Source organism: Colias croceus, chromosome 30, assembly GCF_905220415.1.
Source record: "Colias croceus chromosome 30, ilColCroc2.1".
NCBI lineage: Eukaryota > Metazoa > Arthropoda > Insecta > Lepidoptera > Pieridae > Colias > Colias croceus.
The window spans coordinates 4,002,625-4,113,057 of record NC_059566.1 but is presented as its reverse complement, the minus strand read 5'-3'; the positions used below and the strand labels follow the sequence as shown (position 1 = coordinate 4,113,057).

The window sequence follows — 110,433 nt, the reverse complement described above, 5'->3', positions numbered from 1 at the left end:
TTTGTATGTAATCAAAAAGTTTGTATGTAAACGACTTCTTTAGAATCTATTTTGGCCTACTTTAAACGGACACATTTAATTCAAACTTTGTATCAAGGATCGGTGGGATTTTTTTTTAAATGATTTGTATTGAGCAAGGTGCGAAGCTGCGAGCGGCAAACTAATTTTTAATACAATATAATTATTAGTAGGCATGTGAGCGCAAGGCTCTAAAATGGAAACGGCACCAAAAAAAAAACAAAATTTTCCTCCTCGCAACATTAATTTTGATTAAATCCAATTTTGTCCGTGCCCTACTTAAGATATGACTCATTTTTCTTTGTATATAAATATTTATTTTATTAATATTCTTTCTGAAACAAATCAAATTTGTTTTCCTCTTTTTTTGGGTTGCCTGGTAGAGATCGCTGCCAGCGATAAGGCCGCCTACTGTACATTGATTAATTTATTGTTAAGTTTATATTATAATGTATCCTGTATGGTGTATAATTAAGAATTTTTCATTCATTCATTCAAATATTTTTATTTTGCTCGAATGTGGTCAGTAAAGTGTACACTTTAAGGTAAAGTACAATATCTATTTTTATCACCAATATAATATTATGTACTGCCAAAAAAATCGGTTATGCATTTTATTTTAATATCTTATCAAGCTCAATTATCCCGCTATCAATTTCATCGAAATAGCAATGCTAACAGATTGGTAGACGATAACATTTGATATAGAAAAAACTTATTTTTGCAAATGTAAATAATACCTATGTATTGTATTTTAATAACTCAGGCCCCGGAATCACAGACACAATAGAAAATCTATTGTGTCGTGGACCGATCGGGCCTCAATGGGTTAAAACTTCAACGACAGTTCATAGATTCTCCCTTACTTAAACGTATAAAACACTAGCCGTTGCCCGCAGCTTTGCCTGCGCGGAAAAGATAAATTTTCATTTACATTTAATCCCCTTTTTTATACCCTTGGGGGTAGAATTGATCAAAATCCTTTCGGATTGACCAAAATTCTTAGCGGATGCCTACGTCCTAACATCTACCTGCATGCCAAATTTCAGCCCGATCCGTTCAGTGGTTAAGGCAGTGCATTGATAAGTACAGTACTTATGTCAGTCAGTCAGTCACCTTTGACTTATATACCTAATATATTTAGAAGATAATAAATATCGCTCGCTCACCCACACAAGTCAGGCAATTACCCGGCATAAACCATCTTATATAATTCATCCTTACAAATACTCAACACACAAATTCAAACAGAAAGAGGGTGGTTTTATATTTCACCTTACCGTATTAGCGTGATGAAGGCGTGATGATATATAGCCTATAGCCCTCCTCCATGAATGGGTTATCACACTGAAATAATTTTTCAAGTCAGACCTGATATTAGCGCGTTCAAACAAACAAACTCTTCAACTTTATAATATTTGTAAAGATATACTTTGAAAGTTGTAGACTTAAACAGTCATGTTACACAGGTGAAATAAAAAAACACACACAAACAATAAAAGCCTTTATTATAATTAAACTTACTTATGCTAAATAACAAATAATATGGCAATACCACAATTGCACCGATAGTCAATACGAATGACACAAATGGAGATCATTACATAATAATAAAGAGAAATTTTAAACATACACAAAACAGCGGCAATCCTTTGCCTAAATTAAAAAAAAAGCTGGTGACACAACTTTGACAGATGTCAAACGTGTGTTTTAATCAAAGAGGTATTATAGATTATTATTAATTATACGGTTAAAAAACGAGAAAAGATCGCGGTACTTACCTATAAAATATACAAGATACCGGTACAGAATACAGATAGGTTTGTAGATGAAAAAAAAAAACTATAACATAATTACTACTAATGCAAGTAACCACATAATAGTTCTGTGTTAGTTTTACCCTACCCCGCGCAATCTTTGCATGCGCGAAAGATAGAAAGTTCACCGCTCTTTTTTCAAACTCAACCATGTATTTGATAAATAAATATTTCAGGACAATTTTCACACACGTCACGATCTGATCCCATACTAAGCTTTTGCTTGTGTTATGGAAACCAGATGGCTGATAAACATACATATTATGTATATAATTTAAAAAAATACTTATATAGATAATTAACACCCAGACACAGAGTTAACATCTATGTTCATCACACAAATATTTTCCCCGGGTGGGAATCGAACCCACGACCTCTGGCTTGGAAGGCAGGGCCACTACCAAGACCAACCAAGCCAACCGGCCAGTCAAATAATAGAATCGACTTCATTTGAAGCGCCATCAAATACAGTAACAGTTGTTTTACCACCAGTTCGGAAAGAAGTATCTACAGAGAAGAGTCAATCTCTCTTTCTAATAAAACCTGAATCTATCTATAAAACCTCTTTATAAAAAACACATAAGTGTTACCAGCTTAAAGAAATTTTTACATTTTCCATCCGCCATTTTGAACGTTATTCCTTTGCACTAAAGTTCGAAATTGCGTTTAAATTCTTGAAAGCGATTTCGAATCGTACGACACTAGCACATAATTTTTATAAGAGCTAGCGCGCAAGCGCAACTTTTGTCTCGGCAACTATTTTGTCTATCCCGTCAACTCTATGGGCTAGTAAGAAAGTGCGCGCACGTAGCGACGCAACTCCCTAACGGAGACAAAAGTTGCTCTTGCGCGCTAGCTCTAAGGGCCAATATAAAATGGTCATAACCCTTGATAGTATAAAAAATATCGCATACAATGCAAATTAATACTAATTCTTATTTTATGGTCATATTTCTACTGAAGCGTTTTCATATTATGTTTTAGTTACTTGTTATCCGACGTCATGATGTCTTAATAGAGTGATTCAAGATGAAGGTTTGAGTATATAATTTACTAGAGTTCCACCCGCGGCTTTGCCCGCGATTTCAAAGAAAAACCCACATAGTTCCCTTTCCCGTGGGATTTCCAGGATAAAACCTATCCCATGTGTTAATCCAAGTTACCCTCTATATGTGTGCTTAATTTCATTGTAATCGGTTCAGTAGTATTTGCGTGAAAGAGTAACAAACACACACACACATCCTTACAAAATTTCGCATTTATAATATTATAGTAGGATTAGGTTTTAGACAAAGCGGGCGAAGCCGCGGGCTGTAAGCTAACAGACACATAAAACTGACACAGTAGAAGAAATTCGATTGCTCTGACAGGTTCACAGGTGACCGCAGTCAGGCGTCGGTCGCTCCAGCAAGACGAAGAACGCGGTTTCGAATCCCACCGAGTAATATTATTTTTTCATTTATTTAAACACTTCTCATCCTATAATACATTTTTAGTCTTACCACAAAACAATTTAAACACAGTCTAACTTTAAACCAGGGATCTGTCACTTTACTAGTTGTCTATGTGAAATACGACAAAACCAGATTAAAGAGAATCCGCGCTTAAAGTTAAACCCTGTCTAAAGTTTTTGTGGTAAGACAGTTTGTACCTTATGATAATAGTTTCTTATTCCACCCGCTAGAGGCGCTATTTAACATGTCAAATAACTGTCAAATCTGACAAACAGCCACGACTCAAAAACTCAGTGGAAATATAACCATATTCATTAAACATTATAATTACTTGACTAGTCTAATTATTTATTCACGAAGAATACAACAGTAGCAATTAAAAAAATATAATATACATAACTATAGAACGGTTTCACCGCGTATTTTGACAGCTAAAAAGCACATTTTTTCTATACAATTACAATAAGATCTAAAATCTGACTTTTAAAACACGATAAATTAAATAGTCGACGCTTAAAGGCCTATTCAGGTTAGAGCGGTATCCGCTACCGCCGTGGGTAGCGGTATCTATTAGGCATGCGATTAAATCTCTTACGTAGTATATTATAGAGACTCTAATCACGTACAGTTCGATTCAAACTTAATTACTCGGATAGGTACGCGATTAGTCTCTATATTATACTTCGTAAGACATTTAATCGCGTGCCATCGGGATACCGCTCGGCCCTAATCTGAATAGGCCTTCAACTAGCAAATTAAACTTCAAATTTATAGCAAACAAAAAATAACAATATTATATATAGATTTTTAAACCTCTCCCGATTTCCACTAAATTTAAAATTACATCACCAAATATGGTGAACGCTTATTCTACACAATGAATAATTACAACTAACGAAGAAAGAGATTTTCATATTAGAATACTTAATTTTTTTTTAAACACTTATCCATAAAATTTTGTACTGAAAATCGGCCGATTCATAATTTTTACTTACTCTGTAACCTGCTGTATAGATAAAAAATTTGTGTGACCAGAGACTAAAAAGATACTTTAAAAAAATTTAACTTATGTTTTGTCTCGCTTAAACACTATGCATTAGAGTGAGACGGCATGTTTTTGTAATTATCACTTTTTAAAGCAAAAAATACATTGAATTAACAGAATCGGAACGAATCATTTTAAAAATCCGCTCATCAATTTGAATATAATGTCATTTCTTTTTAATATTTTAATTGATTATTATTATCAATCCTTCCATATAGGGTAGGTAAGGAACTGCTTACTTTTTTTTAATTATTTAGAAAAATAAACTTTATTCAAATTGCGCGCCATTTCACAAACATTACAATAGTATCAAAAAAGAACCGCGCAAACCGCCATTTTGAAAACGCCTTGTCTATGATCAATATTTTTTTTTATCTATACAACAGACCAGCGCCTAACTTACAATCACATCACCAATCACAGATAGTAGAACCCTGACGTTATGCCGTGCATTGTTGAATTAAACATAACCTTTGTCAATATATATTTTCATAATTAAAAAAAAAAGTGTCGAGCACACGTGTCAGAAGTGAAACTTCCTTGGCAAGATTCAAAGATATCAAAATCGTCGCCTTCATGACGTGACGGTATTGCAATGATGCGCCTTTGAAATTGTATTCTCAACGCGCTTAAGAAGTTACAATTCAATTTTTTTTCCTGACATACTAATTGTTCTTTTTATCCTCTTTCTTTTGTTATCTTTTATAAATACAATAGAACTTTGATATCTTCTAGGAAAGATTACTTCAAAGTTTTCTTTTCATAATCTTGCCTGTCGTCGCAGCAAATTCGTTAAGTCTATGGGACTTCTACGTTACATTTCGATAAATATTTTTGAATTTTTCCTAAATAAATGATCCTCTGCCAAAAGCACAATCGGATCTTTAAACTATTGTTAGACATAACTTTTGATTTAATATTTTTGTGGATGAATAATTGTCAATGTAGTTGTCATTATTTCATGTCTGAACATGCTTAGCTGTAGAATACTATAAAAATCATTTGACTCGTGGCGCATTCGTACGAATCGTGCCTAGGGGCTCGGACGTTGTTTATACGACGTTTGACCCAACTACCCTCACTTTGCTTAGGCTGGTTGCAGAGCTTGACCGACCATCAGTGCGTACGTCAGTCGCGCTTGTCATATGTATGGAAATTCATAAAACCGTTCATAGCTAGACCAACCATACGCACGCGTATTGTCATGCGCATTAGTGCCATAGTCATACAATTGTTGATGCGTATCGTCAGGACCGACGGTACGCACTGACGGTCGGTCAAGCTCTGCAACTAGCCTTATAGTGGTTGACTTGCTGCGATTTGTTATCATTTACCTACATCAACTAGGTAGCTCTGTAGAATCGCAGTACATTCTTATTATATTTCAAACTAATATTTAACCCGACCTCGCGTGTAATTTTTTACACTATTATATTTTTTCAAACCTTGGAAAAATTATATTCAATTCAACAATGCAGGCCACCCATTGCCACCAAAACGACCTCCATGCCAAATCACCAAAAATTTTCCCCTATCTAAAGTTCCAAGAGAATCTATGCTAACACTATTGTCAGATGACAAAATTAAATATTTTTTTTATCACTACATAGTATAAAACAAAGTCGCTTTCTCTGTCCCTGTATGCTTTAATCTTTAAAATTGCTCAACGGATTTTGATACGGTTTTTTTAATGGATAGAGTGTTTCAAGAGTTTTAATATGTAATTTATTAGGTTTTAGACAGAGCAGGCAAAGCCGCGGGCGGAAAGCTAGTAAATTTAATAAAGTACATAACATTTTAAACCGACTTAGCGATGACGATGTCTCTTTTTCGATTTTATATTGAATGTACATATATTTTTATTATGAAGTTATCAAAATTATTAAAAGTGGATTTGTATAACTTAATATTGAATATTAATGTACAATAAATTAATATCAAACATAATTTATTTAATCACGACATTCAAAACTATGACTTTCGTTGCAAAATAAATTTTCGCGCCATTTCAAGACATTTTCTTTTGAACTGTCAAAATTTCATAGACAATAATTGTGTCCGATATTTAAAAAAATAATTTGGATAAGTTGGCGCCAGTTTATGTTGTTCTGTCATTTGACTAAACTGTTGAAGTGAAACTTCTTAATCGGGGTTGGAAAAAAATGTAGTGTAACATTTTTTCGTTACGCGTGACATTTTGCCGTTACGCGCCATCTTTTTCTTATCCCTACCACGCGTGATTGACGTATTTCTGTAAAGTTGCATATAGTAAATTATTTTTTGAAAAATAAGGTCATAAAGAATTTTCACTTCTTACGCGTGTACACTAGTACACGCACACATTTTTTTTACCAAAATATTTAACTTTGCCATCCTTTATTATTTATATTTTGTATGTAAATACTATCCGACTATATTTTTAAAATGTACTTCACTAGAAGTTTTCATATGTATGTACGTCGTTACACCAAAACAATAAAAATACGTTTCGAATATCGTCAATTTTGAAAAAAAAAATAGTAATACAAATTTTGTATTTTATACATAAATATGTAAGTATATAATTTTGAAAATATTTTTTCCCTAATAAGATATTTCTTTAATCAGATATTTTTAAGAGATCGAACCTGCAATCGAAAACTAGAGGCGGTTATTTTGAAGATTTAAAACAATAAAAAATAAAAATAGAAAAACATTTTTTTTCAACAAATACTTCAGGAACATTACAGTGCCTAGTAAAAAAACAAATAAATATATTTTTGAAAAATAAACAAAAAATATGTAATATAAATGGATACTTATTGTTAATTTCGTTGTTCCAGAGTTGTTTCATCTGTATTCTCCAAATGTGACATTTTCATGTGCCGCCTGAAAAAAAAAATACATATTTACTATTATTTGAAATGATTTTATGTGATAAAAAAATTTCTGGAATAATACCTCTCCTATGTACTATGTACAGATAAACTATCTTTTCAGCAAATTTCATCTAAATCGGTTCAGTCGTTTACTCTTGAAAAAGAGACAGACTGATGGAAATTTATTATATTAGTAGGAACAGTATAAAGTACATAATTTCTCAAAACTATACAGATAAATTAAACTAAAAAAACGAACCTCAACCCCCTCTCCCCGCGGCACGTCAGATTACAAATCTTGCACACTCTACTATCTCTGATGTCCTTCATAGACAATTCTGACATCTCCGAGTTGTCTATGCCCTGCGAGTCTTTTGTCTCTGCCCCCTTGCCTTGGTCTTTCGGCTTCTTGTCTGGAAGTTGCGGTTGTTTGATTTTGTATTTAAGATCTGTAACATGATTTATATCGATATATTGTAATTAAAAGTATTTTTAATTTGTTTACATTTTTAACAAATTTTTGCTACAAAAATAGATTTTTAATTTCATACAAGACTTACTTATTGATTAATATGTTTGCGCTTATTTCTCTTTAAAATTTTATAATTACCTGCCTGCTCATGATATAATGGCCTTTATTTTTCAAAATAAATATTATAAAAAATAAATACACTCACGCAAAAGCAAATATTTCAATAGCTTATGTGTTATACTGGTTAATCATCATTGCCAAATATTATCAAAAATTGTTCTATGGTTTTTGCGTGATAGAATAATAAACATACTGACAAACTATTATGTACATATTAACAACATTATGAATAGAACTTACCACTCGTTACAATAACAATATTGGGCAGCGCCACATCATGACGGGGCGAAGCGCTACGACGCCCTTCGCCCCGCAGCGGCGCTTCGTCACTCGACCCGTCTGAGTCTTTCACTTGTTTCTTTTTTATTCGCTTGCGGAATCTGGAATAATCATGTAAATTATTAAACGAATAACGTGTTCAACTACCATTTCAAAAATGTATTCTAATCGTCCGTATTTGACAGTTTACAGGTGACATTTTAATATGTTCGTGTAATACTTTACTGGACAGATAAATTTTAACCAAGGATTGAAAAATCGGCTCTAAATGAAGTTTTTTAAATAAATATCCTATTATACCGGGTCTACCGTCGCTTTGTCTAAAACCTAATAAATGATTTACAATCTCACCTCTCCTATTTAAAAAAGTATCAAAATCGATAGTATAGTTTTAAAGCAACAGCAACTTTGTGTGTTGAATTAATGACTGTTCTTACACCAATATTTTAATCCCACCAAAAACATTTTCATGTAAAATATTGCCAAGACGATCCCATATGACTGGTACTGTCAAAAAGTTATCAGATCTCATGTAGAGCCAAGCTTCTAACACTACACGCCCTAACTCTACAAGGCCTAACTTCACAAACTCTACACCTTAGTCAAAATATGTGGCTTGGCCATTTCGCTACATTCACATCGGCGTAAGGTGAAAAATTAATAATTCACTGTTCATTACTTTTGTGTTATACAATAGTTCTTGTAGTTACGAACGGCCAAGCCACATATTTTGACTAAGGTGTAGAGTTTGTGAAGTTAGGCCTTGTAGAGTTAGGGCGTGTAGTGTTATTAATGACTGTTCTTACATCAATATTTTAATCCTTTTTTTATCAACAAAATGAAAACTAAAAATATTATCAATCTCTATCTGGAGACATAATTTGCAATTTGATATTTGTTTCAACAATTATTCATATGAAAAATTATTGTTTTTCGTGTCTCATGAATATATTATAAACAAAAAATCCATTTAGTTTACACAAGTCTCAACAGATCTTTATTTAATCATATCTAGATATCAGATATTAATTAATAGCATGATAATAAACACTAATATCTTACAATTAATGTCAGTATTTTATATTTTTTTACGCTATAATTATTTATTACTAGCTGCTCCGCGCGGTTTCACCCCTGTGGCTACACTCCTGTTGGTCTTAGCGTGATGATATATAGCCTACTAGAGGTCCGCCCCGGCTTCGCCCGTGGTACATATTTCGCAATAAAAGGTAGCCTATGTCCTTTCTCGGGTATCAAAATATCTCCATACCAAATTTCATGCAAATTGGTTCAGTAGTTTAGGCGTGATTGAGTAACAGACAGACAGACAGACAGAGTTACTTTCGCATTTATAATATTAGTATGGATAACCTTCCTCGATAAATGGGCTATCTAACACCGAAAGCATTTTTCAAATCGGACCAGTAGTTCCAGAGATTAGCGCGTTCAAACAAACAAACTTTTTAGATTTATAATATTAGTATAGATAATATTATATATTTAACTATTCAGCACTCACCGTTTCTTAGGCCGTTTCACAATGGGCACCTTCTTCTCTTTCGTCTCTTCGTTATTATTAATGTTTATATACTTCTCACAAGCCGCGCTGCCGAGTTCCAAGTTCTCCAGCTCCGTACTGCTTGATATAGAGCTTTTATCGCAGGCGAATAGATCTGTCTCATTGCTTAGATCGCTGCTTCCTATGTCACTGGAATTACAAGTGACTATATAAGAATTTTAACAAACAATTTATTTTTAACAAACATGGGACAGATGCCTAGCAGATGTGAAACATTATTCTGTACTACAATTTAGTGGAAACGCTTAAGTTTATTTTCGAAACTCTTTGAATGCAGTTCTTATTCTCTTAAAATATGTATGTGTATATAATAGAATATATGTATATGTATGTGTATTATAGTAATTATTTTCGTATTATTATAATGTATTACATATGTAATATGTATATCACTTTAAATTATATTTATTTTTAATTATTTTTTTTTCTCTGTCATTATTTCTACCTATATCATTTTTTTTTTGTCTGTTGTCTTTTTAATTTAATTTAACTTAAACACCACCTATCTCATTCTATTGCTTAAATCTAATCCTATCCAAAGGTTGCCTGGAAGAGATCGCTTGAAAACAATAAGGCCGCCTATTTAACATGTGTACCTATCTATATGTTTTTCTCTTATCTTCTGTACCTATGTGTGTGTTAAATAAAGAATTAAAATAAATAAATAAATAAATAAATAAAAATAAAGGAATGTTTCCTTTCAGCTAAATTTGCAATCTTGTATTTCAAGTACTTTCCCTCCAGGGCCCATCGAAAATTTCCACATTGTCCAATCCTATACTATCCTATCCTACTAATATTATAAATGCGAAAGTTTGTGAGGATGGATGTGTGTGTATGTTACCCTTTCACGTTAATACTACTGAACCTATTACAATGAAATTGAGCATACATATAGAGGCTAACTTGGATTAACACATAGGATAGGTTTTATCCCGGAAATCCAACAGGAACGGGAACTATGAGGGTTTTTCTTTGAAAATGCGGGCAAAGCCGCAGGTGGAAAGTATAAGTATTCTATATTCATTTCCACATCTCTATCTTCTCAAGTCTCCAGATGCAAAAATCATTTCATAAAACTATACAACACACTTTTGTGATGTGAACGAAAGTCAGATATACTTTAGAATTTACAATATTAGGAAGGTTACAGTAAATTTTAAATTAAATCTATATAATTTAAATTAAAGAATGAATTCAACTAGTCTGTTGAAAATGGTTAAGAAAGTATTGCTGAAGGTTACCAAAATTTCGTGAAAACATGATAACAACTGACTCTAATTAATTTTCAATTGTAATGAAAAAAATTTAAACACCTGACACTGAAAAAAGAGAAATGTTTAACAATTTCCTACCTTTGCTCCGAAACATCGCTCTGAGTGGAATTTTCCAGTTTTTTCACTTGAAACGTTATATTTATCCTCTTATATATTTCCTCTGTAATATTCCTGCATTTTTCATATAATGTTTCCTTTGGAATATTTGTCCAGTCGGTTTGACTATTCAGCGTCGACATTTCGAAGGAATTCTTATACGATTCTTATTAGAATTCAATCAATTCACAGCTATTGACGTACATTAAATGGTAATTGAGCAATATATCCATATTAACCGTACGAATATCTAAAATGTATTTTTATTATGGAAAATCACAAAATGGCGGGATCGTATTTTCAGCCTTTCCTGCGATTCATAACTCGTAGAAACGTAGTCAGATACGTGCTACAGCCGTTTTTTTACTTGACCCAACTGGAAACCACTCTAAATATTAAAATATAGCACCACGATTCATTACTTTCAAAACAAAGAAAATCACCAACACTTTTATGGCACATTAACTTCATTTGATGGATCTGAATTGCCTTGCGAAACTTAACGGTTAAATATAAGACTAGACAAAATAATTTCCACTCTTAAAGAGTGTTTTTTTTAAATAATAAACAAACACAACATTGTTAAAAATAAAAACCTACGGTCGCCTTTGCGGCTTTTTATTATTTTTTGACGTTTTCAATTTAGTGTTGCTTGACACTAATTGCTCATAATTTGTAGGTAATGAAAAAGTACTTCCTACCATAAACAACACGAGTCTTTTCCTCTTCTATTTCACGATTAGGTATTTCACGGGATGGCACTTTATTTTGCTCAGAGTTGAGACTTCAGACTTATAATTATTATTAATGATGTAAAAATAGTGTTATATCCCCAAATATTTTTAAATTACGGTAGAGAGAGGTGCTATACTGGCTGCTACGGTGTTCAAAGCGTACCTAAAATGGTCTAATACAGAACTTCTAGATTCTAGAGATTCGATGTGTCAGTACTGAGGCTATCTTTATCTAGGTATAATAATCAAAAATAATAACACGTTGACTAACCAATTTGGAAAAACACTGATATTAAAGTAGAAAAGCATGCAAAACTTTTTGTTTTAATTATAATAACTCTTAAAACAACGAAGTTTATGCAGAAATTAAATAAATTTACAATGAAATAGCAAAACTGTAACCACACTGATACTATTAAAATTTTAATTAAACGAATATGTATTTTTAAATATTTTACTTTCAATAAAAAATATTCAAAGTGCGTTCCATTCTAAGGTTCCATTTGGTTCCATTTTTCCATGATTATTACCCATAGACAATAAATTACGGATAACAACACGGTTTCCCGCCAAACGTTAATTTATTTTGACGTTTACTTTTAATCAAAGTGAAATCGAGAACCAACAAATTATGTGTTCTTTTACAAATAGATAGCAAATTCTCCGTTATATTATGTTTTGTTCATAATTTTGTATATATTTGTTAATGAACTGTTGTTTATTAGTTAATTTTATGTGTGTACTTTTGTACAATGATGTTATCCAAGTTGAGTATTAGGAAAAGTAAACATCTATTAGCAAGAGTAGCTTCTAAATGCGCTCCTTGTGCCTTCTGCATGCGGGAAGTAGACGATGAAGTTATTTATGGTAAATTATATGCTATTGGCGACATACATGTCCACTATTTTTGTGTGGTAAGTTATATAAACAGGTTGATATACATAGTATGGAAATGGAACAGTAAGATCTACCCTATGATTTTTGTTTATGTTTAAACATGTTAGAACTCACATTTGAACCCTATAAATATACTTTGGTATTCATGAACATTTACTTATTAGAAAGAAAGAAAGAAAACATTTATTCAATGGCACATACAAACTTACATGGTATTAAATTACAATTATAATTAGAAAACAGTACTTACATGGTACTAAAAATACACATTGAAGTGTGTAGTCTGTGAAGCATGATGCCATTAAAAGGGGAAATCACTCGGTGAACAACTGTGACGTAAAAAACGTTGCAGCACCAATTTTCAGTGAGCCCCGAGAGAAATAATTGAAGAAAGGAAAAGAAATACAATATTACTAGCATAATGTAAAATATAGATATAATAATATACTATATTACACACATAATATTACATATTATATTGATACGATCATATATTAAGTTGTAGCGACACCTCGCTCTGAATCGCGCAAGCGAAATGTTTTCGCTACAGAGCATATATACAACTTTCCGACATCATTCATGGGGGCCTTCAAGGCCGGCCAGTCGAGTAGACTGGTCGAGGATCCTCCCTTTTTCGATGGAGGAATTCCACCTTCCTTCCTCCACAAAGTTATAGATAAATTATATTATCATAAGTTGTACTATCAAAAACATAAAAATAATATCTAAGTGTATATCTAATATGTTGTATATTTCAGCTGCTCTCATGCTGTCTAATACAAAAGGGTAAAGAAGAAGAAGGCCTCTTTGGTTTCCTATACCCTGATATTTTGGCGGAGATTGAAAGAAGCAAGAAACATGTAAGTAACTAGCCGCATACAGAAAAATAGACCAAAACTCTAAAAATTATATTTTTTGCTTAGATTTTATTGTAGATAACACAAGTATTCTTTTAACAAAATATTTAACAACAACAATAAACAATAAACTTTATTTCCAAAAAATATAAGATGCATAGATATTGAAAACCCTTGCTCCCACACTAGGATTCCCTGTGTCGTGGGAACAAGTATCTTCCAGTGGTACATTTTAATCCTTATGCTAAGAAAATAAACTATCACAATATTAAAAATCTTCTATACAAAAGTATATTGTATTTGATGTACAATTTTTAACCAACTTCAAAAAAAAGGAGGAGGTTATCAATTCGGCCGGTATGTTTTTTTTTTATGTATGTACACCGATTACTCCGAGGTTTCTGAACCGATTTACGTGATTCTTTTTTTGTTCGATGCGGGCTGGTGTCGAATTGGTCCCATAAAAATTTTATTTGGATAGGCCCAGTAGTTTTTATTTTATGAGCATTTTTGTCTGTATTAGTAAATGTTGCAAGTGCAAGTTTGAAGTCGGTTGTTTTTAACGCAGTTATCACTTGTCTATGTAAATATTTCAACACATGAAATTTGTAATTTCCAAATAACTACGTAGAATGTTCTCTATTTAATTATAGCCATTTAGTATTTCACTCAGTTATAAAAACTAACATAATGCTTCTTCTCATATAATTTTGTCTGTCCTTTATTCAAATATAGTGCCCAACCGAGTCCTGCCCTTCTGGCCTCCTCCACTCAAGGGACGGCCCAAGCTGAGGCTCATGATCCCCGTCAAGGGGGAAAGCTCTTGCGCTTGTCGCTAACAGAGTAACGTTCCGTTCACCCACGCACTCACATTAAGATGTAGCAGCCCAGATGGCAGCAGCCAGCCAGAAAGCTAACATTGAAAAACACATTAAAAAATGTACTCAAGTATAATTTTTTTTAACTTACAGCGGTGTTCATATTGCAACAAAGAAGGAGCGACCTTAGGATGTTCCGTATCACAATGTAGGAAGCAATTTCATTTACCATGTGGCAGAGAGAAAAATGCTATATCTATGTTTCACGGAAATTACAAGTAAGAAGACTTGTGAACAAGTATATTTAATTGAAGTGTCTGTTTGTATGTTAGTCTGTGTGTACTTAACCCATTTAGCCCCGAGCGGCCCGATCGGGCCACGACACAATAGATTTTCTATTGTGGCTGTGATTCCGGGGGCTGAGTTATTAAACTGTTAATGGTAAAGAATTTTCCTTTATCATCATCTTTAAAGTAGAGTAGCATCAAAATCAATATAGCCGTTTCAGAGATTAGCCTGAACAAACAAACAAACAGACTACAGTTATTTTGATATATTATGTACTACTATACAGGGTGTAATCGTTAAGTGTGCACAGTTGATCATTCCGTAACTATTGCAGATATCAAAAAACTTTATACTGATGAGTACCTAATGAGTAAAATAACAACAATAACTTTTTAAAAATAAAACGGGAAATATCCAAAAACAATTACACCAAACATCCCATACATTAAGTATGAGATATGACTATCCTAAACATGTAATATGAAATATTTTGGTTCTTTTCATGGTGCTTAAATGACTTAGCAAATTTTAATAAAAATTCATTTAGTGGAAATCGTCACTACCTCCCGTCACTTTTGTCATTCGTTGTTTTAAACTACATTTAACGTTTCCCTTTATTATCTATAAGTATATATTCCCGAAATCGAAATAATTTTGACCAACTTTAACTTTAACTCACGCCACTTTAACTCGGGTCACTTTAACTCGCGTCACTTTACCTCCCGTCACTAACTCGCGTCACTTTATCTCTCGTCACTCTATCTCCCGTCACTTTAACTCTCGCCACTTTAACTCGCGTCACTTAAGCTTCCGTCACTTTACCTCCCGTCACATTAACTCCCGTCACTTTAACTCTCGCCACTTTAACTCGCGTCACTTAAGCTTCCGTCACTTTACCTCCCGTCACATTAACTCCCGTCACTTTACCTCCCGTCACTTTAACTCGCGTCACTTTACCTCTCGTTACTTTATCTCCCGTCACTTTAACTCGCGTCACTTAAGCTTCCGTCACTTTACCTCCCGTCACTTTACCTCCCGTCACCTTATCTCCCGTCACTTTAACTCGCGTCACTTTACCTCTCGTCACTTTATCTTCCATCATATTAACTCGCGTCACTTAAGCTTCCGTCACTTTATCTCCCGTCACTTTAACTCGCGTCACTTTACCTCTCGTCACTTTATCTTCCATCATATTAACTCGCGTCACTTAAGCTTCCGTCACTTTATCTCTCGTCACTTTATCTCCCGTCACTTTAACTCGCGTCACTTAAGCTTCCGTCACTTTACCTCCCGTCACTTTACCTCCCGTCACTTTATCTCCCGTCACTTTAACTCGCGTCACTTTACCTCTCGTCACTTTATCTTCCATCATATTAACTCGCGTCACTTAAGCTTCCGTCACTTTATCTCTCGTCACTTTATCTCCCGTCACTTTAACTCGCGTCACTTAAGCTTCCGTCACTTTACCTCCCGTCACATTAACTCCCGTCACTTTACCTCCCGTCACATTAATTCCCGTCACTTTACCTCCCGTCACTTTAACTCGCGTCACTTTACCTCTCGTCACTTTATCTCCCGTCACTTTAACTCGCGTCACTTAAGCTTCCGTCACTTTATCTCCCGTCACTTTAACTCGCGTCACTTAAGCTTCCGTCACTTTACCTCCCGTCACATTAACTCCCGTCACTTTACCTCCCGTCACTTTAACTCGCGTCACTTTATCTCCCGTCACTTTAACTCGCGTCACTTTACCTCCCGTCACTTTCTTCCGTCACTTTAACTTTACCCCCCGTCACCCAGGTGCATTTCAGCATGGAACGACAACGACAAGAAGGAACTGATAGATCTCTCTCGACCCGAACTATATAGCACAGTGGAATACAATGGTATTCCAAAACGAGGACGTCACTTCAAACATTATCTTTGAACACAAAATGTATGGAAAATTCAATGTATGAGAGTGTTTAATGTAACTTTTTTGGACATTTTCCCGTTTTATTTTTTAAAAGTTAGTATTTGCGTGAAAGAGTAACAAACACACATACACTCATCCTCACACTCTTTCGCATTTATAATATTATAGTAGGTTAAGTGTTACTTTAATTTATGTGTAGACTAGCTTACCGCCCGCGGCTTCGCCCGCTTTCTCTAAAACGATTTGAGATTTAAACTATCCTATCTCTCAAGTTGGATCGAACTGCACATGGTGTGCAAATTTTATTATAATCGTTTAAGTGGTTTAGGAGTCCATTGAGGACAAACATTGTGACACGAGATTTATATATATTAAGATTTAACTCCTATTGGACAGTTTAAATTCAAAAGTGGAAGAAGTCTCATTGAATAAATAAATTAAGCATTTAATATATTTTCAGATCATATTGTTGGAAGCATGCACCTAAACAAAAGATAGCAAATAACATATTAGAAAACATTAAGGAAAGAAAGATAAAAGAAAGGAAATTAAAAGCTGTAGTGGTGAAGGAGGAAATTATATCTGAAGGTAATTTGACTGACCGGTTGGTTGGTTGGTAGTGGTACCTTCCAAGTCAGAGGTTGTGGGTTCGATTCCCGCCCGGGGCAAATATTTGTGTGATGAACATAGATGTTTGCTCTGTGTCTGGGTGTTAATTATCTATATAAGTATTTAAAATTATATATATGTATGTTTATCAGCCATCTGGTTTCCATAACACAAGCGAATGCTTAGTATAGGATCAGATCGTGCCGTGTGTGAAAAAAAAAATATTACTATTTCATTATTTATAATACTTTATAAAAATTTATGTTTCTCTGTGTCGCGCTATCCGCCGGCAAAAGCTAGTATTTCTATAGTTTGTGTTATTTTGTTGCATAAGCTTCATTACTGCCAACTATCATCGAAATTGGTTCAGTATTTTGGGCGTGCAAGAGCAATAAACATATGTCCATACATTCTTGACAACTTACCCATTTATAATACTGCTATTACCCGCAGTGCTCCGCTCCTGTTGGTCTTAGCGTGATGATATATAGCCTATAGCCTCGATAAATGCGCTGTCTAACAGCGAAAGAATTTTTCAAATCGGACCATTTGTTCCTGAGATTAGCACGTTCTAACAAACAAACTCCTCAGTTCTATAATATTATTGAAGTAATACTTTAGGAGCGTTGACAGTAAAATATCAATGCCGCGTCGGACAATACCGCCACGTCATGGAGTAAGGCGATTTTGGTATCTTCGCAGCTTAAGGAAGTTTCACTTCTGACACGTGTGCTTTTTTATTACAGACATACAACAAGATATGGTATGTGTTATATGCTATGAAAAAGTTGATCCTTTTCCGTCTCTTGGGACATTTTGGCCGCCTTGCTGTGCGAGAGATGCCTGGTTCCATAGATGTTGTTTACAGGTAAATAAAACTCAAACTCAAACATTCATTTATTCAATAAGACTACTATTTAGTAGCACTTTCGAATCGTCATTACATAGATAAGTATTTTTAACATTTACCACCGATTCGGAAAGCAGTATCTATGGAGAAGAATCGACAAGAAACTCCATAGTTGCATTATTATTAAGATATTGCATAGCTTCTATCGCGGGGACCGAATCGAGAAATTCCGTAACGAAAAAACCTCACGCTCCGCACTCTGACGGGCGGAGGTGTGGCTTGAAGGCATAGCATGCAATAACGCAACCGCCCCAGTCCCCGAGTGATACACGGCGTTTTTTATATAATTGAGAACCATGTTATTTAAGTTGTTATATATAAATGATTTTTAGTTTTAATTTTTATTGTATGTATAACTAGCTGTGCCCCGCAGTTTTACCCGCATTGCTCCGCTCCTGTTGGTCTTAGCGTGATGATATATAGCCTATAGCCTTCCTCGATAAATGGACTATCTGTCACCGAAATAATTTTTCAAGTAGGACCACTAGTTCATGAGATTAGTGCGTTCAAACAAACTCTTCAGCTTTATATTATTAGATTTATAACAAAATGTTTGACAAAATTACCTATATTTTTATTATTTTTCAGAGAATGGCCTTAAGTGCAGGCATGCATTATTTAAAATGTCCGCTATGTAATGATAAAAAACAATTCTACAATGCTGTTATGAGTCAAGGGTATTATATACCAGATAGGTAAGTAATATTAATTATGTAATTGGGTATTTTTATGCAAAATAATAATATATTATATATACAGTAGATTCTTTGATTATGACTTCGGTTATATTGACCAACCGCTTATTATTACACAGCAAAGTTTGGTTTTGATATAAAATTCTTAATAAAAGTCGGATAAAATGACTTTGTTTATAGTGACATATCATTTATTGTGACCAATTTTTAATGAATTGTCCGGTTATACTGACCGAAATGAATTCTAAAACTTTCAACACTAATAATTTCTGTTTGGGAAAATTGTGATATCCGACAACACTTTTTTTTTTGTTTGTTTTGAGTCTCAATGTGTAGGCATCTCTATTTTGTTTCTCTGTATTAAATATTAACAAAAACAGGAGATTTATTTTCTACAAAATGCTTTGTATGAGGTCCGTTTATTATGACGTGTTTGATATTCCCCTTAAATGTCATTATAAACGGATTCCACTGTACATATAATAAATCTGTAGAAGGGTCAATTCTGTACATTGAAAATATTGAAAAAATAAATAGCAGGGGGTGTTACTGGATCGATACCAAACCCAAATATGTGATTAAAAAAAATTTGTGTCTGTATGTTCAGGCATCACGTGAAAACTAACGGTTCGATTTCGATGAAACTTGGTATAATTATAACTTACTAGCGGTCCGCCCCGGCTTCGCCCGTGGTAAATATTTCGCAATAAAAGGTAGCCTATGTCCTTTCTCGGGTATCAAAATATCTCCATACCAAATTTCATGCAAATTATAGTAGTTTAGGCGTAAGTTTAGGTAGTAGTTTAGGCGTGATTGAGTAACAGACAGACAGACAGAGTTACTTTCGCATTTATAATATTATAGTATGGATTTTACAGAGACGCAGCGTGGGAACTAGAACAGAACGCGTTCGCTGAAATATATGAAAGGAAAATTGTTTGCAATGTGCCAGAATGCAAGTGTCCACAAGGAAGGGAACATAATATTGATAATGGGTAATTATAAATAAACTAACTGCTCCGCGCGGTTTCACTCCTGTTGGTAGCGTGATGATATATAGCCTATAGCCTTCCTCGATAAATGGGCTATCTAACACCGAAAGAATTTTTCAAATCGGACCAGTAGTTCCCGAGATTAGCGCGTTCAAACAAACAAACTCTTCAGCTTTATAATATTAGTAAATAGTATATATATAATATTATAAACTAGCTGTGCCGCGCGGCTTTACCCGCGTGGCTCCGCTCCTGTTGGTCTTAGCGTCATAATATATAGCCTATATTACTCGTGGATAATGTAGCTTTCGAATGGTGAAAGAATTTTTAAAATCGGTCCAGTAGTTTACGAGCCTATTCCTTACAATCAAACAAACAAACAAACAAAGTTTTCCTCTTTATAATATTAGTGTAGATAAGTGTAGACTAGCCGTGCCCCGCGGTTTTACCAGCATTGCTCATCGATAAAATGGGTTGTCTAACAGTGATATAATTTTTCAAATCGGACCAGTTATCCCTGAGATTAGCGCGTTCAAACAAACAAACTCTTCAGCCTATTTATGCTGTATACTTATTAGTTACTAGCTTACCGCTCGCGGCTTCGCCCGCTTTCTCTAAAACGATTTGAGATTTAAAATATCCTATCTCTCAAGTTGGATCGAACTGCACATGGTGTGCGAATTTTATTATAATCGGTTAAGTGATTTAGGAGTCTATTGAGGACAAACATTGTGACACGAGATTTATATATAAGATTGTTCTTTTTCAGCCCATGGGATATAAAACTATGTCTTCTATGCGGTAGTGTAGGCGCACACGCACTATGCGCGGACATACATACGAATTTGTATGTATGTGCTGTGTGTGAACCGGCTGCACCTAGTGATGTGGAGTACTTGAAAGCTATTGATAGATGTGAGTCGCATCGGTTTTTGTTTAGCAAGTGTGGAGGTATTTGAGTGTGTGTGTTTAAGGATAGGGGGAGGACCTGTGTGTGTCGATAGACGTGAGTCGCATTGGTTTTTGTTTAGCAAAATAGGCGCTAGTCGTCAATTTGCGCAAACATACATATAAGACGATATTTATTTTCTGTTTAGTCAATAAGGGATGTTTGTGTGTTATCGAAACATCGATAGATTTAAGTCGTAATGATTTCTGTTTAGCCGATTATTTTTATATTACTTTGCAACTATCGATAAACGCAAGTTGCATCGGGATTTGTTTAGCCGAGTATTTTTATATATATAATAAGAATGAGAGTTACTTTGCGGCTTTCTATAAACGCGAGTTGCATGAGGTTTTGTTAAGCCAACTATTTTTATATTACTTTGCAACTATCGATAAACGCAAGTTGCATCGGGATTTGTTTAGCCGAGTATTTTTATATTTATTAAGAATGAGAGTTACTTTGCGGCTATCTAAACGCGATTTGCATGAGGTTTTGTTAAGCCAACTATTTTTATATTACTTTGCAACTATCGATAAACGCAAGTTGCATCGGGATTTGTTTAGCCAACTACTATATGATGTGATGTATGTATTTTTTTATTTCAGTGACACTTCCAGATCCAAATCAAAATTTATCAAGGTCGAGACAAGGGCCGAGGATGCCAAGCCGAATGTCGTTAAGAAGAACTAAACCGAAGTTATTTGTTAATAATATGTAAGTTTAATTTTTTGAAAATTTATATTTAAATTTTTTACAGCAGAAAAAAATGCCGTTTAAAAATTATTGAAGTGAAACTTCTTTATCGGGGTTGGAAAAAAATTTAGTGTAATTAAAGTAAATTTTTCGTTACGCGTGACATTTTTCCGTTACGCGCCATCTTTTTCTTATCCCTACCACGCGTGATTCGACGTATTTCTGTAAAGTTGCATATAGTAAATTATTTTTTGAAAAATAAGGTCATAAAGAAGTTTCACTTCTTACGTGTTACACTAGTACACATTTTAAGGCTATTTTTCTTGTTTATCATTGGAAGTTTTTAATATGAAAATTTAATTAATTTCACTGAATTTAATTAAGTTGTGCCCTGCGGTTTTACCCGCATTGCTCCGCTCCTGTTGGTCTTAGCGTGATGATTATAGCCTTCCTCGATAAACGGGCTATCTAACACCGAAATAATTTTTCAAATCGAACCAGTAGTTCCTGAGATTAGCGCGTTCAAACAAACTCTTCAACTTTATAATATTAATAGTATAGATTTTTCTTGTTTATGTTTTTGTAATACATATTGAGTTAAATAGAACCTTGATTTAATAATATTTTTAACCGATTTATAATAATGCTTGTTATTTATATTTCACAGGCCGTCAAGTTCGAATGTAAATCAAGAAAAAGTTCAAACAAACGATCAGAGTAAGTGTGTTTTTTTTATAATTTTTTATTTTTCTTTAGGCGCGTTGAGAGAAAAATTTCAAGGTCGCGTCATGGCAATACCGTCACGTCATGGAGTAAGACGATTTTGGAATCTTGCCAAAGAAGTTTCACGTCTGACACGTGTGCTCGACATACACGCTCTTTTTTATTAATTTACTAGCTTACCGCCCGCGGCTTCGCCCGCTTTGTCTCAAACCTAGTAAATTATGTACCTTCCTCTTCTACCCTTCCCCTTGAATCACTCTATGTATTAAAATAACCGCATCAAAATCCGTTCCGTATTTTTAAAGATTTAAGCATTAGGTTTTAGATATTATTAGGTTAATTAGGTTTTAGAACAAACGGACGAAGCCGCGGGCGGTAAGCTAGTATATTTATGAAACTTTGTTATAAACGCTTTTTTTTTTTCTTCACAGCATCAGAAAACACGATAACAAGCAGGAGCGAGTTGAATCTAAAACCGCCAAAGCGAAGAATTTTCGAATCGTACTACAAGAATTTGGAAAATAAACTACAATCGCCTATAAAACTATTGGAAAAGAAGTTAGAAGACATCGAAACGCTCGACAGTTTAGCGTGGAACTCTAGCGAAGTGATAGATGTTATAAGAGAGAAAATAAGGAAGCCGAGGCCTTTGGCTGTGAAGAAGAAAATTGTGAAGTGAGTAAATTTTAGATTGATAATCCGCTTAGCTTTCCGCCCGCGGCTTTGCCCGCGTTTTCAAAGAAATACCCGCATAGTTCCCGTTCCCGCGGGATTTCCGGGATAAAACCTATCCTATGTCCTTTCTCGGGCATCAAAATATCTCTATACGAAATTTCATGCAAATTCGTTCTGTAGTTAATGCGTGATTGAGTAACAGACAGACAGACAGAGTTACTTTCGCATTTATAATATTAGTATGGATACTACTACGTTCATAAAGTAGAAGAGAACAGAATAATTTCATCTAATTGAAGCATGTATTTTTTCGTTTAAATATAAATAATTTATATTATTTTTATTTTCAGTACCGTTATAGACAACGTTCTAAATAATATATTGAAAGAGCGACCAAAAATAAAAGAACCAGTAAAAGAATGGATATCGCCTAAAAAGAGCTGTGACATAACTGATGCTGTTTCTCAGGTACAATAGCTCAAAATGTTACATTTATTCTTAATTCTTAATATTGCCATATTTGAAAATATACAATTTACATCTATCTCTATTTTTTATTTCTTATCTGTACTATTTAAGAACAGTTTTATTTTTATTCCAGAAAATGGAAGTAGATCTTGTTCAAGATATAAAGAAAGAACATGGCAACACTCAAGAAAATCCTATAATATGTCAAAATTTTACAAATATGTCGAACAAAAATAATATAGAAAATGAAAATCATATGGATACTTCCAATATACTAACTGAAGAGTTTCTTGATAAAAATCTACCGATCATTAGTCCTAAATCAAAACCGGTAATTGTCAATACCGATTCAGCAATCGAAATATCGAAAAACGATCAAAAACTAGATATTAATGTTGTTAAAATCGCGCCAAGTGACAAAGATAAAATTGTCCCGCTAAAATTCAGCCCGCGTAAAGAAATTGCTGGCAAAAACATAGACATTGATGTAGAAAGCTTCAAAAATCAATATTTGAACGAAGTCACCAACAAAAATAAAACCGATTCAAAAGAAGAAAAATCGAAAAACCGTTCCGAAATTCGAAAGACCAAAGACAAGAGACGTGAAAAAAATAAAAGGGTCAAATCGAAAATTAAAAAACGTTACGTCACAGATAAAGTAAAGAGCAAAAGGAACATCAATTTCGTCTTTGATATGTCAGAGAATGCTGCCAGTAGAAAAAGTAAAAAAGTGTCACGCGGAAAAAGGCGCGAAACCGAACTGTCAATACGCGATAAAAATATTCACGTCAATATAAAATGGAAGAAAGAACAATTGAAGTTGAAAATAACGAAATCGAAGGAGGAAAGAAAAGTTTTGAAACAATATGTGTTGAATTATCCAGAAAATTCACAAAGCGGTGTGCTTTTAAAACCGGACACGGAAATATCGCCTATTAGAAGAAAATTAAAGAAAACTGTAAAAAAATCAGATAATTTAGTGCAAACGTCTATTGATAACTTTTTTAAAATAAAGCTGCCGGAAAACTAACTTTAAGTATGCATGTACTGATTTTAAGTTATTTTAGCTTAGATTCCACCGCACTTAACTACATATTATATTAATAAGAATGTATTAAATTATTATACAGGGTGTCTCAAAAGAAAGTTTATATTTTGTGGATGAATAAAAAAAAAAGTAAGCGGTGTATTGAAAAAATGTTTATTAATTATTAAAGTGCATAATATGGGAATTTATTTCTTAAAAATAATATCGTCCAAATGCAGTCCATTGCGTTCACAGCACTCATTTAATCGAACACTAAAATTATTTATGACAGCTCGGCAGGTAGACACAGTGACGGCTGCCATTTCGTGTCGGATATTTTCTTTTAAATGCACTAGAGAAGTTGGTTTTTTGGCATACACTTTAGATTTAAGATACCCCCACAAGAAAAAGTCCATGGGAGTTAAATCAGGGCTGCGTGGAGGCCAATTTATATCACCTCTCCTAGAGATCAATTTTCCCGGAAAAATTTCATGAATTCGAGGTAAAGACATATTGGATGTGTGTGATGTAGCTCCGTCTTGCTGCAACCATATTCTCTGGTTATAGCCAGGAAAGTTTTGCGGTGCAGGCACTAAAAACTCGTCTACCATCGCTCTGAATTTACTGTAACTGCACGCCCCCTTTCGTCTTCGAAAAAGTAAGGGCCAATAATTCCTCGCTAATTTCTATTCTTGATAATTTCTTGTGGGGGTATCTTAAATCTAAAGTGTATGCCAACAAACCAACTTCTCTAGAGCATTTAAAAGAAAATATCCAGCAGCAGCAAAATGGCAGCCATCACTGTGTCTACCTGCCGAGCTGTCATAAATACTGTAATTTTACTGTTCGATTAAATGAGTGCTGTGAACGCAATGGACTGCATTTGGACGATATTATTTTTAAGAAATAAATTCCCATATTATGCACTTTAATAATTAATAAACATTTTTTCAATACACCGCTTACTTTTTTTTTTATTCATCCACAAAATATAAACTTTCTTTTGAGACACCCTGTATAATATCGTCGATTCTATATAAGAACTATTTTATTTTTTATTTAGCCTTAGTTTTATACATGTGCCTGATACAATATTTTCCAGGACTATATTTTATAAAATGACATTAAATTCTGAAAATATATTGAACTCGCAATCCACCCCGGCTTCGCCCGTGGTACATGTTAACGTTTTCTCTCCATAAGAACCAACCTCGTATAAGCCCCGCAAGTTGATATTGCGATTGGCGTCCATCTTGGTGACGTAGTCGACGTCGACCCGTCAGTACCGTTCGCAAATTCAGCCCGCGCTAATTATCCTGTTTTATTGTTGAGTTATATTGTTGTCGTTTTTTTAATACATAGAGTGATTCAATAGGAAGGTTTTAGTGAATAATTTATTAGGTTTGAGACGAAGCGGGCGAAGCCCTGGGCGGTAAGCTAGTAATTTATATTTACATAACATTAATTAAAAAAAAATTCATATTTACACATCAACAATATAACTATTAGTATATATATATAACTTAAGGGTGTAATCATTTTTTTTTATAAGCAGCATACAAAACTAGTTTTTTATGGTGCCGAAATTTCTTAGAATAAACATATTATTTACTTTTTATTAAAAAATTTTTTGCTATCTTTACTTTGTTTCGACGGATGACGTCACACGGCTGTTATTGCGACAAGGTTCCATCGCAATATCAACTTGCGGGGCTTATACTTCAAGGAATATTATAAAAAAAGAATTAACGAAATCGGTTCAGCCGTTCTCAAGTTATGCGCTTACCAATACATTTTGGGATTCATTTTTATATTATAGACTAGCTTTCCGCCCGCTGCTTCACCCGCTGTGTCTAAAACCTAATAAATTATATACTAAAACCTTCCTCTTGAATGACTATCTATTTAAAAAAATCGCATCAAAAGCGGTTGCGTAGTTTAAAAGATTAAAGGGACAGAGAAAGCGACTTTGTTTTAAACTATGTAGTGAAGATTACTTGAATTTGTATTGACATTTGAAAAATTAAATACAGACTGATTTAAATGACAATAAAACTACAGCAGACTATAATATTAAAAATTTAATATCAATTTCATAATATGAAATAAACGGACCACAATAATTTTGATAAAATGTACTTATTTCAAATATATTCTATTACTAGCTTAGCGCCCGCGGCTTCGCCCGCTTTCTCTAAAACGATTTGAGATTTAAACTATCCTATCTCTCAAGTTGGATCGAACTGCACATGGTGTGCGAATTTTATTATAATCGGTTAAGTGGTTTAGGAGTCCATTGAGGACAAACATTGTGACACGAGATTTATATATATTAAGATTATAACTGTCTTATAATTATAAGCGTTCCTATTATAGCTGTAAAGTGTAAATGTTCATTTACATATTTATTATTATCAATAAAATATATTTTTTTGAAGATGTTTTATTTTTACTAATAAAATTACCTATATTTTGCACGCACTTTTCTTATTTTAACACAATTTAGGCCGGTTGCAGAGCTTGACCGACCATCAGTGCGTACGTCAGTCGCGCTTGTCATATGTATGGAAATTCATAAAACCGTTCATAGCTAGACCGACCATACGCACGCGTATTGTCATGCGTATTAAATGTTAAAGATATTTTTGTTAAAATATAAAGGGTATTATTTAAATGAGTGAGCTATCTAACACCGAAATAATTTTTTAAATCGGACCAGTAGTTCCTGAGATTAGCGCGTTCAAACAAACAAACTCTTCAGCTTTATAATACATATTATTGTATTACAGATGAAGAAATAATTCAAGCAATATATAAATAAATAATGTATTCTGCTATTTGTAGACCTATAAATTGGACGTTTAGTTAGAATTTTAATCTCTAATGAATGCATGTGATTCTAATCCCAATCCACTTTAGTACACTCAATTTGAATTTTATTATCAACCAAAATCCGTCATTTTTTTGGTTTATTTATCGCTTACTCAAAATAATACCGCTCGAGTTATTAAAAGCAAAAGTGCTTCTAGAAGAAGTCTTATTGAATAAATAAATGTTTATGTTTGAGTTTACGCGAATTTCAAAGTCAATAGCGGGTCCACATGCATACAATCTACTGATCTAAGTTTTTCGCCTTGCTATTCGCGCGATTGTGTTAATGCACCTTTATAATATATTCTATTCTGTGGTTGAAGCGTAGACAGACTGACAGAGACATAAGAGAAAGTGATAGCTTCCACCGCTCAGAGTTCCACCGCATTCACACAAGAAAGAAAACAACTTATGCCCACGTCATGATAAGAAACGAAACAACACGATTCGATGTTTTGTTTCGCGTTGCGTGCCTGTTTTTTCAAGGCCAGCAATTAGCAAAGTGCAAACCAGTTTGCTAAACAAATTTGAAGAAATTTGTATCCGTTGCTCTATTGTTTTTCAAAATAAAAAGAGTAGTGACTGAGGTGAAGGCGCTATAACCTTCAGAGTAAGCTGCAGGCATTGTACAAGACATTGAAGAAGTGTTTACTCGGAATAATAATGGTTCGTTGTAGCGTTTTGGAGTGTAAAAGTGACAGTGAAATGAAGCTTCCCGATTTGTCTTTCCACTCGTAAGTACGATTCATTTCCTATATTACTTGCTCTGTGAAATAAGCTTAAAAAGTCGATTGTTTACCTTGATATAACCTAAAAATAATTAGCTTTAGTGTTGCCATCTTCTGGTACTAAATTTCCCCAAAACTCACAAGTATTTTTTTTAAATAAATACAGTTTTACAGTTAAATATATTTGTTTCAGTTTTCCTGTAAACGATGATTTACGAATGCGTTGGATTGAGGCTACGGGGCGACCAAATTGGACACCAAAAAAGTTTTCTAAACTTTGTAGCAAACATTTTGCGGCAAACGACATTTTTAAAAAAAAGAAAGTGACTGTTCTACATCCTAATGCCGTTCCAATGCTGGTAATTATAATTATGATTTATGTAATCATCTATTCAACTTGTAGTTATTATTAATACTTGTTTAAACTATAGCAACGAAAGAAGTAGTTATAAAATTCCTTTTAAATTACTACTACTACTAATTCATCAATTTTGCTTTTCAGAAATCAGAAAAACCTATTCCTTCCACAAGTTCTCTAGTTGAAGAACCTATGGAAGTTAAGAAGGAAGAAGAAGAAGACAGTAATCTAACACAATTTAATTCAGATGCTGATTTTGTAAGCATACTTGTAATTCTCTTTATAAAATACTAGCTTTCCACCCGCGGCATCGCCCGCGCAGTCAAAGAAAACCCCGTATAGTTCCCGTTCCCGTGGGATTTCCGGGATAAAACCTATCCTATGTTCCGGGGTAAAAAGTAGCCTATGTCCTTTATCAAGCGGTATCAAAATATCTCTATTTTGAATGCGAATTTCATGCAAATTGGTTCAGTAGTTAAGGCGTGATTGAGTAACAGACAGACAGACAGAGTTACTTTCGCATTTATAATATTAGTATGGAAGTATGGATTATTCTTTTCGAAGGGTGGCAATTTTGTTTGAGTACATTGTCTATAGTCTGTCTAATGTCTATGCTCGGATCATTTAAGTCAATGTCAATACGTTCTTGTTCTGAGATGTCAAATAAAATAAAATAAAAACAATATTTAACGTGAAAACATGAGGAAAACATCCTTAAAAATGGTAGGTATAATAACAAGTTTGTTTATAATTAATAATTATTTCACTGTAGATTTATGCTCAAAATGAGATTATTCGGATTATACGTCATTTAAAATGCACTTGTACAGTCCACATAAAATGTGTCAAACGGCGTTGTGTAAAAGATAAACAAGAAAACAAAAGCAATCTAAAAGTCCAATAAATAAAAATATTTTAAAGGAACCTTGTCCAAAAAGACGCAAAACATTATGGTCGGTATTTATTGTATTCTTTTATTATATAAAAATAAGTCGGGTTTTCCTTCCTGACGCTATAACTCCAGAACGCACGAACCGATTTCCACGGTTTTGCATTCGTCGGAAAGGTCTCGGGCTCCGTGAGGTTTATAGCAAAGAAAAGGTGTCTCTGGTGGCGATACGGAGTTCGCCGAGTTTGCTAGTATAACATAGATAAATAAATAAACAATGGAGAGGAGGCCAGTCTCTCTGTACTTAGGACAAAACATGTCTTTACATTTTAGTTGTATTCACACTTTCAGCTGTGCTCCGCGATTTCACCCGCGTGGCTCCGCTCCTGTTGGTCTTAGAATGATGATATAATATGACTTTACTTGATAAATGGGCTATCTATCACCGAAAGAATTTTTCAAAACAGACCAGTAGTTCCTGAGATTAGCGTGTTCAAACAAACTCATCAGCCTTGTAATATTAGTGTTTTTTATTTTACAGAATGTATCTAAGGAAGCAGATGAAATCAATATAGTGAATGTGTATAAACATTTCCTTAAAACATGGCCGCTAAATGATTGTAAGCGTAAAAGACGAATATGTGAAGAAACCGCATCTATACTCAATACAAGCCTTACTAAGGTGTGGCGTGTTTTGAAGAAGAAGGGTATCAATTATTCCGACGATTTCCAGAGACCTAACACTCCGATAGAGCTGGATGAAGACGAGGTATCTTTTTAACACGCTTATGTTATTTTTTGGGGTAAAACATGTTAAAAAATAATATATATTAGCTTCACTTGTATGTTTGTATGTAACTGACTCAGATATTGAATCTAAGTGGACAGTTTAAATACAGTTCAAACTTACACTTATCAAATTTAAAAATGATTGACCGGTTGGCTTGGTTGGTAGTGACTCTGCCTTCCAAGTCACTGGTTGTGGGTTCGATTCCCACCCGGGGCAAACATTTGTGTGATGAACATAGATGTTTGCTCTGTGTCTAGGTGTTAATTATCTATGTAAGTATTTATTTAAAATTATATATGTATGTTTATCAGCCATCTGGTTTCCATAACACAAGCGAAAGCTTAGCATGGGATCAGATCGTGCCGTGTGTGAAAATTGTCACCAAATATTTATTTATTGGTGCCAATAATATCATGAGTTTTATGTTTTGATTGTTTTTTAAATTAGATTTCCACCCGCATATTCAAAGGAAAACCCGCATAATTCTCATTCCTGTTGGATTTCTAGGATAAAACAGATTATGTCCTATTTTGGTTCTTCATCTACATACCAGTTTTCATTGTAATTAGTTCAGTAGTTTTTATGTGCAAGAATAACAAACATACATCCATTGTCACAAACTTTTGCATATATAATATTGGTAGGATAAGTTACCCCATACAAATTGTAATATACTTCACAATATATTCATCACATAAATATAAAATAAAAACTAGCTTCCGCCCACGACATTGTACGTGCATACCCGTTTTTCCCAGATCCCGCAAGAATTTCGGGAAATCCTTTCTTAGCGGATGCCTACGTCCTAACATCTACCTGCATGCCAAATTTCAGCCCGATACGTCCAGTGGTTTGAGCTGTGCATTGATAGATCACTATATCAGTCACCTTTGAGTTTTATATACATATATATAGATATATAGATTAACAATATCTTTCCAGATTGAAACCAGTACGTGTAATGTAATGCAAGAACCAGCAGAAAATAACCAAGACGGAACAACTAAAGAACAAGAAACGCAAACAATCCAAACTTTATGTCCAAAAATATCTGTAAGGACGAATTTGTTGAACGAACAAATAGTTGGCAATGATTTTTTAACGAAGAATAACCCGCCAGAAGATTTAACTGGCGATGTAACAAGAAAATTAGAAATGTTTGAGTATTACGAGTGTCCGATGTGCAATATATTGTACCCTAAATATATAAATGTGGTTGAGCATCTGCAATTTTACCACAGTGTAGGTGGAATGTAAGTATCTAAAGTGTAATACATATTTATTTATAGAAGACTAGCTTATCGCCCGCGGCTTCGCCCGCTTTCTCTAAAACGATTTGAGATTTAAACTATCCTATCTCTCAAGTTGGATCGACTGCACATGGTGTGCGAATTTTATTATAATCGGTTAAGTAGTTTAGGAGTCCATTGAGGACAAACATTGTGACACGAGATTTATATATTAAGACTAGCTTCCTCTCGCGACTTCGCCCGCGTAGTGTTTTGATATAAGGTAGCCTATGTTCTTTCTCAGCGTCTAAAGATTGTCTGTGCCGAATTTCATCAAAATCGGTTGAAGCGGGAAAGCGTAACAGACAGACAGAGTTACTTTCGCATTTATAACTAGTGACGTGATATTGTTTTTTATGCGTTTTATATTCCAGAAATCCAGAAAGCATTGAGAAAGTCATTGTACAACAGTGTGTTATTTGCAATAAAACCGTGAAATCGTTACTATTCCACCAATGTCTGCAGGGAAACTTAGTTTGTGACGCTAGCACTTATCACTGTGCGATATGCAAAAAGTTTTTTACAACTGTGGAGATTGAAAATCATATGCAAGTACACGGACAGGCGAAGGAAACTATGTACTTTCCCAGCTATAGCGGTGAGTTTGTGAGCTTTTAGAATACTAGCGGTCCGCCCCGGCTTCGCCCGCGTTTTCAAAGAAAAACCCGCAAAGTTCCCGTTCCCGTGGGATTTCCGGAATAAAACCTATATTGTGTGTTAATCCAAGTTACCCTCTATATGTGTACTAAATTTCATTGTAATCGGTTCAGTAGTATTTGCGTGAAAGGGTAACAAACATACACATACATCCTCACAGACTTATACTATTTACACATAAAAACTATCCTATTTTCAGATATCTCAAGCTATCTTTCTATAAAATTTCATCCAAATTGGTGCAGTGGTATAGGCGTGAAGAGACAGACAGATAGAGAACTTTCGCATTTATGATATTAGTAAGATTAATGCCTATAGTCAAGAACATATTTGTACAGATTATCTTGTTCCTACAAAATTTTGCTTCTTTTTAACATTAAACAAAAATTTTTGAAGTGAAACTTCTATAGACCGTTGTGAGTAAAATTTCAAGTTCGCGTCATGGCAATACCGTCACTTCATGGAAGAAGGCGACGATTTTGGTACCTTTGATACTGCCAAACAAGGTTCACTTCTTTCTGTTCGGCACACAAGCTCTTTTTTTACTTATTATTTTTTCATAAAAAATGATTTCTTGTGAGAATCAAGATTATTTCTTTAATCACTTATGTTTAGTATAACTAACTGACAAAAAATAACTTAAAATTTTTGTTCTATTCACAGATTTTCTATCATGGAAAGAATACATAGAGGCACAATCGTTGGTGCAATATACGAAAGCAGAAGAACACGACAATAAACAATATTACCGCTGCGTATATGTGAACGGGAGTAGAGCGCAAATATGTCCCGGTTTAATGATCGCCCAAGAGTATGGTAATGGGATACACGTTGATCTCTTCGAAACCCACGAGCTTATGAAGAAAAAATACACATTGCCAGCGAAATACAAGAAATATTATATATCGAAACTGTTCAACCCAGTAGAAGGCTACAACGCTACTAAAGTAATCATGGACGGCAACGACCAGTACTTGAAACTCAAAATATTGCTAGAGAACATTGCAGTTGACGCAGCGAAGATTGACGTGAACAGATTGAGGGTTTTAATGAGCAAGGCGCTAGAAATGGCGTCTGTATTGACGAGCTACGATGAAGAAATAGAAAATACAGATAAACAGGACAATTTTGCGCAAATACCAAACACGTTGCAGGATAGTGATGCGAGTGCAGTGAAAAGACCCAAATTTGATACAACCCCGAAAATAGTGAATACGTTCTCGTTAGCGAGTGTTCAAATCGATAGTGATAGTGATAATGATAGCGGTACATCCAGGTCAGTCGAACTTAAAGATGTTGAAATGGAGTTGTTTAAAACTAGCACACTGTGTAAAAATGCCGAACAATATAAGTGTAACAGGACTATCCAAACAGATATCTTGAACAGTGACAATCAAACGGACACAACTAAAGTGACGTTCAATGATACTTATAAGGATTTTGTTACTAAACAGTTTGATCGCGACGCACCGTTACCCCAGTACACGATACGGAGGAAAAAGCCACCTGCAAAAACCATATTTGAATATATAAATCATGGTAAAATGTCTGAGAACACGAATCGTGATGGAGATAATGACGGCTCGATTGGAAAAGGCACTGTGGGCACAGTATATCGAGTATACAGTACCACAATTTCGTAATAAACGCTGAAAAACTATTTTTGGCGCGCATTTAAATTGTTTATATTGAGCTATAATCGGAATAGTGGAAATATACTTTTCGAACTATATTACAAGTCGAATAAATCTATATATTAAAAAGTGCGTGTTGGACTCGCGCACGTAGGGTTCCGTACTATTTTATATAGCGGCAACGAATGTACATCATTTGTGGTAATTTCAACTTTCTAGCTATCACGGTTTATGAGAAACAACCTGGAGACAGATATACAGACAGTGGAGGCTTAGTAATAGCACAGACTAGTAATAGGGTCCCGTGTCCCGAGTTTCGTACCCAAACGGAGTTTGGGTACGAAACTCTAAAAATGAATCGCTAAATGTGTTCATAAGCATAAAACTCGAGAACGGCTCGAAAATTTTGTCATTTTTTTTAACGTTTTTATTTAGACACAAAGAAGGAGACACGAAAAAGGGGAAATGGGACAAAACTGCTGGGGCATCTAAAGGGGATTTCAGATCATCTGTAACTAAAAAATACGCCATATTGCTATCACTGTAAAAATTACCGTTAATGTTATTGTAAAATTTGACATTAACCTTAACTATTATGTAAAATATCATGCAACCAAGACTTTATTTTTATTTAGTTATTGTAAAATATAATATTTTGTCATTTAAAAGTTTGAGTTTATGTTTGTACCTGTTTGTACAAAGACATATGAAATGTTGTTGATTTTATTTTTGTAAATAATTTACTTATTCAGTATTTTTGCTTCAATATGCATAAAAATTTTAAGTTCTGTATAAATTATTTTTACATGATTAGAGCGTTGTTGCGCGCCTTAACCATGTTCTTGATAATTTTAGTAAATTTTAGTGATAAGTAGATAGCATTAAAGAATTTATAATATAAATTATAGTTTTATTTACCTTCACAGAAAATACCATAGATTCACTTGCAGACAAAAAAACTGAGATTGCCTTGTATAAATTGAAAATAAGTATATCATCACATTAAAACAGATGTCACTATTATTTGTTTGTTTTAATTACCTTATTTTTGTAAAAATTGGTGCCAAATAAATGAGTTTGAGTTTTATCAATAATTATGTACCAGTAAAATCGATTTATACTATACACGCACTTGAACATGAACATCCTAGAACCCATAGAAAGTGCTCAAAATTTCTTGTGAAATCGCTATCACAACCACAGTAAACATCTAAATCCCTGTATAAAATATCAACATGGTCAAATAGTAGAGGTTGTAACAGGCAAGAGTTAAACCCTAAAATACAATGCGCAATCATAAATGGTGCATTTACAGTTTAGACTACGTAGTAACCAAACGAACATAGAGCTAGTAAGAGCATTCTTTCGTGATCTTTAACCCATTGAGCCCCGAGCGGCCCGATCGGTCCACGACACAATAGATTTTCTATTGTGTCTGTGATTCCGGGGCCTGAGTTATATTCGTATACAAACATTCAGTGTAGTTCAGTATTAGAACATTGCATAATACCTATATAATATTTTTGAACGCACTAAAGAACAACGAAATAATGCTCTACGCCTGTTTACACAATAAAAAATTGATATAAGTGGGTTTAGAATGAGCATTTGCTCGTTTGATCTAAATGCACCGAAAGAGGCCGCCACTAGCGCCACACGCATTCACATTTCTAACACAATTTCTAATTTACTAATATTATTATTAAACGTTAAGTTATATATGTTTTTAACTAACAAATGGATCTTTGTAATCTGTACATTAGGAAAAAAAAGCCATTGATTTAGTTTGCAACAAATAAAACGAAAGTGGCTTTCTCTATCCCTATGTCCCCATGTATGCTTCAATCTTTAAAACTACGCAACAGATTTTCGTATAATCTCAGAAACTACTGGTCAGATTTGAAAAATTCTTTCAGTGTTAGATAGACCATTTATCGAGTAAGGCTATAGGCTATAATATCATCATCTGAGACAACAGGAACGGAACAATGTGGGTGAAACCGCGGAGCATAGCTAGTTAGTATTATTAACGCGAAAGATTGTAAGTATGGATGGATGTTTGTTATTGTTTCAGATCAAATACTACTGAACCGATTACTATGAAATTTAGCACACTTAAAGAAACTTGGATTAACATATAGGATAGATTTTATCCCGGAAATCCCACGGGAACAGGAACTATGCGGGTTTTTCTTTGAAAATGCGGGCGAAGCCGCGGGCGGAAAGCTAGTAGTTCATCAGAGTAACACATCGCTATGGGAATACTTGATTTTACACGCGGGTTTGTCCACGGGTTATACCAGTTAGAAAGGAATAAAACAACTTATATTCTTTAACAGGTATTTATTTAATTAAGAAAATTAAACACATCAAATAATTCCAATTAATTGCAATATAATTAAAATGCCTTAAGGTGGTACACTTATAATATTCAAATGGTATTAGGTTTAAAGTCCTTTTTCCCGTATACAGGGATACTTGTAAAACACCAGCAACCTCGCAGGACAAGATAGCTAACATCATAAGTAACAACATTTGTTCTACGACTATTGGCATAACACAATAAATTATTTTCAAATGATTTTTTAAGCTTTTACTGTACTCTCCTAACATTTGTAAGTCTATGCGGTGACTGTCGCAGATAGGTCAAGTTCAAACCGCCCCTACCTCACCCCTCTCGTTCGCTTTTTGTTTACGTAATTTTTGGGATGCGCTTATAATATTCAAACGGAAAATTAAGTGAAAATTTTTAAGCTATTGTATAGCTTCTATCGCAGGCCTTGAGCGCGGGGACCGAATCGAGAAATTCCGTAACGAAAAAACCTCACGCTCCGCACTCTGACGGGCGGAGTTGTGGCTTGAAGGCATAGCATGCAATAGCGCAACCGCCCCAGTCCCCGAGTGAGTGTGTCACTTTGGGACGTCGTTTTTTGTTGTATGGAAATAAAATCTAACTAATTATCAAAAGTCGTAGAACAAATGTTGTTACTTATGATGTTAGCTATCTTGTCCTGCGAGGTGGCTGGTGTTTAACAAGTAACCCTGTATACTTTAAATCCCCAGGGTTATGCTCTAATAATTTTCTTTGAATTTTAGCATAATCATGACCTCCTAAATGACACACAGGACACAAGATTCACACATTTTTATATATTAACTAGCTTACCGCCCGCGGCTTCGCCCGCTTTCTCTAAAACAATTTGAGATTTGAACTATCGGATAACAATATAACAATTTGAGATTATAATCGGATAAGTGGTTTAGGAGTCCATTGAAAGCAAACATTGTGACACGAGATTTATATAAATATATTAATTATAATTATCTTTATGGGGCAAATCTTCATGTGGAACAATTTTAATTTAACAACTTTTTACACTAAAAACATTCAAATTATATCTAATCTGCTAATTGCTAATCTCAGGAACTGCTGGTCCGATTTGAAAAATTCTTTCGATGTTAGATAGACCATTTATCGCGGAAGTCTATAAGGCTATATATCATCACGCTACGACCAACAGGGGTGGAGCCACGGGGGTGAAACCGCGCGGAGCAGCTAGTCAATAATAATTATCTGCTACGTGCTACGTGCGCGGACTTTCTTACTAGCCCATAGAGTTGATGGGAGAGACTAAATAGTGAAGGAGACAAAAGTTGCTCTTGCGTGCTAGCTCTTATACATCTCAGCTCGGACATTTTTGACCTTTTTATGATATTTTAATAGGCAATTTTGAGCATTTTTTTTGCGAATTTTCCATGCTATTATTTTTTCTTCTTCGTAAAACTTTGTTGTTGAAATAAATGTTTCTTTCTTTCTTTCTAGTTCCTCCCACATCCGATTCCACATAAATAGATCCTAGATCTTGATCACAGCTAGATCATTCATCGTACAAAGTGATTTTATTCGATTTTATCTTATGGAATATAGTGAATAACTCTGAAGTCGGCGCAATTGCCCCTTTAAGTGCCCAACTAAACAACGATTTGGCCACGTCTTCGCTCTTCAAGTTAAGCGTCAATTTCATTTTTTTATTTAACCTGTAAATAAAAATAATATATTTAGGGCCGATTTTTCAATCCTTGCTTAAAATTTATTCGTCCAATAAAGTATTACACAATAATATTAAAATGTCACCTGTACATTGTCAAATACAGGTAATTAGAATACATTTTTGAAATGGTAGTTTAATACGTTATTCGATGAATAAGTTTTAACCAAGGATTGAAAAATCGGCCCTTAATCCATACTAATATTATAAATGCGAAAGTAACTCTGTCTGTCTGTCTGTTACTCAATCACGCCTAAACCACTGAACCAATTTTCATGAAATTTAGTATGGAGACATTTTGATACCCGAGAAAGGACATTACTACTTTTTATCCCGGGAAAATGACGCAATCCCGGAAATCCCACGGGAGCGGGAACTATGCGGGTTTTTCTTTGACTGCGCGGGCGGAAACCTAGTATTATATAGATTTAAAAATCTCACCTTTCCGGATCAAAAAAATCTTTTTCCGACGTCAAAGTCAACTTGGACAAATGGGGCGGATCGGGCCCAATGATTTTCTGAACATATTCCTCGTCATAGTTCCTTCCCGTATAATCTATACCGGACTTCGTTACAACTGGCAATACTCGATACTCTGGCAACCCGGCCAAATGGTCAGCGAGGTCAGTGTTGCCAGTGTTGTATATGCGCAATAGAGAATGTATGTCGCGTCCGTTTAGATGAGCGTTTTCGTATGTCTCGTAGCCGAGTGCTGAAAGGAAATAAACTTGATTTAATACTTATTCAAAAAAAAAACAATTCGTACTTATAATTTACTAGCTTACCGCCCGCGGCTTCGCCCGCTTTGTCTAAAACCTAATCACTACATAGTATAAAACGAAGTCGCTTTTTCTGTCCCTATGTATGCTTAAATCTTTGAAACTACGCAACGGATTTTTATGCGGTTTTTTTTTTAAAAGATAGTGATTCAAGAGGAAGGTTTTAGTGTATAATTTATTAGGTTTTAGACAAAGCGGGCGAAGCCGCGGGCGGAAAGCTAGTAAATAATATACTAAAACCTTCATCGTGAATCGCTCTTTCTCTTAAAATAACCTCATCAAATTTAAGTAAAAATAAAAATTTGCTTATGCAAGATTAAAAGTATTTTTTTTTATGAAAAAAAATTCCGTTGCACAGTTTTAAAGATTCAAGCACACATATGGACATAGGGACAAAGAAAGCGACTTTGTTTGTGCGACTTGACGACGCGGTTGGCGCAGTGGTAAAGTAACTGCCTACTGAGCCGACGGTCCCGGGTTCGATCCCCGGTCAGGGCAAATATTTGTGTGATGAACTCAATTATTTGTTCTTGGGTCTGGGTGTTATTATCTATATATGTATTTATTAAATATTATATTTATCGTCGCCTAGTACCCACAACACAAGCCTTAATTGAGCTTACTGTGGGACTAGGTCGATTTGTGTAATAATGTCCTATAATATTTATTTATTTATTTATTTGTTTTATACTATGTAATGATAAATATGATTGATTAGACGTACCTTTAACACAAGTCTTCACCAAACCACTATGTAAAGAACTAACAACAGCTACAGGTTGGCCCGGTGGAGTTGCTATATACAAAATGGCTCCCTCTTTAGTATCGGACTTCATTTGAACACTTATGTAAACAAGGTCGCCGAGTTTATCGATTTGTACCTGGAAAAAATAAAAGATCTTATGAACTAGCTGTGCTGTGCGGTTTTACCCGCATCGCTGCGATCCTGTTGGTCTTAGCGTGATGATATATCTATACTAATATTATAAAGCTGAAGAGTTTGTTTGTTTGTTTGTTTGTTTGTTTGTTTGTTTGTTTGTTTGTTTGTTTGTTTGTTTGAACGCACTAATCTCGGGAACTACTGGTCCGATTTGAAAAATTCTTTCGGTGTTAGATAGCCCATTTATCGAGGAAGGTTATAGGCTATATTTCATCACGCTACGGGCAACAGGAGTGGAGCCACGGGGGTGAAACCGCGCGGAGCAGCTAGTAGCCTATATACAGGGTGTAATCGTTAAATGTGCACAGGCGATTATTCCGTAACTATTCCATATATCAAAAAACTTTAAACTGATATCGGAAGTACTTAACCTAATGAGTAAAATGGCCATAATAAATTTTTAAAAATAAAACGAGAAATATCCAAAAATGTTACATTAAACGCTCCCATACATTTTGTATTCATAGCAGATTTTCGAAGTGATGTCCTCATTGTGCAATACAATGAGGAGCTCTATTTACAGTTTCTAAATGAACTTCCCTTCAAATTTGAGAAGTAATTTAAGCAGAAAACCAAAAAAAGAAAGAAAAAGCTAAAATCTTTCATATTAAATGTACATGGGATATTCGTATCTCATACTAAATGTAAGGGAGGGTTTCAAGTTAATTTTTTCGATATTTCTCGTTTTATTTTTAAAAATTTATTATAGCCATTTTACTCCTTAGGTTAAGTACTTTCGATATCAGCTTAAAGTTTTCTGATATCTGAAATAGTTACGGAATAATCGCTTGTGCACACTTAACAATTACACCCTGTATATTATGTAAATGATACAAGTGATAACTGCGTTAAAAACAACCGACTTCAAACTTACACTTGCAACATTTACAAATACAGACAAAAATGCTCATAAAATAAAAACTACTGGGCCTATCCGGATAAAATTTTTATGGGACCAATTCGACACCATCCCGCATCGAACAAAAAAAAGAATCACGTAAATCGGTTCAGAAACCTCGGAGTAATCGGTGTACATACATAAAAAAAAAACATACCGGCCGAATTGATAACCTCCTCCTTTTTTTTGAAGTCGGTTAATAAAAACTATAAAATAAACAATGTTAAAAAATATTTAAAACTTCATTACCTCCGGCCACATATTCCTATGTCCCTTAGCTGCCCGTATCGATTGTATCACGCGCGAGGGCAAAGCCCTAGACAGCACATTGACCGGCTGGTCCGTGTGGGGCTCCAATAGTGTTATCACATGCCAAGTGCGTGTCTGTGTTGCTATCACTGTAAAAAATATTTTTTTTTATTTCGGGACAATTTTCACACACGGCACGATCTGATCCAATACTAAGCTTTCGCTTGTGTTATAGAAACCAGATGGGTTATATACATACATATCATCTTATATATAAAATTCTCGTGTCACAATGTTAGTCTACATACTCCTCCGAAACGGCTGGACCGATTCTCATGAAATTTTCTGTGCATATCGGGTAAGTCTGAGAATCGGCCAACATCTATTTTTCATATGTACCACGGGCGAAGCCGGGGCGGACCGCTAGTAATATATAATTTTAAATAAATACTTAGTTATATAGTTAGATAATTATTATTAATAAGAAGAAATAAAGAAAAAGAAGTGAAATTAATTGGGAAATTTTGGGGGAAATTGATATGTTTTAAAAAAAGAGCTTGAGTGCCGAGTACACGTGTCAGAAGTGAAACTTCATTGGCAAGATTCAAAGATGCCAAACTCAACGCCGTACTCCTTGACGCGACTTTTTTTACTGTCAATAATAATATTATTCATATGTCAATAATAATATAATATTATTTGCATAAAGAAGTTTCACATCAATAATTTCAGCTAACAAGATAATTATAAATAATTCTTCGTCTCCACCGGGAATCGAACCCAGGACCCCTCGGTTCTACGCTCAAGCGACAACCACTGTACCAAGGAGGCGGAATTCCTGTATAAAAACTGTATAAATAATAGCACTTACACTTAAGCCGCAACCTCGCTACCAAATCTGCTAGCTGTTCAGCATCCATTCTTTTATTTGCAATCCTGCAGAGCAAAAATGTAATTTTAAACTTTATTATGCTCAGTATTTATATTTGACTACATTTTTTATATTATGTATTTTAATTATTATTGCATATCTATACCAATACTAATTAGTAATTACTAATTTACTATTTACTAATAATATTATAAAGCTGAAGAGTTTGTTTGTTTGAACGCGCTAATCTCGGGACCTATTGGTACGATTTGAAAAATTCTTTCGGTGTTAGGTAGCTCATTTATCGAGGAAGGCTATAGGCTATATATCATCATGCTAAGATCAACAGGAGCCATATTTATGGAAGCTACGGACGGGAGTGTTTTAACAGTAAGAAGATCTTATTTTCCAGTCAAACTTTTTAGCCTTAACTACCATATTTGTAAGCTATAAATCACGCTGGTCGCGGAAGAATTCCAACCAATACCCGCGGCCCCATCATTAAAGCGGCTCGACGGAACACAGTGGGGTTTTAGTTGGTAAGAATCCGACATAACCCACGGCTCCCGGGGAAGGAGCAACGTATCTTTGAAAGAATTCCGCATAAAAAAAGGCTATAGATCACGCTAAGGCCAACAGGAGCGGAGCCACGCGGGTGAAACTGCGGGGCGTAGCTAGTAGATAATACCTGCACAACAACTTCGCGAAGCTAGCCGGCACCATTGGAAGGCGCGAGTTGCGCACCTCTCGCGATAAGTCCTTCCATGACACTCCAAACTCTGGCAGCGCAAGACTGCAGCACACTTCAACTGACATCTTTGTCAGGATGGACTGGAGGTCGAGTAACTCTGAAAATGATGATTTAATGCTTGTAGATGTTTTGGTGGTAGCTTTACTCAATGACATGACATATCACTACATAGTATAAAACAAAGTCGCTTTCTCTATCCCTATGTCTCTTTGTATGCTTAAATCTTTAAAACTACGCAACGGATTTTGATGCGGTTTTTTTTTAATAAGAGTGATTCAAGAGGAAGTTTTTAGTTAGTTTTTTTTTTTCATCCTCACAAACTTTCGCATTTATAATATTATACCTAGTAGGAAGGATATTTTTTAGAATACTAGCTTCCGCCCGCGACTCCGTCCGCGCGGATGTCGGTCTTCGCGTGGATGGTTTATTTATCCATTTTGAGTACCTCTGACAATAACATCTTATAAATATCCGCGGTTCTACGGAACAACGTCTATGGATAAAACTGAAAAATTAAGATTATTTTTTTTCTACGTATTTTTCCAGGATAAAAAGTATCCTATTTTACGCCCAGGATAATAAGGTATAATTATACCAAGTTTCATCGAAATCGAACCGCTAGTTTTCACGTGATGCCTTCACATACAGACAGACAGACAGACAGACAGACAAAAATTTTTTTAATCACATATTTGGGTTTGGTATCGATCCAGTAACACCCCCTGCTATTTATTTTTTCAATATTTTCAATGTACAGAATTGACCCTTCTACAGATTTATTATATGTATATATAGATGGAGAGAAAACTTGAATATGAGGTAATAAGAACAATGTCAATAATAACACAGCTCAACAAAAAAACAATTTTTTTTTGTTGCCCTGGATATTTCTACAGATTTATATATTTCAAGTACCCAGTTTGCGAATGTAATCATTAAAATTATTTAATTGGCTCTAGTTTTTTTTAAATTTGGATTTTCATATATACAAATTTCTTACGGCCCTTCAGAGTACGGGTTACTAACAAGTGTTTATTTTTAGGTGAATTACGTTTTCTGCACATTAATTCGCTCAGACAGAACCCTATTCTATAAAACTGACTGTAGAATATCAGAATAATAAATGGTTTCTGTAAAAAAACATTTTTATGAACAACAATGTTCGGTTTGTATTGAGTTAAAGAAACCCAGTAGCACTTGGTCAGCAAAGTGGATAGGTATACGAAATTCCCTTGATGTTTTTATTAATAGAATTAGACAAAGCAAATTCATTAGGAATAATAAATAAATATGAAAATTTAGGCCTTTGAGGGAATCTAGAAGTATAAGAAGAATACACGATGGCCCTACAGGACGGGCGTGTCGACAATTGATAAAAAATGAAAATTTAACAAAATTTAATAACTGATGCTGAATGTAAATTATGGAGAGATATAGTATTAATTAATTTAAGATTAATTTAAAACACCAAATTATAAAGAAATGGCACAACAGTTGTTTAAAAAACTTCATTATTTTATGAGCAAATACGAGCATAAAGCTACACTTTGCCCACAGTCTCCTGGATAGATATCCAGTAAATCTGCGGAATTTCTGTGAGAAACAGGAAGAACACATCGAAAAAGAAGTAAAAATTATGGAATAATGGTATCAGGGTATATGGGATCGTCACATGATGGCAGATTACTGATGGTCCATAAGAAAACTATTGTCCCAAAATTAACTAAGAAGAGAAGCTTATAAAATCTATTTCCTTGTACTATTTCAGAAGTTTTAATGATTTTTCTCTATTTTTATATCCATTTGAATTAATTAAATACTAAAACAAAACAATAAGTAAAACTTTGTAATAAATAAATGATGTAAAACAAATATACCTTCTATTTCATGCTGCGTTTTAGAGTCTAGTAAGAAAATTAGGATAAAAAAAAAACTAGAGCCAATCTACCAAAACCATTAATAGTTCTATATATAATATGCATTAAATTATTCGAAACCACTTTCACATCCAGGGCAACAAAATCATTGTTGACCAGTGTAATCAAACTACCTATTGACAGACGAGTGAAGTATCATAATTATTGTGTTCGGAACTAAGAAAATAGATCATTGAACAATACAAACAATTCTCACAACATAAATTTTATTGAGCTTTTTACATTAAGTCAAATGATTTCATGATTTTAATAAGAAGCCTAGAAAGGCTTAATTCAAAATTAAATATGGTTTCCCTCAACAATTTGTAAATAAAGAGTAGAACAAACAAATTATAGGAACGCAAACGATTTGTAAAATTTTAGTTTAGCAAAATTTGTACTTACTGTTCTTTAATACTTGCTGCATTTTGTAGTAGTCCTGTGTCACACACTGATTATAATTACAATTTTAATTTAGTTATCGTCACAAAATTATAATTAAATCTAAAATACAACAAATAAATTAAAACACATCGCAATTCGCTCAAACATGTCCGTTACGTATTGAAATTTAAAATTCATATTTTTGACATTAGTTGACATTTAGGTCTATTGTCTATGACTATACATTGATCGGGCGTTAATTCATTTGTAAATATTTGTTTTACCTTAAAAAATAATATAACATAATTTACCACGATAAAATAACTAAAATCATGTCAAGGTAAAAAATATTTTAAATTTGATACATTCAATAAAAGCACAAACTCGAAGCATGAAACTAATTAACCTTCGCACGTCCTACGCACGTTATTCGCGCGTAACTAAATCTGTACTTTATAGTAGGACGCGTGAGAGAAGTATACAGGGTAGCGTTTAGCTACTATTATGTATTCTGTGACAGGGTGTAATCGTTAAGTGTGCACAAGCGATTATTCCATAACTATTGCACATACCAAAAAACTTTAAACTGATATCGAAAGTACTTAACCTAATGAGTAAAATGGCCATAATAAATGTTTAAAAATAAAACGAGAAATATCCAAAAATGTTACATTAAACGCTACCATACATTTTATTTCTCATACATTTTGTATTCATAGCAGATTTTCGAAGTGATGTCTATTTACAGTTTCTAAATGAACTTCACTTCAAATTTGCGAAGTAATTAAAGCAAAAAACCGAAAAAAGAAAGAAAAAGCTAAAATCTTTCATATTAAATGTACTTGGTTGATCCAAAAGTAATGATAATTGGGTATTTCCTGTGCACATTAAAATATAAAATAAATGTTTTTTGCTTGCTCATGTATTCACTAAGTAATCACAAAAAAATCATATCAACAGGCCACGTTTCCAATTATTTACATTAATTTGAATGTGAACCGTGCGTGCCAGAATGATTCCTGACGAAAAGAAGAAACAACGATTCGACATGTAGAGGGTAAATTTCTAAATTTTTAATGATATCAGGATAATTTTTTGTCACGTTTTGTAATCATGGACGTTACCCGAGTTCACCATGTTTATGCTGAAACCAAAAAACAATCAATGTCCTGGATGCGAGCTTCCAAAGTGACGATGAAGAAATTCAAAGTGAAAATCAGTAGGTTAGATTAAAGCGGTAGTTTTTTGGGATGCTGAAGGAATAATTATGGTGGAATATTTTAAAAAGGTAGCTACTTTATTGGGCTCTTACTAAACATACCAAATTAAAAGATTGCGGTAGGTTAGTAAGGAAAAGAGACATGGCAAACTGCGGACCTGAACGCTGTTTCACCAAGACAACGCACCAGATCACAAAGCGTCAGTTGCGATGGCCGCCATTCAAAAATCGGCATTCCAAATGCTTGAACACCTACCCTATTTTTTAGATCTAGCTCCTATTTACTTTTATCTCTTTCCTCGGCACAAGAAACACTTTCTTAGCAATAAATTATTTTAAGACGACAGCGAAGTGATGGCCGCGTGGAGGGGTTTTTGTGAATGAAGTCAAAGTTTTTTTTTTAAGTTTAGGAAAAAAATATTAAGGTATATTTTCTAGTTAGAAGACTATCTAGAGAACTACATAATTATTATAACTGTAATGATCTTGTTTAATATTGATTAGACTTTAGTAGTACCCAAGAAGCTTCTTGGTAGTACCTATTAAAAGAATGTATGTGCGTTACTCGTTCATGCAAAAACAACTGAGGCACGAGCATGGGGATTTTGAAAACGCCTCTGCCATATTGTGTAAAACCAAATATTTTTTTGTTATCTATATTTACTTAACCACTTCCGCCCACGGCTTCGCCTGCGTTTTCAAATACCGTTCCTGTGGGATTTCCAGAATAAAAACTATGTCTTGTAGATTTGTAAGAAATAAATGATGTTTTTATTTTTAAATCATTCCCCAGAGCGTTGAATTTTAAGGAAGACTAGTTTTTTATTGTTCTAGAAAACGGTAAACTTACGGTACCTATAATATAATATTATAAGGTAAATAAAACTATGTTATATTATGAGTATAAAATTTTTAATACCTACTACCTACTTATTGTCTAACATAACCAATACTTTATGGAACACGATTAACGCTGGCAATGAAACATTCTACCCCGTAAAAAAAATTCTACTCAGAATACAACAAAAAAATGGCGCCAAAATTTAGTGGTACTTTTACAATATTGATTAGATAAATTAAATTTGACATCATTAAAAAACTATGTACATTTACAACTGCAACATTATCATGCAAAACTTTAATTTAATATAATTGTAACAAAAATTATACATATTAAAATTTAATACAATGTGATATTATAAGTAAAAGGTGTAGATATAGGTTACAAACACAACATTCGGTCTTCAAAAGCGGCACACAAACGTCAACGACTAACTTACACCGCGTAAACGTAAGAGCTAGCGCGCAAGAGCAACTTTTGTCTCCGCAACTATTTTGTCTCTCCCATCAACTCTATAGAGAGTGGCGTTGCTACGTGCGCGCACTTTCTAAGAGCTAGCGCGCACGAGCAACTTTGTCTCCGCAACTATTTTGTCTCTCCCACCCATGGGCTAGTATGAAAGTGCGCGCACGTAGCGACGCAACTCCCCATACAATTGATGGGAGAGACAAAATAGTTGCGGAGACAAAAGTTGCTCTTGCGCGTTAGCTCTTAGACATTCAGACAATTATTATTGACTAGCTGCTCCGCGCGGTTTCACCCTTGTGGCTCCACTCCTGTTGGTCGTAGCGTGATGATATATTATAGCCTATAACCTTCCTCGATAAATGGGCTATCTAACAATAGCGCGCAAGAGCAACTTTAGCTGGCAAGATTAGCTGGCTATTTAGTCACATTTCGACGTGCCACTTTTATAACCTTTCTACCTTTTTACATAATATTACAATATTTATGAATTAGACACACATACACATTCATGTCTGATAAATAACATAAAAACAAAATCGTTACCTATTTCGTACAATTTGCAAACGCAAATAAAAAGAAAACGTGATACACAATATTTTGTGATTTTCTTTATTTATTTACAAATTTACATGTAAAGGTTATAAACTAAATCATAATTTTATATTTACAATAATAAAATACCTGATGGTAAAAAAAGTAAATTACACAATACGCGCCAAAACTAACCTCTCCGACATTAACTAATCAAATAATAGGTACATAGATAAAATTAAAATTAAAAAAAAAATGTGCCTGCATGCAATGCCTGTGGATTATATAGCAAAATAATTATTGTGACAGTGTGAAAGTTTTGCAGTATCACTACATATTATAAAACAAAGTCGCTTACTATGTCCCTATGTCCCTTTGCATGCTTAAATCTTGCAAACTACGCAACCGATTTTGGTGCTGTTTTTTTTATTAGATAGAGTGATTCAAGAGGAAGGTATTAGTATATTATTTATTACATTTTAGACAAAGCGGGCCTAGCCGCGGGCGGAAAGCTAGTTAAAAAATAAATTGAATTCATTATTCTGTTCTATGTTGTAACTGATTTCTGAATTGGTTAACTATAAATTGCTATAGTATACAGATACAAAAAAAATTGAGTTTCCGATTTTTCTTTCGAGATATTTTTTGTGCGAATTAGACATATTTAATAATAAATTTGGCGCGCATTATGGCCTATTCAAACTACAGACAAGAGTTTATTAGGTCTAAATTTAAAACTTATAAGTACAGGGTTATTTGTAAAACACCAGCAACCTCGCAGGCCAAGATAGCTAACATCATAAGTAACAACATATTTTGTTCTACGACTTTTGACATAACGCAATAAATTATTTTTAAATGATTTTTTAAGCTTTTATTGTTGATGAAGAGATGCATAGGCATTATCGAAAGGACGCCGCGACGCCCCCTTCCCCCTCCCGTTCGCTTCTTGTTAACGTACGTAAACGTTACGTAGAGTTTATAATATTCTAACGGAAAATTAAATGAATATTTATTTTTGTATGAAAATAAAATCTAACAAATTATCAAAAGTCGTAGAACAAATGTTGTTACTTATGATGTTAGCTATCTTGTCCTGCGAGGTTGCTGGTGTTTTACAAGTACCTAACCCTGTATAAAAAATGTACTAATTCAGAGAACCTATTACAGTACTAAGGAATATATGGACAATAAAAACCCATGGAGGGTTGTCGCGTAAAAACCACAGGACGGTTCTTTGGCACATTATGTTAATAATGTTACATATTATGCATTTATGTATTTTGTAAAATTAAATTGTAAAACTGACATGATTAAAAAGAGCAACTATGGAGTTTCTTGCCGGTTCTTCTCCATAGATACTGCTTTCCGAATCGGCGGTAAATGTTAAAAATATGTAATGACGTATCAAAAGTGCTTCTAGAAGAAGTCTAATTGAATAAATAAATACCGCTACCGACATCACTAACAAATACCTACCTGAAGTTTGAAAAGGCCTTTATAACTATAAAAAGTACAATAATCAGTCAATAAATTTTTTTCTTATTCATTATTATTACAAATTTAATGAATTTAGCATTTAGGGCCGATTTTTCCAATAAAGCATAACACGAACATTTTAAAATGTCATCTGTAAACTATCAAATACGAACAATTAGAACACATTTTGGAAATGATAGTTTGATACGTTTTTCAATGAATAAGTTTTAACCAAGGATTGAAAAATCAGCCCTAAATTGACAATATTTGATCAAATTAATAATATAAAATAGGTGAGAACAATTAAGTTTTCACAACAAAAAAGGTATCAAAAGTTCAAGTAACTTATATAAATTTTATTCACAGTATTAACAAGGGGATAGGAATCACTATGATCAAAGTTCTACAGCATATTATAGTTTTAACACTAAAATATTACAGTCTTCCTCTTGTTCAATCACTTCATATTCAAAATCGACTTTTCTCGAACTAACACTACTCACTCGCGTCACACTTTTAGGTACCACTTTGTTTTCAATTTTATCACTATCACTGTTTTTGTCACTCGTTTTTGCCATTGTCTCATCATTTTTAACGACTTGTTTAATTTTAGGTGATACTTTTTCAATATTTTTAACGAGTTGATTGATTTTAGGTGATACTTTTACATCATTTTTAACGAGTTGATTGATTTTAGGTGATACTTTTACATCATTTTTAACGAGTTGATTGATTTTAGGTGATACTTTTACATCATTTTTAACAAGTTGATTGATTTTAGGTGATACTTTTACATCATTTTTAACGAGTTGATTAATTTTAGGTGATACTTTTTCAACATTTTTAATGAGTTGATTAATTTTAGGAGATACAATTTCATCATTTTTAACTACTTGATTAGTTTTCAGAGATTTTTCACTAATCGTCGTTGTTTTTACGTCATTCTTTTCTTCCGGATTTGGAGCAATTTTAACAGGATTAAATTGCCCAATCTTTGTTTTGACGACCGGCCTCCGTTTCGGTTGACACTTGATCGGTTTATCGCTTTGCACAAAGTTCTTCGTAACAAAATCCTTATACGTATCGTTAAATGTCACTTTACTTGTGTCAGTTTGATCGCTACAATCTTTCAATATATCTGTGTCAACTGTTTTACGTTCCATGTTACTTTTTAATATTTCTAAATCTATATCAGTTAGTTCATCCTCACTGGCCGTGTCACTGTTATTATTGATTTGAATACTCGCTAACGAGAATGTATTCAATATTTTCGGGGACATTGTGTCTAATTTTGGCCGTTTAGCTTTAGTTACATCATCTTTATCCTGTAATGCGTTAGCAATTTGTGCATCTGACAAATTGAATTGTTTCTCCACATTTTCCTCTGTTTCTTCATCGTAACTCGTCAATATAGAGGCCATTTCTAGTGCTTTGCTCATTAGCAATCTTAAGCCAGCTATATTTATTTTCGCAGCGTCAACTGCAATGTTCTCTAGTAACGTTTTTAGTTGCAAGTACTGGTCGTTGTCGTCCATTATTACTTTAGTAGCGTTGTACCCTTCGACAGGTTTTACCAGCTTCGATATGGAATATTTCTTGTATTTCGCTGGCAATGTGTACTTCTTCTTTATAAGCTCGTGTGTTTCGAAGAGAACAACGTGTATGCCGTTGCCAAACTCTTGGGCTATCATTAATCCCGGACATAGTTTAAGTTTCAATCTATCCGCACATTCGCATCGGTAGTACTTTTTGTTGTCGCGTTCTTCTACAACTTTGTAAAGTATGCCCGATTCGTTTTCTATATATTGTTTCCACGATACGAAATCTGTGGAAAAGATAAAAACAAAATGTTAGTGATTTTTTGACGGTTTACATAAGAGACATGTTTCTACTAATATTATAAATAGGAAAGATTTGTAGGTCTGTAACATATTGGCTCGAAGAGTACTGGACTAAATCCATATTTGGATGTAACTTTAGAGTAATACATATTATATGTTATACATCAGAATTATATATATGCATGAGCTATAGCACTATATGAATTTTCTCAGGGATTTGTCCGCGGGTGAAATTTAGCGCTAGTAGAGAATGAAGTTGTGTATAATAATTTTATAAAGTGGTAAAATTTTGTAAGTACAATGAATAATATGTATAGTTAAGAAAATGTTCATGAAAGTATTGTATTGTCACGGATCCTTGATAAGTGTACAAAGCTTGAATTAAATCTGTCCGTTTAAATTCAAAATCGAGTCTAAAGCAGTCCGTTACAAACATAGAGCTGAAGCTAATAAAATCAAACTTACCATTAAAACTAGGGAAGTACGACGTCTCATGCGAATGCGTTTTAATCACGTGATCATCAAACATTCTAATTGTAGGCAGTTTCTTTTTACATATCGAACAGTTAAAAGAGCTTGATTCGAAAAACAATTTCTCTTTCTCGCATTGGTGCATTAGCAATGATTTCACCTTTTTCTTACAAACTGGGCAGTGCCGTACTGACACTTTCTTTATGCATTCTGGGTTTCTGTAAAAAAAAAATGTGTGCTTGTACTAGTGTACACACGTAAGAAGTGAAACTTCTTTATGAGCTTATTTTTCAAAAAATAATTTACTATATGCAACTTTACAGAAATACGTCGAATCACGCGTGGTAGGTATAAGAAAAAGATGGCGCGTAACGGAAAAATGTCACGCGTAACGAAAAAATGTTAAACTAAATTTTTTTCCAACCCCGATAAAGAAGTTTCACTTGAAAAATAGGTTTTTTACGGTGCATTTACATCAAACGAGCGACTGCTCATTCTAACCCCACTATGTCAAATCCTAGGGTAAACAGGCGTAACATTCTTTCGTTGTTCTTAGTGCGTTCGAAAAGATTCTATGCAATGTTCTAATACTGAACAACAATGAATACGAGTTTCCATTTACACTAAAAGATCACAACGAATTCTCTTGCTCTAGCTTTATGTTCGTTTGATGTAAATGCAACGTTACAATGTTATCTACTTACTTGATTAATTATAGTTTCATTCAATCTATACTAACATTATAAAGCTGATTGTTTGCTTGAACTCGCTAATATCAGGAAAAACAAGTCCGATTGGAAAAATTCTTTCAGTTGATTAATTCATTTTGATGATTTTGTAAGAGCTAGCGCGCAAGAGTAACTTTTGTCTCCGCAACTATTTAGTCTCTCCCATCAACTCTATGGGCTAGTAAGAAAGTGCGCGCACGTAGCGACGAGGAGATGGGAGAGACAAAATAGTTGCGGAGACAAAAGTTGCTCTTGCGCGCTAGCTCTAATATATCTGTAAACTAGCTGTGGCTCGCGGTTATCCTCACATTGCTCCGTTCCTGTTGGTCATAGCATGATGATACATAGCCTATCTTCCTCGATATATGGGCTATCTAACACCGAAAGAATTTTTCAAATCGGATCAGTAGTTCCCGAGATTAGCGCGTTCAATCAAACAAACAAATTCTTCAGATTTATAATATTATATAAAGAGAAGATGAGTTGATGATAACGATTTCAGTTTAAATACTTACATTCCTTCTCTACTGTGATAATATTTCAAATGCTCAATCGCTTTTTCACTCGATGGGTACAATATTTTGCACAACGGACACTCATAATGTTCTAACATTTCTCCGTTACCATTCTTTGTGACACGTTCTAGAGAAGTATTTATATTTTTTAAGCATTCCACGCCAACTTTGGCTAAAGTAACTTCACTTTTCGTCAAATTCCTCTTAACGGCTATCTTTGGTTGGGGTGTTTGTGTATCTTTTCCTTGTCTTAAGTCATATGTTTTGTGTGCTCGCTTCGTTTTTGCAGGGCTTTCTTGCTCACTATTACTTTTGTCACTGTTATCGGTCTGGAAGAGTAAAATTTGTATTTTCAATGCACCATCTAGAACCATGTATCATAGAAGTCATTTTTAACGTTTCTAGTATTCTCTTCGGAATTAGTTTTATGTAGAAAATAAAATGGCTTTAAATGAAAAAATATTTTAGTATACTTTCTGATCAACCACAAACGTAAAAAATGCACTACAAACGTTAATCTATAAGAAAGAACTGGAAAAAAATTTTTTTTTACAATTTCTGAGGACAATCTTTTTACAAAAAATGTATTTTTTTTTAAAGTCGGGTGCCAAATTCACATAGCCTGAGAAATTTCAGATGTTGTGAAATCGGCCAGTAGTATATTTGACATAATATGATTGATTCTAAATAATGTATTTTGTACTATACTTTTCATCTACATGAGAATGAGAATGAGGAAAGAAAGAAAGCATATTATATTTGAACACACACAAACTAAAATTAGTTTGAGGTAAATTATAAAAAAACAATACAAACATTTATTAAATTTTTAAGCCTTCCTTGATAATCTCAGTAGTATTATTGCTTAAAAAAAAGAGTGTGTGTGTGCCGAGCACACGTATCAGAAGTGAAACTTCTTTGGCAAGATTCAAAGATACACAAAATACAAAACAGATATATAAAATTACGCATTCCACCATGCCGTGACGGTATTGCCTCAACTCGATCTTGAAATTTTACACTCAATAAGTTTCACTTAAAAAAGGTACATACCTCACATTCCTTCACCTCTATTGGAGTGATCGGCCTCTGGGGCTCTTTCGTAACATTGATACCTTTCCTTTTTAAAACTCGGCACACCTTAGCGGGGTTCGTTGCCAGGACTTCAGCTGTTTTCTCGCACATTCGTGTATGTATCCTTTGCTTAGCCGGCCACGTCTCTTGGAGATGATTATACACGTCGACAATCATTTGATTTTCGTTTGGCCCTGTTTTGAATCCTTTCTGTAAAAATTTTTTAATTCATCACTTTTTATTATGTTTTTCTTGAATGGGCTGCCAATGTACAATAAAAACAAATCTTGTACAAAAAAACAACGAATTGTGGCATTTTCAATTATAAGTCACTAGCTTTCGGCTTCGCCTGCTTTGTCTAGAACTAAAAAAATTATATTTTAGAAGTTTGAACCTTCCCCAGTAACCACTCTTGAAAAATATGTGTGCGTGAACTAGTGTACACACGTAAGAAGTGAAACTTCTTTATGACCTTATTTTACAAAAAAAAATTTACTATATGCAGAAATACGTCGAATCACGCGTGGTAGGGATAAGAAAAAGATGGTGCGTAACGGAAATTTGTACACTACATTTTTTTTTCAACCCCGATAAAGAAGTTTCACTTAAAAAAGCCACATCAAAATCCATTGCATACTTTTAAAGATGATAGTTGTATTAGGAATGTCTCATTTAAAAACTTATTATTGCCATTTTACTCTTTAGATTATTTGTACTTTCGATATCAGTTTAAAGTCTTTTGATATCTGCTATAATTATGACAAAATCGCCTTATGGAAAAACACTAAACGATTACACCCGGTATATTATTATTGTTTTAGATATTTCGTAGTAGAATTTATCAGTGGTTACATTTTACACCGCTGAGCCACCACTGCATATTGTGTGTATGAAAATAAAATATTAAAACTATGAAGGAAGGTTATAGTATAAATCAATAGATGGCGCGCGGTGTGTCCCTTAGACACATAAAACTGAAAGAATAAAATAAATTCGATCGCTCTGGCGGGTCACGAGTGGCCGCCCCTGAATGGCGCGAAAGGATGCAGGTTCGAGTCCCGCCTCGTGATCGAATTTTTTCTATTCTTTATAAATTTATAAGGTTATAATAGTAAAACATCTTACCGCGGATATTGTAGGGACAGCGTCAGCTTTTAGGCATTGACGAAAGTTGACCATAACAAAACACGAAGGTTCAAAGTGTTTGCTGCATACGACAGTGTTCTTTGAGATTTTTCGCCTAATTTCCATGTTTTCGAGCCATAGCTTTCGCCTCTCTTCGTTTTTCGGTAAGCTGGAGAAATAGTGCAAAAATTAGAACCGCATCGTAGGTAGGTAGTTAATTGTCACTTTACTAAAACATTTGTAAATGTAAATATTTACTTACACGTGGAATGATAAGTCGGAACCTTTATAAGATTCACTGGTACAACCATAAACGCAACACGTCCCCACCATTTTACTCGAAATATTCATGTAGATTCTTGTTATTTTATTCACAAAATCACATCCTATTTTATAAACGTCAACAACACTGTCTTGAGTCTTCCACGCTGACCATAGACCTTTATATTAGGTACTTTACTCTTTGCCAAAGACTAACCGACTAACCACACTGACGCAACCACAGAGCAAATTAGTAATATGACCTCAGCTTAAAATTTTAATCTGTGATTTTAATCTTTAAAACTACGCGATGGTTATTGATGCGGTTTTATGTGATACCTATAGATGTAAAATTTATTTGGTTGACACAGCGGGTTAAGCCGCAGGCGGAAAACTTACGAGAATAAAAAATGGGCATTAGAGATTGCTTCCAAAAGTATAGATTTATCAACGTAGGTAATATAGGTAAACCAGAATCTGATGGCAATTAGGGAAATCAAAATTTTGAGTGTGCAACCCTAGGGAAAATGGACTGGACGATGTTGATACTGCTTATTTTTTATTTTGTCCTCAATATCATTAGTCACATTACATAAGTGGACAATACTGTACTTAATAATGAGATATCCACTTAATATTATGTTAGTACATACTTACATGTATAATATATTACTTTTATACAGGTACCTAATACATAATATTATTATTTACACATACCTATATTTGTATATTCATTATCAGTATGCCATGTGAAAATATCAATATAATGACAATGTAGATCTAAACTAGACTGCTTATAATTTTTTATAAAATAAAATAAAAATAAAATAAAACTATGTTTATTTTCGTAAGTATTAACAGATACACACATTATAAAATTGACTTGGACAGCTTGGACTTGACGAATAGTCGTATTGGAAGCTCCTGTAATAAGTTTTCATAAAATTAAACCAACAAACAATATTATAGTTACCTATAAATAATATTTTTTAATTTAAAGTATCAAAACGGGTAAATCCAGTTTACCAATAAAATCTTCAAAATTGAAAATTGTGATGTGTTTGACCCTTCTTCGTCGATTGTTTTTCTATACACATTATAAACAACACCTCTTGCTTGTGATCGCAGCGGCTTTTTCGACATTTTCGAAGATTATAAAGACAAAACAAAATCCTAAAAATTATTCATCAACTGCAAAAAAGACAAATAATTTGACAACCAATTTGATAGTTGTCAAATAAGTTGCCACATGAAAATCTTTTATTTCTTAAATATACCTAAATATTCCATCAGATTCTGGTAGACCTATACAAATGGAGATCGCTTGGCTCTTATGCCCATAATACACCTTTCTAAATTTAGCGACTGAATGTAGGAACACATAGCTCATGAAGCTTCTGATCACACTATCCTAAATTTAGAAACGAAATAAGATTGAATATTGTAATAGTTGCAAGTGTAAACTTGGTTTTACAGGGTACAGAAATTGTCTATAGCTTTATTCTAGAATCTAGATCGTTTATACATACACAATATTATTAAATTATGTGAAATCGTAATGCCCTTAATACAGGAAAATCGAGCGGTCACTAAATTTAGAAAAAAATTGCATTTAGCAAGTTAGCATCCAAAATTCAGAAATCATAATGGTTTCTGACTGACTGATTATTTAAAAGCCTATTAATAGATATGCAATAATTATGAAGGTGTTATTGCATTCAGTCATAAAAAAATCAACACATTCAAATACTTTTATAATTCAATATTTTTGAACATTATTTTTCAGTCAGCAGGGGTTGGATATTATAGAACTCAATTATAAATAATAATTCATATTTTACTTCCTTTAATAACATATGAAATAGGAATTGTTTTCATTTTTAACATTTTTAGCACACTTTTATTACTTCACCTGTATGTTTGTATACTTGTAGGAAACCAACACGAGTATTGGTGACAATACAATAATTTTATGAATTTATACAACAAAGTTTTTAATTTTATTAAACTTTACTTAATAAAATGAGTATTTATTCTAAGGCCGCGTTTCCATTTGCAAGAAAACTTCCGCAAGAAATGCCCGACAGTCTGTCTGACAGCAGCTTGCAAGTCTAAGGCCAGATGGAAACGCGGCCTAACTTATTTTAATATTAATCATCCATAGCCTTAATCCCCCATAACTTGACTTCATCTTCACATGCAGTTAATAAATAATTATCAGTAGGATGATGACTCACAGACACCACTGCTTTATTATTAGTATGTACTAACTTATTTGTTATATTACTCGAAATTAAATCCCAATAAAACACCTCGCCACTCGCTGAACCAGATATGATGTGACTATCTTTTTCATTTATACAATTCTCCAGCATGTAATCTCTACTTTGGTGTCCTGAAAATGTGTTCAGTAATTCTCCAGAATCTTTGTCAAACAATTTGATTGTATCATCTGAACAACTTAATACATAACACTGCCCATCATGTGTCATGCTTCCATGGGTTATAATAGCGCCAACATAATCAGAAATCATTTTTCCCACTCTCATATCATACAACCTTGTGTGACAATCGACGGATGTAGTTAAAACTTCATGGTCGGTAACCTGTATGGATGTGATACTGTCTTTTGCGTCTTTTAACGTCTGCACGGGCTCTTGCCTTCGACTCGCGACGTCCCAAAAAGCTACGGTATTGTCTATGGAACCGGACACAGCCATTGTAGATTCTTCGTTAAACCTGATACACGTTATGGAGCTTGCATGCGCACGGTACCGACGAAGCGGTTGACCTGTAGTTACATCCCACAATATTACAGATTTATCTACACTTCCCGATATTATCTGGCTACTGTCGCATGACCCAGCAACATCTAACACTTCATTCGCATGACCGCCGTAGGTTTTAAGTAATAAGTTTTTATGTGGATTCCATAATTTAACTTTTTTGTCGGCACCACACGTGAGGCAATATGTCCCGTCGATGTTAAACCTCACAGCACGCACAGCTTGCTGCTTACATTTTATTGTTGTTAATGTTATTAATTGTGTTGTTTCAGACATGTTTGATTAATTTTTTTTATTGTTTGGTATTTATAAAACTGAAATGATACAAAATTTGTAATGGTAAACAAACAAATAAACAGCTATATGATGTCAGATTGAATTTGACATGACTCTGACACTTGTTGATTTGGTGTTTCTATTTTTTTACGTTACCACTGTTGAAACTTTAAAAATTAAATTATTATAACCGTATAAACAACTAATATTTTCGTTGTTCAAACTCAATCTATAACAATATACTTATCAAATAACCATATAATTTAAGAAAAGCGCATCATAACTGTTTTTTTACATCGTAAATGTTCACAGGTATATAAGAGTCAGTATTTTACGAACACCATCTGTGAATATCACATATAAAAATTATTCAATCTGTGGTAATTAAAAAATGTGTCTTGTAATTTGACGTGTTTTTATGTTATCGAAATTATTTTCTCATTTAATTCTCATAAAAATAAACAAACGTGAGTTAAATATTATAAAGTAAGTGAATCGTGGTGCTATAAATAAATTTTATGTGATTACATTTGTGTTAAAGTGCATATTCATACGAAACAACGTCAAAAGTAAAACATATCAAACAGCAACATATTGATGATAATAATATGTAAGTTTATGCAAAAGCTTTTTAAATTTCATCGTTGTCCTTCTTCATATTTATTTTAATATCTCGATTAATTTTGAAGAACTTGTGTTTAAATGTGTATCGAAGTTTTGATAAAACTTTTACGACATTAGTTAATGTGATCAAATCACCTTGAACTTACGAAAGAGTCAACATTTTAACGCATTAGCCGTTTAATAGCATTCTATCTGTAATTATTACACCTATTAACTTGAATGTGAATATACTGTATCATATATAATTTGTTTACAAAATATGTTACCAATAGGAATTTTATTTTTATTTATTCTAAATGACGATAAGACGTAGATTCCGAGTTTGTTTGTTTGTCTTTAAATCTCAGGAACTACTCATCCGATTTGAAACATTCTTTCGGTGGTAGATAGCCCATTTATTGAGGATGGCTATAAATCAACACTGTGGGTAAAGTCAAAAAAAAAGTCAGTATTTTACGAACACCATCTGTGAATATCACATATAAAAATTATTCAATCTGTGGTAATTAAAAAATGTGTCTTGTAATTTGACGTGTTTTTATGTTATCGAAATTATTTTCTCATTTAATTCTCATAAAAATAAACAAACGTGAGTTAAATATTATAAAGTAAGTGAATCGTGGTGCTATAAATAAATTTTATGTGATTACATTTGTGTTAAAGTGCATATTCATACGAAACAACGTCAAAAGTAAAACATATCAAACAAGTTACGGCCCTGCCTTCATACAAAACTGCTGAATACGCCGTTCGCACGGGAACAGAATGTGGGTGCGATTTCCCTTAGTTAGCATCCAAGCTTACGTCTTTATAATTATTATAATGTATAAATTCATTCTTTGACTCCGGTCCGCATCGTGCGGACATGGGTGTAAAGTCTCACTTTAGTAATTAAATGTAGTTTCTAAGTACATCTGAGTTTTCTTTTGGGGCCTCCGGCTGCGGGACATGTAATTGGCGCAGTCGGTAGGATCCTCAAAAAACGTGGCATAGATAGTAGCCTTGCTATCGCTACGGAGCTGAGGATCCAGAATCTACGGTTTCTGCGGCCTGGAGGTTAAATCAAACATCGATCCCGAAAAGTAACCAGATTAATTGGTAAGTACATAGAATAGTTCTGTGTTGCTTCCTTTTACTAGTTTATACCTATTTTTTAGTCCTAGTTTCCTTTCCAAGATTTTCCATCTGTGAAAGTCTATTCCCGAGAGCACTACATTGAGTTAGGCTGTTCGTGGACTAGTTTTAGATGATAGTAGAGATTTACTTTAAAATTAATTATATTATTAACTAGATTAGATACTTATTAACTAGACTATAAAGTTATATAATTACTACTGAAGGTAGTGAATAGCTTAATTTCTTAATCAATGATAAATTGAATAAAATTACCTAATTTCAATTTTCATGACTTACATTTCGCTTCATGATTCAGTAGTAACCACCATAGAGGCAAAACATACATTTTATATAAAAAATATATAATAATTCTACTTAAGATTTTATTCGCGGTTCATAGGAGGCCTTAGGTTCAAGAATTCAATGTATCCGTTTTCAATTGAAAAAAAAACGTTTAAAAACTGTGATAAATAAATTTTTCATTTAGTTTAATTTAATTTCATCATTAGAATAATTTATGTACGAAGAATTAAATGCATCTTATTTAAAGAATAAAAATAATTTTAATAATTAGTAACAAATATAGAAAAGAATTTAATTCGAAACCCGTTAGAGGTTTACCTTTAACACAAAATTATTCTAAAATGCGTGAAATGAATATGCACGAATTATATCCACCTGAGTACGGCCCTGACTTTTATTCCGAGAATTATTCGTATTAAAATTATAGTGAATCGCCTTATCGGTATATACTATACAATACATATTATGATCCGAACTTTACACACTATGCTTTACTGACTGTGAAGATTAGGATCGATCATTATAGGTATTACAGGTATTAATTTGGATTACAATGATGTTATAAAATACATCAATTTCATTTAAGCTTTTCAAAAAAATCAGCATTCAGTTTATATATCATCTAATGATTTATCAAAGGCCATCATAGTATTCTTTCTCAGATAGTGGAAAATCAATAGAAAATTAATTTCATATTAATTCAATTCTTTAAAAAAATTAAATGACAATTATTAGATATGTTATCATCATTCAATGTAAGTTATGGAAACAGTTAGGGAGATGATTAAGAAATTAGGTAACATTTATAATTAGAATAAAATATAAGAATTAAAAGATAGGGAATATTATCATATACTTAAGCCTGGATACTACTTTTCAAATAAGCAAATTGTAATAATTTTTAAATTTCCATTAGTTTTACAGATATTCTTGATTTATTTCATTTAGCTATTTTTCCAAATAAGATTAGGCAGGCCCTCATCCCTTCCTATCCCTATATAGCAACTAACAGTAACTCATTCTTGTACATAGAGGCTGAATGCCCGAAGTATAATACATTACTTACTATATTTACCACGCTCATTTAAAATCTCACTATAAATGCAACAAAAGGACTTCGTGATACTCCAAGGTACATTCTTATTAACTATACCTACTGGCTGTATGTTCGAGTCGGAGAATTTCAACATCTATAATGTAAATGACAAAATTAAGGAACAGCCACTGACTGAAGATAAGCGGTACATATATCAAGGATATTAGAAATAAATATACAAGATACGCAATTCTCAACTCAGTTAATTTGGAAGAAACCCCTATAGAAAAGGATCCTGCAATATATCAAACAACTATCCCTATATACATAATTCTGGTTGGTGCAGTCTTAATTTTGGCCATTTGGTACACGATGTGACGCAGATCGACACATACTTTATAGAAGACCACAGATGAGCAGATGAGCCCCAGCTTCCAGCAACATTTTTTCACAAAATTCAAAAATGGTCGCTGAACTTCGGCGGGAGGAGTTACGGCCCTGCCTTCATACAAAACTGCTGAATACGCCGTTCGCACGGGAACAGAATGTGGGTGCGATTTCCCTTAGTTAGCATCCAAGCTTACGTCTTTATAATTATTATAATGTATAAATTCATTCTTTGACTCCGGTCCGCATCGTGCGGACATGGGTGTAAAGTCTCACTTTAGTAATTAAATGTAGTTTCTAAGTACATCTGAGTTTTCTTTTGGGGCCTCCGGCTGCGGGACATGTAATTAACAGCAACATATTGATGATAATAATATGTAAGTTTATGCAAAAGCTTTTTAAATTTCATCGATGTCCTTCTTCATATTTATTTTAATATCTCGATTAATTTTGAAGAACTTGTGTTTAAATGTGTATCGAAGTTTTGATAAAACTTTTACGACATTAGTTAATGTGATCAAATCACCTTGAACTTACGAAAGAGTCAACATTTTAACGCATTAGCCGTTTAATAGCATTCTATCTGTAATTATTACACCTATTAACTTGAATGTGAATATACTGTATCATATATAATTTGTTTACAAAATATGTTACCAATAGGAATTTTATTTTTATTTATTCTAAATGACGATAAGACGTAGATTCCGAGTTTGTTTGTTTGTCTTTAAATCTCAGGAACTACTCATCCGATTTGAAACATTCTTTCGGTGGTAGATAGCCCATTTATTGAGGATGGCTATAAATCAACACTGTGGGTAAAGCCTCGGGGCACAGCTGGCCATGTCATAAAATTGCTTTGTTGTGACATATAGAAAAGACAAAGAATATAAAATGTAAGCAGTTAATATATCGCACCTTCGGTAGAACAAGGGCACAATTACAGTTTTTGCAATTTTACAGGAGAGCCATTTTAAGATATTTGTAGTACTTAATGTGGTCTAGCTATGATAATAATTTTTTTATGGTTGTTCTGCTTTGTATGACATAAACTATATACTATATTCTTTTAGGTGTATCGTTTACAAATATTAAAAACTGCTAGTTTTTTTTTAATAATATTTTTTTCTTAAGTAGGTGTACATTTGTGCCCTTGTTCCACCAACAAGAAAATTAATTTGTAAATATGGCCATATCTAAAGCTTTAAGTTAATAATTTTGGAATGATAATAACGTGTTTTTTTGTATAAATGTTTTATTTTCTTAAACACTTTAGAAAGCCGCAGTACTTTATCACAAAAATAGAGATCAAAACTTACTAATCAGCCATTACACATCTTCAACAATCTGAAACTATTATGTTTCCTAGCAAAATTCTTTGGAATCGCTTTAAAAATTGGAATAATATTATATTAAGATAACAGAACAAGAAAGAATCATAATTCAATTCCTTGACATTAAATAATTCCTCCTTTTTCGTGGCATTTTTTATAAGGCTTATGTATTCTGCCGGAGTGCATATTGATATTGGGCCAGCTTTTTTTGCACGTTTTACATTCCAGAATGGACGGCATCGGCTTTATGCTGGGTCCCCTAATTTATGTATGATCGATTTTATAGGCAATGTGTTCACAGCAAAATAATACATTCCAAAAACAAATTTGAAAAAGAAAAATAATTAATTACGAATAAATATCTTACTAATATTATTATTTATTATGTAAACTCGAAAGTTTTTGAGGATAGATTTGTGGGTGTGAGGGTATGTTTGTTGTATTTTGATTGGCAGTCCTATCGTTTAAATTTCTAAAAAACTAACTTGTTTTTTTTGCTCTCTACAGCAATTATCGGAATAAAATGTTACTTTTAAGACCATGGAGTATAACAAATCTTGGACAGACAAGGGCACAATTGTCTGAACGACTTTGTCCTCCCAATTTTTAAATCGTAAACTAGGCATAAGTGTGACAGATATGGCCTTGTCGTTCCAGAAATCAAAAACATTATAGGGCATATTTACATAAACGACGTTAGCGCTCCAAGTGAAAGCTAGCTCAGTCCCCGCCGATGGCACAACTAACCAATGAGACTTTGTCTCGCCAAGAGAGAAACAAAATAGCGCCAAAATGACAACGCCACTATTTCAATCTGGCTGTTTTTTGTAGGAATTAAACGAATGTCTTTGTCCCTCCAGTTGAAAGGGCCTTTTTAAAGCATTTCTGCATATTTAAGTCATTTTGGCAATTTATGACAATTATGCCCTTGTTCTACCGAAGGTGCGATATATAAGTATGGTTTGAAAAACAGATTTTCAGTATTCCCTTGTGTTTGATTTTCCAGTATTATTATTTATTATCATCTAAGAATTAAATTAAAAAAATAGGAATGAAATAAGAAAAATAATTTTTAACTTGAAATAAATGAAGTGCATTATCTACCCATATACATAACATAGTATAAAGATAACAAGTAGATTGACTCCCGGCGTTTAGGAGCAGACGGTACCTAAACTCGCGAGTTGCAGGGTTGTCACTTGTCATATTGATATTTTAAATAATTGTATAAACAAACATCGACCGCTTACAGCAATGGGGCAATCCTTACAAGAACGGTCCATGAGGAGGAACCGAGCGGCGTAGTGTCCGTACGTCAAGCTTTCGTACGTACATGAATGGGGGGCGTGGCCAAGTGCTCCGCGTACATACAAACGGCGCGATGTACCATTGTTCGAAGATAACTTACTTATATATACCAGGTGTAATCGTTAAGTGGGAGCGTTTCATGTAATATTTTTGGATATTTCTCATTTTATTTTTAAAAAACTATTATAATTGTCATTTTTATCATTAGGTTATAATACTTTCAATATCAGTTTAAAGTTTTTTTGATATCTATACATACATATAATAAATCTGTAGAAGGGTCAATTCTGTACATTGAAAATATTGAAAAAATAAATAGCAGGGAGTGTTACTGGATCGATACCAAGCCCAAATATATGATTAAAAAAGTTTTTGTCTGTCTGTGTGTCTGTATGTTCAGGCATCACGTGAAAACTTACGGTTCGATTTCGATGAAACTTGGTATAATTATACCTTATTATCCTGGGCATAAAATAGGATACTTTTTATCCCGGAAAAATACGTAGAAAAAAAATAAATCTTAATTTTTCTTAATTTTTCCGCGCGGACGGAGTCGCGGGCGGAAGCTAGTCTGTAATAGATATGAATCGCCTGTGCACACTAAACGATTACACCCTGTATACTAATTGTTCTCTTTATACTATGGTAGGAATAAATGTAACAAGAAAATCTATAAATAGAATAAATAGATTAAGGGTCACAAGATATTACAATAATGCATACATTTGCTCAACCTTTTTACTATAACAATGGATCAATTAAACATTTTACTGACCGGTTGGCTTAGTTGGTAGTGACCCTGCCCTCCAAGCCAGAGGTTGTGGGTTCGATTCCCACCTAGGGCAATTTGTGTGATGAATATTGATGTTTGCTCTGTGTCTGGGTGTTAATTATCTATGTATAAGTGGGTATTTAAAAATTATATACACAGTATATTGTGTATCATAAGCGAAAAGCTTAGTATGGGATCAGATTGTGCCGTGTGTGAAAAACAATATTTATTTATTTAAATTCTTGTTATCTATTACTAGTTGTGTCCTGTGGATTCACTTGCATTTCTCAGAGCCTGGTTGTAGTGTGATAATATAACCCTATAGGCTTCCTCAATAAATGGACTATCTAATAGTGATATAATTCTTCAATTTAAACCTGTGGTTCCTGATATTAGCGTGTTCAAAAATAAACAAAATCTTTGGCTATGTGAACTGGGCACCCGACGTTAAAAAACACATTTTTTGTGTACTTCTCAATAACTTCCGATTCGAAGATGTTACAATTGCTACAAACGTTAAAAACGACTGATAAATAGATGTTTGCGTAGAATTAATATTTCCAATACAAAAAATGATATATTTTTCTGCCTCTCTCGTCACGTCCGCGTCATGTAGTAAGGCAACGATTTTCGTATCTTTGAATCTTACCAAAGAAGTTTCACCTCTGACACGTGCTCGGCACGCAGGCTCTTTTTAATAGTGGTTCTCGAGGAAGATTTAAGTATATAATTTGATGAGAAGACAGAGCAAGAGAAACCGCGGGCGGAAAGCTAGTAAACTATATTTAGATTATTATAATCTGTTTAATATCTTAAGACATATGTTTTGAAGCCATGTAATATAATTCTATTATATATATTCTTATGTAAATGCAACTGTCTTGCATTTACTTGTTGTATTGTCTCAAAGCAGGGAAGTAGAGAAAATTGTTTTTTTAACAGAGAGCAGTGAGTCACACTGTTGAGTGGTAGAGTTATTTATACAATTTTTTATTATAAACTAGCTTCCGTCGCCTAAAACTTAACTAAGTAATAAAACTCTTCTCGAGATCCACACTATCCATTGGTGAAAACAGCATGAAAGTTGGTACTGTAGTTTTTGAGTTTATCACGAACACAGACGCGGTGGAGGACTTATAACATTAATCATTCCATTAGTTGTTGCCTTTTATTGTTACCATAATGTATATGCTAAGGGGGATCATGTTTAGGGAGTAATGTTTAAAAAAAACACTCATAAAATTTTACAACATTTGTTTATGTCCAGAAACTGGTAAAACGTATCCGAATCCAAGAGAAAACTTTTTACTACAGTCTCCTTATCAAAGAGATGATACGATCAATTTGAACAGATAACTCTAGAGTCTAGGGCATAAATCAATCCTCATAACCTCTATCTATTGTTACAGATTCCACAGTACAATGGCAGCAGTACAAAACTTAGATAACCAACGGACTATAAACATGCCAGATAACAGGAAAGAGCGAGACGCAATGAACAATGAGATATCGTCTACATCGAGCGACGAGACCCAAAACACAGCGTCCATCGTCAAATATAATATCTACAAGAAGAGATACAAAGATTGCGCGTCTGACAACGAAACGGATGGTCCCAGGAACAGGGCAATCATGCAACGCAATCACTACAAATCCATGGGCAATCTAAACGATTCGTATCGTCGAGATTTTAGGAACAGTGTGAACAGCATCAGTAACGTCGATTTAAGCCTACACAGTGATAATATTAAGAAGTTTGAATCACTGCAAATACCAATAGTTGGGTACGAAGTTATGGAAGAAAGAGCAAGGTTCACAATATACAAGTTGAAAGTAGAAGACGATAAGCGGGACCAGTCCTGGCTTGTCTTTCGGAGATACACAGATTTTGTTCGATTATACAATAGGATAAAGAGCGAACAGCCGAATCTGATTCTCCCGTTGCCAGGGAAACGGTGGTTCAGGGATAACTTCGAACCAGCGTTCTTAGAAGAACGAGTGCGCGGGTTACAAGTGTTCGTGAACGCGATATTGAATAAGCTACCCAATCACCCTGTCGTTAGGGAGTTCTTTTGCTTGGACGAACCGCCTCAAGTGTTCACGTACCAGCCAGAAGTACAAGCGGTGTATGGGGCTCTAGAAGATTCTATTACCACGTTGAAAATGCAGTTGAAGCAAAAGGACGCGACGATCATGCATTTACAAACACGCCTGTCTCAGATTGAGGATAAAGTTAAAAACTGTCCGAAATGTTCTAATCAATGATAGTATAAGTAAATGGGTGTAGATAGGTTTTTTAAAGCATAGAAAAATTCGATTACGAAACATGCGAATATTATAAAACATTTGAATAATGACTAAATATCAAATTCAGATATAGATAGGAAGCCAACATAACGTCGCTATATAGATCGTCTAGCGCCATCACGTTCCCACACAGGGAATAACACTTATATAAAACATCATGGTAACCCTCCAGTTGTCTCTTTTTCGCTGAAGATAGTTGAATCATGGCATCTCACTTTGACGTCTAATCGTGTGTGTGTTAAGTATTTGTGCCTATTCATACCAGAGCGGTATCCGCTACCGCCGGCCGTGGATAGCGATATCCCGAATCCCGATGGCACGCGATTAAATGTTTTACATAGTATATTATAGAGACTAATCGCATACCAATGGGTATACTGATACCCATGGCGGTAGCGGATACCGCTCTGGTTTGAATAGGCCTTAACGGACACACGATTAGACGTCAAAGTGACATGAGTCAACTATCGTGAACAAAAAAGGGACAACTGGGGGGTTACCATGATGTCTTAGCAGTTTTTTTCCAGTTTGGGAACGTGATGGCGCTAGACAATCTATATAGTGTTGTCATTTTTCTGTATGAAGTCAATACTGGCTAATTAGCCACGTTGTGTAGTGTTTTAGCCTATCAACACCTTTCTACGTATAATATGATTGGTTGTAATGTACAAATGTAGTGATATTAATGTTATATTATGAAAGCATTTATTTTTTTATTTGTGTTGTGTTGTGGGGTAGGGTGTGAACAAAGAAAAAATATTTTCTTTCCTTATTTAAAAGATATTAGAGAGTTAATAAAATCGGTCAAATTTTAACATGATTACACCGATTGCAGTTTATTTACGTTTTGAAGGTAGTTGAATATTAGTTTTGTTGAACTACCCTCATTTAATTTCAATTTTAAACCTTTTCATGTACAGATTCGTAATGAATATTAAATTAAATAATTATCTATGTATATAACAATGTACAAATAATAGTTTTTTAAGATCTAATAAAACAAATAAATAAACAAAAATATAGGTAAATTGTTCACACCCTTTCTCTTTACACATTTTAACATTCAATATTTTATTTAACAGTAACATTTTTATTTTAATGAAATTACCAAATACTAAGAAATGATCTATTTTTGATTGCAAGCTGAAAGTTATTTATACAAATATATGAAAGCGGTTAGTGTGTATGTTCCTAACACACATAAACAAAGGCTAAATGGATTTGGATAATATTTTGTACAAAGATAGCTTATTTTTACCTCGGGCCGCTACTATATTTTACAACTCACTCGTCCCGGCTTCGTCTAAATCCTTAAAATTGGAAAAATCTCAGGTTACAAAATGAGTCAAACTCTATCAAATGGCGTTGATCCGTTTTTGCGTGATTAACTAACATACATATAAAAAAACTTCAGCTCGTAATCAAAACAAGTATTTATAACCTATAGGTGCTAATTGATAAGCATTTTATTGTGATAAGAGTATATGATGTAATTGTTCATTAGTTTTTAGATTTAATTTAAGTATTTTTCTAAACATGACACTAAAAAGGGCTGTTTCTTTCTTTATAATTCATAAGCTGTGACGCGGACGTACCCGCGTGCTAAAACAAGTATTTATAATATAGCGTTTTTGTTATACTGATGTATAACATATATTACTGTAAAGTTCCATCTATATCTGTTCAGTAGTTTCTATGTGGAAGAGTAGCAAACATCCATACATTATTGCATTAAAAAAAAACCAGCCCTATTGAATATAAACACATAAGTTTATTAAATTTGTGAATACCGCTAAGTTTTGATTTAAGTTGCAACATCTTTATTATTAAACTAGCTTCCGCTCGCGACTCCGTCCGCGCGGATGTCGGTCTTCGCGTGGATGGTTATTTCTCCATTTTGAATACCTCTGTCAATAACATCTTATAAATATCTATTGGACCCAATTCCCAAATACGGCTAGGCCTATAATAATACGCAACGTGTGTTCGCGGTTCTACGGAACAACGTCTATGGATAAAACTGAAAAATTAAGATTAATTTTTTTCTACGTATTTTTCAAGGATAAAAAGTATCCTATTTTACGCCCAGGATAATAAGGTATAATTATACCAAGTTTCATCGAAATCGAACCGCTAGTTTTCACGTGATGCCTTCACATACACAGACAGACAGACAGACAGACAGACAGACAAAAATTTTTTTAATCACATATTTGGGTTTGGTATCGATCCAGTAACACCCCCTGCTATTTATTTTTTCAATATTTTCAATGTACAGAATTGACCCTTCTACAGATTTATTATATGTATAGATGGTTTCAAACCTTTTAATGAAGTGCAAAATAAATATTTAAAAAGTAAAATTAAATTATAATACAAATCTACAAAAATTACATGGTAATTGTTGATTTAAAAACTTGTAATGAATTTTAAATCCAATCTAATAATACAAAAAAATGTACAAATAATTTACTTGATGTTAAGAGGAGGCTACCTAATATTATGTGAATTTGCACTAATATTCTGAAACAGTCACACATACAATCAAAATAGAACTTTAGTATATGATGTATTGGGTATTTTTCTTTCCGTGTACAAGACAGTTACGTAATTGTAACATTTTCGCTCGATTCATTTTTTATTCATAAATTATGCCTTTTTTAAGGATTATTACATTTTTCAAAAGATTTACTTGGACTTTAAGTCTAAAATAAATGTTAAGAGTAAGAAAATATAGTTTACTATCCAATCCCAAGATATTTTTTTCTAGATCAATATTAGTTATTTCTTAAGAATTGAGACTTACGAGATTTACCTAGTTTCGAGCTCGAACGCAGTTAAAGAACGCACGCGATATTCAACTTTATTACGGGTGTGTTAGCGTCTAGCACCGTAGCGGTCTAACCGGTCTCTCAGTGCCAGAAATTATGTTAGGGAGCCTCCTCTTAATAATTTTAAGTAGAGCCGGCATTTGCGGCATATAGTAAAGGCAAACAAAAATATTCTGAGAATTCTAAAGTTTGTTTTTGTACAAGAAGTGGCAACATTTATACAGCATAAATAAATATTAAATTGCAAAAAAAATAAAAATTATTAATATTTATTAAATATTAATATTTTTTATTTTTAATAGCAATTTATGATGTTTATGAAAAATATTAACTAATTTATAAATACCAGAGTATGTTTCATGTTCATTAATGTATAAAGCCTACTGTAATACAAAATACATAGCCTAATATAATTCGCAAAATAACAATAAATAAATGTTAAGTTTTTACTATTAATAACCGGTTTCTATATTCTTACATCATTTCATCATCATCATCAGCCCATATACCTACTGCTGACACGGGCTTCCTATGAGGGTACAGGCCATAATCCACCACGCTGGCCAAATGCAGGTTGGCGGATGTCACATGTTGTCGATGTTATCATTTAGGTATTTAAATCATTGAGATATGGTACATGGGTACTTCGTATGGAGGTGACACCACGAACAAAATCTGTGCGCCATTTTTTTGCTCTAAGTTTTAAAAATTATTATCTAGTTAGGTACTTAACGATGAAAGTTATTCCTTTGCATTTTTCCGTATTATTTGTGCAATATCGTAACACACACGAGGCATATTTGGTGCGTTTCACTTTAAAACAAATAAAAAAAAATTTTTGGGCGCCAATTTTTTCAAGAATATAGAAACCGGTAAAAATGAATCAGCGTTGTGATAACTAAATGTACAAGCAATAATGTGCCTTATGTAACATTTATTATATACAATCGTTTACATGTAGTTTTAGATCTTATGCAGTTATACATAATATGAGCGACTTTAGCTTGATACGGGCGATGTGAGTTTCTTATAAAGTTTGTGAATATCTTTTGTCTCTCTCGATTGCGTTCAAGTACCGTTTGTTAGAACGAGACGGATGTAGAGAACATGGTTTTAGAATTTAAATTTTTAGATATGTTATAGTATGTCTCGCTCTAGCGAATTATGATTCTACGTTAAAGAAAGAGACAGGTTTATATCGAAATAGTATTGAACAAAATTGAAAAGACAACCATTTCAATATGTTATGCTAATATGAACCTTTTTCAGTACAGATAGAGTTTATATTGCATTGATATTTTAGTAATGATGAATGATTTGTCAGTTTTGTTTCTATAAATAATAATAAAAAATTGGTTGGCTGTAAAGTCGGTATACGGGCGAAAGTTTTACGTGACAACGACCATTTATGTCTGTCTCTCTCGCTCTTAGGCGGGCTAACCATGCCCGAGTGGAAGGGACGCGTGCCTCTCACTCGCTCTCATTGTGAGCGCATAACGTGAGCGGAGCGTAACGCAGTTTCTTGAAGTGTCACCCGGCAAACCAATTTATAAGACGTTGTCACGTCAAAATATTAATTTAATTTTAATGTAGTAAATGGATGTCTATTTTTTTTATCGATAATTTTTATTTTTTATTTCTGACAGCACAAAGAATTTTTTTTTTCTTTAAGGAACAATATTGTAAATATGTACTTCTTTCAATGGGAATTTGTATTTGCATGATTTATAAAACTCTTATTCTGTAGTTTATGAAATTAAAAAAAGCGTACCTATGTTAAAAATCAGTTAAGATGTTGATATTGTAATAAGCTTAGTAATAAGCAATAAGTTAAATTATTTCGTCCGATGAATTGTCTTGAAATTGATTGATGTTAATATAATATAATAAATTTTATAGCTATGTATGTTGTACTTTTTATTGTATACTAGAAATCCGCCCCGTCTTTTTTGTTTTCTCTCCATAAGAACCATCCTCGTACTTCAAGGAATATTAAAAAAACAAGATTTTACGAAATCGAACGTAGAGTGAACAGGTACCTTCAAGGGAAGCGCGTTCCATCTTAGACCACATCTCAGCACATCAGGCAAGGTTGTGGACAAGCGCTTCCCTATCATCAATAAAAAAAAATCGGTTCAGCCGTTCTCGAGTTTTGCCTTTACCAACAATTGGCGATTCAATTTTAGTATATTTTTTTTTCTTTTAATGCTTCTCTCAGTTGTAGGTATCGGAAATAACAATACATTTTTTCATTAAAATCAGTTATTTCCTTTCGTTGAAGAATTGAAGATGTACTATATAATATACAGAAATCTAGACATGACTGAAATTTCTCAAATTCTAAACTGCAACCCCATGGCTCCCTCCCACCGCATTAATTTTGTTAAACTCGATCTTTTGAGTATAATGTATAATAGGGAAACTCAATCGCTGTTCTATATAACATCGCTACTTAAATTGGTCAAATAGCTATCAATTGAGTGGGCTTGTTTAATTAATTATTTATCCGTCTCGGGCTCACACGCTCAATGTTTCTATAAAATATTAGCTGTTCCCCGCGGTTTCACCCGCATTGCTTCGCTCCTGTTGGTCTTAGCGTGATGATATCGATAAAATATGGGTGCTATATCTAACACCGAAAGAATTTTTCAAATCGGACCAGTAGTTACAAATTAGCGCGTTCAAACAAACAAACGAACAGACTCTTCAGCTTTGTAATACTTATTAAGTTTGGATTAGTCAACAGATACAAGATACAACTATGAAGATTTCTGGCTTTTGCTGTGGGCATGTGGGCTTTTGGGCTTTTGAACATCAAAATTGTATTTTTACTATAGGTATTACCACAGAACAGTAAGAACAAAGTTTGTTCTGTTTGTGTTGTTTGTTTGTTCTTTACTGTTCTGTGGGTATTACCTACTTCATGTTTCACGTCAATGTCATAATGTGACATTGACGTAGTATAACTATATCATACCTAGGTTGGCACTTGGGATGTGCTTGGGACTGTGGCTTGGGATTTAATTATTTACTGATGCCACTTGTATAGCACTTTCGAAATTGAATCAATCAATAAAAATAAATAAATGCTTGCTTTACGTGCTTATAATTTGTTAATTTCATTAATGAAAATCTGTTCATAGTTATAAATATTCAATTACTATTCAATGCAAGATTTAAAATACTTCTTTTGCAATAAAACAAATAAGAAATGGATGAAAAAGTAGGAATACATAGTGTATTGTGTATGGCCTGTTTATGTGTGGATCGTACGTTAAACAAACTTGATAATGAAGATTTAAAAAAGTACTATCTAGATGCACTTAATGAAATACCGGTAAGTAAATAATTTTAATATGTATTTCCTAATATTCGTAAAAGTTCGTCTTAAATTTTTACTTGAGCGAATTCGCTTTTCAAATTGATCCAGTAGTTTTTATAAACATACAAACAAAACACAATATTATCTCTTTAATTTTTTATAGTATAGATACATAGATTATTGTTGTTTTTTAAACATTAAAGCATATTTACAAGGTAAATTTTGTACAGGGATAACTTGAGACCTGAAAAAAGATTTATACCAGAAAACCCAAAGGAACGGGAAATATCCGTGTTTTTCTTTGCTGGAAAGCAAGGTTTATAATAGAGATGCACCGAATATTCGGTTCCTATCCGGTATCCGGCTTATCCGGCCCTTTTTTACTATCCGGCCGGATACCGGATGGTAATGTACTATCAGGCCGGATACCGGATAGTAAACTTGGTATATTTTATAAATAGAATCTAAATAAAGACACAGTTGCAATTGAAGCTTTTTATTATTTTTAACGAATTTTTTTTTAACGAAATTGTTTTGTGCTGACTGACACGATAAAAGTGTCTCTACCAAGAACTGTGACCGCGCGAACGGTCACTATGAAACAAGTCAAAACCTGCACTGCACAGGCGGCGTGCCGGTGCGCGACACGCACCTACGAAACTCAAAATGCCGCCGGCCGAATATTCGGCGGCCGGATACCGAACATTCGGCTGGTGGTCAGGCCGAACATCCGGTATCCGGTATCTGGCCAAACAACTATTCGTTGCATCTCTAGTTTATAATATCTTTACAAATACTATTGTGTTTGTTGTTTCAGCTTCTCACACCGCTATGTATTGAGCCTATAGTATGTTGGGAATGTTCTATTATACTAAAAAAATGCCTTGCCTTTCGGGAACAAGTGAAAGATTCATTCAGAATACTGCAGACTTATTCAGAAGAGGTAAGTTAGACTTAAACATAATTACAACATCTTAGGGTGGATTTTCATCAAACGAGTGAATGGTCATTCTAACCCCACTATGTCAAGTTCTTTTAATGTAAACAGACGTAGAGCATTCTTTCGTTGTTCTTAGTGTGTTCGAAAAGATTATATGGAGTGGTCTAATACTGAGCAACACTGAATACGAGTTTTTGTTTACACTCAAAGACCACAAAAGAATTCTCTTGCTCTAGCTCTATGTTTGTTTAATGTAAATTCACCATTACAATATAACCGCACCTTTAGAGCGTTTTCACATTGTCCGGTCCGATATCGGATATCGGGCGCCGATAGCCGATATCCGATATCGGAGGCTAAGTAAAATGTATGATATAGGTACCTGTCTTTCACATTGTCCGGTCCGATATCGGATATCGGAGCCAACACCGATATTCCCGTGAACTATCGGACGATAATGTTCAGTGTTACCAACTAAATTTTCGAAAAGGTAGTATACCAACAGCAAAAAAAGCACTAGTTTGTGTATTTTCAGTCATTTCTAGGCGCTAAATGTAAAAAAAAATCGTTTCATTTACTTTAAACCTTTTTATTATGAAAACATTCATTTAAGTATTTAAAGGCATTAAAAATACTATTTTTACGGGAGCTATTTTAATACCGTCCTATAATATACGGCAATTGGCTGAACTGAAGTAAACAAAAATATATTGCGTTCTTAAATTCAACCGTATCTTCGAAATATTAGTGTCTTTTATCTTTATTTACTCATTCTGCCTCGCTCCTCCTCCTACTTGGACTACTGTTGTGCTGTAAGCTGTTTATTGTATTGTTGTCATTGAGTCACAGATTTAGTGCTTTGTTTTAGCGCCGATATCAAACCTGTATAATAAATAGCACATCTAAATAATATTAAGTAATTAATAATATCAAATCTTTTTTATATTTTACTTTTCCAGCTGTTTTTGAAGTCGGTTTCTTTTTTGTAGTTATTTTTACTGTATGTACAACTACGATCTACCTATCAGTTGAATTTTTTTAAATCAAACCCTTTTTATTGAAAAGAAAATTTACAATACGGCAATTTTGTTTAGTTTTCTCTAAAATTTCAGAATTAGAATGCGGCGACCTTACATTTTGTCAAGAACGCGCGGCGACTTTTGAGCTTGTTTGGCTTGTTTACTATTTTGGTTGTCATGGCTCGTATGGCTATATTATTATTGGTCTTTGGTACTACATAGATAATTTACTGTTCTGTGGTAGATAACTACTACTTGCTCTGTGGTATATCTTTTTTTACGTCTAGAATATAATAAATACAACAAATAAAGTTTTTTTATTATAGTTTGCCATGATGACCAGTGTTGCTAGACCTTATGATTTTTCGGGTGATCTACTGATTTTTCAAATAGGTACTAGCTTGGAAAGAAAGGGGTAGTTATAATATTTGTTAAATACTACCCAGAATATTTTAAGAAAGGAAAAGTAAATTTGCATATTATGTTAACGAGGTATCAAAATATACTGCACTTTCCAACATGTACAATAAATCAACAAAAATAGTATGACATATTTTAGAAGAAACTGACGAAATAGCTAATGGAGAAACAATTTTATGACATTCAAGAATTTATTACATTGCGGAATCTGTGACAACGAAGAATTAGTTTGGTTTAATTTATTTCGTTAAATATTTGCACACCCAGATAATAGGTAGAATGATGTACATTCTACCTATTATTTATAGGTATAATATATATATATATATTATTATTAGCACTATAAAATTGTAATAACAGCACCTACATTTGTAAATGTAATTTGAATTTATATTTGCCAGTTTCGTCGCTTTAATACTGAGTTGAATTTTATTTTATTTTATTTGTTTATGAACATAACAGTCGTACATGATTTAATATAAAAAAGTTCTAAAATTCACTACGACCACACAACATGTTCTATTATTAAAAAAAGAAAAACAGCATATAAAAAAAAACAAGCCTCACAATGAAATTGAATATTGAAACTAGATTCTGACTCTGCAGATGGTACAAATCCAAACTCCGCAGTCAGCAGATTAAACCACTTTGAAAAAAAGTTTATTTATTACTATTTATTTTATTTAAAATAAAGTTTATTTTTTGTAACATAAATGCATCCACTGTTTTTTTTAATTCTCCATATACTCTCATGATATCGGGACGATATTATCGGATAATGTGAAAGGGCAAATTGTGTCCGATATCGGATATCGGCTATCGGCTTCCGATATCCGATATCGGACCGGACAATGTGAAAACGCTCTTAGACTCAATTTTGACCAACTTTAAGTATGCAGATTATATTAAAATTTTGTAAATATCAAAGGTCAAATCAAAGGACTTTTTATTAGTTTTACATATTAATATTGATTCTTCCATACCCTAATATTATGTTTTTTTGGTTTATCATGTTATCAACACGATAATGACAATAATTTTCTTTCTTTCTAATACAAAATAGAGGTTAAGCAACGGTTGGCACGGTCATAAACTGGATGGGTGACCAATTTGAAGTAAAATTTCTTTAGGCGCATTGAGAGTAAAATTTCAAGTTTGCGTCATGGCAATACCGTCATTTCATGGAGTAAGACGACGATTTCGAGTCTTGCCGTCGAAGTTTCACTTCTGACACGTGTGCTCGGCACACACGCTCTTTTTTTATTATTCAAACAAATCAGTCTGTCTAAAAAAGGAAAAAAAAAATGAAGTCCCGTGTCCCCAAGTGGGGTAAGGGGCAGATGCATTATACATCTGTTTCACTGATCGATTTTCTTTAGGGACAAGTAGGTGATCAGCCTTCTGTGTCCTGCCAGACCGAGACTTTTTTTTCTTCGTCTCCACCGGGAATCGAACCCAGGACCCCTCGGGTCTACGTTCACAAATCAACCACTGAACCAAGGAGACGGTCAAGGGAGGAAGGCTGTCTAAAAACAATTAATATAATTCTTTTTTTCATTTTTAGACTCTTCAAGAATGCTTGCTGAGTGACGTCTCACGACCGCCGCGATTAAGAATACACGTAAATGAAGCAATTGACATTTTACCAAACAATGAGATAAAAATTGAACTTGATGAAGGTAAGCGAATGGTTTATTAAGAACTAGTATAACGCCCGCGGATTCGCCCGCTTTGTCTAAAACCTTATAAATTATATACCTTCCTCTTGAATCGCTCTATCTATTAAAAAATACCGCATCAAAATCTGTTGCGTAGTTTTAAAGAACTAAGCATACATATTGCTATGTGCCCGGCAAACGTTGTTCTGCCTTACTTATCACTTAGAGGTATGAAAAAAAGGATGAAGAGTGTGCTCAAGAATTCGCAGCCTTTTTTAAAAAGGTTTATAACAAAGAGCCACCAGTTCTTGACACCCAGGTAGCGAGTCAGTGCGGAGCCAGCAGCGCGCGCATAAGTCTAGATGTTCTTAGCATTGCCGACGTGAGGAAGGCGCTAACACGGTTGAAGCCAAAGCGTTCAGCCGGCCCGGATGGTATACCAGCCTTTATTTTTAAAGATTGTGCTCGAGGGCTGGCTGAGCCACTGCTGCATATTTTCAATACGTGTTTGAATGTAAATACATTTCCAACACTATGGAAAACTACGCGAGTGATACCCGTGCCCAAGGCTAAATTGTGTACCAGCGTACAAGATTACAGACCTGTTGCAGTACTATCAACGCCTGCAAAGGTTTTTGAGGCCGCTATACATCACACGGTGTACGAGCAGGTATCGGGGCAGCTGTGCGATGCACAACATGGGTTTCGGCCGGCGCGTAGTACTTCCACTAACTTACTCAATCTTATGGCGAACTTAGTTCCGGCGGTGGATGCAGGAGTGCAGGTAGACGTAGTATACCTGGACTTCCAAAAAGCATTTGACACCGTCGACAATGATGTCTTATTGAGGAAGTTGGCGGAAGTAGGATGCACACCGAAGCTCTTGCAATTCTGGGCATCGTATATGCAGGACCGGCAGCAGTATGTTTCTTACAATGGAAGTCAGTCCGAGCCCTTCTTTACAAGATCTGGCGTAAGTCAAGGCAGCAATCTCGGTCCTCTGGAGTTCGTTCTAATGATTAACGACTTACCGGATGTTCTGGAGTACAGTCAGTGCCTACTTTTTGCCGACGACCTGAAAGTTTTTCTCCGAATAAACGAGGAGACGGACTGTGAGCATCTACAAAGTGACTTGCTAAACATCTTCAGCTGGAGTCAGCAAAACAAGCTACATTTCAATATAGCTAAATGCTCCGTAGTCAGTTTCACTCGCGCGAATAAGAGTATACACTACAACTACTCGCTTGGATCCGTACCTATTCAACGGGTGAATAAGGTGCGTGATCTAGGAGTATACTTCACACCGGACCTGATGTTTCGTGAGCACATCACAAATATTTGCAAAAAGGCTTACAAAAATCTTGGGTTTCTACTGCGGCACGTAAGGGACTTTACAAATGTAGCAACTGTAAAAGTGCTATACAACGCGTTAATACGCAGCCACATGGAGCACAACTCCAATATTTGGTCTTCACATGAAGAAAAATATAATGTGATGTTAGAGCGGGTTCAAAATAAATTCGTAAGACACCTTTATTTTAAACTTTACGGGGTATACCCCTTTTACCCATTAATGTATCCTACCTTATTCATACTGGGTATGGTAGGGTACAATGAACTTAGAGTGAGACGGGAATTTTCCATTGCGCTGTATTTAATTAAATTATTGCGGGGATTTGCACATAACCCTGGAATGCTGCAATCCCTCTCATTATGTGTGCCGGACAAGTACACTGAGAAGCGTCACAGGCCGCCGCTACTTTACGTCCCTCAGGCGCGAACCATGCTGCTCGCGAAGTCTCCTCTCGTGCGAGCACTACGCATCCTTAATGACCTCCATGGCAAAGTGGACATTTTTACGTGCCCGTTGGGTGAATTAGCAAAGGTTCTTCTGTATATTATTAGCTATTAATTGTATAATTATTATCGTGTTAATTTATTCCTTAGATTAATTACTATCTAGTTTGTTAGTTTAAGTTGTTTTATTATTAGTTTAGTTTCTGTGTAAAGTTTTTTAGTGTAAGTCAATACCGCATTAGGTTAAGCCTGTAATGGTAATTTGATGTAATGATAAATAAATAAATAAATAAATAAAAATGTTGGCCAATTCTCAAACCTACCTGATATGCACAGAAAATTTCATGAAAATTGGTCCAGCCGTTTTGGAGGAGTATGGTAACATATTGACACGGGAATTTTATATGTATTATATAAGTGAAGATAAATATCTGTACTGATATTCGACTGGCCGGTTGGCTTGGTTGGTAGTGGCCCTGCCTTCCAAGTCACTGGTCGTGGGTTCGATTCCCACCCGGGGCAAATATTTGTGTGATGAACATAGATGTTTGCTCTGTGTCTGGGTGTTAATTATCTATATAAGTATTTATTTAAAATTATATATGTATGTTTATCAGCCATCTGGTTTCCATAACACAAGCGAAAGCTTAGTATGGGATCGGATCGTGCCTCGTGTGAAAATAGTCCCGAAATAGTACCGAAATATTATAAAGCTGAAGAGTTTGTTTGTTTGAACGCGCTAATCTCAGGAACTACTGGTCCTTTTTGAAAAATTCTTTCGGTGTTAGATAGCCCATTTATCGAGGAAGGCTATATCATCACGCTAAGACCAACAGAAGCGGAGCAATGCGGGTAAAACCGCGTGGCACAGCTTGTTATTAATAAAATCTTATTTTTCAGTAACTAATAATGGAAATGAGTTTCCTAAATGTGACTCAGATGATGATTTAAACGCGGAGGAAATACAATCAATACCTTGTGATGTGAAAGATGAATTTGTAAGTCGTTTATTCTCTGCCTATCACTTTCTCTTACCATCTCTTACTTTCTCTTTCTCTTTTTATTTACCTGTATTGATAAAGGTAGTAAAATATAGCCTATAATATTTATACACTCATAAATTTATCTAGCTTCCTAATGGTGGAACTTTTTTTTTCAAAATCAAATGATTTTTTTAATGCAGTTGTTTTTGAGGTAAATTAAAAAAAAACGGTCAATATATTTAGTCGATATTGCCATTTCGACAAGCTTTATTCTATTTAAATATTATTTTTGAAGTGAAACTTCTTTTGGCGCAATGAGAGTAAAATTTCAAGGTCGCATCATGGCAATACCGTCACGTCATGGAGTAAGGCAACGTTTTTGGTATCTTTGAATCTTGCGAAAGAGGTTTCACTTCTGACACGTGTGCCCGGCACACACGCTCTTTTTTTAAAATAAAGTTATTTCTATTATTTCTAGAATTATCCAGAAGACAGTGTGTCATCTGCAAGCGACACAGATCGTTTGTTATTACCAAATAATGGAGAAATTAAATTGGAATTTAATAATGGTAAGAAAAAATCCTACTACATACTATGTAGTATGTAAGAACTATCCTACTACATACTATGTAGTATGTAGGAACTATCCTACTACATACTATGTAGTATGTAGGAACTATCCTACTACATACTATGTAGTATGTAGTAACTATCCTACTACATTCTATGTATTATGTAGGAACTATTCTACTTCCTACTTATTGTAGACAAACCATTTTGATATTAATTTCTGTAGCATTCAAAAATATTCTGTTATGTATTATTAAAATATTTTTAAAGACTTATAAAAATAGGCATTATCCATACTAATCCTACTTCATACTGCCTATATGTTAGGATCTATCCTACTTCTGTTATAAACATATACTGTCTTACCACAAAAAAACTTTAGACAGGGTTTAACTTTAAGCGCGGGTTCTCTTTAATCTGGTTTTGTCGTATTTCACATAGACAACTATTAAAGTGACAGATCCCTGGTTTAAAGTTAGACTGCGTCTAAATTGTTTTGTGGTAAGACTAACACTAACACAACGAAAAATGCAATTTTATCAACGGTTAGCGTTCCGCCCCGGCTTCGCCCGTGGTACATATTTACGTTTTCTCCTCGTAAGAACTTTTCTCGTACTTCAAGGAATATTATAAAAAAAGAATTAACGAAATCGGTTCAGCCGTTCTCGAGTTTTCTGCTTGCCAACACATTTGGTGATTCATTTTTAATATACAGGGTGTAATCGTTAAGTGTGCACAGGCGATTATTCCGTAACTATTGCAGATATCAAAAAACTTTAAACTGATATTAAAAGTACTTAACCTACTGAGTAAAATGACAATAATAACTTTTTAAAAATAAAACGAGAAATATCCAAAAAAATTACATTAAATGCTCCCACATACAGAGATAGAGATTAAATTGCTACTTCATAACTTTTTTCTCATTTCAGGGGTATATGAAGACAAACATACAATTTCAGAAGATTTCAAAATATGTTCAAATTCAAAGGAAAAGTTAGGGAAGAAGAAAATTGTGAGTTTACTTTCATTATTTAATTCAAAATGAATAAAGTAATAATGTGTGTCGAGCACACGTGTCAGAAGTGAAACTTCTTTGTCAAAAAAGATACAAATTTTGGCCTTACTCCATGACGTGATGCTATTGCCATGACGCGATTGAAATTTTACTCTCAACGCGCCTAAAGAAGTTTCACTTCAAAAGTGCTTCTTATTATACAGGGTTACTTGTAGAACACCGGCAACCTCGCAGGACAAGATAGCTAACATCATAAGCAACAACATTTGTTCTACGACTTTTGATAATTTGTTAGATTTTATTTTCATACAAAAATAAATATTCAATTTTCCGTTTGAATATTAAAAACTCTACGCCTCCCAAAAGTTACGTAAAAGAAGGGAACGAGAGGGGGAAGAGGGTGTCGCGTCGTCCATCTAATAATTAATAGAACATAGACTTACAAATGTTAAGAGAGTACAATAAAAGTTTAAAAAATCATTTAAAAATAATTTGTTGCGTTATGCCAATAGTCGTAGAACAAATGTTGTTACTTATGGTGTTAGCTATCTTGTCCTGCGAGGTTGCTGGTGTTTTACAAGTAACCCTGTATATTTTTCCAACCGTAAATCAAATGAATATAGTTTATTGATTATTTAAATAAAATAATGAATAATTCGCGTTTAAAATCCGTTAAAATGTTTAATTTCCAAATGTATTATAGTCGCGTAAAATCAAACACAAGACAATATTAAGATAAACATTTTTTGTTTCAGGGTAAGAAAAGTGTGAGACATAGAAATGCACAAGAAATTAATAGAAATGAAATAAATGAGGACAATATGACTTTACTAAATTTAGGTAAGTAAAATAACTAGCTGTGCCCCGCGGTTTTACCCGCATTGCTCAGCTCCTGTTGGTCTTAGCGTGATGATATATAGCCTATAGCCTTCCTCAATAAATGAGCTTTCTAACACCTAAAGAATTTGTCAATTCGGACCAGTAGTTCCTGAGATCAGCGCTTTCAATCAAACTTTTCAGCTTTATAATATTAGTATAGATTTTAATATACTAGCTTACCGTCCGTGGCTTCGCCCGCTTTGTCAAAAACTTAATAAATTATATACTAAAACCGTCCTCTTGAATCACTCTATCTATTAAAACCGCATCACAATCAGTTTGATAGTTTTATAGATTTAAGTATACATAGGGACGGACAGACAGCGACAGCGACTTTGTTTTATACTGTGTAGTGACTTATAATATTTATTTATAATAAAATAACTATGTACAATCTTCTTAATATATATAAATCTCGTGTCACAATGTTTGTCCTCAATGGACTCCTGAACCACTTAACCAATTATAATAAAATTCGCACACCATGTGCAGTTCGATCCAACTTGAGAGATAGGATAGTTTATATCTCAAATCGTTTTAGAGAAAGCGGGCGAAGCCGCGGGCGGTAAGCTAGTAAAATATATATATGTATGATACTAATATTAAAAAGAGGAAAGGTTTGTAATTATGTATGTATGTATGTATGTATGGTTTTCACGCATAAACTACTGGACCGATTTCAAAAATTCTTTCACCATTAGATATCTGCATCTTCACTGAGCCACATAGGCTAGTTTTTATCGGAACTATATTTTCTATCACCAAAATTTATATTTGTCATCAAGTTGTATCACCTAATAAATAGATCTATCACCACGAAATATTTTCATTCTCAGATAAACAAAAATTGTTCCCAGGTGTGAATTATCAAATTAATGCTAATATATGTGTAAAATGAGAGATCGATAACCAATAAAATAATATTGCATTACATGAATATAAACCTCGTTCTTATAATAACAGTTTTATTACTTAAATAATAGCTCTGTGCTCAGAATGGTAGATCTGTCACCAAATAAATCGATTATCGATCCCTGACTGCGACTCCTTTTTATTTGATATTTTGTCACCAATACAGTAGTAATATTTTATTTCGTTCAGATATTAAATTAATAGTATTCGTTACCAATTTAATACATCAATTTATAATTTAAATGAAAAAATGATCAAAGGGGTGGAGACAAAACAAAAAGGAGGGGTGATTTAATGTGGAACTGATTTTGCATTGTTTGGTGACTACATTTTGGTGACAGATCTACTATTTTGAGGACAAACCCTATTATTTAAGAAACACAAAACTAATTAAATTGGTGATAGCTTAACACGTTGCACGCTTTACGACCCACCGGTGAGCCCAGCTTACTTTTCCATTCGAGCCAAGCCGTAATCAGATAATCGGTAATTTTCATCAACTTAAAATTTTAATCCCAATGTTCATAAAATTAAGTAATTCGTATGATAAATCAAAACTAGCGACTTTTACCGTCTAGTTTTTAAGATATTGTAAAAGGCTCACGGGTGAGTCCCGTGGCCTCATGCAAAGGATTTTGTATTTTCCGTTGGCGGGGGGCCGCGGGGTCACCGCACGGCCCACGGCGCCGCACGCTCACGCGCGACACTTCCGTTATACATCCTTCCTCTATGACTTCCGTGCGCTACGTCGAGTAGTGAGGATCGGTTACGCTTTTTTCTTCAAAAATGGATGATTTTGATGATTTTAAACACTCAAGAGGAGCTAACGCAGTTAGAAAGCATCGCAAACAACAACAACCCTAGCATTCTTACAAAAACCCGGATAAAACTAGTAAGTTTCCATCGGATTTGAAAACCACGCAGTCCGTACCGGCTACTGGGCCTCAATTCCATACGCGTTTTGTTTCATAGCTGCAGTCTATGGCTTGTGGGAAGCGTTTACGTTGGACCTGTCACGCGGCTCACGGGTGACCACCATGGCTCGAACGGTCCGGTATGATAAGGCTCACCGATGAGCCTTGTGGCCTGAATGGAAAAACTCAATTTTTCTTAAAGCGTTTAACGTGTTAAATGATACCCGATGTTTTTATCCCGGAAATCGCACGGGAACGGGAACTATGCGGGTTTTTCTTTGAAAACGCGGGTGAGGCCGCAGGCGGAAAGCTAGTGTATGATAAAATAAATATAATAAATAATTTTATTACAGATATGGAATCTTTAGAGCAAGGAAACGACGAAGAGTTAAACAAATCTTTATTAAAAGAAAGGAAGATGAATAGACTGAGAAGGATTAATGTAAGGAGTAGGAGAAAGAGTGAGATAGAGGTAATCCATACTATATTAATATTATAAATGCGAAAGTAACTCTGTCTGTCTGTCTGTTACTCAATCACGCCTAAACTACTGAACCAATTTGCATGAAATTTGGTATAGAGATATTTTGATACCCGAGAAAGGACATAGGCTACTTTTTACCCTGGGACATAGGATGGGTTTTCCCCGGAAATTCCACGGGAACGGAAACTATGCGGGGTTCTTTTTAACTGCGCGGGCAAAGCCGCAGGTGGAAAGCTAGTTTTTAGATAAAACTAGCGGTCCGCCCCGGCTTCGCCCGTGGTACATATTAACGTTTTCTCTACATAAGAACCATCCTCGTACTTCAAGGAATATAATAAAAAAAGAATTATCGAAATCGGTTCAGCCGTTCTCGAGTTATGGAATTACAACGAAAAGTGGCATTGATTTTTATATATTAGAAGAGCGTTTGTGCTGAGCACACGTGTCAGAAGTGAAACTTATTTGGCAATATTCAAACATACTAAAATCGTCGTCTTACTCCATGACGCGACCTTGAAATTTTACACTTTTGTTACACTTCAAAAATTAACTTATTGCCTTTTTTATTTAGATATCTATAACGCAGAAACAGCTTAACCGATATGGATGGATTTTAAACACACTTAATCACAATAGGAAACTATTACAACAAAAAAGTTCAAATATTTTCCGTAGTGGCTGTACCCAAAAAATATTCCATTTTTTTATATTTTACAGGAAAATCTAATAAAGATAACAATGAATTTTTTTTTTAAATATCTTTGTTTATATTTTTGAAGTGAAACTTCTTTATCGGGGTTGGAAAAAAATTTAGTGTAACATTATTTCGTTACGCGTGACATTTTTCCGTTACGCGCCATCTTTTTTCATCCCTACCACGCGTGATTCGACGTATTTCTGTAAAGTTTCTGTTTTCTTGTTTTCTGTTTCATTATTATCTTTATCAGATTTTCCTGTAAAATATTAAAAAAATGTGTGCGTGTACTAGTGTACACACGTAAGAAGTGAAACTTCTTTATGACCTTGTTTTTCAAAAAATAATTTACTAAATGCAACTTTACAGAAATACGTCGAATCACGCGTGAAGGGATGAAATAGATGGCGCGTAACGGAAAAATGTTAAACTCAAATTTTTTCCAACCCCGATAAAGAAGTTTCACTTCAAAAATTTTATTTTATATATTTTTGTTAATATTTTTTTTATTTTTGCAGGAACAAACAAAAAAAATAAATACGATACAGCTTACATACGATCAAATGATGGCGGAAAGACAAGCGATATCGCAAAATGTTAGTTTTTTAAATTCAAAATATAAATGTGCAAGTTGTTTAATCACGTTTACGAAGAAATCCACTTATAATGCTCATGTGAAGAATCGGCATGATCGTGTTAGTATTAAATATTTATTTATGCTTTACTAGCTTACCGCCCGCGGCTCCGCCCGCTTTGTCTAAAACCTAATAAATTATATACCTACTAGCTTTCCGCCCGCAGCTTCGCCCGCATTTTCAGAGAAAACCCCGCATAGTTCCCTTTCCCGTGGGATTTCCGGAATAAAACCTATCCTATCTCTCAAGTTGGATCGAACTGCACATGGTGTGCGAATTTTATTTTAATCGGTTAAGTGGTTTAGGAGTCCATTGAGGACAAACATTGTGACACGAGATTTATATATATTAAGATAAGATATACCTATTTTTTATGTCAATAATGTTATTTATTATTTATATACTAAAACTTTCCTCTTGAATCACTCTATCTATTAAAAAAAAAAATGTGTGCGTGTACACACGGAAGAAGTGAAACTTCTTTATGACCTTATTAAAAAAAAATAGTACTATATGCAACTTTACAGAAATACGTCGAATCACGCGTGGTAGGGATAAGAAAAAGATGGCGCGTAACGGCAAAATGTCACGCGTAACGAAAAAATGTTACACTAAATTTTTTTCCAACCCCGATAAAGAAGTTTCACTTCAAAAACCGCATCAAAATCCGTTGCGTAGTTTTAAAGATTTAAGCATACAAAGGGACATAGGGACAGAGAAAGCGACTTTGTTTTATAATATGTAGTGATGTACATACAAACAAACTTTGACCATAATTTTATACCGACCCGACCTTCGCCCGTGGTACATATTTACGTTTTCTTTACATAAGAACCATCCTCGTACTTCAACACTAATAAAAAAAGAATCATCGAAATCGGTTCACGCGTGATGACACATAGACAACGCGAAACGGGTTTCATTTTTATACACACGAGCAATCTCTTCCAGGCAACCCTGATTGTAAGGAATATTGAACGAGTCGAAAGGGAAATTATTGTATAAAAAATACATAAAATGTACTAACATCTTTTAAATTAAGGTGCTTGTCCTTTTTTATATATTTTAATCGATTTCTTTGAGAAATTATTTTAAAAGAACAACTATGGAGTTTCTTGCCGGTTCTTCTCTATAGATACTGCTTTCCGAATCGGTGGTAAATGTTGAAAATATGTAATGACGATTCGAAAGTACTTCTAGAAGAAGTCTAATTGAATAAATAAATGTTTGAGTTTGTGTTTGGTAGAATATAAATTAAAATAACTAAGCGCGAAGGGACTTGTAGTTTTGCATACACTGATCACGTAAAAAATACTTAAACAACAAAATTAAGTCAAGCCCAATTTTTCCTGAAAATCCATGTTTTCTTCTCTAGCTTCGCGCAGCCGGCATCGCTTCGCTAATGTGAGCATTTTGTCAATGAAAACATAATCTTAAACGATAGCTCACGTGCTGGTGGCAGAGTTGGGTTGCTTGTTATGGGATGTACACATAGAGTTTTAAGAAGTTTTTTCATCTATTTGAAAAAAAATGCGTCTGGAATTTTATAAGTCTTTTTACGTACTCAGCGTATGCAAAACTATAACATCCTATGAGCTTAGTATACAAGCAGTGGGACACCCTGTATAATATTTATTTATATATTTACAGAAAAAAGGAAACTATACGTGTCCCATTTGTCAAACAATACTATCATCTATAGAAAGATTTGGCGCACACTATAAGAAGCATATGAAAAGGTATTTATTATTTACTAGCTGTGCCCCGCGGTTTTACTCGCTTTGCTCCGCTCCTGTTGGTCTTAGCGTGATGATATACAGCCTATAGCCTTCCTCGATAAATGGGCTATCTAACACCTAAATAATTTTTCAAATCGTACCAATAGTTCTTGAGATTAGCGCGTTCAAACAAACAAACTCTTAAGCTTTATAATATTAGTATAGCCTTCCTCGATAAATGGGCTATCTAACACCGAAAGAATTTTTTAAATCGGACCAGTAGTTCCTGAGATTAGCGCGTTCAAACAAACAAACTCTTCAGCTTTTTAATATTAGTATAGATTAACACGCTTTTATTAGCTTCATCTGTATGTTTGTATGTAACCGACTCTTTTATGATAAATAAATACATATTTCGGGACAATTTTCACACACGGCACGATCTGATCCCATACTAAGCTTTCGCTTGTGTTATGGAAACCAGATGCCTGATAAACATACCTAAATATATAATTTTAAATAAATACTCATATATATAATTAACACATAGACACAGAGCAAACATCTATGTTCATCACACAAATATTTGCCCCGGGTGGGAATCGAACCCACGACCTATGGCTTGGAAGGCAGGGCCACTAACAACCAAGCCAACCGGCCAGTCGAATGTTTTCTTTTCCACCAATAACGTGCGATGATGTGTAGCGAGGAATGTGTTTGTAAATAACCAATACTATCGCTTCAAACTAAATGAAGCGATATGATTGGTTATTGACTGACCGGTTGGCTTGGTTGATAGTGGCCCTGCCTTCCAAGCCAGAGGTCGTGGGTTCGATTCCCACCCGGGGCAAATATTTGTGTGTTAATAAACTATGTTCAAGTTTTATATTCTAGTATTTTTTTCCATACGTCAAAGAAGTATAACTTCTAACGCGTGTACATAAGTACACACACTCTTTTTTATAGTTTATTTTTCAAGTGAAACTTTTTTTGAGAGTAAAATTTAAACGTCGCGTCATGGCAATACCGTCACGTCATGGAGTAAGGCGACGATTTTGGTATCTTCGAATCTTGCCAAAGAAGTTTCACTTCTGAACCGTTTGTTTGGCACGCCCTTTTTTTTTAAATTATACTTATATTTATTATTATTTTCAGATACGAATGTGCAATATGTAAAATGCGTTCGAACGACGCTAAAACATTATTACGGCACTACGATAGTGCCCATAGTAATGGCGCTAAGAGTTATTCTTGTGACGTTTGCGGCCATGTTTCGAGGTGAGTGAGTTAGTTGGTGAGTGAGTGACTTTGTGAGTGAAGTGGTGACGATGTTATTGAGTGACTTTGTGAGTGAAGTGGTGACGCTGTTAGTGATTGTGTGAGTTGGGAGTCAGTTAGTGAGTAAGTGAGTATTGTATAAAGCAAAATATTTAATTGAACACAGTGAATGGGCAAGTGATGTTATGTGTATAATGTTCATGTAAACAAGTTAGTAATTTGAGGATATTTTAAAGAATGCAACACAATTCAATTGTATATAGTGAGTGAGTGAGTGAGTTATGTTATCAGTAAGTAATGTGTTAACATGTACATATGAACGTAGGTAGTTTGTTAGTGAGTTAGTAATTGAGGAGTAATGTATGGAGCAATCTTCTACTTAGTGAACTCATTCAGTGGGTAATTATTCAGTGAGTTAGTGACATTATTAGAGAGTAAATGCAATTTATTATTTATTATATTTTAATTATTTATTCAATAATTAAATATTGAGTGGTATATAACTAGCTGCTCCGCGCGGTTTCACCCCCGTGGCTCCAATCTTGTTAGTCGTAGCGTGATGATACATAGCCTATAACCTTCCTCGATAAATGGGCTATCAGCGAAAGAATTTTTCAAATCGGACTAGTAGTTACCGAGATTAGCGCGTTCAAACAAACAAACAAACTCTTTAGCTTTATAATATTAGATATATCTATCCTTTACCTTAGGTGGCCTGGAAGAAATCGCTTCTAAGCGATAAGGTCACCTTTTGTACTTCGCATCCATACAAATATATATTTATACTGTAGAATGTAGATTGTAATATTAAATGGTGTGGTACAATAAATGATTAAATAAACAAATATAGATTACTAGCTTTCCACCCGCGGCTTCGTCCGCGCAGTCAAAGAAAAACCAGCATAGGTCCTGTTCCCGTGAGATTTCTGGGATAATACCTTTCCTATGTCCCGGGATAAAAAGTAGCCTATGTCCTTTCTCGGGTATCAAAATATCTCCATACCAAATTTCATGCAAATTGGTTACAGTTTAGGCGTGATTGAGTAACAGACAGACAGACAGACAGAGTTACTTTCGCATTTTTATTATATTTTTATTTTATTTCTACCCACGATTGTTATTTCCTACGATAATTAAATAAAAGATGTAAGTTTAGATGTTGCGAAATATTTTTGTTAGTTCTGTGAATGAATGTATGTAATAATGTTGTATTATTGTTTGTCAATATTACCTTATCTTTATTTTGTATGTCGACGGCGATGGCGCGCGGTAAATCTCTAAAGAGATTATGTTTGCGCCAGTTTAATTTAATTTATAATGAATTGTATTGTATAAATAATAAAAAAAAAAAAATATAATATTAGTATGGATTTATTCAATAATTAAAATATTGTGTGATATTATTATTGTATTCTAGTTCAGTGGACCAACACAGATACCACAGGGACACACACAAGCGTCGCGTACAGTGTAAAGATTGTGACAAAACGTTCACACATAGATCCGGTCTTATGAATCATAGAATGTGAGTATATTGTTTTATTTTTAACCGACTTCAAAACAAGTGATACCTAACTGCGTTAAAAACAACCGACTTCAAACTTGCACTTGCAACATTTACAAATACAGACAAAAATGCTCATAAAATAAAAACTACTGGGCCTATCCGAATAAAGTTTTTATGGGACCAATTCGACACCATCCCGCATCGAACAAAAAAATTGGTTGTCTGTAAAGTCGGTTTACTGACGATAGTTGAACGTGACAACGATTGTGCTTCTTTGTCGCTCGTTCCGCGCTCTCGCTCGCACTTCAAGCCTTACGGAACGCCTCAGAGCGAGGTAACGCCGCATGAGTCATGTTCTTTCGGGCGTGCAGCCGGCTATATCGAATTATAAGACGTTGTCACGTCAAAAAAGAATCACGTAAATCGGTTCAGAAACCTCGGAGTAATCGGTGTACATACATAAAAAAAAACATACCGGCCGAATTGAAAAGGAGGAGGTTCTCAATTCGGCCGGAACATATATTTAGTTTTTAATTTGCGATATCAGTTATACATTGAAAGAAACAAAAAAATGTCCTTTTCCTATAATAAAATTGGAGTGTTTGTTATTAACATTTAATAAACGATTTTTACTAAAATATAATTACATAATATGGATTAACACACTGAAGATTAATTTAAAAAACAGAGTATTTTTATGGTTTGAGATATTCATAAACTAAAGAATTTTATCATTACACGCTTTATATTAGCTTCACCTGTATGTTTGTATGTTTGTAACCGACTTCTTTGGGCGCGATTTTGACCCACTTTAAACGGCCAGATTTCGTTCAAACTTTGTAGATTTATTGAGGACCGATGACAATACACTAATTTGATAAAATTTTCTATTTTTTAGTTCGGTTTTCTATAAAAAGCGTGTTTTTTAGTTTTTTTAAACTATTATTATTTTAAAACACATTTTATTAATAAACTAGTTTACCGCCCGCGGCTTCGCCCGGTTTGTCTAAAACCTAATAGATTATTTAACCTTCCTCTTGAATCACTCTATCTATTAATAAAAACCGCATCAAAATCCGTTGCGTAGTTTTAAAGATTTAAGCATACAAAGGGACATAGGGACAGAAAGCGACTTTGTTTTATACTATGTAGTGGTATATTGTAATTTTTAATTTATTTAATATTTTATTCCTCAGATCTGTACACGAGTCTAAAAATGAGTTTCCGTGCCAGTATTGCAAGAAAATATTTCGATGGAAGGCGAGTCTGAAACGGCATTTGGAGAAACATGCCACTAATAATGTGAGTCGAATAAACTCAAACATTTATTTATTCAATTGGACTTCTTCTAGAAGCATTTTTGAAACGTCATTACATATTTTTAACATTTACCACCGATTCGAAAAGCAGTATCTATGGAGAAGAACCGGCAAGAAACTCCATAGTTGCTCGTTTAAATCATGTCAGTTTTACAATTTAATTTTACAAAATACATATGTAACATCATCCATACTAATCTTAATATATATAAATCTCGTGTCACAATGTTTGTCCTCAATGGACTCCTAAATCACTTAACCGATTATAATAAAATTCGCACACCATGTGCAGTTCGATCCAACTTGAGAGATAGGATAGTTTAAATCCCAAATCGTTTTAGAGAAAGCGGGCGAAGCCGCGGGCGGTAAGCTAGTATTATAGATGCGAAAGTATTTCTGTCTGTCTGTCTGTTACTCAATCACGCCCAAACTACTGAACCAATTTTCATGAAATTTGGCATGGAGATATTTTGATACCCGAGAAAGGACATAGGCTACTTTTTATCCCGGGAAAATTACGCAATCCCGGAAATCCCAGGGGAACGGGAAATATGCGGGTTTTTCTTTGACTGCGTGGGTGAAGCCGGGGGTGGAAGCTAGTATATTATAATAATAAATTATTGAATCCTCTCCTGTATGTAATCCTCGTTTTATATTAGTGTGTATATATTACTAGCTTTTCGCCCGCGGCTTCGCCCGCGTTTTCAAAGGCAATCCGCATAGTTTCCGTTCCCGTGGGATTTCCGGGATAAAACCTATCCTATGTGTTAATCCATGTTACCCTCTATATGTGTGCTTAATTTCATTGTAATCGGTTCAGTAGTATTTGCGTGAAAGAGTAACAAACACACACACACACATCCTCACAAACTTTCGCATTTATCATATTAGTAGGATTTGTTAGATAATTATATCAGGAAAAATACATATAAGTTATTGTAATATTTATTTCCAGAAAAACCCCGAAGCATTTTGCACACAATGTGGAATCGGTTTCGCGTCGATAGCGTCTTTACAGCGTCACTTAAAGAACAGTTTGAAACACGTCACGCCGGAGCAGTTCAAGTGAGTTAGTTATAACAACAGCTATCTGCCAGTGAAAGTTTCATCAAAATCGGTCGAGCCGTTCCTTAGATTAGCGCGAACAGACAAAAATTGTAAAAATTACTTTTTTGGTATATAGATAATATGAACATACAGTGCATTTAGTTAAAATAAATTTTCAATATTTAAAACTGACACTTCAATTTTATTATATTAAAAATTTTAAATGACATTGTTTAATAAGAGTAATACAATTTTAACCGATTAAAAACCGTTAAATATAAATTCTTCATAATAATTTTAAATGGAAAATTCAATTTTAACCGATTAAAAACTGTTAAATATAAATTATTCACAGTGCTCATATTTTTACATAGATAACTAGCTAACCGCCCACGGCTTCGCCCGCTTTCTCTAAAACGATTTGAGATTTAAATTTTAAACTATCCTATCTCTCAAGTTGAATCGAACTGCACATGGTATGCGAATTTTATTATAATCGGTTAAGTGGTTTAGGGGTCCATTGAGGACAAACATTGTGACACGAGATTTATATAGATTATTTTTCATTGAAAAAATTCATAGACATATATTAATTTTCTATAGGAAACTCATTTTTAAACCGATTAAAACCCGTTAAATTTAAATTTCAGGTTCATTTGCGACCACTGCAAGCGTCATTTCGCCGATAAAACGAAACTACGTGTACACATAGAGGATAAACATTTGCACGTGACATACCAATGTTATATATGTCATAAGGTGAGATTTTTAATAATTTAGGGCTGTTTTTTCAATCGTTGGTTAAAACTTATTCATCGAATAACGTATTAAACTACCATTTCAAAAATGTATTCTAATTGTCCGTATTTGACAGTTTACAGATGACATTTTAAAATGTTCGTGTAATACTTTATTGGACGGATAAATTTTAACCAAGGATTGAAAAATCGGCCCTAAATGTAATTATTAATAACTAGCTGTGTCCCGCAGTTTCACCCGCGTGGCTCCGCTCCTGTTGGTCTTAGCGTGGTAATATATAGCCTATATTACTCGTGGATAATGTAGCTTTCGAATGCAAATGGTGAAAGAATTTTTAAAATCGGTCCAGTAGTTTATTCATTACAATCAAACAAACAAACAAAGTTTTCCTCTTTATAATATTAGTGTAGACTAGCGGTCCGCCCCGGCTTCGCCCGTGGTACATATTTTGCAATAAAAGGTAGCCTATGTTCTTTCTCAGGGTCTAAAGATTGTCTGTGCCAAATTTCATCAAAATCGGTTGAGAGGTTTATGCGTGAAAACCATACATACATAATTACAAACCTTTCCTCTTTATAATATTAGTATAGAAAAAGAGTGTACCCAGCATGCGTGTCAGAAGTGAAACTTCTTTGGAAAGAATCGAAGATGCCAAAATCGTCGCCCTACTTCATGACGTGGCGATATTGCCATGACGCGACCTTGAAATTTCACTCTCAACGAAATAAGTTTCACTGCCTTTCAACTTTCTGTACCTTTGAATCTTGCCAAAGAAGTTTCACTTCTGACACATGTGCTCGGCAGACACGCTCTTTGTAATCGGTTCAGTAGTCATTGCGTGAAAGAGTGACAAACACACACACACATCCTCACAAACTTTCGCATTTATGATGTAACCTAGTAGGATAAGCTACATCACTGCAAAGTGCCAAGGGCCTGCATGCATTTAAAATATTTTGTATAATTCTATTATATTGTTACTTCCATATAGATTTAAATGTATGTATCAAACTTGTTGTGGCAATAAACGTATTCATTCATATGGAAAAACATGTCCGGAAATAAAACAATTTTTTATTATTTTTTTTTTCAGCCGTCAAAAAACAGCACGTGTTTGGAACAACATATACGCAATGTACATAAGGGCAGACCTAATAATAAGATGTGCCATCATTGCGGAAAGGGATTTCCTGTAAGTATACTTATAAAAAACTAGCTCACCGCCCGCGGCTTCGCCCGGTTGCTCTAAAACGATTTGAGATTTAAACTATCCTATGTCTCAAGTTGGATCGAACTGCACATGGTGTGCGAATTTTATTATAATCGGTCAAGTGGTTTAGGAGTCCATTGAGGACAAACATTGTGACACGAGATTTATATATATTAAGATAAAAAATGTGTGCGTTTACTAGTTTACACACGTAAGAAGTGAAACTTCTTTATGACCTTATTTTTCAAAAAATAATTTACTATATGCAACTTTAAGAAATACGTCGAATCACGCGTGGTAGGGATAAGAAAAAGATGGCGCGTAACGGAAAAATGTCACGCGTAACGAAAAAATGTTACACTCGATTTTTTTCGGGGGATAAAGAAGTTTCACCACTTCAAAAAAGTAAAAATAAACTGTCTTACCACAAACACTTTAGACAGACTAACTTTAATCGCGGGTTCTCTTTAATCTGGTTTTGTCGTATTTCACATAGACAACTAGTAAAGTGACAGATCCCTGGTTTAAAGTTAGACTGTGTTTAAATTGTTTTGTGGTAATTAATGTTAACTTTTTTTAATATAAATGAGATTAAACCGCATCAAAATCCGTTGCGTAGTTTCAATTAAACGTAGGGACATAGGGACAGAGAAAGCGACTTTGTTTTATACTATGTAGTGATTACTTATTTTTATTTGTTTTTTAATATATTTTTTATTAATTTCTAGACGAAGGTACAACTGGATTGTCATATACGTATACACACGGGCGAAAGGCCGTTCATTTGTGAATTTTGTCCAACAACATTTTCACAGCAATCCAACTTATATAAACATCACAGACAGGTATAAAATCTATACTAATATTATAAAGCTGAAGAGTTTGTTTGTTTGAACGCGCTAATCTCGGGAACTACAGGTCCGATTTGAAAAAATATTTCGGTGTTAGATTGTGCATTTATCGAGGAAGGCTATTGGCTATATATCATCACGCTAAGACCAACAGGAGTGGAGCAATGCGGGTAAAACCACAGGGCACAGCTAGTAATATTATATCAGTTATAATTTAATGAAATTACCTTAAAAATTACATTAATTATTTTTTTTTTATTTTTCAGGTACATCAAAGTATAAGAATGAATAAAAAGAAATTGCCAATACTAAAAAAGGATGAAATACCACAAACAAGTACTGAAGTTCCGATGGTGTTGCAATATATAGCTATGCCTGATGTTTTTGGTGTTTAAATATATGTATTTTTATTATTTTTTGTTTTATTTACCTTTAATATAAGTATTTTTAAATGTAATGTATATTAATTATGCTAAGGGCCGATTTTACAATCCTTTATTAAAACTTACCCGTCCAATAAAGTATTACACGTTAATATTAAAATGTCTCCCATAAACTGTCAAATACGGGCAATATGAATACATTTTTGAAATAGTAGTTTTACGTTATTCGACGAATATGTTAATCAAGAATTGCAAAATCAGCCCTAATTCAACTGTGGTATAAAATAAATTATATTAAAGCTGAAGCATGCTGAAGACAGTTTGCTTGAATGCTAATCTCAGGAACTACGGGTCTGATTTGAAAAATTAGTTTATAGTTAGATAGCCCATTTATCGAGGAAGACTATATGCTATATATCATCACGCTAAGACCAACAGGAGCGGAGCAATGCGGGTAAAACCGCGGAGCGCAGCTAGTTCTTAATAATGCGCAAGGTTGTTTGATTTGTTTTTCGTCTCAACGGAGCTATTACATGATGATTTTTGGGTCTGAAGATGTAGGATAGGCTCTTTTTTAATGCTGTAAAATGTTTCAACATTCATTCCTGTTAAGATTTTTCTGAACCACGCGGGTAAAGCCGCGGGCGTAAAGCTATGTAAAATGTCACTATTCCTGTACCAAATATGTAAAAAAATATAAATAAGTATACTCTGCATCAATCAGGAATCATTTAATATAGGTAATACAAACAAAAAAGAAACCTTTTCATTTTAAAATATCTAGAATCTTCAATCTATGTTTTTGAATGTAAATTAAAATCCTGATTTTATCGTTACTTCTGCGAGAATACACTAAAACTTGTCTCTAGATAGTGTTATAAGCTATCTACTAGTTTGAACACAGAGGAACAACTTGATAAAACTTATTTTACTTTATCACATAGCAGTATACAACTAGCGCCATCTATCGTAACATACAGATTGATAAAGCAATTTTCGAAAGGTTGGTCCAGCCATTTTACAAGCTTATCATTCTGTTTAGAAATCTAAACCAGGTTGACAATTAATCTACACTATTTCTTCAACTATCACAAGCAAATTTCTTCAAGGCTGACTGAAAACTTCTAGTACCTAGTCACAGATTTCTATTTTCTAAATAGTTACCATGATAAATGTTAAAAAAATATGTAATGACTAATGACGATTCAAAAATGCTTCTGGTAAAAGTCTAATTGAAGAAATAGGTAAATTGTTGAGTTTAATGATTTTTTTTTACATTCACTCCTGTTTGTAAATCTATTACATTTACATCCTATCGCTAAGAAATATATAACATAGCATAAAAATAATGAAAGGTGAAATAAAACACAATATCGTAAATATGAACAATTTATTGAAAAATGATACTGTTGCAAAATATACATAAGGCATTTTTAAAATATGCTATTACAATCATTTACCGTGGTGGTTTTTCCAAGGGAAAACCCGCATAGTTCCCGTTCCCGTGGGATTTCCGGGATAAAACCAATCCTATGTGTTAATCCAAGTTACCCTCTATAATATGTATGCTAAATTTCATTGTAATCGGTTCAGTAGAATTTGCGTGAAACAAACAAACAAACACACTCACACATCCTCACAAATTGTCGCATTTATAATATTAGTGGGATTAGTAGGATAAGCTACATCACTGCAAAGTGGTATCAAAATCTGTCCAGTAGATTTTTGGTGAAAAGTGATAATTAATATACTTGTATTCTCACAAACTTTCCCATTTATAATATGTATTTAGTAGAGTTCTGTGTGCTAGCAGAAGGAACGAAATTTTTGTTTACATCCGAAATTTGTATGTTGTTTTGAAAAATTTGTAAATTAGCTTGATAACGCCGGAGACTTTTTATAAAGTTGAAGACTTTGATTGTTTGAACCTAAGGTTTGAACGAACTAATTTCAGAAAATTTTGTTTAATATTGTATTTATCGAGGCATGTTTGACATTTAAATATAGGATCGAAATGTATTATGTGAAAATAAGAATCTGATATTTTAGCTTTATCTATCAACCTGTGTTAGTCCTATTACAATCTGTTCAGCCCAGACTTAAATACAATAAAAAAACTTAATGCCGTTTTTGTAATATATTACACTAGCTGCGCTCCGCGGTTTTACTCGCAGTGCTCGGCTCCTGTTGGTCTTAGCGGGTGATATAATATAGCCTATGGCGTTCCTCGATAAATGGGCTATCTAACACCGAAATTTTTCAAATCGGATCAGTAGTTCCTGAGATTAACAAACTCTTCAGCTTTATATTAGTATAGATTTAAAAATGATATTTTTTGAAAAATAGACTTTTTATAGATATGAAGGTGAAATAAAACACGTTTTTAATATAAACAATTTAATAAAATACTTCATTTCATAATACTACATCTGTTACATAATAAGGCATTTCTAAAATATTGCTATTAATCATACATAATATAATTTTGAACCAATTTTTACATAAAAAGCATATTGTCATTTCATTAAGGGCCGATTTTTCAATGCTTGGATAAAACTTATTCGTCAAATAATGTATAAAACTACCATTTTAAAAACGTATTCTAATTGCCCGTATTTGACAGTTTACGTGACATTTTAATATTATCGTGTAATACTTTAGTGGACGGATAAGTTTTATTCAAGCATTGAAAAATCGGCCCTAAAACGCAAAAAGGACACACAATATTTAAAACAACATTTGTATAGAAATTAAGAAAAATACATACATAATTGTTCAATGAACAAAAATACAGTTTTATTAGCATAATAATATATTATACTAGCGGTCCGCCCCGGCTTCGCCCGTGGTACATATGAAAAATAGATGTTTGCCGATTCTCAGACTTACCCGATATGCACGGAAAATTTCATGAGAATCGGTCCAGCCGTTTCGGAGGAGTATGCAGACTAACATTGTGACACGAGAATTTTATATATAAGATAATAATAATAATAACACAAACTGGATTAAAGGACGTAAAGTTAAAAATTCATTTATGGGCCAAGGTATACTTTTTTACAACAGAATTCCTCATAGTATTAAAGAGTTTAGTAGTGCTAAATTTAAAAATTATGTAAAAAACGTATTAGTTCAGAGAGCCTATTACAGCATTAAGGAATATATGGAAGATAAAAACCCATGGAGGGTTGTCGCGTAAAAACCACAGGACAGTTCTTTGGCACATTATGATATATACGTACAGTTACATATTTTGTAAAATTAAATTGTAATACTGAAATGATTTAAAAGAGCAACTATGGAGTTTCTTGCCGATTCTTCTCCATAGATACTGCTTTCCGAATCGGTGGTAAATGTTAAAAATATGTACCTATTGACGTTTCAAAAGTGCTTCTCGAAGAAGTCTAATTGAATAATTAAATGTTTGAGTTTGAGTTTGAGTTTAAAACTATATTTTCTTTAAAATATATGAATTATATTGCTTAAGAGCGCTTATTCAATTTAACGCAAGTCAAAATCTCCGCGATCTAATACGATAGATCGCGGCTTGCGCTATCCTTTTACTATGAACAGCATAGGTCCACAGGAGAGCGCCGAGCAACATGTCCTCTCTCTGGGAAGGCTCGCTGCCGACTGATTTTAATCGGGTCGCGCGCAGTGTTTTATAGTACTTTAAAAAAAATTGTAGAAAAATAATAGAGGTACCTTAGTTGATTTTTTAAATTTTGTCTTATAAGTAATACGTTCTTTTATTGCAATATGTATAAATTATATTCAACGAAGTCAAATATCTTGGTGAAAATAATCATTTTGTCGAGTATAATTTCTAAAAAAATTCACATTGTTCGGATTTTAATTTCGTAAGTTAGGAGTCCAAATTAAAAAAATCTTTTAACTAACTATTTTAATAAGGATTTTTGCAGTTAGTTAAAAAAAAATGTGTGTTAGATCTGTCAGCAATTTCAGATATTTTTAGCTTCGAAATTGACACTAAAAGTGAAATCAAGTAATCATCGGCTCAGTTATCTTGATGGTATTCACAAATACTGTATTAATTGAAAAAAACTCTTAACTAACTATATAGACAATAAAATTCCCTAAAATTATTAGTAATTCATATGTTTGTAAGATAAGTGGTTGATGGACAATCTGGTTTGAAAAATCACATATTTGAGCCAAACAGCGCACGGACCGCGTACACGGCCTTAATATTTAATTTATTGACTTGGAACTAAAAATTGTTTGAAATTGATGTAATAATATTAAAAATAAATAGAAATAGAAATTAAAAAGGCTTCAATAAAATTATATATTTTTTTTTATATTTATTCATTGAAATCTAATATCTAATATATAATATATTATAAAGGCGAAAGTTTGTACGGATGTTTGTTACTCTTTCACGTAAAAACTACTGAACCGATTACAATGAAATTTAGCACACATATAGAGGGTAACTTGGATTAACACATAGGATAGTTTTTATCCCGGAAATCCCACGGGGACGGGAACTATGCGGGTTTTCCTTTGCAAACGCGGGCGAAGCCGCGGGCGGAAATAATAGTCGATGGCAAATGTTAAAAATATGTAACGACGATTCAAAAGTGCTTCTAGAAGAAGTCTAATTGAATAAATAAATATTTGAGTTTGAATAAAATTCACTTTTAGTACAAGGTCAATAATTATCAATAGTTTTACATATAAATAACTAGAGGTCCGCCCCGGCTTCGCCCGTGGTACATATTTCACAATAAAAGGTAGCCTATGTCCTTTCTTGGGTATCAATATATCTCCATACCAAATTTCATGCAAATTGGTTCAGTAGTTTAGGCGTGATTGAGTAACAGACAGACAGACAGAGTTACTTTCGCATTTATAATTTATAATATTATATAAATAATTGATTTTTCCATACAATAATATATTTTTTTCGGTTTATTTTGTTGATGACAATAATTTTCTTTCTTTCTATAAACAAAAATAGAGGTTAAGCAACGGTTAGCACGGCCATAAATTGGATGGGTGATACATTTGAAGTGAAACTTCTTTAGGCGCGTTGAGAGTAAAATTTCAAGGTCGCGTCATGGCAATACCGTCACGTCATGAAGTAAGGCGACGATTTTGGTATCTTTGACAAAAAGTTTCACTTCTGACACGTTTGCTCGGCACACACGTTTTTTATTTTCCTTGGTCACGGCATCACGCGTGAACGGGTGGACCGATTTCGATAATTCTTTTTTTATTATATTCCTTGAAGTACGAGGATGGTTCTTATATAGAGAAAACGTAAATATGTACCACGGGCGAAGCCGGGGCGGACCGCTAGTTATAGATATTTTAATAAGACATAAAGACTGTATTATTCCGGCTTTTCCATAAACTCGACGACTTTCCTTGGCGGCAAAAGTTTGTGTACCCTTTTCTTGTGTGTATATAGAGACGCCTTTTGTTTGAATGTCTGTGCGCAAATATCACATGACAGCGGTCTCTCGCCCGAATGTATCGCTGCGTGTTGGTTGAGGGCTTTTCTGTCCTGAAAATAAATAAATAATTATGATTTTTTTACATTTTTTAGTAGCTTCACATATTTGTTTGTATGAACCGACACCTTCAGACTGAATTTAACATTTTTGGATATTTCTCGTTTTATTAAAAAAAACGGCGTGTGTCACTCGGGGACTGGGGCGGTTGCGCTATTGCATGCTATGCCTTCAAGCCACACCTCCGCCCGTCCCCGTGGGGAGCGTGAGGTTTTTTCGTTACGGAATTTCTCGATTCGGTCCCCGCGCACAAGGCCCGCGATAGAAGCTATGCAATAGCTTAAAAAGTTATTATTGTCATTTTACTCGTTAGATATAATACGTTCAATATCAGTTTAAAGTTTTTTCATATCTGTTATAATATTATAAAGCTGAAGAGTTTGTTTGTTTGTTTGTTTGTTTGAACGCGCTAATCTCGGGAACTACTGGTCCGATTTGAAAAATTCTTTCAGTGTTAGATAGCTCATTTATCGAGGAAGGCTATATATCATCACGCTACGACCAACAGGAGAGGAGCCACGGGGGTGAAACCGCGCGGAGCAGCTAGTCTGTTATAATTACGGAATATTCGCCTGTGCACACAACTATTACACCCTGTATAAATAATTATTATTATGCGCAGGGCGGTTTTCTCATTCCATCATAGCTCATGTGTTATTCTGATAACTTATATTACTGTAAAGTTTCATACAAATCCGTCCAGTAGTTTTTACGTAAGAGTATCAAACATATATACAATGAACCGATTTTTAGGTTCTTATTTTGTTTGTTAAATAAAAATTGTTTGTAAATTTCTTTAGATTATCCCATTTAAAGTTGATTTTGTTTTTAAAAAAGTAATAATTTCTGCACCACATAAGGTATTCAACCGATTTTTATTCACATTATTCTTATGTTTTAATTTTTTCCTGATTTTATTTTATTGTTTATAGTTTTAAGTGGCCCTGCCTTCCAAGCCAGAGGTCGTGGGTTCGATTCCCACCCGGGGCAAATATTTGTGTGTTAAACATAGATGCTTGCTCTGTGTCTGGGTGTTAATTATCTATATAAGTATTTATTTAAAATTATATATATGTTTATCAGCATCTGGTTTCCATAACACAAGCAAAAACTAAGTGCCGTGTGAAAATTGTTCTCAAATAATATATAAATAAATACTTACAGAAAATCCTTTTCCGCACTGATTGCAGATATGATTCTTCGGTTTTTCCTTTTTCTCTCTATGTACCCTCATTATGTGTTTTTCAACATTCGCCTTTGAAGCTATTGGCTGAAACATAATAAAAAAAATATATTTTTTAAATAATTATTTTCTGTGTTGAATTAGTTTTTTGTAGTGAAACTTCTTTGAGTAAAATTTCAAAGTCGCGTCATGGCAATACCGTCACGTCATGGAGTAAGTCAACGATGTTGGTATCTTTGAATCTTGCCAAAGAAGTTTCACTTCAGACACGTGTGCTCAGCACGCACGCTAGGTTTTTTTTAATGTTAAAGACAAGATTCAAAGGAACTAAAATCGTCGCCTTACTCCATGACATGACGGTATTGACCTTGAAAGCGCCTAAAGAAGTTTCACTTCAATGAAAATACATATAAAAATAGTTATTTATTTAAAATGAATGTTCGTGAGCGTGAGCGTAGCACTGAGGGGTCCTGGGTTCGATTCCCGGTGGAGACGAAGAAAAAAAAATGTCTCGGTCTGGCAGGACACACAAGGATGATCACCTACTTGTCCCTAAAGAAAATCGATCAGTGAAACTGATGCATAATGCATCTGCCCCTTACCCCACTTGGGGACATGGGACTTCACACATTTATTTAAAACTAGCTTTCCGCCCGCGGCTTCGCCCGCTTTGACTAAAACCTAAACTATATACTAAAACCTTCCTCTTGAATCACTCCATCTAATATAAAAAACCGCATCAAAATCCGTTGCGTAGTTTTAAAGATTTAAGCATACAAAGGGACATAGGGACAGAGAAAGCGACTTTGTTTTATACTATGTAGCGATTCTCATACCTTATTACAAATGGGACATTTGTGTGTAGTTTTCCCCAAATGTTGATAATTAAAATGATCTTGCATTGCTTCTTTAGTAGGATATCCTTTATTACACATAGGACAGGGGTATCTGTAAATAAAAAAGAAACAACAAATAACAATATTTATTTAAAACTAGCGGTCCGCCCCGGCTTCGCCCGTGGTACATATTCACGTTTTCTCTACATAAGTACCATCCTCGAACTTCAAGGAATATTATAAAAAAAGAATTAACGAAATCGGTTAAGCCGTTCTCAAGTTATGCGCTTACCAACACATTTTGAGATTCATTTTTATATTTTAAAATGACTCCGCCCGCGGCTTCGCCCGCGTTTTCAAAGGAAAACCCGCATAGTTCCCGTTCCCGTGCGATTTCCGGGATAAAACCTAGCCTATGTGTTAATCCAATTTACCCTCTATATATGTGCTTAATTTCATTGTAATCGGTTCAGTAGTATTTGCGTGAAAAAGTAACAAACACACACACACACACACATCCTCACAAACTTTCGCATTTATAATATTAGTAGGATATAGAAAAATGTCACTAATGTAGAAAAGTCAATAAAAATTAAGCAACTTGAAATACGAGAAAATAACTTCCAAACAACACTTATTGCATCCTTCTAACTTGCAAAAAACACCTAACTAACGCTCCCAACTTGCAAATAACACCTTCCAACTTGCCAAAAAACACTTCCAACTTGCCTAACTAACGCTCCCAACTTGCAAATAACACCTTCCAACTTGCCAAAAACACTTATCACACAGTTAAAATGACTTAGACTTGTCACTAACTTAAACACAATCTCCGTGGCATGTGCCCTGGCGTACTTCAAGTGCGCTTGGTACGTTGCCAGATGTGAGAACACTTTGTTACACTCGGCACACTCAAACTTGCTGCTGTCTTTGTGTCTCTGTGTGTCGAGCTTGTACACGCTTGTTCAGTAACTTAACCAACTTGAAATGCCAGAAAATAACTTGCAAACATGCATTTAAAGCGTCTAACTTGACAAAAACACTTATCGCACCCTTTCAACTTGCAAAACACACCTATCTAATGATTTCAACTTGCCAAAAACACTTCCAACTTGCTAAGAAACACTTTCTAACACTTCCAACTTGCCAAAAACACTTATCAACACTTAAAAACATTTTAAACACGTCACTAACTTAAACACAATTTCCGTGGCATGTGCCCTGGCGTACTTCAAGTGTGCTTGGTATGTTGCCAGATGTGAGAACACTTTGTTACACTCGGCACACTCAAACTTGCTGCTGTCTTTGTGTCTCTGTATGTGGTACTTGAGTTGGACAACTCGCACCAGCTTTGAACATATAGGACACTTCTCTCGGGGCAAGGGGCCTTCGTGGAGTCTGCAAAGAAAAAATGGTAAATTGAAGATAGATTGTTTAAAAAAAAAATGTATGCATGTACTAATGTACACACGTAAGAAGTGAAACTTCTTTATGACCTTATTTTTCAAAAAATAATTTACTATACGCAACTTTACAGAAATACGTTGCATCACGCGTGGTAGGGATATGAAAAAGATGGCGTGAAACGGAAAAATGTCACGCGTAACGAAAAAATGTTGCACTAAATTTTTTTCCAACCCCGATTTTATTTATTTTTCTCAATTTTTTTTACATTTTTAAACCCACTTTTTTATTATGCCCTGCCCTATGTGTATTTTAATATGAACTAGATAAATTTTATTATTAAACTTACTTCAAATGTGTTGCCAGCGTTGTTTTATTGACAAATCTCTTTTTACAATGATCACACTGTAAGCCCTCTCTGTGAAATCGGGCAACATGATTTTTTCTTGCACGGGAATTTCTGAAAAATAATTATTAATATTAAAAAAGTAAAATCATATCATTACGCGTCAATAAAAAAATCAATAAATAAAGCTGAAGAGTTTGTTTGAACGCGCTAATCTCAGGAACTACTGGTCCAATTTGCAAAATTCTTTCGGCGTTAGATGGCTCATGTATCGAGGAAGGCTATAGGCTATATATCATACGCTAAGACCAACAGGAGCGGAGCGATGCAGGTAAAACCACAGGACACAGGTAGTAATAAAATACTTACTTGAAAAACATGTCACATTCTAAGCATTTATATCCAACTATTGTAGTTTTTGATAATAACTTTCGTAAGTCACCCGGCTGCGGTTGTTTTTCCTCGTCGTTGTTTTTTTTCTTTCTACGCTGTAAGTTATTAAAATAATGTGTTTTAATACAGGTAGGATATTATTAAAAATGTATTCAATAATGTTATTTTTAAAAGTATATAATATACTAGCTTACCTCCCGCGGCTTCGCCCGCTTTCTATAAAACGATTTGAGATTTAAACTATCCTATCTCTCAAGTTGGATCGAACTGCACATGGTGTGCGAATTTTATTATAATCGGTTAAGTGGTTTAGGAGTCCATTGAGGACAAACATTGTGACACTAGATTTATATATATTAAGATTTGTACTATTAAGTTGAATCTGTAAGTTATTAAGTTAAGTTTAAGTAAAGTTATTTTAACAATTTCTATTGTTTCCAAATGTATGGAGTTTCTAAATAGTGCATTTTCATATTTCAAAGTTGTATTTCCGATCGCTTTTTCTATACCAATCAAAATACTTATTACATTTAGTAAAGTAGTATGTTTCCCTTCATAATACACGGGTATCACCAGAAGGAAGATGGTCCTTTACGTGCCCTTTGGAGAATTTAATCCATACTAATATTATAAATGCGAAAGTAACTCTGTCTGTCTGTCTGTTACTCAATCACGCTTAAACTACTGAACCAATTTGCATGAAATTTGGTATGGAGATATTTTGATACCCGAGAAAGGAAATAGGCTACCTTTTATTGCGAAATATGTACCACGGGCGAAGCCGGGGCGGACCACTAGTGTATTATAATATTATTTTTGAATAAATATTAATATTTTAATTGAATATTATTTACTTAATTATAATTGCAAATTTAAGAAGTTTGCACATTTTGCTTTTCTATCCAATTTAATGAACAAAAAAGAGCGTGTGTGCTGAGCACACGTGTCAGAAGTGAAACTTCTTTGGCAAGATTCAAGATTTGGAAGTGAAACTTTAGTCGCGATGAGAGTAAAATTTCAAGGTCGTATCAATACGTCAATACCGTCGTTATGGAGTAAGGCGATGATTTTGGTATCTTTGAATCTTGCCAAAGAAGTTTCACTTCTGACACATGTGCTCGGCAAACATGCTATTTTTAAAGTGATTTTATTCGAAAATTAGTTTGCACATGCGGCATGACAAGCTTCTATATCCAAAATAATAATAATAAAAAAATGTTGTGTGGTTTTATGAAACCACGGTAAAAGTGAAACTTTTTTCACACTATAGACATTTAACTAAAAATTATCGTATTTGTACGATAATTATCGTACGTATCGTGCGTCACGCGACATGCGCTACACAGACCAAAAAGTTTGAGACGATGTAATAAAAGTTTCACTTTAAAATACTTCAAAATTACCTTTTTAACACTATCGCCTATAGGAATCACGCCGCCCGGAGTTTTCTTGCTCAAGTGCGTTTGCACATGCAACTTGACAAGCTTTTCACTCAACTCCGTGTGACTACACAATTTACATATATATCTCGTGTAATGTGTGTCTGTATGTTCTTGTAGTTTATCATCGTCAATATATACGTAGCATATCTTGCAAGGCGTTGCGTTGGGGCGCTGAATCAAATCAAATCAAATATGTCAAATGGAAATCACATCAAATGTATCAAATAGAAATCAAATGGATATCAAATCAAATTTCTATTTGATATAGAAATCAAATCAAATGGAAATCAAATTAAATAGGTATATCAAATAGAAATCAAATCAAATAATATCAAATGAAAATCAAATCAAATTATATCAAATGGAAATCAAATTAAATGACATCATAGCATTACGAGAAAATCCTACTAATACTATAAATGCGAAAGTTTGTGAGGATGTTTTTCTTTCACGTGAAAATTACTGAACCGATTACAATGAAATTTGGTATGTAAGACCCAGTTTAAACTGGCATAGGCTACGATTTATCCCGGGAATCCCACAAAAACAGGAACTATGCGGGTTTTTCTAGCCATCTATATATATGTAGCATATCAAATCAAACAAATATAAATCAAATCAAATGGCATCATAGAATATTTTACGAGAAATCATCTATATACAGGGTGTAATCGTTAATTGTGCACAGGCGATTATTCCGTAACTATTGCAGGTATTAAAAAAACATTAAACTGATATTGAAAATACTTTACCTAATGAGTAAAATGACAATAATAACATTTTAAAAATAAAGCGGGAAATATCTAAAAAATTACGTAACATATCTTGCATGGTGTTGCATTGGGCGCTGAATCAAATAATCAAATCAAATATAAATTATATGGAAATCAAATCAAATAAAAATCAAATTAAAAATTAAATCAAATTGAAATCAAATCAAATAAAAATTGAAATCAAATCAAACAATAAATCAAATTGAAATCAAATCAAGGTTAATCACAGTTTGAGTTTTTGATACTCACCGCTCTATGTGCGGCTATGAAATGTTCCTCGACTTGTTGTTGCAAATAAAATTCTATTATACACAATTCACATTTATATACAGCATTAACATATGAGATTTTCTTCTTTAATTCTTCCCTGAAAAATAAATTTATGATACAGTGTGCGACATACCCAATTTGGGCGCGTTGAGTAAAATTTCAAGATCCGGTGATGGCAATACCGTAATTAATTTGAAAAATTTTATTGGACTAACTATTAATTGGAAATGTTATTGGAATATTGTATTTTAATTTGGGCCTTATTTGTAAATAAACAATGTTGGTATTTTTAATCTATGGACAATATTCCAGAGGAAAGAATACAACACCCCTGTGATGGCGGGTGCTATAAAAAAAAAGCCAAGTCATGGAGTAAGACGACGATTTTGATATCTTTGAATCTTGCCAAGAAAGTTTCACGTCTGACACTTGTGCTCGGCATACACGCTCTACACCGTGTATAACTCAAAAAGAGCTGAACCGATTATAATGATTTTTGCTTTGTTAGATTCGTCTCTTATTGGCTTGGGATTATATGACATGGAATACTTGAAAAAATATATGTTACTTGTAACTTTAAAAATTCTCATCTATTAAGCATTCATATCAACTAGGGATGTAACGATACCGATATATTGGTATCGCCGATTATAAAACAACCGATATCGAAATCAAACAATGCAAAAAGATTGAAACAAATCGAATGAAGGCCTCGCGGGAGGCCGCTCACGTGCGGATAATTTGTTTTCTGAACAAAAATCTACCTATAGTAAACATTGATTACTGACTTTAATTATGTAACTTTAACTGACTTTGTAAAATGATAATACTAAAATAAATGCTTTTTGTTTTTTGATTTGGCATATTTATTAAAAAAAATTGGATTTACAGTCGAGTCCATGTTAAATATGTATAACTTTAATGCATATAAAGTGCATAATTCATTATCTATTTATCTAACAAGCCATCGAAATCGGTGTCGGTACCGGTATCGCCGATTATTTTCCTCAAATATCGGTATCGGTGTCATATCGGCAAAATCATGTATCGTTAGATCCCTAATATCAACCTATAAAACTAAATATCAAAATAAATATAAATTAAAAATATTGTGCATGTTGTGTTCACCAATTCAAGAAATTACACCGTGAATGTATATAATTTTAAATTATTGCGTCTATATGTTAATTTTTATTTATTTATACAAACAATGTAAGGATATCTATTATTAATATTTTGCACAATAGGCGGCCTTATTGCTACACAGCAATCTCTGACAGGCAACCTGGTAGAAAAGGTGTTATTTTGTTGTGAAAAATAACTGATAATAACTATTCAACTGGACGGATGGCTTGGTTGATAGTGGCCCTGCCTTCCAAGCCAGAGATCGTGGGTTCGATCCCTACCTGAGCAAATATTTGTGTGATGAACATAGTTTGCTCTGTTTGCTCTGTGTCTGGGTGTTAATTATCTATATACGTATTTATTTAAAATTATATATGCATGTTTATCAGCCATCTGGTTTCCATAACATCGTGTCGTTTGTGAAAATTGTCCCGAAATATTTATTTACTAGCTGTTGCCCGCAGCTTCACTTGCGTGGAAAAGATAAATAAACATGATGTAAATTTTCATCTCCTATTTTATCCCCTTGGGGGTAGAATTGATCAAAATCCTTTCTTAAGGGACGCCTACGTTATGACATCTACCTGCATGCCAAATTTCAGCCCGATCCATCCTGTGGTTTAGGCTGTGCGTTGATAGATCACTGTGTAAGTCACCTTTGAGTTTTGTATCCATACTAATATTATAAATGCGAAAGTACCTCTGTCTGTCTGTTACTCAATCAAATTTGGTATTGAGATATTTTGATACCCGAGAAAGGCCATAGGCTACCTTTTATTGCGAAATATGTACCACGGGCAAAGCCGGGGCGGACCTCTAATATTATATATAGATTATTTATTAACTTACCTAC

General features: G+C 34.0%; 9 protein-coding genes across 17 annotated transcripts in view; 4 read left to right on the top strand and 5 right to left on the bottom strand.

Moving 5' to 3' along the window:
* Positions 1 to 6,668: 6,668 nt before the first annotated feature.
* Positions 6,669 to 11,735, bottom strand: LOC123704634. Of its 3 annotated transcripts, none has more exons than XM_045653035.1 (6): positions 11,717 to 11,735; positions 10,998 to 11,391; positions 9,583 to 9,771; positions 8,025 to 8,164; positions 7,452 to 7,641; positions 6,669 to 7,202 (listed from the first exon to the last, which is right to left on the bottom strand). In XM_045653035.1, exons 2-6 carry the CDS (start codon positions 11,156 to 11,158, stop codon positions 7,139 to 7,141), a joined length of 744 nt encoding a protein of 247 aa, XP_045508991.1. In that variant the 5' UTR covers positions 11,159 to 11,391; positions 11,717 to 11,735; the 3' UTR covers positions 6,669 to 7,138. The 3 variants fall into 3 exon arrangements, with proteins under 3 accessions (XP_045508991.1, XP_045508990.1, XP_045508988.1); XM_045653034.1 differs by lacking the exon at positions 11,717 to 11,735 and adding an exon at positions 11,463 to 11,656; XM_045653032.1 differs by lacking the exon at positions 11,717 to 11,735 and having other exon boundaries at positions 10,998 to 11,656.
* A 624-nt stretch (positions 11,736 to 12,359) lies between these two features.
* On the top strand, positions 12,360 to 24,373 carry LOC123704593. Its single transcript, XM_045652983.1, has 13 exons — positions 12,360 to 12,663; positions 13,405 to 13,506; positions 14,475 to 14,599; positions 16,985 to 17,112; positions 17,880 to 18,001; positions 18,632 to 18,738; positions 19,617 to 19,733; positions 20,500 to 20,645; positions 21,285 to 21,393; positions 22,040 to 22,089; positions 22,527 to 22,770; positions 23,121 to 23,238; positions 23,372 to 24,373. Exons 1-13 carry the CDS (start codon positions 12,502 to 12,504, stop codon positions 24,266 to 24,268), a joined length of 2,427 nt encoding a protein of 808 aa, XP_045508939.1. The 5' UTR covers positions 12,360 to 12,501; the 3' UTR covers positions 24,269 to 24,373.
* Positions 24,374 to 27,336: 2,963 nt separating this feature from the next.
* LOC123704592 lies at positions 27,337 to 34,383 on the top strand. 3 transcript variants are annotated; one of them, XM_045652980.1, is made up of 7 exons: positions 27,337 to 27,870; positions 28,058 to 28,223; positions 28,367 to 28,480; positions 29,653 to 29,880; positions 30,844 to 31,154; positions 31,565 to 31,788; positions 32,511 to 34,383. In XM_045652980.1, exons 1-7 carry the CDS (start codon positions 27,800 to 27,802, stop codon positions 33,488 to 33,490), a joined length of 2,094 nt encoding a protein of 697 aa, XP_045508936.1. In that variant the 5' UTR covers positions 27,337 to 27,799; the 3' UTR covers positions 33,491 to 34,383. The 3 variants fall into 3 exon arrangements, with proteins under 3 accessions (XP_045508936.1, XP_045508937.1, XP_045508938.1); XM_045652981.1 differs by lacking the exons at positions 27,337 to 27,870; positions 28,058 to 28,223; positions 28,367 to 28,480 and adding an exon at positions 28,838 to 28,945; XM_045652982.1 differs by lacking the exons at positions 27,337 to 27,870; positions 28,058 to 28,223; positions 28,367 to 28,480 and adding an exon at positions 29,020 to 29,175.
* A 1,424-nt stretch (positions 34,384 to 35,807) lies between these two features.
* Positions 35,808 to 44,484, bottom strand: LOC123704591. The gene is made up of 7 exons (XM_045652978.1): positions 44,340 to 44,484; positions 41,956 to 42,115; positions 41,268 to 41,332; positions 40,397 to 40,545; positions 39,034 to 39,190; positions 37,972 to 38,242; positions 35,808 to 37,519 (listed from the first exon to the last, which is right to left on the bottom strand). The coding sequence occupies exons 1-7, from the start codon at positions 44,359 to 44,361 to the stop codon at positions 37,360 to 37,362; spliced, it is 984 nt and encodes a 327-aa protein (XP_045508934.1). The 5' UTR covers positions 44,362 to 44,484; the 3' UTR covers positions 35,808 to 37,359.
* Positions 44,485 to 49,197: 4,713 nt separating this feature from the next.
* Positions 49,198 to 55,043, bottom strand: LOC123704703. Its single transcript, XM_045653140.1, has 6 exons — positions 54,873 to 55,043; positions 54,611 to 54,779; positions 53,465 to 53,695; positions 52,412 to 52,740; positions 51,163 to 51,386; positions 49,198 to 50,681 (listed from the first exon to the last, which is right to left on the bottom strand). Exons 1-6 carry the CDS (start codon positions 54,959 to 54,961, stop codon positions 49,270 to 49,272), a joined length of 2,454 nt encoding a protein of 817 aa, XP_045509096.1. The 5' UTR covers positions 54,962 to 55,043; the 3' UTR covers positions 49,198 to 49,269.
* Positions 55,044 to 56,687: 1,644 nt separating this feature from the next.
* On the bottom strand, positions 56,688 to 57,985 carry LOC123704618 (WD repeat domain-containing protein 83). Its single transcript, XM_045653014.1, has one exon. The coding sequence runs from the start codon at positions 57,931 to 57,933 to the stop codon at positions 57,022 to 57,024; it is 912 nt and encodes a 303-aa protein (XP_045508970.1). The 5' UTR covers positions 57,934 to 57,985; the 3' UTR covers positions 56,688 to 57,021.
* A 377-nt stretch (positions 57,986 to 58,362) lies between these two features.
* LOC123704581 (sorting nexin-16) lies at positions 58,363 to 68,148 on the top strand. Of its 5 annotated transcripts, XM_045652962.1 has the most exons (3): positions 59,109 to 59,266; positions 61,754 to 61,776; positions 66,223 to 68,148. In XM_045652962.1, exon 3 carries the CDS (start codon positions 66,236 to 66,238, stop codon positions 67,076 to 67,078), a length of 843 nt encoding a protein of 280 aa, XP_045508918.1. In that variant the 5' UTR covers positions 59,109 to 59,266; positions 61,754 to 61,776; positions 66,223 to 66,235; the 3' UTR covers positions 67,079 to 68,148. The 5 variants fall into 5 exon arrangements, with proteins under 5 accessions (XP_045508917.1, XP_045508921.1, XP_045508918.1 ...); XM_045652961.1 differs by lacking the exons at positions 59,109 to 59,266; positions 61,754 to 61,776 and adding an exon at positions 58,363 to 58,543; XM_045652965.1 differs by lacking the exons at positions 59,109 to 59,266; positions 61,754 to 61,776 and adding an exon at positions 58,404 to 58,419.
* Positions 68,149 to 72,945: 4,797 nt separating this feature from the next.
* On the top strand, positions 72,946 to 96,298 carry LOC123704583 (zinc finger protein 595-like). Its single transcript, XM_045652966.1, has 18 exons — positions 72,946 to 73,288; positions 74,091 to 74,216; positions 77,217 to 77,331; positions 80,008 to 80,105; positions 80,569 to 80,659; positions 81,593 to 81,675; positions 82,434 to 82,518; positions 84,737 to 84,855; positions 86,080 to 86,256; positions 87,847 to 87,935; positions 89,070 to 89,192; positions 90,610 to 90,717; positions 91,896 to 92,001; positions 92,974 to 93,083; positions 93,716 to 93,824; positions 94,918 to 95,016; positions 95,763 to 95,879; positions 96,152 to 96,298. The coding sequence occupies exons 1-18, from the start codon at positions 73,163 to 73,165 to the stop codon at positions 96,278 to 96,280; spliced, it is 2,010 nt and encodes a 669-aa protein (XP_045508922.1). The 5' UTR covers positions 72,946 to 73,162; the 3' UTR covers positions 96,281 to 96,298.
* A 5,211-nt stretch (positions 96,299 to 101,509) lies between these two features.
* LOC123704719 (zinc finger protein 808-like) overlaps positions 101,510 to 110,433 on the bottom strand; it is a 12,892-nt gene continuing 3,968 nt past the window's right edge. The window contains exons 5-14 of the mRNA XM_045653161.1: positions 110,430 to 110,433; positions 108,435 to 108,552; positions 107,374 to 107,583; positions 105,947 to 106,065; positions 105,581 to 105,691; positions 105,120 to 105,225; positions 104,647 to 104,744; positions 103,828 to 103,939; positions 102,971 to 103,078; positions 101,510 to 101,801 (exon numbers count right to left, since the gene is read on the bottom strand). The exon at positions 110,430 to 110,433 is cut by the window's right edge and continues 116 nt beyond it. Coding sequence (XP_045509117.1) covers positions 101,628 to 101,801; positions 102,971 to 103,078; positions 103,828 to 103,939; positions 104,647 to 104,744; positions 105,120 to 105,225; positions 105,581 to 105,691; positions 105,947 to 106,065; positions 107,374 to 107,583; positions 108,435 to 108,552; positions 110,430 to 110,433 — 1,160 coding nt within the window. The 3' untranslated portion in view covers positions 101,510 to 101,627. The remainder of the gene's footprint in view (positions 101,802 to 102,970; positions 103,079 to 103,827; positions 103,940 to 104,646; positions 104,745 to 105,119; positions 105,226 to 105,580; positions 105,692 to 105,946; positions 106,066 to 107,373; positions 107,584 to 108,434; positions 108,553 to 110,429) is intronic.

Bases quoted from the DNA above. Each gene is read 5' to 3' on its own strand.
- LOC123704591 (XM_045652978.1), bottom strand. From the start codon at position 44,361: ATGCAGCAAGTATTAAAGAACA. The intron at 42,116-44,339 runs GTAAGTACAAAT...CATCATTTTCAG, and splicing joins GCAGCAAGTATTAAAGAACA to AGTTACTCGACCTCCAGTCC. The intron at 40,546-41,267 runs GTAAGTGCTATT...TATTTTTTACAG, and splicing joins AGCGAGGTTGCGGCTTAAGT to TGATAGCAACACAGACACGC.
- LOC123704593 (XM_045652983.1), top strand. From the start codon at position 12,502: ATGATGTTATCCAAGTTGAGTATTAGGAAAAGTAAACATCTATTAGCA. The intron at 18,002-18,631 runs GTAAATAAAACT...ATTATTTTTCAG, and splicing joins TCCATAGATGTTGTTTACAG to AGAATGGCCTTAAGTGCAGG. The intron at 22,090-22,526 runs GTAAGTGTGTTT...TTTTCTTCACAG, and splicing joins AGTTCAAACAAACGATCAGA to CATCAGAAAACACGATAACA.
- LOC123704583 (XM_045652966.1), top strand. From the start codon at position 73,163: ATGGATGAAAAAGTAGGAATACATAGTGTATTGTGTATGGCCTGTTTA. The intron at 89,193-90,609 runs GTGAGTGAGTTA...ATTGTATTCTAG, and splicing joins GTTTGCGGCCATGTTTCGAG to TTCAGTGGACCAACACAGAT. The intron at 92,002-92,973 runs GTGAGTCGAATA...ATTTATTTCCAG, and splicing joins AGAAACATGCCACTAATAAT to AAAAACCCCGAAGCATTTTG.
- LOC123704618 (XM_045653014.1), bottom strand. From the start codon at position 57,933: ATGTCTGAAACAACACAATTAATAACATTAACAACAATAAAATGTAAG.
- LOC123704634 (XM_045653035.1), bottom strand. From the start codon at position 11,158: ATGTCGACGCTGAATAGTCAAACCGACTGGACAAATATTCCAAAGGAA. The intron at 9,772-10,997 runs GTAGGAAATTGT...TTGTAATTCCAG, and splicing joins AGCGATGTTTCGGAGCAAAG to TGACATAGGAAGCAGCGATC. The intron at 7,203-7,451 runs GTTCGTTTTTTT...TTTTTTTTTCAG, and splicing joins CGCGGGGAGAGGGGGTTGAG to GCGGCACATGAAAATGTCAC.
- LOC123704703 (XM_045653140.1), bottom strand. From the start codon at position 54,961: ATGAATATTTCGAGTAAAATGGTGGGGACGTGTTGCGTTTATGGTTGT. The intron at 52,741-53,464 runs GTATGTACCTTT...TTACTCTTCCAG, and splicing joins TAGAGGTGAAGGAATGTGAG to ACCGATAACAGTGACAAAAG. The intron at 50,682-51,162 runs GTAAGTTTGATT...TCTTTTCCACAG, and splicing joins GTACTTCCCTAGTTTTAATG to ATTTCGTATCGTGGAAACAA.
- LOC123704581 (XM_045652961.1), top strand. From the start codon at position 66,236: ATGGCAGCAGTACAAAACTTAGATAACCAACGGACTATAAACATGCCA.
- LOC123704592 (XM_045652980.1), top strand. From the start codon at position 27,800: ATGGTTCGTTGTAGCGTTTTGGAGTGTAAAAGTGACAGTGAAATGAAG. The intron at 28,224-28,366 runs GTAATTATAATT...TTTGCTTTTCAG, and splicing joins CTAATGCCGTTCCAATGCTG to AAATCAGAAAAACCTATTCC. The intron at 31,789-32,510 runs GTGAGTTTGTGA...TTCTATTCACAG, and splicing joins GTACTTTCCCAGCTATAGCG to ATTTTCTATCATGGAAAGAA.